The 144179-nt window shown below is 40.0% G+C and overlaps 5 protein-coding genes and 2 long non-coding RNA genes across 9 annotated transcripts; 3 read left to right on the forward strand and 4 right to left on the reverse strand.

Moving 5' to 3' along the window:
- Positions 1 to 2216: 2216 nt before the first annotated feature.
- LOC143892060 (uncharacterized) lies at positions 2217 to 3334 on the forward strand. Its single transcript, XM_077396533.1, has 2 exons — positions 2217 to 2921; positions 3257 to 3334. Exons 1-2 carry the CDS (start codon positions 2217 to 2219, stop codon positions 3332 to 3334), a joined length of 783 nt encoding a protein of 260 aa, XP_077252648.1.
- Positions 3335 to 3616: 282 nt separating this feature from the next.
- LOC143873873 (two-component response regulator-like PRR37) lies at positions 3617 to 15310 on the reverse strand. 2 transcript variants are annotated; one of them, XM_077376843.1, is made up of 9 exons: positions 15124 to 15310; positions 13154 to 13787; positions 9512 to 9673; positions 9253 to 9386; positions 8823 to 8984; positions 6314 to 6497; positions 5740 to 6193; positions 4608 to 5388; positions 3617 to 3985 (listed from the first exon to the last, which is right to left on the reverse strand). In XM_077376843.1, the coding sequence occupies exons 2-9, from the start codon at positions 13506 to 13508 to the stop codon at positions 3878 to 3880; spliced, it is 2340 nt and encodes a 779-aa protein (XP_077232958.1). In that variant the 5' UTR covers positions 13509 to 13787; positions 15124 to 15310; the 3' UTR covers positions 3617 to 3877. The 2 variants fall into 2 exon arrangements, with proteins under 2 accessions (XP_077232958.1, XP_077232959.1); XM_077376844.1 differs by lacking the exon at positions 15124 to 15310 and adding an exon at positions 14860 to 14969.
- A 5096-nt stretch (positions 15311 to 20406) lies between these two features.
- On the reverse strand, positions 20407 to 55011 carry LOC143873899 (protein TONNEAU 1a-like). 2 transcript variants are annotated; one of them, XM_077376847.1, is made up of 8 exons: positions 54811 to 55011; positions 37335 to 37467; positions 33545 to 33633; positions 33294 to 33416; positions 22377 to 22510; positions 22241 to 22266; positions 22001 to 22157; positions 20407 to 20756 (listed from the first exon to the last, which is right to left on the reverse strand). In XM_077376847.1, the coding sequence occupies exons 1-8, from the start codon at positions 54895 to 54897 to the stop codon at positions 20729 to 20731; spliced, it is 777 nt and encodes a 258-aa protein (XP_077232962.1). In that variant the 5' UTR covers positions 54898 to 55011; the 3' UTR covers positions 20407 to 20728. The 2 variants fall into 2 exon arrangements, with proteins under 2 accessions (XP_077232962.1, XP_077232961.1); XM_077376846.1 differs by having other exon boundaries at positions 20407 to 20748; positions 54811 to 55010.
- A 2155-nt stretch (positions 55012 to 57166) lies between these two features.
- Positions 57167 to 58051, forward strand: EMB3136 (Ribosomal protein L10 family protein). Its single transcript, XM_077389243.1, has one exon. It carries the CDS (start codon positions 57237 to 57239, stop codon positions 57921 to 57923), a length of 687 nt encoding a protein of 228 aa, XP_077245358.1. The 5' UTR covers positions 57167 to 57236; the 3' UTR covers positions 57924 to 58051.
- A 19170-nt stretch (positions 58052 to 77221) lies between these two features.
- On the reverse strand, positions 77222 to 79338 carry LOC143885197 (uncharacterized). Its single transcript, XR_013253165.1, has 3 exons — positions 79183 to 79338; positions 78559 to 78767; positions 77222 to 77409 (listed from the first exon to the last, which is right to left on the reverse strand). It is a non-coding gene; the product is annotated as an uncharacterized LOC143885197 (long non-coding RNA).
- Positions 79339 to 86210: 6872 nt separating this feature from the next.
- Positions 86211 to 96762, forward strand: LOC143892085 (uncharacterized). The gene is made up of 4 exons (XM_077396556.1): positions 86211 to 86297; positions 86402 to 86960; positions 87068 to 88174; positions 94259 to 96762. Exons 1-4 carry the CDS (start codon positions 86211 to 86213, stop codon positions 96760 to 96762), a joined length of 4257 nt encoding a protein of 1418 aa, XP_077252671.1.
- Positions 96763 to 107075: 10313 nt separating this feature from the next.
- Positions 107076 to 108608, reverse strand: LOC143885202 (uncharacterized). The gene is made up of 2 exons (XR_013253168.1): positions 108427 to 108608; positions 107076 to 107308 (listed from the first exon to the last, which is right to left on the reverse strand). It is a non-coding gene; the product is annotated as an uncharacterized LOC143885202 (long non-coding RNA).
- Between the last annotated feature and the right edge of the window lie 35571 nt (positions 108609 to 144179).

The following is a 144179-nucleotide window of genomic DNA, read 5'->3' on the forward strand; positions in this document are numbered from 1 at the left end:
TGAAGAGAAATTATCTCCAATCATCCACTCTACCGAATCTTATAGAACAATCCATATATACATACCTTTAACAAACCTCAAAATATTTCCTCTACAGTTAATAAAAATAAAAACATAGTTTTAATAAAGATAGGAGCATCATTCTTCCATATAAAAAATAGTGCTTACATGATTTTGGTTGTGAATAAGAATGGTAGAAGCAGGAGTGTAATACCAAGAAAATACTCACTCAAACCAACACTAATCTTTATGTAATTTAGGAAATTTTAAGCCTTCTCTTGTTAATTCTCTCTCATATTCACGCAGAGTTTTATGCAGAGCTTTTCTCTGTGCCTTCATAACTCGTTCAAACCAAGACTCCCCTTTGGATTGATTTAACAACGAAAACTCCTCTTGGGAAACTTTGAGGCATTTTTCCTCCTCTGAGCCTGTCATGATTGATTTTTAGATAAGAAATAAGACGGGAGAAGAAGAGAATAGAAACAATAAAAAAGAAAGAAAGAGAACTTGTGTTTAGATGTGGAAGATGTAGAATGAAGTTTATAGTGGTGTAAGGTTTTTATAGAGAAGACTCCAATCTGCTGTTAAGTAGTATAGGAGTCCTATTACACTTTTGTTTTACTAATATATAGGAGTCCTATTCCTACAGTGAAAGAGCCATTCCAACAAAGACTCTTTTCCCATCATTATCTCTCAGAGACTAACTAAATTAGGACTCCTTTCTAAGTTTCCAACCCTCACTTCCTATTCCAAAAGAGGTTTACTTAACAACTTTTCACCTCTACCGTCGATGAGTATTCTGGAAGCTAGAAAATCTCCGAAGCCTATTTACAAGGCAGCCCATCCTCTAAATTCATGTGATAAGTTATAATAAGATCAGATCTTATATTTAGTAGTTAGGATCAAGCCACCCACAAAGATTCCATGAATGGATAATTTTTCGAAAAAAGCTAAAGTAAAGCACAAAAAACATCACAAAACAGCACATCTTTCTTTTAATGCAATGTAGCCAGTTTTGGCGCCCCAGATGTCATGTATTTGTGTGGCCAAATAGATAAGCTATAGATGGAGAGACTTGATTTGGGTGGGAGAGTAAGGGGATGATGAACAGCTCCTACAAAGCAGCAAAACAACCCAAAAATCGGTTCTCGATCTCTCCCTAGAATCTCTCCCCTCGCTCCATAAAATCTCTCTATATGTAATAAAACAAGCAAAACGTTTCCACCTTGCTTAAAACTTTTAAATAGGACTCCAAACAACCCATTAAGCACATTTCCGAAATATAATGACTCTTTAAAGCAAGGTATGGGAAGGCAAGCAGCATAAAAAATGAGAGAGTTATGGTTAGCTTCCTCTTCTTCTTCTTCTCATCCCTAATTTCTCCCTTGTTTTTTAGTAGTCAGTCTCTGGTTTTAGTTAATTTGCTCTGCCATTATTCCATCTCTCAAGGTCTGTTCAGTTCTAGCATTCAGCAATGGAGGTTTTGGAAACCTCAATATAAACTGGTCCCCAAGCTACCAGCCAGCCACCATTGGCTCTAAGCCAAGCATCACTGAATCTGATTGTGATGCTGAACCAACTTCCTTTGCTGAGCTGATTAAGATCAAAATTGATGCAACCCCATCTCTTAAAATCTGAATAAAATTCGTGATCTAATCTCCAATGGAGAACTTGATCATCTCAAAGTCTCGGTGAACGAGAAGATGAAGTATCTGAGACTCATCATTGACTGTGAAATCAGCACAATGTAACTCGGTTTGCAAAAAGAGGAAGAAGCACAGGAAAAAGTCCAAATCTCACTTAAAGCAGAAGATTGAAGATGAAGAGAACATCCTTGACCTCCTAAATGTAAGAGTCAATGAGCTGAACTCCTCCATGGATGAATATCTATCTCAAATTAAAGAGAAGGCAGGCTCCTCCACTTGTACGTCAAGTCAACTTCAGTTATTGAAGTGAAATCCAGCCCAGATTCTGTTTTTGGAAGCTCCCACTCAGTTCCTAATGTCTGTGGAAAGAATGACAGCTCTCCCTCTTCCTAACGCTTCAGAGAAATCTAGCATGGAACTCCACTTTGAAGATGAATTTATCCTAGGGCAAGGGAAAAATGGGCCAACTGCCTTGTCGGGTATTTCATTGGGAAAAGGCCGTATTTTGTCTCTGTTCGTGAAGCTCTCCGTCGCAAATGGAAACTGAAAGGTTCCTTACAAATGTATACCATGGATCATGGTTTCTTTTTATTCAAGTTTTCATGTGAGGAAGATTGTACTCGGGTCCTAGAAGATAATGGCCATAATTATGGGGGAAGACCCTTGATTCTTCAACGATGGGATCTGAACACCTTGATGGAGAAGAAGAAACTATCGGAAATTCCGATATGGATCAAACTTCATGGGCTACACCTAAAGTTCTATAATTCTCACTGCCTCAGTAGAATAGCTAGCTTGATTGGGAAGCCTCTCTACATGGACACTCAAACGGCTGAGGCCTCTAGACTAAATTATGCTAGATTGTGTGTATTAGTCAGTGCCGAGCAGCTCCTCCTAGACTCTATCAAACTCTGTACATCCTCGGGAGAGATTATTCAACAAATAGACTATGACTGGAAGCCTAGAGCTTGTTCTTTTTGTATGGATTTCAGCCATGGTTCAAATGATTGTCATCTCCAATCTAATCAACCCAAGTCTCAGTATAAGAAAGAATGGAGGCCAAAAATTAATCCCCCAATGGAGGCTGATGCTGGTCTCTTAGCTAACCCTGATCCTCCTCCCATTGTTCAGCAGTTGGATGGCCATAAAGGTAACCTCATTATCCACCCCTCCTCCTTCTCAGCTCCAGCTTCTCTAAGCCAAATCCATCCCAACAGACTTGCAGCCCTCGAACACCATGATGATAACTCTCCTGTCAATGAGAAGGGCAAACAGGTGCAAAGCTGTCTTGAAGATCAATCCCCTTTGGTGGACCAAGGTGTTTGGCATAAAGTTCAGAGAGAGAGAAAAACAAACCACCCTTCAACTTCCTATCTACTCCTTCTGGGCTCCCCTCCTTCTCCAAGCTATCTCTCGGGCCAAGTATATGAGGCTCTTTGCTCTCTCATTGCTGTGAGGCATTGTCATTTTGACCCTGTTTTTTGTTCCTTGTTGTGTTTCATTTGTCCCTGTGTTCTTCTCCTTACCATTTTGGTAGGAGGTTTTCTTCTTTGTTATTTTGCTCTATGCTTGTTGTTCTTTGTTCCCCCGTGCGTTGATCTTGTTTCAAGCTTCTTGTGCATCGTTCTTCTTCAATTAATGAATCTGGTAGGGGTCTCACCAAACCCCAGCTTAAAAAGTCTAAATAGCCAGTTTCTTTTATCCCATTACAACATCTGTTTTATTAAATTTTAGTAAGAAATCTATTCACCCCTTTTTCTATTAAAAATCTGAAAAAGGATGTCGTCTTCACTTCGATCTAGTGCTAACACACACCCAGAAAAGAACATCTGAATGTTCCCTTTTGGATGTTTATAAGCAACAACCTTCCACAATGTGACCCAAACCCAACAAGAAGAAACTCACCTATTGTTGGTTAGCTTCCTTCATATTAGTTTTCAACAGCACTCACATCAGTTTAGAATGACAGATTTTCAACAACAACAGTAGCAATTACAGCTTTATTATGACAGAGGAAGGCTACCCTTCTAAAGGGCGACCGCCTTCCGTGTAGAAGTCTGCAAGTCCAAACAGAAACACAGTTACAGAGTTACAAAGAGTCCTTGAGTTCCCCCCAAAATGGATTGACCTCACTTTCTATTCTACCAAGCAATTCTCTTTCATCCATAAATTCTAAATACCCACAGCTAACCTCATTTACATAAGCAACACAAATCCACACCCCATAAACGTTAGCTGTCTGTATCGCGACTCAAGTTCTCATACACATTCTGTCGCACAAATTGACCTCGCACACGTAGCCGCTGCTCCGCAAGCCTCTTCCTGCTTTGGTATCGCACCTGTAAACCAGAGTCACAGAAAAGCCTAATTCCATTCTGTTCTTCTATAAAATGAGAAATGGAAACTACTACAATAATCATAATGGGACCAATCAAAATCAAAACTACCTAATCACTGTAGGAGGAATGCTAATATTTTTCGCCTACGGGTGTAGAAATACAAGGAGGGGTTGTCATTCTTTGCTTTTGAAATTTGGGAGTTATGGTAGTGATTTTTTTTATTTTTTTTCCCTGAATGGTAGGAGTTATGGTAGTTGTTCCGAAGTTATTAAGAACCATGGTTTCTGTTTTTTTTTTCTAAGAAACAGAATTGAGTCAGGTTCAAAATCAAAACTACCTAATTACTTAACACAGATAATTTTCGCTCACGGGTGTCAAAATACAAGGAGGGGTTGCCATTCTTTACTTTTGAAATTTGGGAGCTATGGTAGTTGTTCCTAAGTTTTAAACACCCTGGTATCTGTTTTTTTCTTCTAAGAAACAGAATTGACACAGGTGTCTAATCTGGCCAATTTTATCTTGAAACCCTTTGGTATGCAATTCATGCAAGTCTTTCAGACTTTTCTAAACTATGGAATGCTCACATGGAAAAAAGAGAAATGTGCAACTGAAAGCTGGATACCTTCTTTTCAAAACATCTCTCCTTCCTCTTCTGCCGGAATTTGGTCAGGGCAGCTTCTCTCTGTGCAAATCTGTTTTGATCCACCCCACTCCCGCTCCCACTTCCGCCACCCGTCCCACTTTTTCCAGCTGCGCCATTATCGCTCTCCATGTTCATCCCTCCATTGTTCACAGCTGTGTCGCTTCCATTTTGTCCATTGCTCCCATGATTACTTCCAGTGACACTCCCATTCTGGCTGTAATTTCCACCATTACCTTCCACAGGTCCACCAAACACAGTGGATGATCCGCATTGTGGGGCGACTGCTGCCATGCTCTTCAGTGACAAGTCATCTTGGTCGGGTGGTGGGATCTGTTGTGTGCTATGGACATGGTAGCGGTGGTGGTGGTGGTAGTGGTGGTAATGGTGGTGCTGTACTTGGACCTGGGCCCCTCTTGGCCGTTCTACTTGAGTGTCCATGGCCCCATCATCCACCTTTTCGGTTACTACTTTCTGAGGAGGACAACCATGACCATGATGAACTGGTTGAAAAGCAGAGGAATGGTGGAAACAATTGTCCCTGAGAGTTGTTGGCTTGGTGAAGGCATTATTAGTTGTGGACCCCATGTCATTGTTGTTGCTATTGCTGTTGGAAGACTGGTTGAGTGGAGGAGCATTTGAATTAGATGCCAAATTATAAATAGACTCCATTTTCATTGCTTCTGAGCTATTATCAAGTTGAACAGAACAGCTTCCTCCAAATCCTGTGGGACCCTCCGCTATAGCAGCGGCGGTATTGTACCTGCAAGGTAATAGGATTATTCCGATGTTTTAAATTTCGTTTTCGGAGGAAATTTTGGCTGAAATCATGTAAAATTATGTTAAAAATTTTGGTATTTTAAAAATATCAGTGGAAATGTCTAAAATTTCTGTGGAAATTTCTGCAATTTTGTTGGAGATTTTTAATTTTAGATGGAAATTTTGTAAATAAGGGTAAAAACCGGAAAAATTCCAATTCATGGTGTATTTCCAAAATTTTGGATTTCGGCTGAAATTTAAAACTATGGATTATACAAATGCCAAATGAGTTTTTGCACTTTTTCTACAACATAATGAAAAATACAGTAACAAAAGTATAGTTTCTTCTTCAGACCTTGAGAAGGCTGATGGGTCTGAACGTCTCAGAACATTCCGATCCTCATGTATAGCACTTCCACCATCACCAACTGATCTGAGCCTCTTTAAGCACAGATCAAGGGATGGTAATTCTTTAGAATCTTCAATAGCCCAATCTTTGATTTCTGGAATCTTGGAGAGGTCTTGAGCGTCAACGACTAGGGTTTCTATCTGAGCAATGGCACCCGTAATGGCAATTGCACCAATAAGATCAGCAGCTAAGATCTCCACTTTATCAAATGTGTCGTCACTGTTGAGTTCCAGAACCTCATTTGATTCCTCGTTCTCTCTCTTGGGGCCTTGTTCAGGTGATTTATCCGGCTTTTGCCAGGTTAGGTTGGTAGATACCTTCTCTCTTGAATAGGGTTCAAGATTCAAATCTGGACTTATAGGTACTCCAATTTGCAAGTCTCTACCCATTTCAACATTCTCTGCAAAACAGAATTACTATATCAGAGAGAGACTCAAATGGTGAGATTTTTTTTGTTTGTTTGCAAAACAGCAATTACAGCTCTTGGAGCCTAACGCGTGGACAAAAATTTTATGCATACCGAGAAGTTCCTTCTGTTCTTGGCACTCCCATGTGGTGGTATTAGGAACCCATTTGTTGCGGAGTGTTTCGGGCTTTGGATGAATAATTAAGGCACAAGTACTATCATAAGGATCGTATGCCTGGTCTGAAGGCGAAATTGGTAGGGGGCTGTCAATTTCTATTGCCCGCTTTGTCCAGGAACTCTTCAAAATGAAAATAGAAAGGCTCTCAGTATCCACAAGTATTCAGAAATGATTCTGTTCATTGCTTTTACTAGTCAGCCCAACACGAGCAATGCATGTTGATAGGATTTAGATTTGGATATGATATAGATTTAAGAATTACACTAACAGTAAACTACTAGCACGTGCTGTTCAAGGTTAAATCTTGTGCTCTACCATATGCAGAATGGCGTTGATATAGCATATGGATTTTATTAAAAAGTAAAATACCTAAGGTATGCCAAAATCAAATCATAAAAAACTTCGAAAACCAATTATTTTTTTCTAATAAAACCAAGTAGTTTTTTTGTAATGATACAAAGTAGTTATTTTAAATCAAATTGAAACAGTAAATATACAATAACGGCATGTAATATGAAGGTATATCAGTGGGAGGGCTGGACTACAGCAAAAAGTTAGATTCATGTTATTGACCATGCACATGTAATTTCACGCATGGTTATCCAGTCACATGCTTGTAGATGCATGCTTTCACGTGGAAAAATGCACATATACAAAGAACGCATAAGTGTTTAAGCATAAGTATTGGTGCATGGGTGATGAGCATTTGTAGGTGAAGTACACACTCACTTGTGTCTACGAGTGCACAGGCAAAAGTCAATGAGTAGATGTGTATATGTATAGCCTGGTGGTATGTGTAAATGACATGCATGTATGCTAGTTAAAACAAAAGAGATGCAAAAATAGGAAAAAGAAGAGTTCTGTGAAAAAAGAATATGAGAGTTATCTGAATCTCATCCCCTTGATCTCTTGTTAAAAACTTCTTAATCATACTTATACAAATAACCCCATATAAAAATTTCACGCATGGTTATTAATCATACTTCTTAATCTCATCCCCCACGTACCACATACTATGAGTATACTAATTGATGGGGATCGTAGACGTTCGTTGCGGACTTATTCTAGGTGGGGCCGCACTCAGGAGCCCCATCTGCATATTTTTGGTATTTTTATTGTTCGTAGGGATATTAAGGGGATTCTTTTGGGATTATTAGGGTTATTTTGGTCTTTTAGGGATTTTAGGGGTATTTTAGTAATTTATGATTGTTGGTTGCCTATATATAGGCCAATTTATGACTTTTTGTTAACTTTGATGATTAATTAATTGATTACTAAGTTTGAGTTCCCCTTCCCCTTCTTCTTCTTCTTCTTCTTCTTCTTCTCTCTCCCTAGCCTACATCAGATTGGTATCAAAGCTATCAACACCACACCCCACACCCACACACCCACTACATATTATGAGAAGGGCTACACAGACAGTCACTTGTACGATCAACGGTAAAAAGGCAATTTCTAGGTCCTACAAGGGTGCATACAGGGTATGACTAGGATCAAGACTGTTGATCTTGGATGTTAGTACACGACCTTTTATCCTTACAAACAATGAAGACCTGAAGTAGTATGGATTAGCTTGGGATCCTCTGCACAGATGATGATTAGTCGATGATTTGAGTCACATCCCTCCCTAACCCTCCTTGTATACACCTGCAATGACTGCTCACGATGTACACTGAATATTGGAGATTTGGAAGAAGAAACATCAATATCAGAAGAGGAGACCATGGTACGAAGTGGGAATTCAAGGACTAGCTGCAAGTTTTACCTTTTGGGTTTTTGATTTTACCCTATGTTGGTCATGTTTGATCAATCTATTGTCATTTTATCTATCTTTGGTATTGTTTACAGAGGTCTATGAGATATGATTGTTCAATTCTTTAGTGAGTTTTCTACTTCTGGTGGATTCCTAGTAGTTTACTTCCATCAATATGATACATAAACAAATAAGAGCAAGATACTCTAGTATACAACAAAATTTCATTTTTAGAATGGCTATCCATTGTTTTAGCTTAATCATAACTAAGGGCGTGTTTGGCAACCATCATAACATGGGTTTTCACCGATTTTGTAGGTGCGGAGACGAGAAAAGAGAGAAAATATCATTCGGGGGCCATGGCCCACAAAGCCCATTTCCAATATTTCTCTGTTTTGTGCAGCTAGATTATGGGATTCTGCAGAGCGACTCCGAGTCGATCCGCAGATTCTCATCAATCCGTTTTTACCCAAATCTTCGGGTGAGAATGAAAACCCTTGCTAAACATGCCCTAAATCTCATAAACACTAACAAATTAAGAAATACTTCATTATGAACAAGTTAATGGATTAAAGAACTCTTAAGGAATTTGGATCAAACTCATCCCTCGGTCCTATGGAAGAAGAACTTTCCATAGGTATACAAAATATGGTCAAACAACAAGAAGTAAATGGGAATATTGAATGACGTACCTGAGTGCCACTTCCATTATCACTGCCATCTCCAACGTTCAGACCAATACTCTCATTATCATCCTCATCATTGCTTCCACTATTGATGTCAGACGCATCAACACTCTTTGACTTTATAGACTTCTGACTTTGTATGCCACTTTCACTCGCGCTCCCACTAGACTGAAGGAGGGCAAGAAATTATGCCAAGTAGAAGGTAGAAATAATAAAATGTATGAGAGAAGGCATGTAAAAGAGGTTAAAGCAATTACGCATCGTTGATGAAATGAACTCTGATACCATGGGCATAATATAGCGATTATAAATGAGAACCAATGTTAAGTATGTTTAGAAGAAGGGTTAGTTTAGAGATGCATGCCATTCATATCTATGTGTATGCAGCAATAGTGATTCAAATCTAGCTAGTGGAAAACGTGTATAAAAAACTTACACTGTGGCACCTCCTCCAAACATGCTGCCAAAGGTTTTTAAGCTCATTCTTTCGAATAGGCTTCACTAAAAAGTCAACTGCACCCTTTGACAAACATTTAAAGACTATACCCATAGAATCATGAGATGACATCACTGCACAATAAAGCTCAGCAGTTGTAGCAATTAAAAATAACAACTAATTGAATAGCATCATGAGAAAGAACCTTTCCATTTACATAATTACCAGAAAAATAGATGGATATATGAACAATACTCACTAATCACGGGAATATTATTGCAAGTTTTGTGGCTCATAATCTTGTATAGAAGGCCAATGCCAGATAAATAAGGCATGACTACCTCAGTCAAAATGAGATCTATACGATTGGACAGATCTTCTAAGATTTTCCATGCTTCTACCCCATTTGCAACAGCAGTAACTGCCAAATGCACAGTTAAACATTAGAAGTGCAGATATAATTACATCTATTGTGCATTTATATTTTCCTAACCAAGTATGGTCCATAGACAAAGAACGCATGAGCATAGCAACATAGATAAGGAATGAGAACAAAGATATGGTTCGTATTTTTTCTCCTGCAAAAATTGTATACATATGGGTAAAATGGTATGGAACAAATGTCATTTGCAATTCAGAAAAGCTCAATCCTGAAGTAGGGGAATTATCACATAATTACACCATGTAGGATAAGTCCTCATAGACTAAGGTCATCTATCTAAATATCAAACACCCCACCTTTAGCACATAAGCATGCTAAATGTCTCATCTTAATCTCTGAAACAATCAAGGTCCCTTATCACCTCCATCTGATTAGCCTCATCCTACTTGTTCGGCATGGTGTGAGTAGCAGACCATTCTATCGGAATTCGTTAATGAATCATAAAACAAACTAACAAATTATCCTAGTACACTGCAATATGCACCATCACAAGCATGCAATAGTACGAACATAGGATCATCATAGAGACAAAGCATATGCACAAATATTAATCTGCATAAATCAATGATAATGCAAAAAAAAACCTTATAAAACAACTTACAGGCCACAAAAATGTCAAACAATATGCATGATGAGAACAAAGGAATGGATGTACAAGATCACGAGAAAAAAGGGAATGAGGGGAAGAAGAGAAGGGTGAATGGGAGAGAAACAAGAGGGTAAATAGGGGGGGAGGGGGGGGAGAGAGAGAGAGATAGGAATGAAAAGAGAAGGTATGAAGGAGAGAAGAGAGAATGAGAGATAAAATAGAGCAAGAGAGTTCTGAGGAGGATATGGGAAATTTGGGCAAAAAGAGAGGGTGTGAAGGAGGAAAAAAGGGGATGAGAGTAAAAAGAGACAAAACGCAAGGGACAGTCAAGAAATGGAAGGAAAAGGAGATAGATCATAGTATAACAAAAAATACTGTGAAGGTAAAACGAGATAGGACACCGTAGAGAAATGCAATTGGAGTGAAAAGGGATAGTATGAAGGAGAGAGAGGGAATGAGTGAAAATAGATAGCATGGAGGAGGGAAATAGGAAACATAAGTGAAATGAGGTAGTATGAAAGAGGAAAACAAGAAACTGGAGTGACAAGAGAGTGCGCAAGAACTTGAGAAGAAAAAACAGGGAATGGGAGTTAAACAAGATGGTGTTGAGTAGTGGTAGAAGTTAGAACCAGTTTCAGCAAAATATATCAGTTCAAAATAGAGACATGGACTAGACATGGCATTGTATCATACAGAGACACAAAGGCTTTCGTTGCATATTTAGAGAGGAGACAATATCTGAGATTTTTTTTTGGTAGGTCGAAGTGACATTGTATATCTCGCAATGATGGTAAAACCAACGATAGATCATCAGGAAAAACAACAACAAATTCCTCTAGAAATGGATGCATCATAGTAGGAAATATCTAGTCCTGCCGATTCCTCTTTCCTGAACAGCACATACTTGACTCCACTTTTTTTTTATTTCTTAGAATTGGTTCAGATAAAGAAGATTAATCCCATCCCTTAGTTGAGGTTTGAGGCTAATATCGTTTGACGGAACAAAAATAATTTTCGGATCATCCTTCTAGAAAGTGTAAGTATGTTTCTTTCCATCGTGTATCACATGCCTAAGATATTACCACAGACGATCCAATAAAATAAGGCATGCATCCATCCATCTTCATCACATCACACCATACTTTATCAGAATATCGTTTACCAACTGAAAAAGTAATCAAGCAACGTCTGGTTACGCTTAATTCAACACCATGTTTCAACCATGACGATTTGTATGGGTGAGGATGCTCCTTTGTGGGTAACTATAACTTTGGGAGGGTCCCCTAGGACACCATGTTTTCACAACTCCCACTGTCAATAATCACCTTTCATATTTTCACAACTCCCACTGTCAATACTAGATGGGTGATTCCAAAGAGAAATAGGAACCTTTCTTGAGCCCTTCCCATGATCAAGCAACTTCTGGGAACCTTTCTCTTTGATTCATTGGTTCTCTCTCTGGCACTCAATCATGGGAAGGGCTCAAGAAAGGTTCCCCTTTCTCTTTGGAATCACCCATCTAGTATTGACTCTTCAAATGGGCTATCCGGTTGGACAGGATCTCCACCTACGTGAGCTTCGGAATGCAGAAAATTATGCTCATTAAGATACCTCACACCTATTAATAATCTTTTTTAATGGGCTCTGCACACAAACATTAATAATCATAAAATAATAGGGGCAAAAAAGAAATGAAAACTTGTGCACCTCATCATTCATAAATTGTTACAAAAGAAGTTACTTCATTCTCACCCTATGAGATGTTGAACATACTCATCTTTTTTCTTTAAATGAGAAAATACTCATCTTTAAGGTAAAAAGAAGGAAAAGAAAAGGAACTATGATCTAACCAACTACTTAGCGAGTTAATCGATTCAAAGTGGAATCGATGACATTCAAACTAATGTTCACATATTAAGTTGTGGTAAATGAGGCTGGTTTACGTGTGATATTACAAAGATTACGGTGTGGCAAAATGGCAAATAAAACTGGTATCCATGGACATTGTGATATTATGATAAGAGACATTACCAAGATTTCCCAAAGGCTTCCTATTCTCTTGCACACTGCTCTGATTTATTTGCGGTTTTTTTTTTTCAAACTTGATTAGTTACCATCTCAAACTATTCAATTCAAATGATAAGAAACTATTCCATTCAAATGATAAGAAACTATTCCATTCAAATGATAAGACTTTATAAAATTTAGCAGATTTAAAACGGGACATCCTTCCAAGCATATGTATTATACACTATCCATGCTTCCTTTGTTTTGTTTAAGCATGGATTGAATTAGTCAAAGAAGAACAAAAATTGATAATATAATAAGTAAATGTAATAATCTGCAGAAATTTTCATAGTCAGCATATTTAAATCCTGCAAAGGACGAATAGATAAATGGATCAAATGAAGTGTTTGTCATCTATTATGCAAAAAAAAGCATGCATTTGAAAATTTCTAATCATGTAGAAAAATCCCTTGAGTAAGCACATAAATACAGAAAAATTGCAAGATGTATAAAAAGAAATTCATATCACTTGCCTTGTGTGATAAAAATTGTTCAAGATAAGTAGCAAAAGATTGGAGCCATTCAGATGGAGCAAAACGATTGCACGTATAACTCCATCCCAACAGATACTAGCATTTAGAACAAGACAGAGCATAGATCATTTAAAAAAAGAAATTCATTTTCGTGCCAGGAGATCAGAAGAGTTTATGTTGTAAAACGATGGCAAAGGTATATACTGAAATGCAGGAAGCCAAAGCATCCACTAGACGCCCATGTTGTGGCAAAATTGCACATAAAATGCATATAACCCATAGTCATTTAGAACAAACATTGTTTTTTGTTGTGAAGCACCAATTACTAACCTTCATAACTGCAATTACGAAGCAGGGCGCTGACAACATGGCGAGTCGAATCATCATTTTCCACTAGCAAAACTTTCAGAGATCTGAGGGGAAGAAACCTCTCCCATCGAACAAAGGGCCCTTGAGGCTGCTGATGTTTCTGCAAGGCAGATTGGGAGGCTAGGAGAAGTCCTTCACGTCTGCCATTTACATCTCCACCTGCCACACTAACCCTCGGCTCATATTCCTCTGAAAGCCTTCGACCCTCCCCAACAACGCTGCCTCTAACTTCCATGGGCTCATTCCGAATGTGGGCATTCAGTTCTACCGATCCTCTCTTCCGAGTACCTTCAATGCTCAATTGAACACTCCCCATCAACCAGATTCAAAAAGACTGACGATGAGGAAGGCACTGGATAGAACTGGTAAGAACTTCCCTCGACAAGAGAACTCGCACATTCCGTTGCTTAACAAAATCCCTCAACCAAGTCCCTCCGATTTTCAAAAACCAAAAGTCATATAATTTCACGATATACAAACAGAGGTCATACCAAAACCAGATCCACAGCCAAAAACAAGAACCACAGCCGCAAAATAATAGCAATGGTCTTGGTTCAGACACGGCGATCTAAGCCCATAAACAAAGAACTCAAACCTGCCATCACAGCAAGATAAGAAACCTTCCAAACCCCACATATATCTACCCTAACATCAACAACACCACCTTTGCAAATTCATCAATGAACAACAAAGGAAGATCAATCTAAAACATCGGATAAACTACAACCTCTATAAAGTATTATTAAAAAATAATAATTTCATAACAACAACAACAACAAAGGAAGATCGATATAAAACATCGGATAAACTACAACCCCTATAAAGAATTATTAAAAAATAATTTCAGGATTTTCCATAATGAAACCCCGAAGTTTAGACATGGAATGATCCAGGCATGAAAATTAATCATCAATACTCTTCCTTAAAAACTAACAAAAATCAGATCAAGGTAGATAAATCCTAAGAATGAAATCCAAAAAGAAAGAGATTTTCAATAATCAAACCCCGGAGTTTAGACACGGAACGATCCAGGAATGAAAATTACTCATCAATATTCTTTCTTAAAAACTAACAAAAATCAGATCACGATAGGTAAATCCTCAAAATGAAATCCACAAAAGAAAGAGATGAGAGTTGGAGAAAATACCTGAAACTAAAAAACGGAAAGAAAAGCAACAATTTCTCCGATCGAGAAACGGAAAGAAAACGCCGGACCGGATAAAAACGGCCGGAAAAAACGAGAGCTCTGGATTTTTCAGATCGAGAAAAAGGAAAAAGATCGTTAGGTTTTGTCTTTTTCTGGTTCTTAAAGTTTACGCTTTTTAAAAACTAAAAAAAATCAGATCATGATAGATAAATCCTAAAATAAAATCCACAAAGAAAGAGATGAAATTTGGAGAAAGCAGTCTGAAACCTCCAAAACGGCGAGAAAAATTAATAATTTCTCCGATCGAGAAACGGCAAGAAAACGCCAGATCAGGAAAATAACCGCAAGAAAAACGAGAGGTTTGGATTTTTCAGATCGGGAAAAAATTGAAAAGCGTTAGGTTTTCTCTTTTTTTCTGGTTCTTAAAGTTTAATCTTTCTTAAAAATAAAAAAAATCAGATCATACATAAATCCTAGAAAATAAATCCACAAAAGAAAAGATGAGAGTTGGATAAAGTACCCTGAAACCTCCAAAACGGCAAGAAAAATCAATAATCTCTCCGATTGAGAAACGGCAAGAGAACTCCGGATCAGGAAAAAAACCGCAAGAAAAACGAGAGCTTTGGATTTCTCAGATCGGGAAAAAGTGAAAAGCGTTAGGTTTTCTCTTTTTTTCTGGTTCTTAAAGTTTACTCTTTCTTAAACACTAACAAAAAAATCAGATCATACATAAATCCTTAAAAATGAAATCCACAAAAGAAAAGATGAGAGTTGGATAAAGTACCCTGAAACCTCCAAAACGGCGAGAAAAAGCAGTAATTTCTCCGATCGAGAAACGCCGAGAAATCACCGGATCAGAAGAAAAACCGGCCGGAAAAAGGAGAGCTCTGGATTTTTCAGATCGAGAAAAGGCGAATTAGGGTTAGGGTTTCTCTTCCTTCTTTTTTCAGGTTAATGATGAGAAGAGCTTGAATAAGATATCCACGATCTGAGATTTTTTTTAGATTAGTCCAACTATGCTGACGTGGAGAAAATAGAGGTGCAGAGAACGAGGGAACGCCACGTGGGGCATTAAGATGGTCCGACGTGGATAAAAACGGAGACATGGAGATCTGACGTGGACAAAATCTAAAGCGGGGAGCTAAGAGAGCTGAGTGATACACTAAATCGGATTCTGCCACGTGGCATCTGTCAAAGACCTCAACACTAGCGTTGGTGGAGAGAGACGTAAGATGCCATTCTCAGTGGGCCCCACTACCCTTTAAATAAAATGAAAGGTTGAAACGGGAAAAGAGTAGTGTTTGAAATGACGGAAATGCCCTTTGGCCCCAAGAAATATCTTCTTTCGGAAAAACAGGAAGACGCGAAAACTGTAACAACAAATTATTCTTAGCCACGTGTCTCAGTTCTCTAGCTTTAATAAAAGCGATTAGGATATGTGGCAGGAAAGCATTGGCCGAAAGATACCACTCCATCGGATGATCCAAACCGTTAATTTGATGGGCCACAACTTAAATAGGTTGGGACAATGGTTTTAAATTTGGGTTTTTGCCGAAATCTGGTAATTAAAAAGATATTATTTAATTATTAACAAAGTTTTGGCTGAAATTTTGGAAGATTCCTTATTTTTTAAAAAAAAATTCAAATTCTTGAAATTTCGGCCGAAGTTTGGTAAAACCCAGAATTTCGGATTTCTCCAAATTTCAGTTTCGGTGTCAACCGAAATCTGAAATGTCCGTCGAAATTTAAAACCATGGTTGCGGCTGAAAAATTATTTCAATCAGATGATCCCAATCCTCCAATTTATAGAGGTTTCCATAATATGCAGTTCCTCTACAGAGTGGAGGGCTATGTTCAGCCTATGGAAATGATATTTTCGGCACAGCCTATTTATTTTGTGGCCCACCAAATGGACGGTTTGGATCATCCTATGGTGTGGGCCATACAGTACTTTTTGAAAAATACTGGACTACACAGGCTTACACCATAAATACTCTTCGAAGGATTGGCATTCCACTTAGCCACATTGGTCAAATAGATAGGAGTGATTGGACCCATGGAATGAGCAGTAATTCTCGGGAGAATCAAGGGTGTTGCACTTTAGACAGCAAAACCGGCGGTTCTTTACAGAAATGGGCCATAAGGATTTGTCAAAGACAGTTTTCTTCCCTGAAACATAAAAAAGGAGAACCACTACTTTGAAGGGGACCCACCAAAGAAGAAGATAAGGGTGAGTACTAGTCTATGCGTCATGGACTTATCCAGAGATTAGTGGGCCCCATTCTAATTAGAGGGTCCTCGGTGACAGCATTAATAAACTAGACCAAAAACTTCCCCATTCGCCCTCTTTATTTTTACCGGTTGCAAAGGCTCCAGTGTTTTAAAATGCAAATATAGACCAACATGCGGTCAAAGTAAATGCTAGTCTGTCGTTTCTGGAGAGAAATCTCCATGGGTTCTACGGTTACACATAAAATATATCAGAAATAGAAGCTTCTGGAATATCTCTATGCCTGGAAACCCTTCTTGGGCAGTTAGAGACATTTTCAGGGTCAGAGACATAGCAAGAAAGCATACTTGCTATATTGTTGGGCCAAATTCCAACCTTCTCTTTTGGAAAGACCCTTGGCATCCTAACGGCCCATTGGAATATCAATCCTCTATGAGTTCCATTTCCATTCCTGAATTAGCCACCATCTCAGATACGATATCTAATGGTTGGTGGAGCTTGATCCATCAACATCCTTATTTATCGGATCTGAAAGCCATCATTGTCACTAGCCTCTTCTCTTCTTCCACTCCATCATTTCCAGTCTAGATGCCTGAAGCTGATGGAACCTTCTCCACCAAAAGTGCATGGAACTCAATTCGGTCCTCTCACCATCCTCCAGATTGGGTTTCATCTTTGTGGTTCCCTGGTCATATTCCGAAGTTCAGTTTCACTTCCTGGCAAGCAATTCAAGATCGTCTTCCAACCAAAGATAAACTCACCTTCCTTCCTATCAATGCTCATAAGAGATGCCTGCTTTGTAATAGTGTAACAGAATCAGTTAATCACTTATTTTTTTCTTGTTCCTATTCTGCCTGGATCTGGCGAACAATTCTCAGGAAAATATCCCTCCAGAAAAATCAGAGAAAATCGTTTGGCGAAGAGGAGAGTTGGATCCGGAAAAAAATCAAATTCAAAGGCCAGAGTGGTTGTCTTGCAAGAATCATGTTCACTGCTTTTGTTTACTACATCTGGTTAGAAAGAAATTGCAGACTTCATGATAAGATCAAAACTCACAAGAGCATTGTCTTAGATAGAATATATCGTGTTGCAAGGAGCCGTGTTCTCTTCCTTAAACTAAATGAAGATTTGAATGAAGTAAACAGCCGTATAGCCCAGATTTGGAATCTCCCCATCTTTCATTCTCAATCAGAATCTAGATTTTGCCAGTGGGTGCTACCTTTTCAAACTGAGTTAAAGATAAACACAGATGCTTCGATCAGTTCTGGTATGGTTTCTTTGGGAGGTATACAGCAAAGGCCAGATCATTTCTCTCTTCTCTGTTACCTATGGCTAGGGCTACACATTTAACCGTCTAAACTGATAAACCGTACCGAACCGGGCATTTCGGTTCGGTTCGGTTCGGTTTTTAGTGTCATTGGTTCGGTCGCGGTTTCCGTTATTCATAAACCGATTGGATCGGTTCGGTCACAGTTTAGAAAAAATTTGAACCGGAAAAACCAAACCCATTTTTGTTTTATTTATTTAATCATATATATCAGCCCCTTTTCTTTACTTGGCACACCCAAATCTAGTATATCTATGACTGGAAAGAGGACCAAATGGGTGTCCAAGTAAGTAAAGGGGCAAAAAATATAACTCACATATATCAGCCCCTTTTCCCCTCTCTCTGTAATAAGTTCTACGAAAATCCCTCACCCTAAAAATATCTTGTCCGAAATTCTCTCTTTCTATCTCATTTTCTTTTTCTATTTCGTCTCCATCTTCAGCCAACAACCCGCCCATTTTGCATTTTGCAACCATGGAGGTGAAGAAAAAGGGGTTTGGTTTTATGATGAAGAAGAGGTTTTTGCAGCCAAGTCTCTCTCTCTCTCTACACTAAAGCCCTCTGGTTTTCATTGGATTTTTCATTTCTTTCAGTTTGATCCCCTCTCTTGAATCCTTTCCACTTGACATCTTTTTGCAAATATTTCTAGGTTTTCATACCTTTTTTTTAACTTTTTCTAATTTCCTTTGATTTTCCACTTTTTATTGCTGGATTTTTTTCACCCTTTACATTTTTTATTTTGTAATGTCGATTGATAGGAAGATTATTTGAAAAGGAAAAGTAGGAAGTAGATAGATTCTCCCAACCATCAATTAAGTTTTTTCTCAATAGTGATGCATACTTCTATAAATTTTGATGAAATTTCCAGATGATTCTTTTGTTCAGAAATCGTTTGGTTTCCAAGAAGATTTTGATTTGGATTTGTCACATTTGCAGCCCTTTTTGCCTTGTGTTTTGGACTCGGATAAACCGTGAACCGAACCGAACCGATCCGATCAAAACCGGTTTGGTTCGGTTCGGTTCTACCCCCAAACGGTTCGGTTACGGTTTGGAATTCTTCCAAACCGATGGCATCGGTTCGGTTCCAGAAATCCCCCTAAACCGAACCGGACCGAACCGTGTGCAGCCCTACCTATGGCTCAGTCCCCATTCAAGAGGCCGAATTAGAAGCAATCATCAGGGGTGTTCAGCTAGCCAGAAACAGCCAGGTAGAAAATTTATGGATAGAGTCAGATTCCCTCAATGCAATTCAGATTATCAAAAAGCAATGGCCTTGCCTATGGAGAAAATTCCATGCCCTTGAAAAGCTCCATTGAGATCTAATCTCCCTAAATTCTTAGAGAATCAGCCACATTTGGAGAGAAGGTAACAACCCCACTTTTACCATGAATTGAGGCAGACTAAACGCTTTTTGACATCAAATCACGTGTAAAAGGTGGGCGCATAAAGGAAGGGGGGGGATTGATCATCCTCTTATTTATATCGAAATCATTAGATCTTCCGCTTATATTAAAATAGTTGTCTTTACGACTAGTTCTTGTACATGAACTCCCATTGTCACTAACACAGCCGATTACCTAGTTGGCACTGCTGAATACTAGGCTGACATGGTCATGACTCGGGAAAGTCGAATAGGGTAAAATACGACCTAGTTGGCACTACTGAATACTAGGCTGACATGGTCATGACTCGGGAAAGTCGAATAGGGTAAAATACGAACGTGAACCAACCCATAGCCAAGGTAAAAGTGAGTCAACTCAGGCGAGTCAACAGGGAAATTAAAACCATGTAAGCCACAACCAATAAACTCACTCTCACTCACTCTCTCTCTCTCCCTCTCCAAAACAAAATGAGGGGTGCTACTATCAACATATGGTAGTGCAAATATCAGTTCCCTTCTTTTTCATCTTCTACCTTCTCTGTCCCATTTTCACTTTGCTCTTTGAAATCTTCCCTCCCATCTTCCTTTTTCTCTCTTTCACAATTTTAAGAAATTTTGTTGCTTCTAAGGTGACTTTAAAGTTTAAACACATAAAACGGTTGATTGCAGAAAATACATTTAGGGCCCGTTTGGATACCTCATGCAATTGTATTTTGATTTCGATTTGAGTTTTGGATACAAAACACATCAATCATCTTCTTGATCATGTTTTAAGAGAGAGAGAGAGAGAGAGAGAGAGAGAGAGAGAGAGAGGGGGCTCGCTGCTGCTGGAGCAACGACGGTGAAGGAAGTTGCCACAAATATTGATTTCCAAATAATGTCTCACAGAACAGATTTGAAAATCGGAATTTTTTACACTGTTGTAGCTGATTTGGAAATCTAAGGATCTGATCCAGCTCAAAATATCAACTAAATCCAAATCTAAATCTTGTTGGTATCCAAACGTGGCCTTCAAGGATATTGGCACTCACTGTTTTAAAATGACAACCCTATCTTTATTTACACATCTTTCGTCAGTCATTAAATGCTGTTACAATCCTCAAAAAACACTCAGCATCTAGGACTGCCATTATCAAAACAAGGGAGTGCAAATATCATTTTCCATCTACAGTAACTTTGGATGATGGGACCCACAAATGAACAACACATCAGGGTCACAAATAAGAGATTAACAGTGTTCCCTGTCCAACACAGTGTTGTCCTAGATCACCCAAACACTTGTATAGCAGAAAGAAAAGGTCCATAACACAATCTTAAATACCAGTTTTTACACATCTTGATTCTCATAAGCAGTTAAAATGGAAGAAAAAAGAGGAGGAAAAACAGAAGGAAAATACAAGTACAGGTGTGCAAATACCACTAGCGATGATCCACCTTGCCGTCTTCCTCTGTTATTCCGTCTCCAACATGCCTGCAGCACTTTCATAAAATAAAGAGAGCCATACAATGCATTTACTTGTTTGAAAAAAAGAAAAAAGAAAAGGAAATCTTCGTTAGAAATGCGTTACAGAAGCAAAAAGCTAGAAAATGCCCAGGGTCAGTTTGGTTGCGCGGCATAGACTCGGAGAATACTAGAATAAGTAGTCATCAGGGAGGAGACAAGCATTGGATTTGCCTGGAACTTACCTCGGAGAATAGTGGTAAGTAGTGTTTGGTTGTCAACCACGTAGAGTAGTGGTGGGGGGTATCATTTACCAATATAGAGAAAGGGGTGGGGGAGATAAAGAGGAAAAAAACATCATTCCCAAGAAATCCAAGCAAAATTCCATCTTTTCTGTGGTTTTGGGCTAGGACATTACAGGTAAGGGACAAGGGTGACACATAAGCAGACATGCAATGATGAACCACGAGACATCCCTGGGAGTCTCCATGGATTTCAATGCAATATTGGCAACTAAACAAGGAGTTTTGCTAATGTGACACCCAAATGCCAAGCAAAATCCCTAAGACATCCCAGCTTTTGTGCAACCAAACACAAGGTAAGTGTCCGTTTGGATGCACATAATATAGAAGGAAAGGAATATTTTCTTTACTTTCTTTTTCTATTGATTTGAGAGGAAAGTCAAACAGTACAAAAAGGGCTTGCATTTTGAAAATTTACAGTCGACAAGGACTGCCATGTGAATGGCAAATTGCAACCAAACCCAGTTAGGAAAAGGAAAATGTGTACTTATACTTTGATTATCCCACTTTTGGGTGCATCCAAACAGACTGGTTTGGCATCCGTGAGACAGACTGGTTTGGCATCCGTGAGAGTTTTTTCCATGGAATATTGGTTTATCAAATAAAGGCAGAGGGGCACGGAAGGTTAGAGATGAAAAGAATTGAGAGGAGGGCATGAGGGAGGAAAGAGTGAGATGCGTGGCTGAAAAAATACGGAAAAGAAATTTTATTTTTCTGCCACTTCGCAGCATCTCCTCAGTCATGCCCTCTCAGTTCTTTCTGTCTCCAACCTCTCCCTACGCCTCTCTCAACACTTGGTAAGTTAATATTCCATGAATAAAAAATTCAGGTTGCCAAACATGGCCTAAGATTCTGGGTTCAAATCCACAGGGTTAGCAGAATATGATATTTTTTTCTTTTATTAGGTGCTAAAGCATGATATGTTTCCTCTCCAGAAATGCCCTACTCATTGATTGAAAAAGTTAACAACCAAAAAATACCTCCAAGATGTGGTTAGATTTTGTGCTTTTCTGTCCAACTGGATGTTTTCGAGGGCATTTGAAGCTCGAAGTAAATCCCCCGAAAGTTCATCACTATCATATCTCCAACTATACTCATCCTTCCTATAACCAGGTATGGACGAGGCCATTCTCCTATCTGAAATGGTGGAAGCTTTTTAGAGAAGAAAAATAACTTGGAAGCAGATAACTAAATGCACTAATATTCAATTCGTCACTTACCAGATGCCTGAGAAACAGGAACAGACCTAGATATCCACAGACGAAAATTTATGAACAAAGGAGGGTGAAAAGAGGAAAAATAATAACATCAAGTCCATGAATGATATTTACAATGCTATGAATGCTCCTCAGCTACCTTCCTAATGGAGGTATGCCTCCAGCAACAGATGATGATGAAGGTCTATGGATGTTTCTAGACTCCGCATTGGATAAAGACTCGGCATAGGGAGTGACTATTCTCCTTCCAGTCCCCCTTGTTTGAGACAAGTTCTGTAAAAGAGGTTTTGCAATTAAGCACAAACGTATAAATCATGTGAAATACTAGTCTCCAATAATTCAAACTAAATTCTGCAATTTGAGTCATTAACAGTGGCGCTATACATGTAAATACATGAAACTCATGTTTATTACGTGTTTCCAAAGGTATGGGAGGCATACACCGTGAGGCAGGTGCATCCAAACAGCGCAACATATGGAGAAAAATCAACAACTCTGTAAAGGCGGAAGCACTTGGGCCTAAGGAATCTGAATGCGCAAGGCATATGTCTTTCACTCAAGTGTATGCCTTTAAGGCTTTAATGAAAGACATACGCCTTATAGGTATTAAACCAATAAGGCATTAAACCAATGTTTTGAAAATCAGACATTGAATCTTAAATCATAATGGGAGTGTTATGCCTGCAGCCTCAACCATTTTGCTGGAAATGTACTTGAAGAATGTCTGGGTTTAAGGAGTACGGACGGAGAAAGGAGGATCAGGCGGGGGGCCGAAACGAGAACAAATTGCCCCACCCTGTTCTTCCGGGTGATTGGATATGTAACGGATGTGCGTATCACAACTTCCGAAAACGTAATGAATGTAGACGGTGTGCCGGAGGGAAGACTTATTCGTCGAAGCACACGAATATTACGGCAAAAAAAGGGGCTAACGAGCGTCGCAGTAGGCACCTCAAAGAGTCTCTCCGGGAAGAAATCATTCCGGATGATGTCGTTGTGGTGGAGGAGAACGAGAAATCTTCTGTCACGATAGATGTATCCGGAGATCGGGTTGAAGCACGAATCGATTTGCTTAGACTATGTCTTATCGGCAAAGTTAAGAAAACGGAGTGGGAGATTAGGGAAATCTGGAGATGGGCAATGTGGTTCTGGGACCTGCCTGGCCTTGCAGAACCTTTTATACTTAGCAAAAATGAAATTATGTTTGCTTTCGCTTCGGTAGAGCAAGCGGAGCGCATCTTTCAAAGGGGTGCAAATGGCCATGGGGAATATCTTCTTTCCTTGAGCCCTTGGCATCCGGGGTTCAAGACGGGTGCTAAATCAATATGGATTCGCTTCTTTGGCATCCCGCTGCATGCCTGGAGTGTGTCCACGGTGGAAGCCCTTGGAAGCATTTTCGGCACGGTAATATAGGTAGACTTGGAAGGAGATTGCCCCCAAAGCTTGGAGTATGCAAAGGCTATGGTCTTCACATCGGAATGGGGCTTTCTACGCTGTAGTCAGGTTGAAGGTGAACGATCGTTTTTATTCAATCGGCGTTGCCGGGGAGTATGGAGAGGAGACTAAACTAACCACAAGTCCGGCTAATCCAAATCGGTGTACCTATCCTTTTGAGGTCCCACGAGAAGATGGGCCGACGGTTGGTAGGAAAGCCAGCACCGGAAATCGTCGGTTTTCGGAAGTGCCCAGGTCGAAGACAATGGAGCCTGAGAACTTTAATTTCCTAAGATCAAACGGTCAAAATTCTTTGGATTGTAATCGGACAATGGATAAATCAACACTAAATGAGAAAGGAAAAGGTCCCATGGGGGTGGCTGAGATGAAACAATCTGGATCGTCATTTTCAAAATTAACGATTCCGCGGGAATCGATGGGCACTGTCACACGAAAACACATGTCCTTTTCTAATGCAACCGCTAAAAGCGTGGCCTTGCAGAATAATAAAGAGACTGACGATCCGCCGTTTGATATTTGCACTGGGGTGAACTTTCAAAGTAAGGTGTACGTGCCAGCTTTAAAATCGACGAACCTTTGCATGAAAGAGCTGGAGGCCACATCAAATATCATATCATCTCATGAGATTGACCGAGATATTGGGGGAGGAAACTATAAAAAAGGCAAAAGGGTATGGGAGACTGGAAATTCATCCAAATCACACGATATCCACGGGAACCATTTATCAATTATCGTTGTTGATAAGCCATCGGGCGACACATCAGCACATGGGATGCCAGATGGTTCATCAACCGATGCATGTGTGGGCTACGTGGGCTCTTTACGTACGGCCTCAAAGGCGGTCAATGGGAATATGACTTGTGGTCAAGATGAGCCTTATCATCGAAGGAATGGTTTTCCTCTCAACAGAAAAAATAAAATTCGAAGAGTATTCCTCCCTAAGAACAAACCTCGTCATTTGCCTGCTGAAAAAATGACACGATCTGGTGTTTCCAATGGTGGCCTCAACCCTGAGATCCTTGCGGCTTATGAAGGAATGTTGAAATTGCTTTGGTCCAAAGCTGTGGACTTGACTTGCTCTATAAGGAATGAACATCTGGGTCCGATTGACAACTCTCTGAAGGTGGTGGAGGGCCTCACGAACAATCATCCGAATAGGGATAATATTGTTGAGGATTCTAGGGATCCAAATTTGGGGTTGATCAACCTGAATGGCGATCTCACGCTCGGATTGAAGAAACAGAACGATGTGGGGGCGGTTCCGACCCATTTCTCCATACCCAGTGAAGAAGACTCGACTTCCTTTAATGGGGAGTGTGTTAAGGTGCCTGGTGTGACAATTGGAGATGAGGAACAAATGGGACCGGAGGTTGGGATACAGGCCGGAGCTTCGGGGGGCGGGCGTAGATCAGCTGTTACCAAAAGAATCCGAAGACACTCTGGAAATGGAATTGAACAGCAAATTAGAGTCCTGTTTAAATCGCAGCCAAAATGAAGTTGATTCACTGGAGACAAATGAAAGTGAGGAAGACTTTGCCGCAATGACTTCAATGGGTGATGATATGGGCATTTTGTATAAGGAGGATGTGGAAGGCACAAGGAGAATGTTTATGGAGATGGAAGGTAGGGATCGTAAGGGGCGAAAAAATCCGAACAAATCTGGTAAAGGTAAAAAGGAAATCAGGGCTCTGCAACAGGTTAGAGCCAAAGGATTCTTTGGGCGTAATTATCGTTGTTCCAGATGAAAATTCTCTTCTGGAATATCAGGGGGTTGGGGACGGATAGAAAGAAACTGGCTGCGAAGGAGATTTGTAGAAGACGACAACCAAACATCTTTGTAATTATAGAATCAAAATTAAGTGGGGTGGGGAAGAACATAATAAATGGGATTTGGGGAAATGTCAACCGTCAGTGGTGCGTAAAAGATGCAACTGGATCGGCAGAGGGGATTATTGTCATATGGAAAGAATCTCAATTCAGAATGGTGCGGCAATCAATCAAGGAGTTTTCAACATCACTGATTTTTTCCTCTCTTTCTAATGATAATGAATGGATGTTCACGGCGGTGTATGGACCTGTAAGGGCTAGGAATCGGCATGCTTTCTAGCCGGAATTAAGGTCCATCCGGGACGAATGGCGGAGGGACTGGATTTTGAGAGGGGATTTCAACACGATTAGGTACACACACGAAAAGAACAGAATGGGGCGTATTACTCAGAGTATGCGGTGTTTTTCAGATTTGATCAATTACTGTGAGCTGATTGATCTACCCTTGGAGGGAGCCAAATTCACGTGGACGAATAATCAAGAAAGATTAGTCCAATCTCGGATTGATCGAATCCTCATATCCAAGGAATGGGACGAATCCTATTGGAACATTTATCAAAGAGCATTACCACGGCCGATATCCGATCATAACCCCTTAATGTTCGAGCTCGGTGAAATTGCGGGTGGTCCTTACCCGTTCAGGATGGATATGTCTCTCTGTGAAAATCCAGAGTTTGACGGAAAGGTGAATGATTGGTGGTTATCGGCTCAGATTGAAGGCTGGGCGGGTTTTGTTCTCTGTCAAAAACTAAAGGAAGTCAAAGGCAAGATCAAAACTTGGGGGCAGCTGCGGAACACTGATTGAAGCATTCTTGCAAGGAAGAAGTGTTATCTGGTTTGGAGGATCTAGAAAGAAAAGAATCGAATCCACTGGGGGAGGCCGATCGCCAGTTGAGGGTCAACTTAATGTTGGAATACGAAGAATTGATTCGTAGGGAGGAAATTAAATGGCGGCTGAAATCCCGCGCCTTATGGCTTGATGCAGGGGACAAGAATACACAATTTTTTCATAAATTGGCAAATTCAAGGAGGCGAACTAATACGATCAATTGTTTACTAATAAATGGTGGGTTAGTGGAAGACAAGGATCGTATAAAAAACTGTATCCTTGATTACTATAAGAGATTATATACCTCGGCATATGTGTGGAGGCCTCGTTTGGGGGGTCTGTCTTTCAACAGAATCGATGAAGAAAGGCAGTGCTGGCTGGAAAGGATATTCTCGGTTGAAGAAATTGAGGCTGCATTGCACGCTTTAAAAAAGGATACGGCACCTGGACCGGATGGCTTTCCAATGGCATTTTATATTCGCTACTGGGATTTGATAAAAGAGGAGGTATGTCGCTTCTGCAATGAATTTTACGAAAATGGAATCCTTAACAAAGGAATAAATACCACTTTCATTACGCTTATTCCTAAGCGGGAGGGTGCAATTGAACTTAAAGACTTTCGGCCGATTAGTTTAGTTCACAGTCTCTATAAACTCTTGGCGAAGACTTTGGCTATGAGATTTTGCAAGGTTATGGATATAGTGATATCCAAGTTTCAGAGGGCCTTTGTGAACAAGAGGCAAATACTTGATGGGGTGCTTATTGCTAACGAAGTTCTTGACTCTATGAAGAGGAATGGGGAGAGTGGTATCATTGCAAGCGTGGATCTTGAGAAAGCTTATGATCATGTTGACTGGGGAATGTTGGATTTCGTATTGGAGAAGATGGGTTTTGGGGAGAAATGGAGAAAATGGATGCGGTCTTGTGTTTCTACTGCCTCTTTTTCAATACTTATAAACGGATCCCCTCATGGGTTCTTCAATAGTACTCGAGGTCTCCGACAAGGTGACCCCTTATCACCCTATCTATTCATTGTTGTCGTGGAAGCTCTCAGCAAACTGTTATCTTTGGCGGAAAGCAAGGGTCTTCTCAGGGGCTTGACGGCTAGCAAGAATTATTCACCCATAAATCACCTACAGTTTGCGGATGACACCTTAGTCTTAATCAAGGATGGGGTATTTTATGCGGCAAATTTAAAGAGGTTGTTTCGCTGGTTCGAAATGGCATCTGGACTTAAAATTAGTTTCTTAAAAAGTACAATAGCGGGCATCAATTTGGAGGAGGAGTCCATTGGGACTCATGCTCGCATCCTTGGTTGCGGGGTGAGTTAATTTCCTATCACTTATCTTGGGTTACCGCTGGGTTTTGGCATTCCTAAAATCGGACTGTGGAATGTAGTCATTGAAAGAATTGAAAGAAAATTAGCCACCTGGAAAAAGAAGTTCTTATCTCTCGGGGGTCGAATTACTCTAATTAAAGCCGCCCTTGCCAACATGCCGGTGTATTATATGTCTTTATTTAAAATACCGGCCAAAGTGGCTAACCGCATTGAAAAGATTCAAAGAGATTTTTTATGGGAAGGGAGAGAGGGCGAATCGAAAAAGCTCAAACACTTATTATCTTAGCGAACGGTTTGCAAACCAAAGAATTGTGGTGGGCTTGGTATTGGAAGAATCCGCTTGCGCAACAAAGCTCTATTGGGGAAATGGCTATGGAGGTTTGGGGTTGAGAAGGATGTTCTATGGCATAATACTGTCGCAAGGAAATATGGGCGGGGTTGGGGGGATTGGGAATGTGGAACACCGTCAAACATGAATGGTTCCGGTGTGTGGCGTTCTATTCACTCTACACGGGAGCTTTTTAAACCATTTGTAAGATTTAGACCGGGCAAGGGCAACGAAACTCGATTTTGGATTGATCTATGGATAGGAGACTCTCCTCTATCTGTAGCTTTTCCAGATATATTCAGAGTGGTCCTAAAAAGGGAAGCAACAATTTCAAATTATGTTATCCGTGGTGAAGACGGAGGGGTTTCTTTTTGGGATATCAGGTTTCGGCAGAATTTAAAGGATGAGGAGAACGAGTCTTTCACATTTCTCCTCAATCTTTTAACTAACACCTATCTATCCCCTACTTTATCGGACAAGTGGATATGGACACCTGATTCTGAAGGGGGCTTTACTGTAAAAAGTTTTTTCCTGAAATTAACAATGGGAGATAGATGGGACAGCAAATGGAAACGCTTATGGCTACCCTATATACCCCCGAGGATAGCGGCTTTTGCTTTGTTGGTTGCGTACAGATGTATTAATACTTGTGAAAGGCTTCAAAGGAGGAGTGTTCGGTTGGCAAGCAGATGTGCTCTATGTTGTAATAGCACTAAATCAATTGACCATCTGCTGTTGTTATGCCCTTACTCCTACGAGGTATGGATGGGGATTCTCAGATTCTTCGGAATGTGTTGGGTGCTCCCAAATAACATTTCAGAGTTGCTCATGAACTGGACGGGAGCTTTTCATGGCTGCTTGGGGCAGAAGATGTGGAACGCTATTCCGTTAGCAATAATATGGTTTTTATGGATAGAACGTAACAACAGAATTTTCAATGAACGGATCAAGGCTCCTAGATTTTTATGCCTCTTCATTATTATCGCAATTCTCACATGGGCAAGCTATAAAGGGGGCGTACCATATTCAATATCACATATATTGCGGAATGGATTCACAGTCATGACAGAAAAGCGGGGTGTAAAGGCCATCAAGCCGATTTGGTTACCACCGCCTGAGGGCACTCTTAAACTCAATTTTGATGGAAGCTCAATGGGAAATCTAGGACCTGCGGGGTTTGGGGGAGCAATTCGTGACTTTAATGGAACCACCATTATGACATTTTCTGGACAGGCTGGTGCATGTGATGCGAACGAGGCGGAAGCTAGAGCATTATTATTCGGGCTTCATTGGTTTAGGAATCATAATTTGGGGCCCTTAATCGTGGAAGGTGATTCAACCAACGTCATTGCATGGGCGAGGAATCAAGGTCCTGGCCCTTGGCGGCTTGCAAACGAGATTGATGAGATACGAGATCTCATGGGTATCATACGTCCGTTGATAACGCATCGAAGGCGTACAGCTAACACTCTGGCCGATCGTTTAGCGAAGGAGGGAGTGGGATTATCGGTTCCGAATGTTGTATTTAATGCTCCGGGAGCGAATCTCTTGTAATCTGTATTACACAGGGACATCTTGTCCCTTCTTCGTGTAATTTCCTTCCGGGAATAAAATAAAATGTTATCTTTAAAAAATAAAAAATAAAAAATAAAAAATAGGAGTGTTCACGTGTAAAGGTGTGAAGTGTCAACAGATCCACTTCGGATTGAATCCATCTACATCTTGGTCACGATCCATTCAAATCCCTTAATTGGTCGGATCGAATCCAGAGTGCTATTCGGATCCCACTTCCATGTCTCGGTCACGACCATTTCAAATCAGATTGTCCATCAGAGTGTCCTAGTAGGTCCTACTTACATTATAACCAGTTAAAATTCTCAAAAGAGGGGGAGGCTGAGTGCCAATGGCAAGGCAGCACAATAGGTTCAATGGTTAGAGAAGGAAGAGAATAGGGTGAGTCGAGACTCGAGAGCGATGAATAGCAAAATACCGAAAAATAGGAATTGTTTAAAAAACATATGGCTTATTATTACTAAAATTCCTCTGAAATAATACGTAATTATAAAAAATGGAGCGTATATTCATAAAATCGTATAATAAAAACAGATTCAGGACTGTCCCACGGGTTATAGTTAGTTGCTTCTTTTTTTTTTAAATTGACAATTTTATTGATACTATGGAAATTACATTGGGGACCAGCGGTCCCAACTTGCAATACATAGAATCAATTAAGGATGGCCAAGAGGATGCTCCTAGACCAGTTAAAAACAAAGGAGAAAATCTACTAATTCATCCGCTACAGTGAGGACCACCCATCCATGCACTGTCCTCCTATCGAGTCTTCATCATTCCCCCAAAACTCCATAGCACTGCCCCAAGGCGTCCATCCGACTGAATCCAACAAAAAGTGCCAAACTTGGAGGCTTCTCATGCAAGGCTTTCCTCAAAACAGACTTGTCATCACCATTTATATAGTCATTTAGTTTGGTGATCTATACAAGCCATCAAAGCCCGAAGAGACTCAGTCATGCTAAGCTGAATCTGGGTCTCTAGCAGATATACAACCCCAAAAAACGGGATTAGGACTTCCAAAGGGTCGTTGATCGCCAAAACATCCTCCACCATACGTCTACCCATCGCCTTAATGTGGAAACGTTTTTGGCTCCCTTCAATACAAAATCCGATTCCCAAGATCCCAGTGAAGTCCCAGAACAAAATAGAGAGGGAGAGCTGACTACTTAGTTATAGTTAGTTGTTTGGATCCGATCGGAAATGATTTTGGATCCTATGATAGGAATCCAAAATGTGTCCATGGATCCAGGTAATGTGTCTAGATCCCGTGCGTTTATGTTCGGATTCGAATGGTCCATTGGACTGTCTGGGTCCATTGACACCCCCTATTCATGCGACAATGACAAAGGCTCCAACTCAACAAGGAAGAAGATGACAATATGGATACTCATTCTCATTATGGAGATGATAGTTTGACAAACACCTTTGACAACATGAGCATGGGTGGAAGCATTCGAGTGGAGTTTGTGTTGGGTGTTCCACTAGTTATGGCCCGTAGTTTATGGACTTGCATCTTCTGAGAGTAGGTGGGGGTTTTCTGCTTCATATGGGAACGGTTATGGCTATGGGTACCCATACAACATGAACACATAAACCTACAGTCATGGTTATAGAATGCCATATAGATCATATGCACATGCTCATGGGGAAGGTTCATCTTCATAAGAGGCAGCACAACCAGCGCCCGGCGCACAAGGCATGCACATGTTTAGAATTGCTTATGCAGGTTGACCAATATTTCTTCGATTATTATGTCCAAGAGTACTAGAGGTTATTGTGGGTAGAATGTCGTGGCAGAAGTACTAGTTGTTCGAGAACCAAATTTGTTAGGAGAAGGCCCATCATGACAGAGATAGAGATGATGGATTTGAGCCGACCTATAACTCTATGCGATATGGACATAGGATTAAGGTCCTAGGGGGATGGGTGGTCATTGTAAACACATTATATTATACTTGCTTATGGAATTAATATATGGAGTGGTTTCTTATATTTATGTGATTGTATACATTTTGAGTTTAGAATGAATCTTATTGTTCCAAACATGCACGACAATGCATGCCACTAGGTATTCGATGTTGTTATACTATTATGGATGGTTGTGTGATAGTTTCAAAGTGTGTATTTGTGCTTATTCTAGCATATCCCGACGTTTCATTTAAATTTCAATCATTTCCACATGTTTCCATATATTTCAATGATTTTGCAATATTTCTACTGAAATATGTGACTGAAACCGAGATGTTTTCGCTTCCATGGCAACCAACAAGCATGCTGGAACAGAAGTTTAAAAACTTGTTAGTAATGCATCTCTGTCCATTGATTACTATGAACATTTCTGGAAGAGGAGATTGAAGGTATGTTGAACCACAACATAGATCCTTCCAAAACCAAGTATCGTTTAGAAATTGATCCTTATGTTAGCCTCTGATATTTCCTTATAGTCCTTCCAAGTGCCTTGCAATATAGCCAGTGACTTGATAAGAAGACTTTTCAAGGACCATTCAACATCTTTCCTTGTGCTTGGTGCTTTTGCATTCATTTAAGTAAATCATTCAAACATCCTTCACAGTTCATCCTTCAAATGAGAAACATGTAATCACAAATGTTATCCCCAGATGAAAAAAAACCCTAAACATGCTCATATATGTCATTCTTGAATGGTAATTATGACAACAACAAATGGTAAAGACATTACTCATCTAAGGATAATTATAATCTTAATAAAGCATTCCCCATTTTTCAAATCTTGGAGGACTTGCTTTTTCTTTGATGCACCCTTTACTTAATGTTCTCACAAAAAATATATCACTATTTTACATGTCTTGCATTTTTCTTTGATGTTCCCTTTACTTGATATTCTCACAAAAAAAAGGAACATTTTACAACCTTCAGAAGGCATCCCTCACCTAAAAGGTTACAAGCCCGGACTTTTATAACCCCACCCTCACCATGCTAATTGAGCAAAAATCCTCATTGCCCACTACACTTTTGAACTTCGATGTCGACATTTTCCAACCAGATAATCAAACAGATTTCCTTCGGCAAGGAAAAGAATGGGACCAAAATGGAATCAGTGTCGAACACTCTGCTGACAAAGGGGTTGCCTCCTTATGGTTCTTTTACGTAATCCATAGCAAATAGTGGAAAAGAATGCATGAACGTACACATGCAGCAGTCTTGAATTTTTTTTTTCTTTTGACAGGTAAGCAAACATTGAACTCCGATCTCAAACATCATACACTAGCATGTGGTCAATAGTCATCACCCCTAGGGAAAAGACTAAACATCAATAAGATACAATATCACTACAGAAAATCTCAACAAGGTAAAGTGCCACGTTATTGTATTAAAAAAAGGGTAGCATATAATTTATATAAGCAGTGAGCTTACTTATTTTCAATCAAAATTATATAATATATTATTTATTTTCAATCAAAATCATATGCCAAGATTATTACACCAGTAACAGAAGACTCAGAATCAACCAATGCTAGAGAATCTGCCCCAATTTGATATGCATTCAGAAATCACCTAAAATAGTTGGCAGAAAGAAACTGAAATATGGCTTCCAAAAGTTCCCAGATTTCACAAAAGCATTCTAGTCAAGATAAACTACTCAAACAATCTCTACAAAGTTCTTCATCATGGTGTTGAAACCCAATAATGACAGACATATCTAATGAGAAGGGAGTTAGTACCAAACCTCATATTTTAAATATCCTTCAAGAACATTCAAAAGCAAAGGACCACTTTCCCCATTCTTATTCAAATCGTACCCATTTTTGCTACTAAAATCTCTCAGTTCAGCTTTCCAGAAGTCTTTTTGCTGTCATGGAAACCAAAGTCTCAAATAAAGAAAAAGGACTGCATAATCTTAGAATAGTTTAAATCCCAAAAAGTTCTACTGAATTAAGCAACAATATGTGAAATTAGTAGAAAGCATTACATGATTACCAAATTACACTCTGGCAGATAAACTTTTTGGGTGTGGCTTAGCTGGGCCCAGTCCAAGTATTCACATATCAATGCTGTCAGTAACCTTCCTGCATGCAATACATGGGAATGTAACTAAAGAATTATATGTTAGGAAAAGCAATCAAATATTAGCTAGGTCACATAATTTGCATTTATTTTCAACTACAAAGACTTTTTTTTTTTTAGTGTCAGATTCAACAACAAAGACATACATATATTGAAAAGAAGTTTCTAAATATTGAAAATCTATTTAATAAACATATGTAGAAAACATTCACCTATATAGACATTGTTAGAAGTGCTCAAAGCTTATGTTTAGAGTATCATCTCCCTACCTCCCTCTCGCCCTCACGCACACACGATTGAGACTTGAGATTCACATATGAAATCCTTTTTCTAATGCTCCCATACAAAATCCATTTGCTCTCCTTTCTCTATGTTTTACATATTCATCATATTCTAGCTAGATTATCGATGTGATCCATCAGTCGTAGACTTGATTTTAGTTAGTTTTTTTCAATGAGAAACTTGTTTAGTTCTTTTATTTGGGATATATTTCTATGTTTAGTTTAAAAAAATTATCCTAGATGTCGGGATGTCTACATCAACATATGGCCCGCCTTTCTCACCTTTTTCCCAAGCCCAAACATCACTAATACAAACTTACTATTTTTAGTAAATGCAGACTTGCTATTTATAGCAAGTGTAGATTTACTATTTTAGAAAGTGCAGACTTACAATTTTTAGTAAGAACGAACCTAAAGGAGGAAGTCCTAGAGGGAGGATTTTGACGTTTTGAAGAAAGCTAAAAGAGCTCCCAACCGCAAGGTATTCTCCCCTTCTCCCTCTTCTCTCTCTTTTCACTCATCTCAGTTGGATTTATAAACCATTTCCCATTTCCCCCTTCTGTCTCCTCATTGATCTTATTTCTCCCTTTTTTTATCGTAATCTTTCTTGGATCTTGATCCCCTTTTCTTTTTTTCCTGATCTTGATCTTGAACTCCCTTCCTGATCTAGATCTTGACTTGATCTCTTTCCTTCTTGACATCTTTCTTGTTCTTGCTTCACTATTCTTCTCTCTTTATCTTGGATGAGATCAGCCTTTCTCTTCCTCACTTTATCTCTCTTTCCTCTCTCGGACACATCCCGCAGCAGATGATCAAGGCTAGACATCCAGCACATCATTCTCATGTACAGAACACCTTCAATTTTATTATTAAAAGCCTACATATATTTATTTACCCCTTCGGACCGTTCCAACAGTTCTTATATCCTTCTGTTACCCAAATCGACCCTAGCCTTGTTGCCCACAACCCCTACCTTACTTATATCGTCATACCCCCCTACACCCCCCCGGCGTGGGGTGGGTGGGGGGGGGGATGGGGATATCTCGTAAGCCATAATAGTTGGATTTCAGAGATCTGATTATTGGCACATATTTACAGTTGATGTTTGATTTTCTTTTTCTTTTTTTATTTCATTTGTTGAGACTTGTGGTATGGAACATGGTATGGATTAATTAATTTTTATGAATGATTGAAATTTCCACCCTAGAATTTCTTTAAAAATCTTTTGCTGATTTTCATTATGCCAATTTGAGAATGTATGTTGCTGATTTTTTTTAATTAGAACTCATTTTATGCTCCTAAATTCTCTGAAAGTCACCTGCGAACCCTATGTTTGCAATAATTGGTCTCAGAGCCTAAGGTATGCATTAATTGGTAGCACAGCTCAGATCCTATATAGAGTGTCTTCATTTTTAGCCCCCCAAGAATTCGATAAAAATTCTGATAAGAGTCCCCTTTAGTTATAGGTCCTAGGTAGCTCGTCTAGCGCGCACAAATTATTCAGTTAAATTTTCATTCTAGTCTAGATTAGTCAATCTTGACCAAGGGCATCTTGAGGTCGTAGGATTTGTCCTAGGTCATTTAGGTGGCTTCTCTTCCATTTCAAATTATCCACTTTCAACCATGTCTTACAAAGTCAATGCTCTGCATCACGGGCAAGAATGAGTCAAGGCTCGAGGGGCATGGCAACAAAGCACTGAGGCTATAACAGATCATCATTTAGGCATGCTAGCTGAGATTAAAGTTACCCTTAATCGCATCAACAAACATCTTGGGCTTAAGGCTCCCGGGGATGTCATGACTCCTAGGAATACATGCCCAGCCTAACCACATTTACAAGACAATGCAAGACGAAAGGACATAGACAAAGTCCCTTTTATCTCAACCAGCACAGGTCATAGGTCATGTGTCCGATTGTTTGAACCCCACTCTTCCTCCTAAGAGCTATGCCACGAGACCACCTCTAGGTGAGATGAACACTAGTTTAGTCGTTTGAACCCCACACTTCCTCCTAAGAGCTATGCCATGAGACCACCTCTAGGTGAGATGAACACGCGCCATGTACTTCTAAGACCCAAACCACACACTGAAAATGATACCTTCAAATGTTTCAAGTGTGATGAATCAAGTCACCGATTGCTCTTCCTCTCTGGTGTACTATCTGGGATCGTCTTGATCCTCCTCTTTTCAATAATATTATCATTACCATTCAAAAAAAAAAGTCACTAATTGCCCATGTAGGACATTCGATCATCAAACTAACCAATCAAAATCAGTAGATGATGAGGATAGAATTGACCATGAAGTTCTCCACATGAAAGAAAGAAATGAGCAACCGGTGAGGACAAGTACGATAAAACCAAAATTGATAAGGATCATGTGAGGACAGTTTGTGAGACCCAAAAAGGGATGAGTCAGCCCATTCACAATCAAACTCCCAACATTGTCATGTATTTCCCTATAGTCAGGACTGCAATGAGATTTGAGTCCATCGTTGTTATTGTTGATGGGTTCTCCGATGTGACTCATTTTATGTCAATGTGTATGGCTATGTTCTCCGATGTATGTCATTTCTGGAGATTTTTTTTAATGGCAGTTCATATCATTAAAATAGACAGAGATGGTCAAATACAAAGAAAGAAAAGAGGAGAAACCACAGCAAGAAACAAAATAGTGATTATATTTCAATTTGACAGCATAGACTACACCCGATCAGATAAATAGACGGAAATTATCAGTCGCAGGCTCACAGCTTACAGCATTTATGGAAATGCTTTGCTAGTGAGGAATATCATCGATTGAAATTCCTTTTATCCATGATAGAGTTTACATACTATAGTTCCATGACCCATCCCTTTGATACCATTTGTGGCCTCCCAATTCGACAACTCCGAGACTATACCTTAATGTTCTGCCCTGGGGAAGGCATTGTCGAGGCCGACGCCATCGTCCGTTGTATCGAAGAGATACATCGACAGGTACTAAAGAGCTTGTGACTGAGTATTGAGGGGAACAACATGCCATTAATCAGCTTCAGAGAGAGTGCTTCTATAGCCTGGGGAACCCTATCGGTGACATTCCCTCGATACTGCTGATTCGTGATTTGAGCCTTTCATTATCAAAACCTAGAGATTTGCTAGAGTTTACTATCATCAATTCGTCACCTTTTCGAATTTACGCTATGGACAGTCGACGGAGATCCGTCATAGATTTCACTAAAGATACCTCATTCATTGGCGAGGGTATTGTTTGCTCAAGTGTTCGTGGTAGGATACAATACTGTTACGGCGACTTCACGAGGACATGATACATAATGTTGTAGACTTCTACTCAGAGGAGTCAAGTTCTTCCCGCGTGAGGCATCAGCAAAGATTACCAATAAAGTAATGTCTTAAGAGAAAGAAAAAATCATTAGGAGAAACCTGATGGAGAGGCATGCAGTTGCCTAGCACGATCGTTGCAGCTACCAAGTAAAGCAGGAGGCACACCATCCTCATTCTCAATTGCTCGATCCTCATCTTCAATAGCCTCAAACACACTTGCTCTAAGCTCAGCCTAAAAAAGAAAGTACATAACAGCATAAGAAGTGGGTGCAAACATAATTCATCAATGAAGAAGCATGCATATAAATAAAAAAGGAAACTTAAGTGACCACGATACCAATTCAAGAACCTGAATTAGAAAAGTGCCATCAATATGAAAAAGCCACTTAACTTCTTCCAAAAGGAAAGAGGTAAAACGAGTACAAAACTTGGGTAAGATGAACACCTGAGGGCAAATAATAGAGATGCTTACAGCACAAGATTTTTATCAGTATAATCTACAATAATCAATAATTACGAGGCAAGCTGATATAAAATGATACTTTGCAATCAGCATCAGTGACCTGAGTCTCTCTTAATGACATACCTCACTACAGAGAGCCAAGTTCAAAGGCTCCTGCATACACCAGCATAGGGAGAACAATAGGACGGACAAAAGCAAACATCAACTCCAGTGACCAAAGTTTTTAATTTCAGTTTGGGTTTCGGGGAAACGGAAACATTTCAGTTTCGGTGGAAATTTCGGCGGAAATCTTGTAAAATCACATAAACGTACCGAAACATGTGCAAATGATGATATTTTAAGATTAAAATTTGGGAAATGCTAGAATATGTACAAATACATATTTAGAAACCATCACATAAGCAAGGAAGCCATCCATAATGGCTTAATTGCATCAAACATCATAATGGCTTAATCACATTAAACACCTAATGACATGCGTTGTGGCACATGTCTGGAACCGTAAAGTTAATAAAGAAGTATTATGTAATGAAGTATAAGAAGATACAATGACCAGTAATCCCTCTATGGACCCCAATGAATATTAAAGTCAACAATGTTTGCAAGCGCGGGATTTTTTTTTTTTGTTTTGAGAAAAATAGCTTTATACGATGTAAATCATAACATTTTTCCATTTTTTGTGGGTCCGACCATTTCGGTCTAATTTTGGGAATCTCGGTTGAATTTCGGCCGGAAATAATGAAGTGGAAGGAATTCATTGAGATTTCATTTCGGTGGGATGGAAGCAGAATCATTTCGATCGTTTTGGAAAAAATTTGGAGAAATTTTAAACCATGCCAGTGAGTACTGGAATACAATATGCAGATATTACTGTTGAGGATTGGTGGTTGATCTCCTCCAGAATCACATATACAACCAATAATAGCAAATGCTTACAGGATGAACAAAATGAAACGCAATACACTCAAGACTTTTGCAAAATGTCAACAGTAAAAAAATGAAATTCACATTTCAAAATAAAATTCATCAGAGTGGTGAGCCATGTCTCCATGTCATCCATGTGCTTGGAGCAGAGGATAAAAATGTTGAATAGATAACTAGAAGAACACCGACCACAATAACTGTACGTTCTATTTTCTCCACACTAGACAAAAAAGAATAACAATGACAATAAGTTTTATTGCCTTTATTTAAGCTTAAAAGTTAACGGCTGAAACTACATCAAACCACATAATACCTAGAGAACAAGATTCCTAGTGATCTTTTTAATTACTTCTAATTGAAATCCAAATTTATTTAATTTAAAGAAATACATAGATACAAGACGGTATAAAACTCCAAAAAGTACATATGCAAGGCCAAGTTCACAAAGAGCTAGAATAGACTCCATAAGCAGTCCTTTTTATTAATTTCAGCTGCCTCTTCAAAAAGACTCCATAAGTAGCTATTATTGAGTAGCACAGATACTTATTCCCATTGAGTTACCTTTAACCTACTACATCCCGGGCTGCAGTCATATTCGGCTCTTCATCAGCCTCTTCCTAAAATTAGGGGTGCAACTCGGGTCGGGTTCAACCCGAATTTGGGTTGGGTCGGGTTGAAGAAAACTCGGGTTGGGTCGGGTTGCGGGTCGGGAATGTGTAACCAACTGGAATTCGGGTTGGGGTCTCGGACAACCCGACCCGACCCAACCCAAAACCCGAATTGTCTTTGTTGAATACCCAAATATTTTTGAATATGCATTGAAAATAATGGAACATTATCTCTTTTCCTCAAAAGTAGACAATTGTTATCACTTATGGCACTTTTCTGACAGCCATTACTTCTCTTCCCATTTTTAACTTCTCCCAATGCCAAAAAATAAAGTAGCTTTTCCTCTCTTGCTACACGTGTCGAACAATGTAAGAAAGTTACTTTTTTTAATTACTTTTATCTTTATAACCTCTTTTCCAAAAAGACATTTACTCCTCATTTATATCCTCTTTACCATCGTGTCTTCTTTCCTAAGTAACCCTAAGAGCTCTCACATTTCAGTAGCGTGAACGCCTCCTCTGTCCAGAACACGGCAAAATCCCATCGCAAGCCTTCTGCAGATTCTTTCGACCGACGATCAAATGAAGAGGAAGATGAAGAAAAAGAAGAAAAAATAAGAATAAATCAGAGATAAACCTTTCCTTGAAGTTATTTCTTTCCCCCCTCTTGTGTTTTCCATTCTTGCTTCTCTCTCCTTGTGTGTAGAGGATGAGGTTTTTTCTTTGAGTTTTATTGCTTAAAATACGATGAAACTGGAACCCGATGTGCAACCAGCTGCAGTTTTCCACCCAAAAGGAGAAGGTGAGTTTCTTCTCCCCTCTGAAATCGGGTTGGGTCGGGTTGAACTCAGCCGAGTTGGAAATCGGGTTGGGTTGGAAAATGGGTTCCCCGGGTTGGGTCGGGTTAGCCTCAACCTGACCCAACCCGACCCGAGTTGCACCCCTACCTATAATAGTCCAACTCCAAGAAGCACATATATTCATCTTCATGAGGCACATAATATAAATGTTCAAGTAACTTGGGAAATCCAAAGTAAAATCCCTCAAGTGGAACAACAAGTACTCTAAAAAAATTATGAAGAAAAAGTGTCTGGAATGATGCAGAGTTAGCATAAAGCTTAAAAAGGTTTCCCAATTTCAAAAAAGACAAAAAAACAAGAAAAAACACTTTCTGCTGCAACCTTTCAAAGGTAGCATGAGTAGCAAATTTTTCTATCATCCCCCCAACCAAACAAAAGAAAAAAAATGAACTGACGCAACTTGTTTAAAACATTGGAAATGATGCATACATATCTGTTAGACCAAAAATCGGTAACAGGTACAGCAGTGGCGTAAGAACTGAGAGCGAGTGACGAGGGAGGTTGAGTATGAGTCCTGTGGTGAGTGCTTAGTTCTGCACAAGGCAAACGAGGTCAGAAGACCAGACCGGATTTTACTCCGGACAGGTCCTTCGACACTCAAGTCAGTATGAGCAAGAGTGAAGGGAAATGTCAGAGTTTTTAGGGAGAAGAGGGTTTTTAGCATTACCCCTTAGTCTGAGCTTTAGTCCCCTATTTATAGGGAAGATCTGTTGAGGTGTCCTGGACAGGTGTCCAGGACAGGTGGTGGTCTGTGAGAGGCTGGATCTCACCTACTCTGGGACAGGTGGCAGCCCGTGAGAGGCTGGATCTCACCTACTCTGGGACAGGTGGCAGCCTGTGAGAGGCTGGATCTCACCTACTCTGGGACAGGTGGCAGCCTGTGAGAGGCTGGATCTCACCTACTCTGGGACAGGTGGCAGCCTGTGAGAGGCTGGATCTCACCTACTCTGGGACAGGTGGCAGCCTGTGAGAGGCTGGATCTCACCTACTCTGGGACAGGTGGCAGCCTGTGAGAGGCTGGATCTCACCTACTCTGGGACAGGTGGCAGCCTGTAAGAGGCTGGTGTTTTCACACCCCATCAGTTGCCCCCCAGTTTTCCAAGTCATGGAGGGACTTGGGAAAGTGTAGTCGGTTGTTTTTCTGGATGGGCGGACGCTGTTCGGAGGTGAAATGGAGAGCCTGGAGTTCGCAGTCCGGAGCTCGCAGCTCGGAGATCGCAGTCCGCAGTTCGGAGTACGGCTTCAACCGGACTGGCTCTTGACGCTTTTCAGAATGCGCCGTATCCAGTCCGGAGGTCGCAGTACGGAGATCGCAGTCCGCAGTTCGGAGTACGGCTTCAACCGGACTGGCTCTTGACGCTTTTCAGAATGCGCCGTATCCAGTCCGCAGTCCGCAGTACGGAGATCGCAGTCCGCAGTTCGGAGTACGGCTTCAACCGGACTGGCTCTTGACGCTTTTCAGAATGCGCCGTATCCAGTCCGGAGGTCGCAGTATGGAGATCGCAGTCCGCAGTTCGGAGTACGGCTTCAACCGGACTGGCTCTTGACGCTTTTCAGAATGCGCCGTATCCTGTTCGGTTTTTACCGGACTGTTTTTTGTCGTCTTGCGGCCAGTTCGGTGCGGACCGGACTGATTTTTGTCGTTTTGTGAGAACGCGTTATATCCAGTACGGTTTTTTCCGGACTGAGTTTTGTCGTCTTGCGGCCAGTTCGGTGCGGACCGGACTGATTTTTGTCGTTTTGTGAGAACGCGTTATATCCAGTACGTTTTTTTCCGGACTGAGTTTTGTCGTCTTGCGGCCAGTTCGGTGCGGACCGGACTGATTTTTGTCGTTTTGTGAGAACGCGTTATATCCAGTACGGTTTTTTCCGGACTGAATGCGGAGTGCGGAGTGCGGAGTGCGGAGATCCATTCTTAGGACGTGAATGTTTACGCGCGTGCTTGATCGTATTGATGGTGGGAGAATGTGTCCGTCATAAATAGGGGACACGTGGCGCAATCCGGATGACCTCGAGATGCGTGCATCGCATTTATTGCCCCACCGCCTCTTAAAAACTATATAAGGAGGTTTACCCCCCTTCACTTTTTACTTTTTACTTTTCATCTTTTTCCTCTTCTTGCTCTGGGAGTTTCCACTTCTCAGTTCGCAGCTCGCAGTCCACAGATCGCAGATCGCAGTTTGAAGCCCGTAGCTCGCAGTCGCGTTCCAAGATCTTTACGAGCTCCACTCACCGGTATTCCTCTCAGCCCTTCCTTTTACTATGTCTGGTAGTACTTCCAATTCCGAGTCCGGTACGGGGTCCTCCACTAGCAGTAGTTCGGAGTTTAGGATGCCTCAGGAGCCTGTAGTGGCTAGGGCGTCTGATAGGATAGACCTTGTAGATAGTGACGACGGAGGGGATAGGGATGAAGTGTTCTTAGATCTGAATGCCACTCCACCCTTGACTGGCAGTCTCCCGCGAGCAGAAGGGAGTGTTGAGAGCGACGTTGCTGAAGCGTCCACAACATTCCTTCCTGGCCGGGCGGTGGAGGTGATCGCTAGAGCGCGGATGGATGCCGATCCAAAATACAACTTGCGAGCTCTAGTCGAGGAGAACTACCTCACCAGGTCTATGCTGGGAGATATTAGGGATAAATACTGTGTGCCCCCGAGATTTGAACTGAGGGCAGCTATAGAGGGAGACAGAGCCTGCAACGAGAGCCAGGACCTCTGTATTTATGAGGAGTCACTGAGGGCAGGACTCCGATTTCCGTTGCACCCCTTTTTCTCAGCGGTGCTACGATACTACGGACTAGCCCCGGCCCAGGTAGCTCCGAACTCATGGAGATTATTAGTTGGATTTTTATACCTCGTCCACGGTCGGTTAGAGAGGAGCGTGACTTTGTCACTGTTCCGTGCTTGTGCACACCTGAAGAAGCATAAAGAAGGGGGCTGGATCTACATTAGCCAGCGCCCTGAACGGAAGATAATCACTGGCATTCCTTCGTCGATTCACTCGTGGAAGAATAGATTCTTCTATGTTGTGGATCAGGAGGCCAGTGAGCCCTGGCCCGTCCCTCTAGTGTGGGACACTCCAGATACCTCAAAACTGAGTCGAAAGCCGCTCCTCGAAGGTGAGGACATGATAACATTCGCCTTGATGCGGAAGGAGATCGAGCAATCGGGCCTCATCCGTTGTAAGGAGTTTTCTGAAGAGGCGATTCTGGTCGGGCTGGGCGTGAGTGCCGCGACTCCAGAACGTATGTAGCTAGACTTGTCTATGCAATCTGTTTATTTTTTATATACTTGCTTCTGACCGTTGGCTGCTCATTTGTCTTGCAGAGATGAAGAAACAATCAACCGTCGAGAAAATCAGGCAGGGAGCTCACCCGCGGGCACAAGAAGGTGCTCAACAGGCGCAGCAGGAGCGCCATAAGAGAAAGGCGACTGTACTGGGGAGTCCGGCCCCGTCACAGGGCACTCCTCCCCCATCCCAGAGGCCCAAGACTACGGTGAAGCTAATAGGCCCCTTTGCTCAGGGCGGTGGCTCTTCTAAGTCCGGTGGTGCTTCTACCGGAGCCGGTTCTGGGGCTCGTCCTCCTGCGGGGATTAGTGAGCACGTCTTTCGACCCAATTGGGCCGTTCTGAAGGATGACACTGCCCTAGGCGAGAGCCGAGTAGCAGCAGAGCTCATGAGCAAGTGTTTGCTGCGGAAGGACAAGCAACAGATCCTTTACGAGCCGCCAGCTACAGGAGAGGAGGCTGTGCTATCCTCAGCTTACCAGGTAAGGAAGTGGTGATCCATTTGCTAACTTTCTGCCCATTTCTTCCTTTCACCATACTGATGCCTGTTTCTTTCTTCAGATCTTGCTCTACTATAATGACCTCAAGGAGAAGAGTAAGAAGTTCTCCCAAGCCATTACTGCATCTGAAGAGGTGAACGGAAAGTTGGCCGCTGAGGTGCAGGAACTTCAAACGAGCATCGGGCGAATAGAGGAGGAGAGGAGGTTGTTGAAAGAGGATCTGGCCGCAGAGAAGAGGAAACTGGCCAAGGCTGCTGAAGCCATGGAGGCTCAAAGAGGAAGAGCTACTGAGAGGCAGGAGAAGGCAGTGAAAGAGGCCACAGAGGCAAAGGAGGCTGAACTTTTCAGCCTGTCGAGCGAGGCTTATAGTCTTGGATACTACGACTGCCTCCAGGAGCTCCAGGCCTGCAATCCAAACTTATTGATGCAGAACATGACTCTCCCTGCCAGGCCGAAGATTACTGATGAGGAGCCAGATACTCCTGCTGATGCTCCTGCTGACATCACCTCTCTTCCAGATGCTTAGAATTTTTTATTTTTTATTTTTTTTTTGTTTTGACCTCTTTTTGTAATGGTCCTTGAGACCCTACAGCTCTTACCAGCATTTTTAAAGTGAATTTTGTAATGGCCCTCGAGGCCCCACATATTCTGATCAATGAAATCACATTTGTCTGTCTCTGATACTTCTCAACTGAGTGATTTGCTTGACTTTGTCTTTTTAATTTTGATGTCTTTTTAATTTTGATAACCTGGGAATGAGGCTGTTGGTAGTCGAATTGTGACCAAGTACCCAAGTTTTGTGAACAGGGTTTCCAGTAAGTACCCAAGTTTTGTGAACTGGGTTTCCAGTGAGTACCCAAGTTTTGTGAACTGGGTTTCCAGTGAGTACCCAAGTTTTGTGAACAGGGTTTCCAGTAAGTACCCAAGTTTTGTGAACTGGGTTTCCAGTGAGTACCCAAGTTTTGTGAACTGGGTTTCCAGTGAGTACCCAAGTTTAAGAACTGGGTTTCCAGTGAGTACCCAAGTTTTGTGAACTGGGTTTCCAGTGAGTACCCAAGTTTAAGAACTGGGTTTCCAGTGCGTACCCAAGTTTTGTGAACTGGGTTTCCAGTGCGTACCCGAGTTTAAGAACTGGGTTTCCAGTGCGTACCCAAGTTTTGTGAACTGGGTTTCCAGTGCGTACCCGAGTTTAAGAACTGGGTTTCCAGTGCGTACCCAGTTTAAGAACTGGGTTTTCAGATATAAAAGTGACACTGAATTTGCAAGAAGATTATTTATTCATAACAACAAATATACAAATTTACAAGATCACCTTTTCACGCCGGATAATTCGACTACTGATAATATTTCCTGAGGTTTTTGGAGTTCCATGCGTGGGGTAATAGGTGCTCCTCCAGTGTCTCTAGCTTGTAGCTTCCTGGCCGGATAACTTCCTTCACTCGATAGGGTCCCTCCCAAGTTGGGGAAAGTTTCCCTACTTTCGTCGGCTGGGAGACGGCTGCCTTTCTCAGGACCAGATCCCCTGTCCTGAATTCTCTGGGGCGAATTTTGGAGTCGTGATAATTCGACACCTTCTGCTTATAAGCGGCGACCCGGATTCGAGATTCCTCCCGGATTTCTTCTAGTAAGTCGAGATTGGCGCGGAGTCCGTCGCTGTTCAGTTGCTCATGGAAACTGATGACTCTGGGAGATGGGGTGCCTATATCAACAGGTATCACGGCTTCGGTTCCAAAAGAGAGGTTGAATGGTGATTCACCAGTCGTCGTGCGAGGAGTGGTGCGGTAAGCCCACAGAACATGGTAGAGCTCATCTGCCCATCGGCCAGCTTTTTCATCCAGCCTCTTCTTTATCCCTTGAAGCAAGATCCTATTAGTTACTTCCGTTTGCCCATTGGTCTGGGGGTGAGCAACCGAAGTGAATCTCTGTTCAATCTTTAGGTCAGAGCAGAACTTCTGAAAGTTCCGGCAGTCGAACTGTTTGCCGTTATCTGTGATTAAGGCACGGGGAATCCCAAATCTGCAGACCACTGCCTTCCAGAAGAAATTCTGTATATTCTGCTCAGTGATCTGGGCTAGAGGTTCTGCCTCCACCCACTTGGTGAAGTAGTCGATCGCCACTGCCACGAATATGCGCTTTCCAGAAGCCGGCGGAAAAGGGCCCAAGATGTCCATCCCCCATACTGCAAAAGGAAGTGGACTGATAATTGGGGTCATCGCCACAGCAGGCTGGTGGATGGTGGGGGAAAATTTCTGGCACCTCTCGCACTTTTTAACCAGATTCAGCGCGTCTTGTCGTATGGTGGGCCAATACAATCCTCTGAGGAGTACCTTTATTGCCAGGGCTTTGCCCCCCAGATGTTCTCCACAGATTCCTTCATGAGTCTCTTGCAATGCGTACGCGGCGTCGCTTGGTCCCAGACACTTTAGGTACGGGAGAGTGTAGGACCTTTTATACAAAATGTCACTGCTGAGGGAGAATCGGGCAGCTCTCTGTATCACCTTACGGGCTTCCTTCTTATCTTCGGGAAGCTTTTCGTCCCGTAAGTAGTGAATGATCTCGTCCATCCAGCACGGCTCGTTCTCCACCTGCATTATTTCTGCGGCTTCTCTTTCGATGCTAGATCTTTGTAGGAATTCCATACGTATTCTTCCAAGAGTGGTGTACCCAGAGGCAGCCAGCTTCGACAGTACATCTGCTTTGGTATTTTCTGTTCGTGGTATTCTGATGACCTCGAAACTGGCAAACCGGCCGGAGAGTTGATGAACCTTGGCAAGATACTTAACCATACGCTCATCTCGAGCTTCATAGACCCCTTGGATTTGGTTTGCTACCAGCTGCGAGTCGCAGTATGCTTTTAATGTCCGTGCGCCGGTCTGAATTGCTAGGTTCATTCCGGCAAGGAGGGCTTCATATTCTGCCTCATTGTTGGACGCACGGAATCCGAATCTCAGGGCGTAGTCCGCAGTGAACTCATCGGGCCCGGTAAGGACGAGGCCGGCTCCACAGCCACTTTTATTTGAAGATCCATCGACGTATACCTCCCAGACTGGTGCATTGGTCATAGTGTCCGGTTTGGTTGGCTGTCGCATGATCTCCTGAGGTTCTCCTGCTATACATTCTTCAGGGGCTGCCTTTTCTGTAACTGGGAGCTGTGCCGCTTCGGGGTCGACGACCTGTTGGGGGATGGTACACTCGGCTACGAAATCTGCTAGCACTTGGGCTTTGATAGCTGGTCTGGGCGCGTACTGAATATCGAACTCACTTAGCTCTACGGCCCATTTTACAAGTCGCCCGGAGATATCTGGTCGATGGAGGACCTGTCGAAGTGGCTGGTCAGTCAAGACCTTTACAGTGTGAGCTTGGAAGTATGGCCTTAGTTTTCTGGCAGCCATTACCAGCGCGTAAGCCAATTTCTCGACCCGCTGGTACCTTATTTCTGCGTCGTGAAGAACCTTGCTGACATAGTAGATTGGTTTTTGCTGGCGGTGCTCTTCGCGGACGAGGACAGCTGCCAGTGCCGTGGAGCTAACGGAGAGATACAGAAATAACTCCTCACCTGGCTCCGGCTTTGTCAATAATGGCGGGGAGGACAGATACCTTTTCAGCTCGTCGAAGGCAATCTGGCATTCTTCCGTCCAGGGCGCAGTCTTGAGCCCCTTAACCGCGCTGAAAAAGGGCAGGCATCTCTCCGCCGATTTGGAGATGAAGCGGCCCAATGCCGCTATCATTCCCGTGAGCCGCTGAACTTCTCTGATGGTTCTTGGGGCGGTAAGCTCTATCACAGCTCTGATCTTCTCGGGATTTGCTTCTATCCCTCGCTGACTCACCATGAATCCCAAGAACTTCCCCGAGCTGACACCAAAAGTGCACTTGGTGGGGTTGAGTTTCATGTTGTGCTTCTTGAGGACCTGAAATGTTTCTCTGAGATCAGACACGTGGTCCTGTGCGCTTCGACTTTTGACCAGCATATCATCCACATACACTTCCATATTTCGGCCGATCTGGTTCTGAAAAAGTCTGTTCACCAGCCTTTGGTAAGTAGCTCCGGCGTTTTTGAGGCCGAAGGGCATGACTCGGTAGCAATAAGTCCCTTGATCTGTGACGAATGAGGTCTTTGGTATATCCGATTCGTACATCCTGATCTGGTTATATCCGAAGAAGGCGTCCATGAAGCTCAACAGTTCATGACCCGCTGTGGCGTCGATGAGCTGATCGATCTTCGGGAGCGGATAACTGTCCTTGGGACAAGCCTTATTCAGATCAGTAAAATCGACGCAGGTTCTCCACTTTCCATTAGTCTTCTTGACTAGGACTACGTTTGCTAGCCAGTCCGGATATCGAATCTCGCGAATGAAGTCAGCCTTCAGAAGCCTCTCCACTTCTTCTTTTATTGCCTGTCGCCTTTCAAAAGCAAAGTGTCTCCTTTTCTGCTTCACCGGTCTGCAGGTTGAATCGACACCAAGCCTATGAGTGCTGATCTCTGGATCGATGCCGGGCATATCGGCAGGAACCCATGCAAAGACATCTGCATTGCCCTGGAGAAACTCGGTGAGTTGATGTTGAATGCTACTACTAAGGGAGGAACCGATCAGAGCGACTTTCTCACCGTCCTCCGGGCACAGTGGGATGGAGAGTAGGTCCTCAGCGGGTTGAGTACCCCTGAGTTCGTCCCTTACATCAAGCAGTTCGATTGGCAGTGATTCCACTGCGTTTTTTCCTTTCAGTGCCATTGCATAGCACTCCCTTGATTGAGGCTGATCTCCGCGAACTTCCCCCACGCCATTAGGGGTTATGAATTTCATTTTTTGGTGGTAGGCTGAGGCGACTGCTCGGATCAGATTCTGGCCAGGCCGTCCCAAGATAGCATTATAGACCGAGGTGGCCTTCACTACCAGGAAGTTAACCATGGCGAACGCTTGACATGGTGAATCTCCGACAAGAACAGGGAGCTCGATCTGTCCTACCACTTTTACGACCTCTCCGGAGAAGCCGAACAAATCTGAGTTCGCCGGCCTTAGACGGTCGTCGCCTATCATCATTTTCTCGAAGGCATGGTAGTATAGAATATCCGCTGAGCTCCCGTTGTCCACAAGAATTTTCTTTACCTCCCAGTTAGCAACGAGCATGGTTAACACCAATGCATCGTCGTGGGGCAAAATAAGGCTGTCCAGATCTGCGTCCGAGAAGGAGATCTCATTCTCCGTTCTTGACTTTTTGCTGGTTGTGTGAACGGCGTTAACTTGCCGTGCATACGCTTTTCGAGCAGCAGAGGAGGTGCCCCCAGCGGCTGGTCCGCCCATGATTGTATTGATAACCCCCCTTGGTTGAGATCGGGGTGCCTCAGGCTGCGCGTCGGTGACCTGAGAAGTCTTATCCTGAGGAGGGGGCTGCTGTGATCTTCGAGGGCTACGGCCCTGGGGACTCTTTCCTTTGCGCTCTTGGGTGCGGCCGTCATTCTGGATGTATTTTTTCAAATAACCCCGGCTGATCAGCTGCTCAATTTCTCCCTTGAGCTGCCAGCAATCCTCTGTGTCATGGCCGTGGTCCTTGTGAAACCGACAGTACTTTGAAGGATCTCTTCTGTTTCCCTTGGAGATCATTCTGGGCGGCCACTTCACAAACTCCTCCTCACTGATTGCCGCCAGTATGTGCTTTCTAGAGGTATTGAGAGGTGTGAAGTTCTCTTCTCTTCTCTGAGGGGGTGGAGACTTCTCTTTCCTAGGAGGTTTATCCTCCCTACGCTGTTTAGGCAGATTCTTCTCTTCAGAGGTTATCCTCCGGTTTGAATTAAGAGCTGCCAGTGTTTCTTCCACTGTTATGTACTCTTCTGCCCCGGCCATGAGATCCGCCAGTGAGTGCGGATTTTGCCGAGCCACCGCTCGACGAAAATCATCAGATCTTGCACCGGTGAGGAGTGCGTTCATAGCCGCTGAGGGATCTAAATTGGGCACCTGTAGTGCCTCCCTGTTGAAGCGGCGGACGAACACCTTCAGGGGTTCATTATCATCCTGTCGTAAGGCCATCAGGGATGCAGTCGTTTTCTTCGGCCTACGGCTACTCATGAAATGGCGGACCAGATCCTCTCCAAAATCATCGAAATTGTTGATGGAGTTTGGTTTGATCCTGGAGTACCAGTCTCTTGCCGCGCCAGTGAGCGTCGTTGGGAAGGCTCTGCAGATGAAGCCGTCGGAGGCGCCGTGGAGGAGCATCATTGTTCTAAATGTCTCCAAATGATCCACGGGATCGGTAGTGCCGTCGTACTGAGGGACGGCAGGCATTTTAAATCCTCTGGGTGCTGGAGCACTCAGGACATCACTAGTGAACGGCGTTCTGCTTGAGAACGCTCTGGAGGCGGGCCGGCTCTGATCCTTCGCCAATTCCTCTATTCGGTGGTTCATCTCCTCCATTCTCTGTAGCAGCGGATCCGTTCTGCGGTCTGGGGACCTGATTCTTCCCACAAATGGGCTTGCCGCAGAACCGGACTGACTTTCCGGACTCCTACGACGAGGCCGAGATTTTGCCGGTGGCAAACAATCTTCGTGAGGCCGGCGCCTCTGCGTGGAGCGAGACCGCGATCTTTCGCGGTGATGAGGTTCTGTCTGGGCGTGCCTCACTATGGGGCGATGAACTTGTCTAGCGGAGTGATGAGTTCTGCCCTCCCCATGACGTGATGACTCTCCCCTGTGGACTCCTTGGGCAGATCGCGGGGCCTCTGGAGGAGGTGGAGGGGGTGCTTGAAGTAGTTGTTGGTACTGACCAACAAGGGCCGTCATCTGCTGGAAGAGGGCTTGGACTTGCTCCGAGGTGGGCACGGGATTGTGATGCTCCGAGCGAGGAAGGCTTTGGTCGGCAGATGCTGCCACTACCATCGAGGCGATTCGACCGCTCCGGGTCCTACGAGGTAGCGCGGCTTGGTCGGTCTGCGCAGAAGCTAACCGCGCACTCTTGCGCCCTGCCATTTTTGTAAGTGAGATATGTAAGAACAGCTTTTAGTTCTTAGTCCCACGGATGGCGCCAATCTGTTAGACCAAAAATCGGTAACAGGTACAGCAGTGGCGTAAGAACTGAGAGCGAGTGACGAGGGAGGTTGAGTATGAGTCCTGTGGTGAGTGCTTAGTCCTGCACAAGGCAAACGAGGTCAGAAGACCAGACCGGATTTTACTCCGGACAGGTCCTTCGACACTCAAGTCAGTATGAGCAAGAGTGAAGGGAAATGTCAGAGTTTTTAGGGAGAAGAGGGTTTTTAGCATTACCCCTTAGTCTGAGCTTTAGTCCCCTATTTATAGGGAAGATCTGTTGAGGTGTCCTGGACAGGTGTCCAGGATAGGTGGTGGTCTGTGAGAGGCTGGATCTCACCTACTCTGGGACAGGTGGCAGCCCGTGAGAGGCTGGATCTCACCTACTCTGGGACAGGTGGCAGCCTGTGAGAGGCTGGATCTCACCTACTCTGGGACAGGTGGCAGCCTGTGAGAGGCTGGATCTCACCTACTCTGGGACAGGTGGCAGCCTGTGAGAGGCTGGATCTCACCTACTCTGGGACAGGTGGCAGCCTGTGAGAGGCTGGATCTCACCTACTCTGGGACAGGTGGCAGCCTGTGAGAGGCTGGATCTCACCTACTCTGGGACAGGTGGCAGCCTGTAAGAGGCTGGTGTTTTCACACCCCATCAATATCCTTAGACCACATCCGTCAGAAGGCAGATGATTGAATAAGATAGTGGATGGTTTAGCTAGAGATGGGTTTTTAAGCCATCATTTGTGTGCCACACACTCCTCTCCATTAGTGTTTTATTTTAACTTTTTCCCCTTTTCATGTTTAAGGCACTCTCTAATCTCCACCCTTATGTAGTTATGTTTTTATTCCCTGATCTGTCTTTGGTGTCTTCTCAAAAGGTGACATGGGTGGCGGATTGTTTTGAGCGGGTTAACTCGATAGTGGTTTGGAAGCCGAAGTTCAAAAGAGACTTTTTTTATAGAGGGTTGAATTCAGTTTTAGAGTTGATGTCTTTGATTGAAGGGTGTTATATTAAGAGGAGGGGGGTTGATTCCCGTGTGTGGTTTTGGTGTTCATCTGGATTTTTCTCTGTTAAATCTTTGTATCAACATTTGGTGTGTAGCGAAGTTGAGCCTCTATCTGCTTCGATCTGGAAGTTTTCTTGCCCGCCGAGGGTTTCCTTTTTTGCATGGGCAGTATGTTGTGGTCGTATCCAGACAATTGAATTTTTGAAGAAGAGAGGAATGATTTTGGTGAACCATTGCCCATTATGTTTAGCGGATGGCGAATCCATTGATCATCTATTCATTCACTGTAAGTTTGCTAGAGATGTATGGGGCTTTATCCTATCTCGCTTTGGGGTATCATGGGCTCTCCCTAACACCATATCAGATTTTATTAAAAGTTGGGATTGGTGCCCCTGGAAAAGAAAGGGTAAGGCGCTGTGGAAGATGTGTATGATGGCTTTATGGTGGTTCATTTGGAAGGAAAGAAATTCCCGAGTATTTGAAGGAGTGGCAAAATCGTCTTACTGGATATTTACCAAGATCATTGCAGCAGTCATTTCTTGGGCTAGAAGCCTTCCTCTGTTTCATTTCGTCTCAGCGTATGATCTATGGGAAGGTTGGCAGATTATTTGCATGGAGGGGGTTAGCAAAGTCAAAATTACTCAATCCTGGCTCCCTCCTCCTGATGGGATGTTAAAGCTGAATTTCGATGGATCATCTCTTGGCAATCCTGGTGATGCAGGGATTGGGGGTTTATGCAGAAATTCCAAGGGGGATGTTCTCTGGGCCTTCTCGGGCCCCATTGGTGTGGCGGACTCTAATGAAGCGGAAGTGAGAGCAGTTCACTGTGGGATCAAGTTTTTGGATAATTCTGTGTTAGATAAGGTGATAGTGGAAGGGGACTCCTCTAATGTTGTTCTCTGGCTTTTGGGTGCAGTTTCTCCTCCGTGGCGATTTTTATCTTTCTTCGAGGAAATTGATGATATAGTTCTTGACTCGTCTATATTGTTTACGCATGTGAGGAGATCTGCTAATTCAGATGCTGACTCCCTAGCAAGGGGTTGTGTTTTTCGGTCTAGTCTGGAGCGTTTTGATTATCTCCCACCATGATTTTGTATTTTCGTTTCTTTCTCCTTCTGTAATTTGTTTTGAACCTTCTCGGTTCGCCTTTTAATATATTCTCATTTTACCGTCTCAAAAAAAAATTTGTTTTTACTGTCTTTTCTTTTCCAAATAAAGATATTCTTGATAGCTGAGAAATTGCAATCCGTAATTTTGTAGTAAATTATTGATAGATATTAAAACTTTGACAGAAAGGGATAGGAATCCATGCCCAGAATCCTTCTCCAAACTCCCCCAGAGGCTTTCTAATCGGATAGAGAAGAATTTAAATTTATAATATACTCTTCAGGTAGTGAAAGGTTGGGCAATGGCACCATGGAAAAATAAAGGTAAAATACTATGGAATATCTCTTTTTTGGCCACGATATGGAAAGAACGAAATGCAAGAATTTTAAAGGGATTTGCTAAAGGAGCCCAACTCCTTTTCAATAAGGCTATTGCTTTAACAATATCATGGGTAAAAACTCTAGAAAGCTTCACATTTGTATTGCTTACGACGTATGGCATGGGTGGAAGGAGATATGTGGCGCTTCTAGTGTCGAACCTGAATTAAGCTTGGACACCACCGGCCCATGGAATATTAAAACGAAATTTCGATGGTTCTAGCCTTGGAAATCCAGGACCCTCTGGAGTTGGAGGTTTATTGCGGGATGAAGTAGTTTTCTGGGCACTCAGTGAGCCGATTGGCGTAGCAAATGCAAATGAGGCGGAAGTCCGCGCTATTCACCAAGGAATTAGAATGCTCCTCAATGTAGATTTGAACAAGATTGTAATTGAAGGGGATTCTCTCAGCGTTATCAAGTGGTTAAGAGGATCACATGTGGCTCTCTAGAGATTTGCTGCCTTATTTGATGAGATGCATGATAGATTGGGCTCGGCTTCTGTCTCTTTCCACCATGTAAGGTGGTCTGCCAATGGGAAGGCAGACAGATTGGAAAGACAAGGAGTTTTAAGGGAGAGCTTAGAGCTTTTTTATTCTCATTGTACTATGTTTCTCTGTTTATGTAAGTTTTTCTCTTTGTATTTTTGGGACCTTCTTGATCTTGTTATCAGTAATGAAATCCTCTCAACATAAAAAAAAAATACTCTTCAGGTATCCTTTAATAATTGTTTCATGAAAAGCGAATTCGAGCAGTTATTTTCAGAATTTGTATCAACATATGACTTTCTACTCACTTTCATTATGTAAAAAAATTTATTGATGTCAAGAAATGCGTCTTCCAAGTTCCCAATCCCAAAAAAGTTGTCTCACTGAATTAAGTGAAAGAAAAAAATTAACAAACTCATCACAGTTGCACACTCTTGGTGCCTTCCTTTCCATATTTTTTTTCATTCTTGAAAAGGGTGAGTTGGGACTCAGCCTGTGGCTTCAACATCCCCATAAAGGCACGAGACTCGACCAAACGCACCGTAATCACTTCCCAACAGAAACCATTACCCATTTTACTTCCCTTGCTTTTTCCATAGAAATTCACCAGTTTTCTTTCGATTAATGAAAACCCACAAAAATCTCAGCTCCCCAGAAACCCATTCCAAAAAAAAAAAAAATCAAAATCAAAATCAAAATCCCCATAGACCACCCAACCCTTATTCTCCTTATTTTCAAAAAATCAAAATCCATTCACAGAGAAATAAACAAACAAACAAATAAACAATTAAACAGAACCTTATTTTCAACAAATCAGCCCTTATTCTCCTTAAAGATCTTTGAAAGAAGTAAAGACCAAATGGGTTTCTTGATAAAACAGAAATGGGGTTCAAACAAAACAAAAATCCAAAGGAAAGAGAGTAAGAAAAGGGAAAAATTTGGCATACCCTGATTTTGGCGAGGACACCCTTCTTCTCAAGGGTTCGAGTGACGAGAGTCTTGAGGTCCATCATCTCCCTCGTGTACTCATCCATATCTTAACTGATCTTCTCTTCCCTCCCTTGCTTCTACATCCTCTTACACAAACCCTTGCTCCAAGTGAACGAGGGTTTGTTCCTATGTTTTTTTTTTCTTTCTTTTGCCCTTTTGTTTTTTTTTTCTTTTGACATTTTGATCAAGGCGAAATCCTTGGATTTCCAAATCAGCGACTGACAGTAAAAAAAACAGATTTCCAAATAAGCTGTGGAAATAAGAAATTGGAAATCCACAGATTTGGCAGTTTCCTTCGTCCACTTGGCTCCTCAACCTCTCCCCGGCAGAAGGAATCCCCCCTTCCCTCTTTGTCTCCCTCAACATGAGCTGGCAGATCTATTCATTTTGTACTGAAAATTCAATTCCAAATCCAAATACAAAATCTAAGGTATCCAAACGGGCCCTAGGATGCCGAGAAGATTTTGATTTGGAATTCTCACATTTGCTGCCCTTTTTGTGTTAACATTTGGATCTATATCAGATTCTTGAATTTTCAATTCAGCCACTGACAGTGAAAAAAATCAGATTTCCAAATAAGCTGTGGAAATAAGTAATTGGAAATCCACATATGTGGCTGTTTCCTTCACCCTCTTGGCTGCTCAACCTCTCCCCTGCAGTAGGAAGTACCCCACTTCCCTCTTTGTTTCGCTCAACATGAGCTAGCAGATCTATTCTTTTTGTACTCAAAACTCAATTCCAAATCCAAATACAAAATATGAGGTATCCAAACGGGCCCTAAATTTCGATCAAAATAATGTAAGGTCTCAGGCATTATCAATTTCGAAAATCCGAAATTTTGGTCCTATATTTTGGATTTCAGTCAAAATTTAAAACCATGCTGGTTACCAATACACAAAGTGAAGAGAGTGAAAGAGAAAAGAAAGCATTATTCTCAAGAAATTGAAGGAAGAGATCGAGCCTATAGCACAATGGTAAAAGGCTTTGTTCTTTAACCTAAGGTTTGACATTTTTTGTGGAGACATTCCTACTTTCCTAGTATTCTCTTGGGATGTCAATGCTATATTGGCAACCAAATAAGAGGTTCTGCTGACATGGCACTCAAATGCCAAGCAAAACCTCGAAGCCATCCAGGCTTTGTGCAACCAAACACACTAATCTTAATTATGGACAGTGTAAATAGGACCTAAGACAGTTTGATGAACGAACGGATTTGAAATAGGTAATGATCCGAACTCAAAATGTAAGATCCGAATAGTGTCCTATAAAAGGTTCCAACCAGTAAAGAATCTGAATGGATACTAACCAAAGCATAGGTGGATCCAATCCAAAGTGAATCCATTGACACCCCTCAAAATGGGAGTGAAAATATCATTCCAGGGCACATTTGGCTCCCATGAATTGTTTTCATGATAAGGATGAATGATCTGATTCGAAATAGATCTTGATTCGAACTCAAACGGAAAGATCTGAAAGAGTAATCCAAGAAGGGCCCGACCAGTGAGGAATCCAAATGGATAGTAACCAAGACAATAAAGAGGTGGTTGGGTTGAGGCCAACCCGACCCGAGGAACCCTTTTTTCCAACCCGAACATGCCCTGACCCAAGTTCAACCTGATCCAACCTTAGCTTTTAAGCTTAAAAAATAAAAAAAATTCATAAAAATGTTGGGTTTCACTCGGGTCGGGTTCCCAAACCCTCAACCTGACCTCGACCCAAACTTAACCTGGGTTGGGATAACTCGCCGAACTCAACCCGACCCGACTTTTTTTCGGGTTGAACCCGACCCGAGTTGCACCCCTAGGATCTGACCCAAATGGATCCATTCACACTGTAGAGTTACAAAAATACCCTTGAAACCTCATTGTAAACCCAGTTGGATGAATGACCTTATTCGAAATGGATCTTGTTCCAAACTCAAAAGGAAAGATCCGAAAGAATAATCCAAAAAGGGTCCAACCAGTAAGGAATCCAAATGGATAGTAACCAAGACAATAATAAAGGGGTGCAACTTGAGGCCAACCCAATCGGAGGAACCTTTTTTCCAACCCGAACCTGCGCTGACTTGCGTTCAACCCGAGCTTTTAAGCTTAAAAAATAAAAAATTTCATAAAAAATGTTTGAAACCCGGGTCGGGTTCACCAAACCCTCTTACCCTCAACCCAAACCCAACCCGAACTCAAACCGGGTTGGGATAACTCAACCCGATCCTGACCCCTTACCGAACTCAGCCCAACCCGACCCGAATTGCACCCCTAGGTGGATCCGACCCAAATGGGATCCATCCACCCCATAGAGTGACGGAAAATACCCTTGGAACCTCATCGTAAGAGATAAGCCTGACCCAGCAGAGCTCAACTCCAACACTCCCCAAACCCCCCAAATGGAGACCTCTCTCTGCACATTCTCCTCCTCCAAACCCTTTCCTCCCCAAACCCTAACCCTAACCCTAACCCGCTTTTCCCACCCTTCATTCCTCCCCAAACCCAGCTTCTCCAAACCCCTCAAAACCCCTACAATCCGTGCCGCAATAAGCCGAACCAAAAAAGAAGAAACCATAGAAACCGTAAAAACCCAGCTCGAGAACTGCTACCTAATCGCCGGAATAAAATACAAAGGCCTCACCGTCAAACAATTCCAAGAACTCCGGCGATCGTTGCCGGAATCTGTCAACCTCGTCGTGGCCAAGAACACGCTTGTTGGAAAGGCGATTGAAGGCACGCAATGGGAAGCTTTAAAACCCTGTATGAAAGGTATGAATGCTTGGCTTTTTGTTCATACAGAAGAAATCCCAGGGGCTTTAAAACCCTATAGGAGTTTTCAGAAGGAGAAAAAGCTTGAGGATAATGATTTTACGGGGGCGGTTTTTGAGGGGAAATTTTATGGGCCGGAGGAGTTTAAAACCCTAGAGAGTATGCCTACTAGGGCAGAGATTTACGCGAAGTTATTGGGTTCGTTACAGAGTCCTGCTGTTTCGTTGATTGGGACTATTCAGGCGCCTGCTAGGGATCTTGTGATGGTTTTGAAGGCGTATGTGAAGAAATTGGAAGAGGAGAGTGGTGAAAATTAGAAGTGATTCTTGTACTGTAAGTTCTTTTGTTTTTTGTTTTGTACTTCTTTTAATTTTGTTTATCTGATGATAATTTTGTGAATTTTTTCTTTTGAAAATGAATGTTGAGGTCTGAAGTGTATTTGATACATGGGTTTTTGTTTTTCTGCATTTTTACTTAATTGAATTTAATAGGAAGGTAGATTTTTTATTGTAGGTGAGCTAGTTCTCTTTTAGTAGCTAAACAAGTATGAGATAGAACTAGTTATTTGTTCCAGTCTTTTAGCAAGGAGTAGTTCTAGTAGCGGAACTAGTACTTCTAGTAGTTGAGCTAGTATGAGTTACTTATGCTAGTTTTTTTTTGAAAGGAGTTACTTATGCTAGTAGTGGAACAAGTCTGAGTTGAGTTATTTTATTTTCCCCTTGTTTATCTGATGGTAATTTTTTGCATTTTTCTTCTTCTTTTTCAATGTAATGTTGAGTTTTCAACTGTATTTGATACACGGGCTTTTGTTTATCTGAATTTGGAGCATGGGGTATTTTAGATTTGTGGTGAATTGTGTTTTTTTTTTTTTTCAGTTTGCCTTTTTCAGTGTGTTTTGTTTTAGAACTGAATTGGAGGATCATAGACTTGGAGGGTAAGAGTAGTGGAATAAGTAGTCAACAGGGAGGAGACAAGCATTGGATTTGCCTGTAATCACCTTAGAGAACAGTGGTAAGTCGTGTTTGGTTGCAATGAATAGACTCGGAGAGTAGGGGAATAAGTCGGGGGTGTCATTACCAATGTAGAGAGAACAGAGAGGGGCCGGGGGAGAGGAGGAGCACCTTTGCCGAGAAATTCTAAGCAAAATTCCAGTTTTTTTGTGGATTTTGGGTTGGGGACAAGAATGCCACATTAGCAAACTTGCAATAATTACCCAGGAGACATCCCAAGGAGTCCCAAGGGAATTCGATGTTCTATTGGCAACCAAATGGGGAATTTTGCTGATGTGGCACCAAAATGCCAATCAAAATCCCTTACCCTCCCTGGCTCTTGTGCAACCAAACACACTCAGTATTGATTTTCTCCATAGTTGGTTTATGGTAGGTTACTTTTAGTTTCTATGTATCAGAAAAAGCAACCACCGGAACAAACTATTGTAGTTTGTGAAGTATATTATGCCTATATCATCAGGGTTGTTCTTCATGGGGATAGCAAACTGGGGTTTATTTAATTCTTGTACAGACTTTCTATCCTTGGCTCATGTCGAGAACAGACCCATTGGGTAGGGTCTACTATACAAGCAGGTTAGTCAATAATAGGGGTTTATTCAATATAAAATTATCCAAGCTGGGTAGCAAACCTAAGAACAGCTTATCCAAGGATTTCTATGCCTAACAAGAACAGCCTCAATTGTTATGACCTTTGTCCAGGTTGTTGGTCTTTTTAATGTTGAAAAACTCCAACTTTGACAAGAACTCGGGCCAAGGTAAAAAGGAGTCTTCTCAGACGAGTCAACAACTGATGCAGTCAACTTTTTGTTAACTCGGGTGAGTCAAAGGAGTACTTGATTGATATGGCAGACCAAACTTGGACTTCGATGAAATCTCGGCCAAGGTAAAAGGGTCTTGACTCTAGGGGTGCAATTTGGGCGGGCTCAACCCAAATCCGACGGGTTCAACCAGGGAAAATGTCGGGTTGGGTTGAGTTCGGGTTGAGGGCTTGGGCAACCTGACCCGAGTGAACCCGACTTTTTTAATAATTTTTAAAATTTTTTAAGCTAAAAATCTCGGGTTGTGTCGGGTTCGGGTTGGCAAAAAGGGTTCCTCGGGTCGGGTTTGGGTTGACCAAATGGTTGCTCAGGTAGGGGTCGGGTTGGCCTCAACCCAACCCGACCTGAGTTGCACCCCTACTTGACTCAGGCGAATTGATGATTGACTAGGGGAGTTTTCAAACAGTGGTTCTTTCAAGTGTTGGAGAGTTGCTTTTCCTTTGCTGATTTTATGTAACCTCCATACTTAATGGTGGTTGTTTGTGTCGTAAATAGGAAATAAATTTTCAGGCAATAACATTGTATTTCTTTTGATATTAACATATAAAATAAGGCTATGTTGGTATCAGATATTGTAGCGTCTTAATATTGATTACAGGAAACAGAGTGATATTGTGTTCCCTTATTTTAACCATTCCTTCCCCTCTCTTTTTTTTTCCTACTTTCATGTCTCTTTAAATCGTTTTTTTTCTTTCAAATCAATAGAATACCCTTTCTGGTTCTCGTAAGTTTTTTCTCATGAGATGAAAGAAGTAAAATGGGGTAAGGGGGAAAAGAATGAAGATAAGTATGAAAAGAAGAGGAGGAGTTGGAGGAGGAGGAGGAGGAGTTAATGTGTGTGTGTGTGTGTGTGTGTGTGTGAGAGAGAGAGAGAGAGAGAGAGAGAGAGAGAGAGAGAGAGAGAGAGAGAGAGAGAGAGAGAGAGAGAGAGAGAGAGAGAGAGAGAGTGATTTCTCCTAAAGATTTTGAGGGTCTTATTCACATTTCACATTGTAGATGGTGTTGATGGGGGTGGATCAAGCAACAACAACAATCAATAGAACCAATTCCCTCCTCCACAAGTGCTCTTAAATCTGCTGCAAAATCACAAATTGCATTGTGCCTTCAAACTCTAGCTTTTATACTCAAAGATGGTGGAGAAATATGAAGATTTGCAATACAAACCAAATTCAATCTAGCTTTAGTGTCTTTGATGTTGTTGACTCAAGCTTCCGGAGGTATTTCTAGAATTAATAAGGTCCATTTTCATGGGCATCTAGATTGTATCCTGCACAAAATCTCTTTGTCCGAACTGAAACTTGAAGCTTTGAATGTCTTGGTGCAACGTGAGAAATGATTGGTACATAAGAAGGTGATTGCATCAAGACACTAAGAAAGTGGATGGGCTTTATGGGGCCCAAGAAATGAGTGTGACGAACCTATGCGGCTATGCAGGCAAAGAGTTAGCTTCTTCTCTTAAAACAATGCTTTAGCCCATGCTTCCATTCTTTTGATTAGGTGAGTGAAGTTTTGATCCATGACCTCAATTGGCATCAACATCACCGTAGAAAATACTCCAATTCACTTTGGTTTAATCTTTGAGTGTTGTTTCAAACAAAAGGCAGCTTGTTAGCATTCAGAGATTGATCATTGTAAGAAATGCATAATGATGAAGCTCCTAGCTGATTTATGGTTTAGAGTAATCCTATGTCTAGATGTCAATATTGACTCCTCGAATTGTCTTTATATTTCATATTTTTTTTAAATTAAAAGGTAATGCCCTCAAATTTCTTGTGTTAGCATGATTAAGTTGTTGGAAATATCGAAGCAAGCGTAAGCTCTTAGATCAATTGACACTTAAAACATGTTTTGATCTTCAATAATTTGTATATCAGATCCTTTTGTTTTTGTTTTCCCTAGTAAAAAAAAGGGGTGCATATATCACTTCCCTTCTTCTTCTTTTTCTCTGTCTCTTGTCTTGACCATCTCAGTGGCTTGCCCCCTCCACTTTTTTTTTATTAATAAATTTGCCATCATTAAAAAAAATTAGGGTAGAAGTCTGTAAATACCAATGTAAGCCCACTTTTGGGACACTTTTATGATGAACTAGAAGGGTAACCTTTTAGGATTTTATTGCACCTTTGTTATTTTCTCTGTCTCTAGGAGGGAAAAACTTTTATGATAAAAGACTAAAAACTTTTCAGCGCCACCTGGGAGGAAATGAAAAGTTTAATGGGAGAGGATTTCTTATTATTTAACTAAAAACAAACATTGTATTAGCAGCTCCATAAGCTCATCCAGGGATAGAAGACAGTGGCTCAATACAAGGAACAATTCTATAAGCTAGTGATGAATCAGTTGGAAGACACTCTAGAGCTGCTCATTGCAAGGTACATGAGCGGGTTGAGACCATCTATTCACGATGGATTACGCATCTATACCTTTGCAACAATGTTGAAGAAATCAAGAGAGTGGAAGCTAGATAGTTTCTATTTTCGGGCAGCAGTGCAGTGGACCATTTCCTTACATTTGGAACAATGTTGAAGAGATCAAGAGGAGAGTGGAAGTTAGATAGTTTCTATTTTCGGGCAGCAGTAGACCAGGCTTTTTCGCTGAATTAGGATATGTGCCTACAGGGTACTGATAAGGATCTAAGACCCTTGTTTCAGATTAGAGCTTGAAATGAGTAATGGTGAAGAAGAAGAAGAAGAAGAAGAAGCAGAAAAATTTGGGAACAGGGGGAGAGAGAGAGAAAGAGAATGGTGAGGGAATATTTTCTGGTTACCCTTTTCTGATAGAGTGGTCTCTTTATAAGAGAACGTCATCATCAGTTCGTTACATCTATCTGATTAGTTACACACTTCATTAAGGAAGTAATTAACTCTATCCTAACTCTCATTATTGACAATCTAATTCTCCACATAATCCTTCATTCAATGCGGCTTGCTTTTGGCTCGTGCTGCTCTGTTATACCCCTGCTCTGAATCAGTTGAATTACGTGGCTGCTCTGTAAGCGTATCATTGCCTACCCCTTGAAAATCAACCTTGTCCTCAAGGTGTAAATGGGGAAAATCAGTTTGGAGTGACTTAATATCTTCCCACGAAGTATCCTCGGGTAGTAACCCTGTCCACTGAACTAGGACCTGTTGAACAGCCTTATTATCTCGTAAGATAGTTCGTGTGCTGAGAATTCCCAAAGGTGAAATGCGGGGCTGATTGGCGACACTTTGGGATGGTAAGTCACAAACAACATTTGGAGTAGGACCATAATACTGCTTGAGCAGGGAAATGTGAAAAACAGGGTGAATGCGACTACCACCTGGAAGTTTCAATTTGTATGCAACATTACTCTCCTTGGACTCAATTTCGTATGGTCCGTAAAACCGTTTACTCAATTTCTGGGAAGATCTTGTAGCAACAGAAAGTTGTCTATATGGTTGAAGCTTTAAGAGTACCCAACTACCAACCTCCAATTATTTATCAGTGCGTTTCTGATCAGCCAAAGACTTCATTCGTGATTGAGCGCGAATAAGATTAGTTTTGAGCCGAGTTAGAATAGTATCTCTTTGTGTCAGTTCTTCATCGGTGGCTTCTACTCGAGAGGATCCTTGCATATATGAAGGAATTGTCGGAGGCTGTTGGCCATAAACTGCTTCATATGGTGTCATTTTAATGGCACTGTGAAATGAAGTGTTATATGAATATTCGGCCCATAGCAAGGACGCCTGCCAATGTTTAGGATTGTCTTGAGAGAATGCACGCAGATACTGCTCAAGGCAGCGATTTAACACCTCAGATTGACCATCCGTTTGTGGGTGATATGCGGATGACATGGAGAGTAGTAAACTCATTGAATTGGCCAATAATTCCGATCTCTCCTTTCAAAGTTTTAATTGGGAATGGAGAGTCTCTCCTCTGCACAAAGAAGTGTCTGAATGTTAAGCTTCGCTTACAGTCATATGATTTTACATTCGATCTTTTTATTTTACCAATCCAAGGCGCTGATATTGTGCTGGAAATCCAATGGTTGGCGGAGTTAGGGCTAATTGTTACAAATTATCGGATTGCTACAATGGAATTTCAATGGCAGGGCAACCCCGTAAAACTTGTGGGAGAGACAGAACTTAACCCACAATCCATGAAGGCTTCCCATTTCAAATGTTTCACCAAAAGCGAGTCCATAGCTTCCTGTTTCCAATTGATTTGTCTGACCGATAACCAAATTCAACCTTCTACCCAGAAATTTCACCTCACTGACTTACCACCGAACTTACCCCCTGAAATTGCTGCACTATTACATCAATTTTCTGAAGTTTTCCAATTACCTACTGCATTACCCCCTCATCGTCAAATTGACCATCAAATTCATCTTATACCGGGTTCTTCTCCTGTCAATGTTAAACCCTATCGTTACCCACACTTCCAAAAAAATGAGATTGAGCGTTTGGTGCAGGAAATGCTGACAAATGGTATCATCGTTCCCAGTGACAGTCCTTTTTCTTCCCCTGTTTTATTAGTCAAGAAGAAAGATAGTACATGGCGATTTTGTGTCGATTATCGGGCCTTAAACTCCATTACTATAAGAGATCGTTTTCCAATCCCAACCATTGATGAATTGATGGACGAATTACACGGTGCTATGATTTTCTCAAAGCTGGATTTACGTTCCGGATATCATCAAATCCGCATGAGCGAAAATGATTGCGCCAAAACAGCTTTCAGAACTCACGAAGGACATTACGAATTTTTAGTCATGCCCTTCGGTCTCACCAATGCCCCATCTACATTTCAAAGAACCATGAACTCCATATTTCGACCTTATTTACGCCAATTTGTCATTGTCTTCTTCGATGACATTCTTGTATATAGCAAATCATTGGAGGCTCATGTACACCACCTGCATGCTGTTATGGACTGTCTGGCCACAAATAAGTTTTTTGCTAAATTGACTAATTGTCAGTTCTGTCAAGCCCAAATAGACTATTTGGGCCATTTGGTATCAGGCAATGGAGTCCAACCCGATCCAAATAAAGTTTAAGTTATGCTCGAGTGGCCACCACCCGTAACTCTGAAACAATTGCGTGGGTTCTTGGGGCTCACAGGGTATTATCGCAGGTTTGTGAAGCATTATGCTACAGTGGCTTCTCCCTTAACTAATCTACTTAAAAAGGATGCTTTTTCCCGGAACCCAGAGGCCCAATCTGCTTTTGATTCTCTGAAATCGTTGTTGACCCAGGTCCCTGTATTGGCCTTACCAGATTTTTCCAAGGAATTTGTTTTAGAAACAGACGCTTCAAGTATCGCCATCGGAGCCGTGTTGATGCAGGACAAACATCCTATTGCTTACTTCAGCAAAAAGATGTCACATACCATGTCCCTTGCCTCTGCCTATGTCAAAGAATCATTTGCCATCACTGAAGCAGTTAAAAAATGGCGTCAATATCTGTTGGGCCGAAAATTCACCATTTATACCGACCATCGCAGTTTAAAAAATCTGATGGCTCAGGTAATTCAGACTCCTGCACAACAACAATACCTTTGTAAGTTATTGGGTTACAATTATGCAATTGTGTACAAATCGGGAAAGGACAATATCGCGGCAGATGCTCTCTCCAGAATCGAGGAAAGTTTACCAGATTCAAAACCACATTCAAGTTTATCGCAATTAATGGCATTGTCCAGCCCAATTTTTGACATCACCAGCCAACTTCAGTTGGAAAACAATATTGATTCTGAACTGCGAGCAAAATGAGCTGAAATTGAACAAGGAAAAGCTTCTTTCGGCATTTTCACTTCGAAACGCTCTCATCTTTTATAATCATAGATTGTTCATCGGCTCAAACTCACCACTACAGTTCCAGCTTCTGAAGGAATTTCATAATTCACCTCAGGGTGGTCACACTGGTGTTTTAAGAACCATCCTTCGAATCTCGGCAAGTTTTTTTTGGCCCACCATGAGAAATGATGTCAAACAATTCGTCAGGCGATGCCTTATTTGTCAACAGACTAAGTACTCCACCTCTCCGCCGATGGGATTGCTACAACCACTGCCAGTTCCACAACAAATTTGGGAAGACATTGCGATGGACTTCATCAATGGCTTACCCCCTTCAAATGGATTCACTGTCATCTTGGTGGTCATTGACGGGCTTTCAAAATATGCCCATTTTGGAGCACTTCCTTCCTCTTATACTGCTGTTAAAGTAGCAAGGCTCTTCACTGACATCGCTGTCAAGCTCCATGGCATACCAAAAACAATTGTATCAGGCAGGGACCCAATCTTCACTAGCAAGTTTTTGTCAGAGATATGGAAATTAAGCGGCATCACTCTTACCATGTCATCCGCATTACTAGCAGAGTGATCGTCTCTCGTAGGGCGAAGCGAGGCAGAAGACGGTGGTCGGACTTGTAATTGCTTGATCATGTTGACGAGTTCGTCATGCTGTTGAGTCTGAGTTAATCGTAACTCATTGAGCTGTTGTTGATGGAGCTTGAGCTGCTCATCGATCATTGCTTGTGCTCGAGTATTCTCCGCCATGATCGTGGAGTGAATCAATGAAAGCACCAATGATAAGGATCTAAGACCCTTGTTTCAGATTAGAGCTTGAAATGAGTAATGGTGAAGAAGAAGAAGAAGAAGCGGAAAATTTGGGAACAGGGGAAGAGAGAGAGAGAGAGAGAGAATGATGAGGGAATATTTTCTGGTTACCCTTTTCTGATAGAGTGGTCTCTTTATAAGAGAACGTCATCATCAGTTCGTTACATCTATCTGATTAGTTACACACTTCATTAAGGAAGTAATTAACTCTATCCTAACTCTCATTATTGACAATCTAATTCTCCACATAATCCTTCATCCAATGCGGCTTGCTTTTGGCTCGTGCTGCTCTGTTATACCCCTGCTCTGAATCAGTTGAATTATGTGGCTGCTCTGTAAGCGTATCAGGTACAATGTAATGCTTAGATGGATCTGCAATGTAAAATGATCTTTGGGTTTGATGGTAAATCTAGTCTGGTCATTTTCTACCCAGTTCATGGAGTTCTTGCTCTGTATGTTACAATCTTCAAAAATTCATTGCATGGTAGGGATCAACTCTTCTGTCTATGGATTCCTCAGTTTACCAACCTCAATAAGCTGTCATGGAAGAACTGGAATCCTGTATTTACTACATTAACAACACTGAAGATTCTACCCAAACTGCACATTTCTTTCTGAAAATGTGCTATGGAATAAATAAACAGAAAAGGGGGAGATTGTTTAGATACACTTAAAATTAGCCGTGACACCCATGCAATATCTCCTATACATAAAAAAAAGCTGAAGCAAATCAATTAAGACAAACTGATAGTGAAAAATGATAAAATTTACAGGTGCCAATGCACATTCATTCAGAAAAGAACTGTTAATATTAACAGATGATTCAGTTTTTTTGGCGCCATAGGGACCGCGGACTCCAGTGAGGCAGAGACCAAAGTGGTCTTAAGTGGCTGAGGATTATTGACATCGGGTCCTTTTTATAGGGGAGTGATATCACCCCCTCTGACGGATAAAATCCCCCCTTTGACGTAATTTGATAAGTTTCAAAGAAAAAAAAAAAACGTTAAGGGGGGTGAATTTATCCTCAAGCAGTAAACCATTCTCACAGAAACCGTTAAAGTGCCGCGGCGGGGGGAGGATCAGTGGCTGCCTATCACCCTTGGAGACTCACCCACTGGATTGATAAGACCCATCACCCTATTAATAGAGGAGAAATTATATGATGGGTGGCCGTAAAAACCCTTATTTGTCAAAAAGTATGGTACGGCCCGCTCTATAGGATGATCCAAACCGTCCATTTGTTGGGTCAACATGTGTTCACAGGATTATCCTAACCCTCTGATCTATTGGAGTTCCCATAATGTGCAGTCTCTCTAGGCCTCTATAGATCGGAGAGTTAGGATTATCCCATGGAAATGATTTTTTGGTCACAACATATTTACGTTGAATGGACGGTTTGGATCATCCTATGGAGTGGACCTTACCGTACTTTTTGGAAAATACGGGTTAGTAAGGCCACCCATCATATACTTTATCCTAAAAGAGATGCTAATTCTGAGGCAGACAAGCTAGCCGAGGCAGGTTTCCAGGGATAGGATATCCAGGGGCGGAGCCACATGTATCATAAAGGGAAGGGTGGGGGGGCAGCCCCTTGAGTTGGTCTTTTCTAATACAAAATCACTCCTTAATGCCTTAGGGCTTTGGATGGGATTGCCACTCTGTTTTTTTGCCAAAAAAAGAAGAAGCAAAAGTTAAATTTCAAACTTTTAGGAGCACAGGGGAAGGGTTTGTGCGGTAGAGTTAGGAGGATAAAGACAAATTTCCTTTAACTCTCTTGCAATTGATAAACTGCCTTTATTTTGTAACAATAACTACAAAATTGTCCTCCAAAGTCCACTTTTTAATTTTTATGACCAACTGTAGAAGGAAAAAGAATTCTGAGGTTTAAAGAGGAAAAATATGTATATGAAATCAAAACCATTGATTTTTTAAATATATCCTCCAATGGCCCACATGGTCTTGGGTACCACGCTAAATGGATACTCAACAAATTTTGAAATTTGATTTGACTCTTAACAGATTGTTGGCCTCAGTTTTGGAATTTTTCCTATTGTAGAATATTTTTCCACCTTATGCATAGCTTGGATGGGGCCCATCATTTCATACCATGTTCGGATTCTTATTCTGATTCTCATAATGGAATGAGCTAAAAATTAAAATAAAAATTTTAATTCACAAATTCTAATAAAAAATCCATTCTGACTGGGGTAGAATCAGAATACTGCCTCTTGGAATTGAAACATATTCTCGCATATTTTCTCACTGTCAATTCCGCCCTCTTAATTCTGTTATTTTTTATAAGCCATCAAGGAAATTTCACCTCCATCCTCCTCCCAACATATGATTTCTTATCTTGTAATATAAAGCTATAAAGTGTTAAAGTATAAAAGATATATAACGCCGATAGCTCAAAGTTGGTAAGTTAACATGGTATCAGAGCTAAAGGTCTCGAGTTCAAATCTCCCGGATAGCAAAAATCCACATGTGATGGTCAGCCCAAAGTGGGGCCACATATACCACGTGTTTCCCAAGTGGGCCACACGTGCGGGAGAGTGTTAAAGTATAAAAGATATAGAACGCCTTTCTCGAATAGCTTGGAGAAGTTGGTAAGTTAACATAAAGCTCAAAAGTAAAGGGTAAAACCAATCATTTTCTGAGCTTGGAGACATGTGAAAAAAAAATGATATTCTATGAATCTAACGATGGTTGATTAAAGCTTTAAAAATGGATTGAAGAATTATGAGCAAATAAAGAACGATACTGTAAATAAATAAAAAAAATTGTTTACTACTTTCCCAGCACATGATTCGTCGGTAATGTGGAAGAGAAATGGATTGGCCGCGGGAGCCCTGTGTGAAGATTGTGTTGACGGATGTAATGTGTTGCCCTGGTGCGATTGTAGAAAATTAATGATTAGTAGGGACATTTTGCACTTCTTGAAAAATGGGCGAGATGGGAGAAGAAGAAAATATTCTTACAAAAGTGTTTATGGGAGTGACAGAGTTTTTTCAAATAGTATTAGCCCGGAGTCTTCTTGCAAAGTGTTTGTGTGAGAGATGGTAGGCCTTTTGGACAGATGACCTTTTGTCCTTTTGTAGAGATGAAAAGCAAGATAAAAAATGAGGAGAGGTTGGGCGAGGGTTTTTTGGTTGACGTTTCTTTAAAAGGAAAAGTTGAAATCAAGGGAAAAGATCCCACTTTTGTGTGACTTTTTATGGAAGAGGAGAGAGAGATTCAATTTTTTACTTTGGGAAAAATACATATAACCCCCTCTAGTTTCTGACACATTCAACTTTAAAAAACAAGTACACCCCCTGAAGTTTTTTTAACGTGACGGAGTAGACGGCGAGACAGAAATGACCAAAATGCCCTCGTCTTCCCCAACTGAATGAAAATTAGGGTTTGATTCAAACCTTTGTTGATCTATCGTCATAAACCCTTGATTTAAGAGTTTTATTTGTCTTCATTCACACCACTATCATCATTTGCCCATAAACCCTAATATTTTAGGGCTTTTTTGTCTTTGTTTTTATCAATGTTTTTTCCTTGAAATATGAGTTTGATGTAGCCATGGGGTGGGGTTTCATTGTCTATGGTGGAGGTGATGGCGGCGGCCGGAGATGGAGACTGCGGCGGTGGCCGAACGTGGCGACGACGGTGGTGGGAAATGACGTAACCCTAATCCCTCTGTAAATGAGGGTATTTTTGTCCTCAAAATATTAACCATGGTTAGTTTCAGTCTTTCCTTCAGGTCAAACTGACGGACCGTTGACGGAGGGAGTGTACTTGTCACGTTTTGAAAGTCAGCGTTAGAGTTGAATGTGTCAGAAACTAGTGAGGGTATAAATGTAATTTTCCTTTTTTGCTTTAAAATTTATTGCTAAAAGAAAGGATTTTTTTGGGGGAAATGATATCCCCCCCCCCCCCCCCCCTAAACGGATAAAATCCCATCCCCGCGCCCCACCACACACACCCACGCAACGGCTTCAGCGAGAATGGTTCACTGCTTGAAGATAAATTCACCCCCTTTAACGTTTTTCTTTGCCTTTAAAACTTAACAAATAACTCTAAAGGGGGGATTTTATCCGTTAGAGAGAGGAGGTAAGGGGGGATATCATTCCCCTTTTTTTGCTATAAAAGATTTACACAATATTTTAGGGGATTTGCTAGGGACCATTGCAGAAGGCATTTCCCGGATGGTCTGCTGCATGAGAGAGCAATACCTCATAAATAATATTTTATTTATAATATTATTTACAAATAAAGACAATTTTGGTGGCACTCAAAGAGGTCATAAAGGTTTGGTATATAGGGAGAAGTAATGTTGTGATTTTGATGGTGAGTACAAGAAACCATAACTCTCTCTCTATCTCTTTCAGCAATTGCCCAAGTGGGTGCTCTCTCTCTCTCTCTCTAATATAGCATTGGGACTGCCCCCTCAAATCTATTTGTAACTATTCTTTTATCACTGGAGAGGCTGTCCCAAGTAAACAAAAGGGGCTAGAAAATATTTTTGGGAAGCAACATATTCGCCCCTTTTTTAACTTGCCAAAGCCCCTTCCAGTGTATTTGTGCCTACTCTTTTACACTGAAGCAGATTGTCCCAGGTAATAAAATGGGGTGAATATATCATTTCCCATATTTTCCCCCCTTGATAGCACACTTCCATCGACCCTTATTTTTTCCCTAGACATCAATTAGACTCGTTTTTTTAATCCATGACCCAGTGAACCCACCTTACTAGAGGGCCATAGCAATAATAACCAGGTGTTACTAACTCTTATATACCCACTTTAGGTGTATTGCCTATAAAATAGATCACTCTTATATACCCACTTTAGTCTTTTATCTTACGAGATGTCTGTTCTCAGTGGAGGGATCTAGACCATCCATTTGTCACCTTAGGATGGTCTACGAAATCAACGGTCTAGATGGTCTAGATTACACATTAGCATTGATTCTAAGGGACATTCTAGAGTTCTAGAGAAAGAATATAGTGTAAAAGAGAGTGCATAAATGGAAGCCGTTAACAAATAAATGCACTACACGGTAGCTGTATCCACACTAAACTCAGTACAGAAACATTATGATTCACTGTCTTACAAGTTTTTGCATATTGTTATTAATAATTACAAGAGCACAGAAAAATAAAATTAAAAGTACGACAACAGTAAGCAAAAACTATGCACCTGAACCACCATGGTAAATGTTGATTTTTCCTTCAATCTCTGGGTTCACTTTCCCTGAAAATAAAGATTGGAATGAAGGCTAATAAGTAAAGCAATTTAACAGACCACAGGGCATTGAATAACATAAAGGAAGGAACAAAAGGGAAAAACAGACAAATTAATTTTTTGCTTCCCCTTTATTTTACCAATTAAACACCCAAATTTCATTTAATCTCAAACACATGCGAAAACCCAACAGAGCTCTCCAATTTCAACGTAAAAAGCCCAAAACAAACTTCATTTGTTCAATCGATCTACTCCATGAAATACCCAATTTGTTTTGATCTTTAAAGATACCAATTACCAGCAGAATTCAGAAACCCATCAACATCCTGAAAACTCATTCCCAAAAAAGCCCAACAAACACCCTTCTGGTTTTATACATGAAAACCCAAGGTACAAGGTTCAGTGTGTAGTACATGAAACCCAAACTGTTTTAATGTTGCAGACACCATTCATCCATTAAAAAGAGAGAATTTTTTAGACTTAAAAATAAAATAAAATTACGCAACAATTCAGCACCAAATTGAAAACAATCTAATACCTCTGCCTTTTATCTGTTTATTCTTGTTCTCTGTATCAGAATCTAAAAATCAAGAGCAGAGTCATTTTAAGCACTTCACAAACTAAATCCCAACTGAAATTTGGGTCCGGTTGCGGCCTTCTTAGATTGCAGTTTCTGCAATCTAGAAAGGCCTATATTTCAATTTTGGTGTACAAATTCTTTAACCCAAACCAAGGAGAAAACTTTATTTACTACGAATGCCCACAAAATCACATCAAAGAGAACATCTGGCCCTAGAACTTTAAGGCTCTGTTCACTAACTTGTCTTCTAGCTGAAGGAAAAGAAAAGAGAGGAAAAGAATCTGACGTGGAAAACTGGAAAAGAAAGGAAAAGAATCTGTGAGAAAATTCCGTTGTTTCACTTGGCCGAGAAAGGAAAAGAAAGTATGCAGGCAAAGTGGTTTTCTCAGGAAAGTTTTGGTGAGAAAATTTAGAGGGAAAGTGCAAGAAAGTTAGTTTTCCACGTCATTATTTATATTTTCCACCTGTGTAATTATGCTTTCCCGAGAAAACAAGTGAACAGTAGAAAATGTCAAATCATGTCCAATCACGGGAAAATTTGGCTTACTTTCTTCTCCTTTCCTTTCTCAAGAAGGCAAGTGAACAGAGCCTAAGAGAAATATACCCGAATCCGCGTTGGGAGTGTAGATGCTTTAAGCTGATGTGCCGGGTTCAGGGCCTACCCTGCTACCCTTTCCTCTTATCTTTGAAACTGTTTTTATGATTAATTTGAACATTTTTCTAAATATCTTGGCTTTGATCTGGCCTCGCCTTGGACCATTGGCTACTTGATATGCCATCACTACAAATTTTCTCAAGAAGAGAATGCAGTTACTGGTAAGTAAGAAGAAAATTTATACTCATCAAAAAAAGAAGAAGAGAATTTGCAAGTCTCTCAACAAGGAGGAAATCAGTGGAAAAGCAAAGTGGGTGTACATTTATATTACAGAATTACAAAACTATGAGTTTGGTTTCTTAGGTTACAAGATTTAAAATTACAAAACTATTGCAGTTACATTCAGTGAAAACAGTATTTACAACTTGGGTGGAAGAGTTTTAATCCAAGTATGACTTTTGAAACTTTCTTGCCCTATTTTAATATGAGTCATAGTATAAGAATGAGAAATAGAAAATGCTAATCATCTCTAATCTATATTCAGTGGAACTCATGGGTCTATAAGGTAGAAGAAAAAAAGGGAAAGAAAAGGACCATGTCTTCTCTTAGAAAAAGAGCCTTTTGAAATAGACCTTTTAGTATAACAGAGGAAGCATCCACTGATTCAGTGGGACACCATAATACCGTCCTTCAAGATATCTAGTAGCTTGAGGAATAATATTGATCAGATATAGAATCCCACACTTTTTTCAGGTCCAAAAGAAGCTGTTTAATCTAACATTGTTTTTTCATGATACCAAGATTATCTAACATAAACAGAGGAAAAAAATCATGTAGCACACACAGGCACACATGCAAAGCATTACAGACCTCTAGTTATGATCTATCAAATCTCCAAGAAATTTCAAGCAATTCTAACCTCACAGAATAACATCACTTCCGATCTAACAAGTACCCAAAAAAAAAACAATCATGCCTTGAAGACAAAGAAGATCAAGATAAACATAAAACCACCTCCATTTCCTAGCTAATGTCTTGAAGACACAGTTTTAGCCTCCGAAAAAAGTGGTTTCAAGAAGGTCTAAATGTACAAGCTTCATTTTCTAGCTAATGTCTTGAAAATAAAGAAGATCAATTAAATCTCGAATAGTACATGGTTTTAGCCTCGAAGAAAAGGGATTTCAACCTGAAGTTCTAATAAATGTACAGCCTCCACTTCCTAGTTAATGTTTTGAACATAAAGAAAATCAACAAAATCTCGAATTATAGTAAAACAAAAACGAAGTGGTTTTATGAAGTTGTAATTTAACAGAGGAAAAATCTCACCTGAGACAAGATCGAGCACGGAGCGCAAATAACTGACCAAACCAACTCTTCTTTGCTAAGAATCTGCCTGTTAGGCCTAAAATCGGTAACAGATATGACAGTGACGTAAGAGCCGAGCTGGAGGACCCGAGGAGCCGAAGTGAGGGAGCTGAGCCCTGCGTAAAGAGCAAACGAGGTCAGAATGACCAACCCGGAGTGTTACTCCGGACAGGCCCTTCGACACTCAAGTCAGTATGAGCAGGAGTGCAGAGCGAGTTTAAGAGTGGTGGGTGAGAAGTTATTACCCTGTTTATGAGCTTTGGGAGCCCTTTTATAGAGGGAAAACTGGGGTAGTTGGGGAGTTATTAATCCAGGACAGGTGTTGGACAGCTATAGGTTCGAGCTCACCTACTCTGCTGTAATTACCAAACTACCCCTGCTAATTACCAAACTACCCCCGATGACGTGAGATCTGCGGTGGGCCACCCTTGGGCCACGTGTCGACAGCTAATATGCTGCTGTTTTTATACCCATCACTGCCATTTCTTTACAGTGTTGCTATGGACGAAACCAAATCCTTGCATGCCACGTCTTTTGGCAAAAAAACAAGGGCGCTGATATTTCCCACCCCCTTCTAGGCTATCCCCCCCCCCCCCCCCACGGCTGGGTAACCTATTCCCACCATTTGACCGGTCTCTCTCTCTCTCTCTCTCTCTCTCTCTCTCTCTCTCTCTCTCCACACACACACACAACAGGAACAGTTGGTGGGCCCAACAGAAACCGTTGGTGGAATGGTGGGCCCATCTTTGAACAACGTAGGCCCCGCCCATACCACACCATAGAATAATCCAAACCGTCCATTTGATGGGCCATAAACGTAAATAGGTTGCGCCCCAAAATATTATTTCCATAGGCTGATCCTAGCCCTCCGATCTAAATAGAAACTACATCTTATGCAACCTCTATAGATTGTAGGGTTGTGATTATCCTACGGAAATGATTTTTGGGGCACAACCTATTTACATTGTGGCCCATCAAATGGACGGCTCGGATCATCCTATGGTCTGGACGGTACACTTCATTTTCAAAAATATTGGCGGGGCCTAAATTGGTACGAACCACACCATACGATGATCCAAACCATGGACGGCTTGGATCATCCTATGTTGTGGACGTTATGCTTCAATTTGAAAAAATATTGGTGGGGCTACGATTGGGCCTTAATGTTACTGTACGACCAACTCCATAGGATTATCCAAACCATGGACGGATTGGATCGTCCTATGTTGTGAACGGGCCTTAATGTTACTTTACGACCAACTCCATAGAATGATCCAAACCATTCATTTGATGGGCCACAATGTAAAAAGGTTGTGCCCCAAAAATCATTTCCATAGGATGATCACAACCCTACAATCTATAGAGGTTGCATAAGATGTAGTTTCTATTTAGATCGGAGGGCTAGGATCAGCCTATGGAAATGATATTTTGAGACGCAACCTATTTACGTTTATGGCCCATCAAATGGACGGATTGGATTATCCAGGTATGGGGGGGGCCTACGTTGTTCAAAGATGAGCCCACCATTCCACCAACGGTTTATGTTGGGCCCACCAACTGTTCCTGTTATGTGTGGAGAGAGAGAGAGAGAGAGAGAGAGAGAGAGAGAGAGGTCAAATGGTGAGAAAGTGACATATACCTTAAATCCTAACGTTTAACGTTAGCCAGCCTTCAAGGGGGGGAAATATGAGCGCCCAAAAACAATGCTAAGTTGTGAAAGGTGGGTCTTCTTAAGTGAGTTAAGCATGACGGTTTGGATCATCCTACAGTGTGGGAATAAAAACAGGAAAAAAAAAAGAAAAAAGAAAAAAAACTGGTCCACCTGACCACCACCAATTATCTCATTGTTGTTTCTCCTTGCAGGTGAAAGGAAACTACAAACATGACAACATCTTTCAAACCAGTTGTAGCATGGTTACAATATAATGAGGTAAGTTAAAAGTAATAAACACTTGTGATATTCTCTATTTAGATGAAAATGGTGTAAATATCTAATTTTAATCACCCTTCTTTTGATTTGCCCCCTTTTTGCAGGGTGTATGGTCTTTTACTAATGAAGCATACAAATTAAAGGTATGAATTAAAAGGGAAATTATACGGTGGTTACAAAGGTATTACTGTGGAATAGACACACAGAAAAGGTACGGTGGGTCCACCTATTTGGATGATCTAAACCATTCATTTGTTACTCTATATTTTTTTTTGAAAAGGGCAACAATATATATATATATATATATGTGTAAAAACAGAACCGAGGTGGTCCTGAAGGAACAAAGATAATTTTGTTACTCTATATTGTAGATAGGATGTGCCCTAAAAACTCTTATCCATAGAAGGTGGGGCCATGGATTAAAAAATTAGTCTAATTGTCGTCTAGGAAAAAAATGAGGGCCCACTATATTGTGCTATTAGGTGAAAGAATATGGGAAATGATATATTCACCCCATTTTTTCTACTTGGGACGACCACCTTAGTGTTAAAAAAAAAAGGTTGGGGCTGGGGTAAGTTAAAAAACGGGGCGAATATAATACTTCCCAAAAATATTTGCTATCCACATATTTTAATTGTTTACTTCGGACAGCCTCTCTCTAGTGGTAAAAAAGTAGTCACAGATACATTAGGGGATTTGCTAATAACAACCACAAGAGTTTTAGACTTAATTGTAATGGCTTTCAAAAACACATTCATATCACATTTGCAAATAAAATAAAATTAAAATAATATTATTTACAAATAAAAACAAATTTTGGTGGCACTCAAAGAGGTCACAGAGGTTTGATATTGAGAGAAGTGAGAGATTATATGGTGATTTTGATTGGCCAGTACAAGACACACACACACAAACACACAATCCATGACCCCACTTACTAGATGGGCCATAGCAATAATAACCAGATGTTACTAACTCTTATATAGCCACTTTTGGTGTATTGCCTATAAAGAAGATCACTCTTATACACCCACTTTACTCGTTTCTCTTACTTATGAGATGTCCGTTAGCGGTGGTGGGATCATGTTAACTTACCAATTTCTCCAAAAGCTTAAGCTCTTGGAGAAAGGCAGTATTTATCTTTTATACTTTCACACTCTCCCGCACGTGTGGCCCACTTGGCAAACACGTGGCACATGTGGTCCCACTTTGCGCCGACCATCGCATGTGGAATTTTTGCTATCCGGGAGGTTTGACTCGAGACCTTTGGCTCTGATACCATGTTAACTTACTAACTTCTCCAGGAGAAAGGCAGTATTTATCTTTTATACTTTAACAGATCAAGACCATACATTTGCCACCTTAGGATGGTCTACAAAATCAACGGTCTAGATAGTCTAGATTACATGTGCACGTCCTCTTGTGGGACCCAGAGAAGGAATATTATCTAGTGTAAAAGGGAATGCATAAATGGAAACCTAACAAATAAATCCTCAACACGGTAGCTGTATCCACACTAAACTCATTCTAGAGACATTCTGGTTCACTGTCTTATAAGTGTTTACATATTGTTATTAATTATTACAAGAGCACAGAATAATAAAGTAAAAAGTACGACAACAGAGAGCAAAAACTATGCACCTGAATCACCATGGTAAATGTTGATTTTTCCTGCAATCTCTGGATTCACTTCCCTGAAAATAAGGATTGGAATGAAAGCTAATAAGGAAAGCAATTTATCATAACACGGGCCATTGGATAACATAAAGGAAAAACAGACAAATTTATTTTTTGCTTCTCCTTTATTTAACCAATTAAACACCCAATTTTATTTAATCCCAAACACAAGCAAAAACCCAAACAAAGCTCTCCAATTTCAACATAAAAGGCCCAAAACAAACTTCATTTGTTCAATCTATCTAATCCATGAAATACCCAATATTTTTTTGATCTTTCAAGATACCAATTACCACCAGAAACCCATAAACATCCTGAAAATTCAGTCTCAAAAAGGCCCAACAAACACCTTTCTATTTTGATACATGAAAACCCAAGATACGAGGTTCTGTGTGCAGTACATGAAACCCAGTCTGTTTTAATGTTGCAGACACCAGGCATCCATAAAAAAGAGAGAATGTTTTAGACTTCCAAAAAAAAAAGAAGAAGTATACTACAATTCAGCACAAAATGACTCTGAACTTGTAACAATGCCAGCACTATTCTCAAATTGCAGAAATAACAGTGACGGGCAATTTGCATTAAAAAGAAAAAAAAAACAGTAATAGGCAATTTCAACAAAGCAGCTTCCCCCAAATGAGAAAGAAAGAGGAAAAAATCATCTAGAAACGAACCAGAGGCTTACCCTAATCATCGAAATTAACAAAAATAGAGTATGAAAGTTACATCTTGAAGTGCAATCCAAAAGCTAAACTATAATTCAACTCCTAATCCCGAGTAAAAAAGAAATATGCTTCTGTCAAAGAGATTTAAAAACCCATCTCTATTGGCTAATAAGAGAGCACAATCTAAGAATCGTGCCCTTTATCTGTTTATTCCTATTCTCTGTATCAGAATCTAAAGATCAGCAGCAGAGTCATTTTAAGCACTTCACAAACTAAATCCCAATTGAAATTTGGGTCCTGTTGGAGCCTTCCTAGATTGCAGTTTCTGCAATCTAGAACTGCAATCTAGAAAGGCCTAGATTGCAATTTGGGTGTTCATCCAAAAATTTCTCGGAGAATTTTTTTTCACCCAAACCAAGGAAGAAAACTTTATTTACTATGAATGCCCACAAAATCACATCAAAGAGAACATCTGGCCCTTGAATTTTAAGAGAAATATACCAGAAGGCGCTTTGGGAGTGTAGATGCTTTAAGCTGATGTGCCGGGTTCAGGGCCTACTCTCCCACCTTTTCCTCTTATCTTTGAAACTGTTTTCATGATTAATTTGAACATTTTTCCAAATATCATAGATTTGATCTTGCCTCTCCATGGAGCATTTGCTACTTGATATGCCATCGCTACAAATTTTCTCAAGAAGAGAATGCAGTCACTGGAAAGTAAGAAGCAAATTTGTAAGTCTCTCAAGAAGGAAGGAGGGTCTACATTTTTATTACAAAATTACAAACCTTTGAGTTAGATTCATCAGTGAAATCAGTACTGACAATTTGGCAGGAAGAGTTTTAATCCTAGTATGATTTATAGAACTTTGTTGCCCTTTTTTAATCAATGAGTCATAATATAAGAATGAGAATTAGAAAATGCTAATCATAATACCGTCCTTCAAGATCTCTAACAAATGAAAATAGCTTGAGAAATAATATTGTTCAGATATATAGAATCCTACACTGTTTTCAGCTCCAAGAGATGCCATTTAATCTATCATTTTTTTTAATGATACCAAGATTATCTAATATAAACATATAATCTGAACATAGAAAACAAAATTTCTTGAAGAAGAAGGTCACCTGAGAGAAGAAGGAGCCAGGAGCGCAAGAAAGAAGAAGAAGCAAAACTTGGCTTCAACACCCTTTAAACCCCTCTAATAGCAAGGGGTGTGGAAATATCAAAATTCCGTGCATGAAGAAATGAAAGTTCCTCCAACCCAAGTTTTGTTAGATGATCAAAGCGTCCTCATAATAAAACTGCTTCGGGACTTGCCAAGCAATCTCGTGGCTGACTTTTGCATTTGAGAGCAGCCAGACACGAGGTGGCTGTTATCAAATGCAAAAGCCCCCAAATGGCTTACTGCGAAATTGCCGGGACTTGCTAAGCAATCTCATTTCTAAAGTCGTTGAGAAATTGAATTCTTTTGCACTTAATTACGTGGATCTATTCATGGGCCCTTCTTCCGCCCTTGCTTGCATAAAGAGGGCATTTGCACCTATCATTTCTCTTCTTTTTTTTTATCTTGTTTTATAAATATTTAGTTTTTTGAAACATTTCTTGCCCTTCTCGGAATCGGCATCCTATTCCAATGCCGATTGATTCAGGCATTTGGTTATATATAAAAAAAAAAAGAAACAGAAACAGGGTATGCAAATGACACCAAGGGGGAGGGGATTAAAGGGAGGAAAATATATGCCGGAATCTGTTTCCGGTCCAAAGAGGTGATATTCTGATTATGCCCGGATTGGAATACAATTTTTATTCGAATTTTCTGAATTAAAAATTGGGAGATGATTTTTTCACCCCCTGTAGGATCATGCACCCCTCTTTTAATGTGATTTGACATAAAAAAGCGTTCAAGTCTGCCCACAATTCCGTTAAAAGGAGGGCACATTATTCTACAAGGGGTGAAAAAATCGTCTCCCTAGAATTTTTATTTTATTTTTCCATTTTTAAGAGAATTACAATAGAAATCAGAATATAATTTAGATTACAATATGAATTATTGTGCATAGGTAGTCTTGTGATTTGTGAAAAGGCAATCACCAACAAACCAATAAAGGGTAGTGCCGCTATCAAACAAGGGACCTTGGTTACCCAACGATTCTCATTGCAACTTGCAAGTTGGACTCATTTGACGTATTTCTAAACATGACGGAGGATGTTGCTCTGCAATTTAACATGGCCAGTCAGAGTCTGCCACGTGGGCGGATTTTTTCAACTAAAATAGACTACTTTTGCTAAACACAATCGTACCCTTCCTTTCCCTCCTATCTCTTCTTTTTTTAGAGTAAAAAGCATGTTCCAATCATCCCAAATCCGCCATGTGGCAGACTCTAACTGGGCCACGTAGGAAATGGAGAGAAACCTCCTCCATCACGTTTCGGAGCCAAGTTTTGTTCCTTTGACTCGTGGGTGAAAACTGATGGGCCCCATCACATTACTACAGAAGGTGTAAAATGGTGGGCCCCATTCTATGCATAGGGCTTGGGTGGAGATTAGGGGTGGCAATGGTTCGGTTTCGGTTCGGTTTGACCCTCAAACCGAACCTAACCGAAATTTGAATCGGTTTGGTAACCGAACCAAAATCGAATTTTCAGTTCGGTTCTGCCAATTTTACAACCCCTTACTCATAATTATTGGAGATATTCGGTTTCGGTTCGGTTTGATCCCCAAACCAAACCAAACCAAAACTGAATTTTCGGTTCTGTGTCGGCTCGGTTCCGGTTCGGTTCGGCCAATTTTGCCACCCCTAGTGGAGATCGGGAAGACGGACCCCAGTCCATGCATGGATTTAGTAGGAGATGGTAGGCCCAGGTGTAAAATGGTGGGTCTCATATGCATGGGTTTGGGTAGAGATGGTAGGCATCCTTTTTTAAACATCTTTAGTGTTAGTATCACACTACGTAGATGATATTCAGGGTCATGACGTGTTTAAAATATGGAGATGAATAGTTTCCAGTTTTAAGCATGGAAAGGCATGCAAAAAGTGGTGTCCCAATCAGTAAACATTGCAAACTTCCTCATCGCCATTACCACCTGAAAAACAGGTCGTGTGATAGATGTTGAGAGTAGTTTTGAGCAAGAGAGTCCAAGTAGACAAAAAACAAGTCGCAGAACTATCATATGATTCAAATACCTAAAGAAAATGGGTGAATGGAGAAAACAATGGGTCACAATTCAACCTAAAGAAACAAATTATATATGTCTGGTGGGACCCAAAGAAAATGGGCGTAAAGCAAATTATACACTCATTTTTTCACTAAAAGAAACAGTCTAGAGGGTCTCTTTGGATGCCTATAGAATTATTTGCATATGATCTTGTATGCTAATGGTTTTGAACTTAAAGATAACAATCATAAGAGTTTTAGAATTCATCGGTAATGGGTTTCAAAATAAAATTAAATGATAGAAGAATGCTAAGGTCAAGTGATTTCTTTACAAGCGGACTAAATATTATGCTCTGGTTGGATTTGATGACATGGTGGCAATGGTGAAAACTTAAATATCAATCTTTGATGGCATTAAATTGTCTCGCACATCTAGGGGTGAGCATTATTCGGTTATAACCGAAGAACCGAACCGAACCGAACCGATTTGGTCGGTTCGGTTCGGTTTTTCTCCATTTCGGTTCGGTTTCGGTTAGTTTTTTGGGAAATTCTGTTATTCGGTTTCGGTTTCGGTTATCTAAAAAAAAAATTCGGTTAACCGAAATAACCGAAATAAGGGATGAAACCATTTTTTTTTCAAAAAAAGTTGCTTTATGTGCACTCCGTGGGATGATCAAAACCGTCCATTCGATTGATCACAACTTAATTATGTTGTGCTCAAAAATTCATTTTGATCGGATGATCCTAGCCCTCCGATCCAAGCCTAAATTTTACTTTTTTCCCTCTTTTCCTCTCACAATTCGGTTATTCGGTTATAACCGAATAACCGAATTTGTAATCGGTTCGGTTTCTCGTAATTCGGTTTCGGTTTCGGTTCGAATTTTGCGAAACCGAAATAATTTCGGTTTTAACATTTCGGTTTTTTCGGTTCGGTTTTAACCGAATAACCACCCCTAGGCACATCACCTAATTTAATGATGTGACTACTCTATGCATGGATCAATGTCTATGCATTTTGAATGCATGGATGATGTTAAATGTTATCACCACTACTGTATTTTGATAAGGGCACTCCTCACTTTATTAAAGTAAAGTATGGCCCGAACCATAGGATGATCCAAACGGTCCATTAGATGGGCCGTAGCCTAAATAGGTTGTGCCCCAAAAATCATTTCCATAGGTTGATCCTAAGCCTCCTATCTATTGAAGGTTATGATCAACCCTCGATTGGAGGGCTATGGAAATTTTTTTTGGGGCACAACCTATTTAGGCTGCGGCCCATCTGATGGATGGTTTCGATCATCCTATGGTGCGGGTGCGGGCTATACCGTACTTTTAATAAAGTGAGGAGTGCCCTCATCAAAATACAGTAGTGCTGATAACATTTCCCTTTATTTATCTACTGCTTTTCGTGAACGTGAATGGATGTCGGACCTTAAATATTCACACTCCCTAATTTTGATTATGCCACCTTTTTTTCTACTTTTCTATTGATACCCAAGCCTAGCATGGGTGTGCTTGGTTAGATCGTTGATCGGGAAAATAACACAAAAAATCTCACTACTTAGAAAAGATCAACCGTTGAATGAACGGCATGCCTTAAGAGTGTAATATGGGCCCATCCAAGAAAATACTAAGAAATAACCATGTTTTGGCACAAGACATAAAAGCATATAACATGCAAAGGAGATTAGCTTGGTTAGATCAGACTAAGTTTCCCTACCTTGTTATTTAGTTTTAGTTTCAAGTTTCCAATTCAATGTATTCGTGTTCCAAGTTAATTAAAGAATAAAGTTATTGTTATTTCTTTTCCATATTCAAGTTATTTAATGGCATGTTATTACTTCATTTTTATTTCTTTTGAATTAATCATGAGTAACTAAATTCCATCTTAGGGTTTAGATGAAGCCCTAAGGGTAGAGTAAATTTGTTAGCTTGTGTGATCTAACGGTCTAGATTCAATTTTGTTAATATAATTTTAATATACGAGGGGTTGTAAATTCGAATTATAGATCATATATGCCATCGATTATCTCTTGTATATGTGATCCGTTGATCTCATCTCTTATTGACTGGATTGATCATCTATACATTCAATCTAACTCAAGATTGTGATCGAAGCGAATCCATATATACAAGCTAATAATTTTTATCTAACTTATGGTGGATTCTAACCCTAACACTTTTTATTTGAATTTTAGGCAACATTCTAATAGTTTTACAACTTTGCACCTAGATAGTTTGTTAAGTTTTTCGTTAAATTAAATAATTATTGTGTTAGATTAGTGACTAAATTAGTGGTTAAAATTCTCAATCAAATCAGTCCTTTAATTTATTTTATTTAAAAAAATTTAGGAGTTAAATTGCTTAAATAGGTTTCCCTTAGATTAGTAAAGTTGTTTCTGTTAATTGAAAAAATGTTAGACTAGTAAATTGGCTTTAATTGAATCATCTAGATTAGATAATCAGTAGATAATTTTGGAGTAATAATTGGACAATTGTTCACTTTGCCTAAGTTAAGAGGTTTAATAGCTCTTCCCTGAGTTCGACCCGTAACTACGATTCACCCGTACGTTTGCTGTAAAATTTTGTGCAAACACATCCCAGGCTCCACATTCCGGGTCCAACTTTCGAGAGATTTGGTGCAACCAAACACATCAAGTAGTTTGGAATTCAGAGAACATTTTTAAAACGCAGAATTTATCTAGGAACCCAGGGCGGCACCTGTAATTTTATTTATAAACAAGGGAAATACAAGAGGGGGACATACCATCTTTATCTATAAATGCAAACGGAAGAACAAAACTTAATTTGTTACTAATGCCCAAAACCTCACATCCAAGAGAACATCTGGCCATAGACATTAAGCTGATGTGCCGAATCCAGGGCTTATCCTCCACCTTTTCCCGTCACCTTTGAAACTATTGTTTTGATTGATCTGAACATTTTTCCAAATATCTTGGCTTTGATCTGGCCCCTCTTTGGAGATGGGTTTCCTTTTCCTTTCCTTGGAGCACTGGCTACTTGAAATGTCATTGCTACAAATTTTCTCAATCTGGGAAGTAAGAAGAGAAGTTACAAGTCTCTCAACAAGATTTAAAATTACAAAACTATTGTAGTTAGATTCAGTGAAAACAGTATTTACAATTTGGCTGGAAGAGTTATGTGCTGTGATTGACCAAAACTCCCTTGATAGAACTTTCGGCGAACTTGCCTAGCAAATCCCTTTTGGTTTTTGGAGACATTTTGTGTAGGAAAAGAAAGGTAGTGTTGAATTTTTCTTGCCCTTTCTTATTCAATGGGAATGAGGAATAGAAATTGCTATAATCATCTCTAAACTATTTTCAACAGAGCTTATGGGTCAAGAAGATATCTTTTTCTCCATGCACTAGAATAATACCAAAGATATTGTGGGGTGAAAGAAAGAAAATAACTTTTCTTAAAAAATGATGAAAGCTACAATCTAAAATCTTATCTTGTGAATTTGTGATGAATATCTTGTAATTCTGAGACATGGGGCTTTCTTTGTAGACAAGGAAATCATTGAAAAATAATGTTTTCACTTATTCTTAGACCAACATTGAATTATGGGTCATTCAAATATCAAGGGTATCTGCTTGTACGCAGAACATCTTGACAGCAACAATGGAGCCACCCGACCCAGGCAAATCTTCACCCTCTTTCCCTTGGAGGCTCGATGACGAAGGACGGCCGGCTGTAAATACCCCATCGGAAAATAAATACGTCGGGGATCTCCGAGAAAACTCATCCTCTACTATCTGTAAAGAAGACAAGTTGTATCAAAAGATCCCCCAAACCCATAGATTCCCTTGGCATTCTTCTGATCTCCGATCCCCTCTGCCCTGCGGATCCCCTTTACTCCAAAGCTTACATCTTGAAAGCCATCTTTTGGAACCCACCTCTGAATCCCCCTATCGAAAAGGAACTCGCACACATAAATTCTTCCTGAAACCTGCTAAACCGGTTAGTGCGGATCCACCCTCCAAGAAATCAAATGCTGTCAAAATTTCAACCTATACTCCGTTTGACAAATCCACTGCGGACGAATTTTATCCCCCTCCACCCCCTTTGATCAATCAATTCATAAATCTACCCATTAAACCTTTCCTCCGTGAGGCAGCGGTAGCTTCCCCTATCTCAAACTCCTTACCCTCCTCGCCTAACTCACCCCCTGGGTTTGAAAGCTCGGCCAGAGTCACACCCGGCCCAGGCGACCCAGTTATCTCAGCCCCTCAAGCCTCATCCCATCCCCTGAAACCAAACCCCTCTATTGACCTAACCCCTTCTACATCGACTAAGTCGAGGTTAGATCGCGCGGGATCTTATTCCAGTAACCCTCGCCCAGTCTTTATCTCCCCCGAGACTTTTCCCGCTTTGAATAGTTCAATTCAAATTTCAAATACCCCCCCGCCATCTCTCGCTTCTCTCCCTGCAAATCTCCCTGACCCTGAAGTTCCAGAGAATGGATACTGGCATAAACAGGAAAATGGCCCCTGGAATAATCTTTTTTCCAAAAAGATTGAAAAACCTGTAAGCACGAAAATTGAGTTTCATTCTCCCATTCTCTCAGATATTGGTACTACTGACGCCGAGTTCGCTGTGGAAGATTTTGAGGAAGAAAGATGGAGTAATTGTCTCTTTGGGTACTTCATCGGACGAAAACCATATCTCTCTGCCCTTAAAGAGCATCTCCTCCGAAAATGGAAGCTTAAAGGTGAATTTCAAATGTCAGTGCTCCCCAACAATTTCTTCCTCTTTAAATTCTTTGTAGAGGAAGATTGGACAAAAATCCTTGAAGGGCCAATAACCACCTACGGAGGAAGGGAATATTACAGAGATGGTATCCGGGATGTCCTCTCCATAGATCCAAGCTCACTAAACTCCCAATTTGGATCAAGTTTCCAGCTCTGCATTTAAAATACTGGTCTGCAAAAGGATTGGGCAAACTTGCAAGCACTATAGGGATGCCTCTATACATGGATACTCAAACTGCGGAAGCTACCAGGCTCGGATTCGCTCGTGTTTGCATCGAAGTTTTTCCAGATAGCCCCCTTCCCGATCATGTTAGAATCCATACTCCCACGGGTATTGAAATTCAATCAGTCGAGTATGATTGGAAACCCTCCGCATGTAAATCCTGTCAAGATTTCGGTCCTGTCATACCCAGTCCAGATGTCCCTTGACCCAAGAATCTCAAAAGCCAATCCAAAAACAAGAATGGATCCCGAAATCTCAGGTTCTCCCCTCTAATCCTGATATAGGAAAAGCCCAGGTAGCCATCCCCAAAACCTCCCATTACCTGGACTTCTCCACCCCTTCCGCTTCTAACAAATTCAGTACTCTGGCTGAACTGGAGGAAGAACCATTAACGTTATGTCTACCGGAAAAAGTTAGCTCCTCTCCTGTTGAGCTCTGCAAAGTTGCCGTTCAAATGGCCCAATCCTCTGATCCCTATTCTCCAGATACAATCCTTGTCAGGGCCGAAACCTCTCCCTCAGACCCTATCAAATCAAGTCTCTGTCCGAATTCATCCCCAAATCAATCAGATCTCAAAAATTGGCCTCTCTCACCCCATGGAAACCAGAATTCTGTCCTAAATTGCCCCATTGACAATTCTAGTACCCTGTTACCGGATGATCCTCAACAACTTGGGAACCAATCAAAGACCCCATTCTCAACCTCATCCCCTGGATATTCACCTTGCTCTTCTAGTACCCATCCATCAGGTACCCCACCTCCGTCCTCCTCTCTCTCTATCCCACCACCTATCACTGTCGCCTCTAAAGGAGCCCCCCATTCTCAAATATCCCCCAATATTTCCCAATGATTTTAGGAACCTGGAACATTAGAGGGATCTGTTCTAACTCAAAGAGAAAGGAGATCACTAATTTTATTCGCTCAAAAAATCTCCCAATCTGCTGCCTGCTTGAAACTAAAGCCAAAGCCCATAAGCTTGCAGAAGTTACTGATAAAATTTGCCAAGGATGGAAATCTCATGGAAATTATTCAGCCGTCGTCAAAGGGAGGATCTGGATCCTTTGGGATCCCTCCATTGTAGAAATTTCAATAAAAGAAGAATCCAGCCAGCTTATTCACTGTGAGGTCCTTTTCCTTCAATTAAAGTTCATGTTCGATCTAACTGTAGTATATGCACACAATTACTATATCTCCCGCAGGTCTCTCTGGTCTGATTTGGAGGACATAACCTCGAGAATTACTCGCCCTTGGCTGGTTGCTGGAGATTTTAATGTGGTTCGTTTCCAAAATGAAAGATTGGGAGGAAGCTTGGGATCCATCTCCGAAATGGAAGAGCTCAACAGTTGCATTGCAAATTGTTTTTTAGATGACTTATTCTCTGTTGGTCATATTTATACCTGGTCGAATAATCAAGTGCAGAGAAAGTTTGCTAAGCTCGATCGGGTATTAGTAAACGACCTTTGGATCTCTCAAAACCCTCAATCCTTTGCCGATTTTCTTACGGAAGGTATCTCTGACCATTCCAAATTCACGGTTACCCTTTCTCCTTATGTCAGCCTTGGTCCTAAACCTTTCAAATTCATGAACATGTGGCTCCAAGATTTGTCTCTCTACCCGATTGTTGAAAATGCCTGGCACATCAAAATTATTGGAAATCCAATGTATGTTCTTACAAAAAAATTGAAGGAAGTTAGATTGAAAATCAAGGAGTGGAATCATCAGGTGTTTGGGCGTGTAGACAACATTGTTCCTTTCATTCGAAGGGACTTGGATCATACTCAATCTTTGATTGCTTCAAACCCGGGAAATGCAGATCTCTATCAGGCTAAAGAAAACCTTTGTATCGATCTCAAATTTGCCATGGAAAAAGAAGAAAGCCTTCTCAGACAAAAATCTCGCATCCAATGGCTGAATCTTGGAGATTCAAATTCCAAATTTTTTTACTCCGCCATCAAGAGCCGTTGTAGACACCCCATTTTGACTAAGCCCTAAACCCTCCCGGCTCATGCCAAATCTATCCGAATCTCAGCATTAGGGTCTCAAACTTCGCCCTAGGCTGGATTAGGGTCTCTTCTAACCCCTTGCAGAATTTCATCGAGATCGGGACTCGTTTGCCCAGCAATCAGGCTGAAAGGGTGTGTGTAGTGTAAATAGGGGGTGGCCCACTAAGTTTTTCATTTACCCTGAAATCCGTGTATTTGAAGGAAAATTCCAATCATCCAAAGACCTTAAGTGCCCATAAATACATTTTTAGAAGCCTTAGGACCTCAGAAATGTCCTGGCAAAATTCCAAAAAAATCCGACAAAAAAATTCACAAAAGACAAGCTGAGTTTGTGTAGTTATCAAAACAAGGGGGTGATTTAGCTAGTCAGGATCGCGCATGTGTGCGCCCATCAAGCAGTAGTGCCATTATCAACCATTTTTTTTATATATACGAAAAAAGCCGAAAAAAAAGAAAAAAAAGAGAAAACATTTTCGCAGAAAGAGAGAAAAAAGAAGAAGAAGGGTTTCATTTCGTTTTTTTTCCCCAGATCCCTTTTTTCTTCTCCTCCGATCGATTCTCCGGCGGAATTTTCTAGAATCCGGTCTTCATTTCATCACATCATCGGCCAGCTGCAGGTTCTCTCTTCTCCCAGCAGAATTTCTGATCGAACTCTCTCCTTCTCCGGCAGATCTTCATTTTCTCCGACGGAATTTCGGTCGGAATCTGGCTAAACTCGGTCGATTTTTCTTTTGCTATCTTCTTCTTTGTTTTTCTGTAGAGACTTTAGGTTTTTCACTGTGTGTTTGTGTTAAACCTTAAGCTTGAGTTCAAGACCTTAGATCTATTCCTCAAAATCTCAGAATTAAACCTCTAAATCTTAGATCTGATCTTATAAATTCTAGATTCAAGCTTTCACTTGCAATCAGCCTCAGATCTCATTGATTTTCACATTTTCTGATCGGTTTCTCCTCATAATAAAACCTTTAAACCCTAGCTCCGATCGATTTCTCCGGTGAAACTGACAGAGCTCCGACCGGTGCATTTCTTCGATCTTCTCCTTCCTCTGCAATTCTTCCGCATTTAAGCATAAGATTCAGCTGTGATTCCCACTGGTAGAAGCGATTCTGCTGGAATCTGTTGCTTTTAAGCTTGCACAAAGAAAAAGGAGATCGAGCAAGGAAGAAATATTGGATTTGCTATTTCCAGGTATTATTTTCATGAATCGTGTGATCTGTTTTGTTACCTGTATTGATCATACTCATCTTAGTAGTTTTGTCTATGTTTTTGAATCATTTTCAGTTTAGAGATTTGATAAATCATATGTGTCTCTTATATTTTAGTTAATTATATGGGGTGTGTTAAAATTTTTTTTTTTCTTGCGAGCATATACTTTATCTAGCTATTTCTTTTGTTAAATGTATATAGGCATAATCTGATTTTTTTTTAGAGAAAAGGATTGGAAATTTAACTACTCTCAAGGGATAATAGACTGTACATGTTATTCCCATGCTTTGATAAGAAGCTAATGATTGAAATTCTAGTTTTGAAATATACCTGCATCAAGTGAAAGTTAGATATTGCCTGCTATTTAACATTCATTCTCTGTGTATATGCATGTGTGTCTGTACATGTGTGTGTGTACAAATGTGCGTAAGTAGGTATATGTCTATATATGTATGGGTTGGTGTGTGATTGTGTGTGTATATGTATGTGTGTGTGTGTGTGTGTCCATGAACATGTATGTCTATAAGAGTGTTAAAATAGGGCAGTGACTACACTAGTTTTTCAATTTGCCAATACTTGACACTGTCATGCTTATTAACTGCATGAGCTGAATTCTGATATTTTCCTATGCATTTTTGACATTGAAAATGTCATTCGCTATTGGCTTCCATATTGTTTAGTTTATGTTTGAGTTATTGGACATCGCCCTTGAAGCATTTTCTCTTCATGTCTAATATTGGATTCCAACTTCCCTGATGATATGTTTCATCCAAATTTGGTTTTTATTGATTCAATGCCTCACTAATAAGATTAATAAAGTCTACTCTTATCATACATATGCTATGTTCTGTGATATTATTATTTTTAGAAGTATACATAAAAATGGTCTTTACACTAACTCTATAAAAGAAGAAAATCATAAGTCACTAATACATACTTCATGATAGATGAGCATGCATTTCTTTTTCCTGAACAACCCTATAGGTGCTCTATATCTTGCGTTACATATACTATTTTAGTGAAAAATCAGTTTATGCATCAGTTCTTGCATCGGTTCATGCACCAGTTCCTGAGTTATGTGTATCTGTCCTTGTATCTCGAACCAATTGATAAAACTTTTGTTTTTCCTGTTTCAACACATTGCACGTACATAAATCTGTCTCTGTTTGGCATAGATTCTGCCCATGAAATTTGTCCCAATCTTTGCCAAGTTCAGCCCCTGTTTGAGTCCGTCTTCATTTCAGCCCAACATGCTTCAGATGAATAAAAAATAATTTGTGTTATAGAAAACACCTAACAGTGGTTGTGCTGATTCCACTTCCTCATTGGCACTTCTTGGTTTGATAATAGCATTTTTTTTTTTTATATATAACTTTACGAAAGAATTTTCAAGCATATTAATGGGGTTATCCTTAAACTGCAAGGTTCTGTATCATCTGCTTGTTATTTAAATATTCTGAAATGGAGGTCATTTGTATAAAATATTAAGAGTTTATTACTTTTCTTTTTATCTTAAGTTTTGAGTTAGATTCTGAAGATAAATGGATTATTCAGGTGAGATTATCTTAAAGCTTATTGTACTCATTCCTATTTAAATAAATTGTTAATAGGAAGAAGGAGATCAGATGACTACTCTGTTCGATATTATCGATATGAGTACTGTCTGATCTCAAGGCGGGATTAGAAATATTATCATGTGTATTTGATATCAGATGATTACTTTGGCATCATCTGATTTCATTGGAGTCCCCGTATTGGGGTTTGTGGTTGGTTTTGAAGTGTTTTGATATTGTTTTTACTTTATTAGGCTATCCAGCGGCTGGTCTGGACTAATTAATGTTATTTATCATTTTATGATTGCTATTTGATTGTATATTCTTCTTTGCTTAGCACTTGATTTATTCTTAGAATAAAATTTGCGATTATCTGGTAGCCTTTTCTTCTCTTTTTGATAGACTAACACAGTCTTATAGATTTCTGTTAAGATTCTTTAGATATTAGAATCCATCTCGTTGCAAGGGCGATGAAGGCGCTAGCCTAAGCCCATCCTTAGGGGACTCGCTTAGTCCAAATAGCACTCATCTCATTTATTTAAAGACTTATCCAAGTCTTTATGATGTGTATCCCCTAGAAATTAGAAATCCTTTCATTGCAAGGGCAATGAAAGAGTTCTCTAGAGTCCTCTCAGGGAGACAGGCTATGTCTCAGACAGAGAAAGTTGTATCCTTTAGAGACAAGCTTTGTCTCGTTAGTGAGTCCATCCTTAGGAGACATGCCGTGTCTCGTCAGCACCTCTCTTGGAGCTTATCTTTTTGTTTAGGAGTCTCTCACAATCTCATTTTTCTTTCTAAACCTCATCTTTGTGCGTCTTTTGGTTTTTGGAAGAACACCTTGCTCGGCTTGGCATCATACCCCTTACCTTATGGGTATTGGGTTGCACATTTGTTGCACCCTAGGGCTAGGTAGCTGTCCGGCCCGGCTGGGTGTTTTACCTTTGCCAAATATGCACAAGGTCTCTTTTTCCTTGTTAGTATTTTCTCTATCCTACCTCTGTGTCTAAGAGACTTACCTAGTCTCATTTTCTTGCTAAACCTCCTCTTTGTGCATCATTTGGTTTTGGGAGAACATCCTACTCGGCTTGGCAACATACCCCTTACCCTTATGGGTATTGGGTTGCACATTTGTTGCACCCTAGGGCTAGGTAGCTGTCCGGCCCGGCTGGATGTTTTTACCTTTGCTAAATATGCGCAAGGTCTCTTTTTCCTTGTTACTTGTGAGTTTTATCTTAGCTTGATAGTCTCACTAGCACCCTTCTTTATCTCTTTTTCTTTTAAGAGACAGGCTTTGTCTCATTAGCACCTCCTTCTTAGAATCCTATTTTCGGAGTCAGTCCTATCATCATAGGGGTTAGGATTCTATTCTACCTCTTATCAAATCATGTGTTTTTCTATCCACTCTCGCAAGGTATAGGATGCTGTCCAACCCTTGCAGAGTTGTGTTTCTGTTCTTTTCCCCCGCAAAGTATAGGATGCTGTCCAACCTTTGCGGGATATCCGGAGTCTGTCCTCCCCTTATGATGATAGGATTTGTCCCCCTCGAGTCAAAAATACTTAAAAACAACAAAAACATCTGAAAAACCAAAAATCTAAAAAATCTTGAGTCATTAGGAGTAGTTAGGAAATCTGTTTCGAACTACGTTGGCTTGATCCTCTTCCACGAGGTACGTAGTGCAGCTTGAGATTCTTATCTCAGGTTCAGCCAAACCTTTGTAAATAAATCATTTACCCATTTTAAGAAAAAAATACCAAAAATCTTCAAAACCTTGTTTTCAACAAGATCTTCCTCTAGAGTTAGTAGTTTGTCCTAGATAAAGAGTTTTAGAGTTTTGAGTTTGTCTTTGATGTGTTGTGTGGTTTGTTTGTGTTTGTGTTAGAGTTAGGAGTTTGTCCTAGAGTTATAGGAGCGCCTCCGTCCAGTCAGTTGGCGATTCATATCGCCGACTGATGATTAAGTCTTGGATATGCTAGTGATCCCATTGTTTCCCTTAGGGCGTACAGCCTAGCTACACATAGATTATAGGAACCACCTGCATTGGCTTAGGGCTAACCTGCATTTAGTTAGGGCATATAGGGTGTCCTAAAATCTACAATCCATTGGAATTTAAATAATCACACAAGAAGCTTTAAGAACTAGTCCGGTCTTTTAGATCGAGTCTAGGATAGAGGTCTAGATGTCTTAGGCATCATAGCTTAGAATAGGTGCGAAGAACTACGTTGCCTTGATTCTCGTGGAGGCGGGGATACGTAGGCTTCTATGGATGAACATCAGATCATCTAAAGACTCGGGCCTAGGTATAGATTAGAGTTTTAGGGTTGTATGGTATCGAGTCATTTTCTATGTTTTGCAGTGTTTTCTTACTTTATTGCGCAGACCTTATACTTTTTTGGTGTGTCATGCATGTGTTTGTTCATCAGAACTTAGACACCCATTAGGCATGTCACTTATAACCTAGCTATGCTTAGGTGACACATGTTTCTTTTATTTTATCTTGTGTGCCTTTGATTTCATCTCCGAGACATGCATGATTAGATAGACGTCTTCTCGGAGATATTCATTCCCATTTCATATGATTTTCCCCCAAAGCTCTTCAAAATTATTAAGTAAATGGCATAAGAGACCAGGTGTTTGCACTTGGGCGGATGAGGTGCTCTTTAGACCTTCCGAATTCGTAACCAGGCACGAACCTTATTTTATATCTCTGGTTATCCGTTGCAACAGAGCATAGTATGGGATCCAAGGCCCATTTGCCTTTTTCCTTGGATGGCGACTCTTCTTTGTTTAAGGTACGCCTCGAATCTGGGCTAGTCCCCGAATCGAGAGGTATCTCACCTTTTGTATCGCCACTCATGCTGTGAGGGGCACTTCTTTCGAGAGTTCCTTGGTAGAGCTCTCCATTCACGTGAATGATCCATAGAGACTGTTAGCGCGTGGGGGCACGTCCCTCACCGCGCCTCTCTCTCGGATCGGGGTCCACAGCCGTCAGAACAGAAACAATATCCGAGCTACCCAGAGAGCGGATGGTTCCTCAGCCACTGATCCTAAGGAAATAGCTCAAATTTTCGTTGAATTTTTCAACAAAGCTCTGAACAATGGAAAATCTCAGCAGAAAAGAAACCCTTCTCCCTGCAGATTTCTCTCCCCTGAAGATGCAGATAGCCTTACCACTCCCGTCACCGATGAAGAAATCACTTCTGCAGTTTTCAAAGCAAATGGAGATAAAGCCCCTGGCCCGGATGGTTTCAATGCCTCTTTCTTCAAAAAATTTTGGTATGTTGTAGGTAATGACTTCATTAAAGCAATCAAGAACTTCTTCAAGCACGGCAAGCTTCTCTCGGAGGTAAATGACACATTCATCTCTCTCATCCCCAAAGGCCCTAATGCATCCTCGCCTGCAAAATTTCGTCCGATTTCCCTCTGTAACTTCTCATACAAAATAATAACCAAAATCCTTGCTGATAGACTTAGATCCAAAATCCATTGTCTCATAAATCCTGCCCAATCAGCTTTCATCAAAGGTAGAAGTATTCATGAAAACATTCTCTTAACCCATGATATCCTTCATAGATTTCATCTTGATTCCTCCAAATCTTCTATGTGTCTCAAAGTTGATCTATCCAAAGCTTTTGATAACATTTGCAGGGAATCTCTTCTCTCCTTCGTGTCTGACCAAGGATTTAACAGTATTTGGATCCAATGGATCCGAGCTTGTATCGAGAAACCCTCCTTTTCGGTCTTGATTAATGGCACTCCTCAAGGGCATTTCACTTCCTCTAATGGTTTACGGCAAGGGGATCCTTTATCCCCCCTCCTTTTTACCATTGCTATGGAAATGCTCTCCATCTTGGTTGAAAAAGCTCTTTCCAAAGAAAAAATTTCTACTCCTTTCCATTTCAAAGATATTTCCATCACCCATTTACTCTTTGCAGACGATCTCATGTTCTTTCTTAATGGGGACCTAGCTACTGCTAAGGGTATTCAAAATTGTCTAAAATCCTTCTCTAAGATTTCAGGTTTGGAAGTTAATCTTGACAAAAGTGAAGTGTTCTTTTCTGGAACAAGCACTAGAGTGAAAAGAAGAATTTCGGTCACCCTCAAAATGCAAGAAGGGAACTTTCCAATAAGATATTTGGGGATCCCTCTGTTCACCTCAAATCTGAGAATCCAAGACTGCTCATTGCTGATATCTAAAATTAGAAGACGGATTTCAGGGTGGAGCACAAAATTTCTCAATCAAGCCGGAAGAGTGGAACTCATAAAATCTGTAATTAATTCTTTCCAAATTTTCTGGTCTTCAGCATTTAACTTACCGAAAGGAGTCATGGAAGAGATTGAAAAAATCTGCAGAGCTTTTATATGGAGTCACGATACTGGCCAAATAAAATACCATTCTACAGGTTGGGAGGATTTTTGCAGACCAAAGGCTGAAGGAGGGATGGGTATCCGCAAACTCTATGATGTTAACAAAGCTCTCCAAATGAAGTTGTTCTGGAATACTATAAAAAATGAAGATTCAATCTGGGCCAAATGGTTTAACAGCAAATATCTCAAGACCAAAAACATCTGGACAATGAAAATGCCAGCCAAGCCTTCGTGGGGTGTTAGAGGTATGATAAAGGCTCGGGATCTTTCAAGACCCTTCATTTGCTATAATGTCGGTAAAGAGGACGAGATTGACCTTTGGAATCAACCTTGGCACCCAAAAGGTACCATCTCTTCCCTGTTTCTGCGATCTCGTACTGCATCGTCTCTAGCCTCCGCAAATTCCCTCTCCCAAATCCTCAGAAGAGATGGATGGATCCCCTCTATGCATAAAGATTCCCTTAAAGAAGAATTCAAGTTACTCCAGCTTGCAATCACAAATGAGGATAATAAAAACTATCCAATTTGGACCCCCTCTACTGATGGATCTTTTAGCACTAAAAGTGCCTGGAACTCTATTCGAGTCCACAACCCAAAACATCATTGGACTGATATTGTGTGGTTCAAAGGACATGTACCTAAATATGCTGTCACATCGTGGAAGGCCCTTCTAAACAAGATGAGCACCAAAGATCGAATTTTCAGCAGAGACCCCCAATCTGATTCCTCTTGCGTTCTTTGCAATTCAGCCCCCGAATCAGTAAACCATTTGTTCTTTAATTGCGGGTATTCAGCCTGGATATGGAGACAAGTATTATGGAGAGCTGGGCACCACAGAAACCCGAAAAATTCCCTGATTGAAGAAGCAATATGGTTAAAAAAGAGCTCTTGTGGGATCAACCAGTCCTCATTTGTGCTTAAATTCTGTTTTTCCAATGCCATTTCCAAAATCTGGCGAGAAAGAAACTCTCGAATCTTTGAAGGTATAAGCAAGCACAAAACTCTCATCCTGAAAGAAATTCTCGTTGAAGCCAAACTCAAAATAAACTCTCTCAATATTACAGACACCGATTCTACTGCAAACCAAAGAATAGCCTCCTTATTCGGGTATAGATTAAATACTCCCTCTCTTGATGATCTAAGTAAAAAATGGTGTTCCTGGATCCCTCCCTCTCTTGATGAACTGAAAATCAATGTGGATGCATCTCTGGATGATGATGGCGGCGGAATCGGTGGGTTGATTCGTAATAACTCAGGTAAATGCATTTCCCTTTTCTCTCAAAATGTGGAAAAAGAAGAAATTTTCGAGCTTGAACTTTATGCAATTGAAAAAGGAATTCTTCTGGCTTCTACCCTTAATGCAAGAAATATTTGGGTGGAATCTGATTCCAAGTTTGTGGTTGATATCCTAAACGATTCCTAGACGATCCCTTGGAGACAGCTTATGAGAATCAGAAGAATTAAAACAGCACTGTCTGATTTTCTTCATCACAAGATTTTCCACATCTGGAGGGAGGGAAACTCAGCGGCTGATTACCTCTCCAAGAGAAATTGTCCTTTAAAAGGTTGGAATTTGCCTGGCTCGGGATCCACTCTTGAGCTCACAAACCTTATTGATGAAGATGGAAAAGGAACTCAGTACCTTCGTTTGTGACTTTCCCCTCTGGTTAGCTCTCTGTTTTATTTTGTTGTTACTTCTTATGTGCTTGTGCTGTCCTTGTGGGCCCCCTGTAACTCTTCTCTCTATTTTTAATATATCTGGTGGGGGTCATGCCTAACCTCAGCTTGCCAATCAAAAAAAAAAAACATTGAATTATGGGTTGTAGAAAAGTTGGGCCATACTCAACATATCTTCAGCTTCCATTTGGCATGGGGATTCTAGCATCATTTCCTTTCGATTTGGTAATTTAATGATTGCAGTGCAAAAGGGAAATGATATTAGCACAACCTTTTAATATTTGCACTAAAGCTTCTTGACTTTTATTATTTAAAGAACTGTAAAAAACAGCTCTCAAAAAGCTCTCACAAGCCCGTTAAGAAAGAAAAGACAAGCTAAGTTTGTGCAATTATTAAAAGGCGCAGATATTCCCCCCCCCCCTCTTGACGGCTGGTTAACGTTTCCCATCATTTGACCGCTCTCTCTCTCTCCACACACACACAACACAAACAGTTGGTGGGCCCAACAAACCGTTGGTGGAATGGTGGGCCTATCTTTGAACAACGTAGGCCCCACCCATACCACATCATAGGATAATCCAAACCGTCCATTTGATGGGCCTAAATAGGTTGCGTCCCAAAATATTATTTCCATAGGCTGATCCTAGCCCTCCGATCTAAATAGGAACTAGATCTTATGCAACCTCTATAGATTGTAGGATTGTGATCATCATACGGAAATGATTTTTTGGGGCACAACCTATTTACAAATTTTGTATCTAGTTTCTGGATGTCGGGAATTTTATCATCTCCACATGTCACAAACACAACCTTTTCCTGCATATTATTGTGAAATATAACGCATGATTTAACTGCATTCATGTTTTAGAAATTAGAAAAGAAATCTGTCCTTTCTAATTAAAATTAGAGGTGGGTTATGAAAATAACAAAATCAGTAAACATTGCAAACTTCCTCATCGCCATTAGCTCTTTTTTTTTACCACCTGAAAAACAGGTCATGTGATAGATGCTGAGAGTAGTTTTCAGCAAGAGAGTCCAAGTAGACAAAAAACAAGTAGCAGAACTATCATATGATTCAAATACCTAAAGAAAATGGGTCAGTGGAGAAAACAATGGGTCACAATTCAACCTAAAGAAACAAATTATATATGTCTGGTGGGACCCAAAGAAATGGGCGTAAAGCAAATTATACACTCATTTTTTCACCAAAAGAAACAGTGTAGAGGGTCTCTTTGGATGCCTATAAAATTATTTGCATATGATCTTGTATGCTAATGGTTTTGAACTTAAAGATAACAATCATAAGAGTTTTAGAATTCATCGGTAATTGGTTTCAAAATAAAATAAAATGATAGAAGAATGCTAAGGTCAAGTGATTTCTTTACAAGCGGACTACTCTATGCTCTGGTTGGATTTGATGACATGGTGGCAATGGTGGAAACTTAAGTATCAATCTTTGATGGCATTAAATGCTCTCGCACATCACCTCATTTAATGATGTGACTACTCTATGCATGGATCAATGTCTATGTATTTTGAATGCATGGATGATGTTTATTTATTTATCTACTGCTCTTCGTGAACGTGAATGGATGTCGGACCTTAAATATTCACACTCCCTGATTTTCATTCCCCGATGCGAGGAGGGGAAGGGGAAGGGGATGGAGTTGTCCCCTCCCTGCCCCACCCCGCCTCGCCACGCCCCGCCTCGCCCTGTTAATTAATGCCATTTTTTTGTATATTTTTAAGTGTTTTTTTTTTAGGAAAACTATTAGGAACTCTGTGGATCGGCTACAAGATTCCCCCAAACATAGACTTAGCTTGTCTTTTCCTTTTAATTAGATTCTGAGAGCATTTTGGGAACTATAATAACCTTTTGACAGATGTTGAAATAATAAAGACAAGCTGAGTGAGTGAGTGTATGCAATTATCAAAAAATCGTAGTGCCAACATCGGTAGCCAAAATAAATTGCATTTTATTATTAAAAGTATGGTATGGCCCGCACCATACGATGATCCAAACCATCCATTAGATGGGGCACACCCTAAATAGGTTGTGCCCCAAAAATCATTTCCATAGGTTGATCCTAACCCTCCGATCTATAGAGGAATAGGATCATTCAGTACCTTTACAGATAGGAGGGTTAGGATCAACCTAAGGAAATGATTTTTTGGGCGCAACCTATTTAGGGTGTGCACCATTTAATGGACGGTTTGGATCATCCTATGGTGCGGGCCATACCTTACTTTTAATAAAGTCAGGAGTGCGATCATCAGAATACAATAGTGCTCAAAATATTTCCCAAAATTAATGATCCAAAATGGGGTTTGGATGTTGGGTACTCTAAGTGGCAGGCTATGATACCACTTGATCTAAAATTGAAGTTGGATCGAATCCAATTAGCAATGTGTGGAAATCCCATCATCCAACAACAGCTACTGTCGGTCCAATGGGTCCATCCATCCATCGTCCACACACAAATACCGAATATGGATCTGCCCTCTCTTATTAAATCTTCAAGTAAAAAAACATTGCAAACAAGTGAAATCTGGACGTTCGTTGCTGCCCAGCATTTCAATCAATATATAAAGAAGAGAAGACAAACTCCTTATACCAATCTCTTGCTAATTTAATTAACAGCTAGCCTATCGATTGTTAGTTTATAATATTTTTATATATTGAAATTACATCAAGTTGATTAGGGACACCCAGCATTAGTGTATCAATGACTAAAGAGGGGGTGATGTTGGGGCGGGGCGGGGATTTTGTCCCCGAAGGATGCGGGGAGGGGAAGGGGTTTAGATATTCCCCGCGGGGAGGGGAGGGGGATTCCTCACCATCCCCGCAGAGGGGAGGGGAAGGGGAGGGGGGAAATTCCCCGCAGAGGGGAAGGGGAAGGGGTAGGGGACCCCAACATCCGGCCCCGACCCGCCCCGTTGCCAGCCCTATTTTCGTGAACGTGAATGGATGTCGGACCTTAAATATTCACACTACCTAATTTTGATTATGCCACCTTTTTTTTGTACTTTTCTATTGATACCCAAGCCTAGCATGGGTGTGCTTGGTTAGATCGTTGATCGGGAAAATAACACAAAAAATCTCACTACCTAGAAAAGATCAACCGTTGAATGAACGGCATGCCTTAAAAGGGTAATATGGGCCCATCCAAGAAAATAACACAAGACATAAAAGCATATAACATGCAAAGGAGATTAGCTTGGTTAGATCAGTGTGTGCCTATCTAAGAAAGAACTAGCAAAATAAATATGTTTTCCACATGAGTAGTGGTAAAACGTGCGGTACGGCCCGCTCCATATGATGGTGCCCTTTCAAAACGTGCGGTACAGCCCACTCCATACGATAGTCCAAATAATCCATTCGTTTGGCCACACTAAATAGGCTGTGCTCCAAAAATCATTTCCATAAGATGATCTTAACCCTTCGATCTATAGAGGGACTGCACATTGTTTGAACTTCAATAGATCGGATGTTTAGGATCATGCTATGAAAATAATTTTTGGGGCACAACCTATTATGTTGTGGCCGAAATGGACGGTTTGGATCATCCAATGGAGCGGGCCATACCATACCTACTGAAAAATGCGAGTTTGTAGCCCACCCATCATTTAATATTTAATTTCGGATTTCGGTCATTTCGGTGTCGGTGTTGGCCGAAATCCGAACTTTTGAAAACATACAGAAATTTCGGTCGAAATTTCAAACAAAATATTAATTTTTTATTCCTTTACAAAATATTAATTTTTTATTCCTTTACAAAATTTCAGCCGAAATTACAGAAATTCAGCCCAAAAAACTGACATTTTGCTCGTCTTTACCGAATTTAGTCCGAAATTTCAGGATTCCTGTTGAAATTTCGGTTTCAGCTAGGTCTATGCCGAAACCGAAATTTCAAACCATGGTTACATCCATGGATTGTAGAAAAGAAGGGCCACACATAACATATCTTGAGCTTCCGTCTGGCTCTGGGATTCTAGCGTCATCCCCTTTTGATTAGGTTAGTTGAAGGAATGGAGAGAAAATTAGAAACTTAAGGAAAAAAAAGATACCCATCTTATAGAGGAAGAATCATGTTAATCATAAGTATCTTTGGCCAATCTTTGAGCCTTCTTTACGTCGCTTTTTCAAGATTTCATCTATGGTGGAATGGAGAAACTTCCTCATCACCATTAGTATTACCACCTGAAAAACAGGTCCTGTGAAAGATGTTGAGAGTAGTTTTCAGCAAGAGAGTCCAAGTAGACAAAAAAAAAAAGTGGCAGAACTATCATGATGTATATATGATTCAAATACCTAAAGAAAATGGGTGAATGGAGAAAACGAATGGGTCACAATTCAACCTAAAGAAACAAATTATATGTCTGGTGGGACCCAAAGAAAATGGGCGTAAAGCAAATTATACACTCATTTTTTCACTAAAAGAAACAGTCTAGAGGGTCTCTTTGGATGCCTATAAAAGTATTTGCGTATAATCTTGTATGCTAATGGTTTTGAACTTAAAGATAACAATCATAAGAGTTTTCGAATTCATCGGTAATGGGTTTTCAAAATAAAATTAAATGATAGAAGAATGCTGAGGTCAAGTGATTTCTTTACAAGCGGACTACTCTATGCTCTGGTTGGATTTGATGACATGGTGGCAATGGTGAAAACTTAAATATCAATCTTTGATGGCATTAAATTGTCTCGCACGTCACCTAATTTAATGATGTGACTACTCTATGCATGGATCAATGTCTATGCATTTTGAATGCAGGGATGAAGTTAAATGTTATCAGCACTACTGTATTTTGATAAGGGCACTCCTCACTTTATTAAAGTAAAGTATGGCCCGAACCATAGGATGATCCAAACGGTCCATTAGATGGGCCGTAGCCTAAATAGGTTGTGCCCCAAAAATCATTTCCATAGGTTGATCCTAAGCCTCCTATCTATTGAAGGTTATGATCAACCCTCTAACATTCAGATTGGAGGGTTAGGATCAACCTACGAATTACCGGCATCCAATCAGAGCTCCGGATGCCTACCTAGAAAAGATCAACCGTTGAATGAACGGCATGCCTTAAAAGTGTAATATGGGCCCATCCAAGAAAATACTAAGAAATAACCATGTTTTGACACAAGACATAAAAGCATATAACATGCAAAGGAGATTAGCTAGGTTAGATCAGACTAAGTTTCCCTACCTTGTTATTTAGTTTTAGTTTCAAGTTTCCAATTCAATGTATTCGTGTTCCAAGTTAATTAAAGAATAAAGTTATTGTTATTTCTTTTCCATATTCAAGTTATTTAATGGCATGCATGTTATTACTTCATTTTTATTTCTTTTGAATTAATCATGAGTAACTAAATTCCATCTTAGGGTTTAGATGAAGCCCTAAGGGTAGAGTAAATTTGTTAGCTTGTGTGATCTAACGGTCTAGATTCAATTTTGTTAATATAATTTTAATATACGAGGGGTTGTAAATTCGAATTATAGATCATATATGCCATCGATTATCTCTTGTATATGTGATCCGTTGATGTCATCTCTTATTGACTGGATTGATCATCTATACATTCAATCTAACTCAAGATTGTGATCGAAGCGAATCCATATATACAAGCTAATAATTTTTATCTAACCTATGGTGGATTCTAACCCTAACACTTTTTATTTGAATTTTAGGCAACATTCTAATAGTTTTACAACTTTGTACCTAGATAGTTTGTTAAGTTTTTCGTTAAATTAAATAATTATTGTGTTAGATTAGTGACTAAATTAGTGGTTAAAATTCTCAATCAAATCAGTCCTTTAATTTATTTTATTTAAAAAAATTTAGGAGTTAAATTGCTTAAATAGGTTTCCCTTAGATTAGTAAAGTTGTTTCTGTTAATTGAAAAATTGTTAGACTAGTAAATTGGCTTTAATTGAATCATCTAGATTAGATAATCAGTAGATAATTTTGGAGTAATAATTGGACAATTGTTCACTTTGCCTAAGTTAAGAGGTTTAATAGCTCTTCCCTGAGTTCGACCCGTAACTACGATTGACCCGTACGTTTGCTGTAAAATTTTGTGCAAACACATCCCAGGCTCCACATTCCGGGTCCAACTTTCGAGAGATTTGGTGCAACCAAACACATCAAGTAGTTTGGAATTCAGAGAACATTTTTAAAACGCAGAATTTATCTAGGAACCCAGGGCGGCACCTGTAATTTTATTTATAAACAAGGGAAATACAAGAGGGGGACATACCATTTTTATCTCTAAACGCAAACGGAAGAACAAAACTTAATTTGTTACTAATGCCCAAAACCTCACATCCAAGAGAACACCTGGCCATAGACATTAAGCTGATGTGCCGAATCCAGGGCTTATCCTCCACCTTTTCCCGTCACCTTGGAAACTATTGTTTTGATTGATCTGAACATTTTTCCAAATATCTTGGCTTTGATCTGGCCCCTCTTTAGAGATGGGTTTCCTTTTCCTTTCCTTGGAGCACTGGCTACTTGAAATGTCATTGCTACAAATTTTCTCAATCTGGGAAGTAAGAAGAGAAGTTACAAGTCTCTCAACAAGATTTAAAATTACAAAACTATTGTAGTTAGATTCAGTGAAAACAGTATTTACAATTTGGCTGGAAGAGTTATGTGCTGTGAATGACCAAAACTCCCTTGATAGAACTTTCGGCGAACTTGCCTAGCAAATCCCTTTTGGTTTTTGGAGACATTTTGTGTAGGAAAAGAATGGTAGTGTTGAATTTTTCTTGCCCTTTCTTATTCAATGGGAATGAGGAATAGAAATTGCTATAATCATCTCTAAACTATTTTCAACAGAGCTTATGGGTCAAGAAGATATCTTTTTCTCCATGCACTAGAATAATACCAAAGATATTGTGGGGTGAAAGAAAGAAAATAACCTTTCTTAAAAAATGATGAAAGCTACAATCTAAAAATCTTATCTTGTGAATTTGTGATGAATATCTTGTAATTCTGAGACATGGGGCTTTCTTTGTAGACAAGGAAATCATTGAAAAATAATGTTTTCTCTTATTCTTAGACCGGTCTCTCTCTCTCTCTCTCTCTCTCTCTCTCTCTCTCTCTCTCTCTCTCTCCACACACACACACAACACGAAGAGTTGGTGGGCCCAACAAACCGTTGGTGGAATGGTGGGCCCATCTTTGAATAACGTAGGCCCCACCCATACCACATCATAGGATAATCCAAACCGTCCATTTGATGGGCTATAAACGTAAATAGGTTGCGTCCCAAAATATTATTTCCATAGGCTGATCCTAGCCCTCCGATCTAAATAGGAACTACATCTTATGCAACCTCTATAGATTGTAGGGTTGTGATCATCATACGGAAATGATTTTTGGGGCACAACCAATTTTGTATCTAGTTTCTGGATGTCTGGAATTTTATCATCTCCACATGTCACAAACACAACCTTTTCCTGCATATTATTGTGAAATATAATGCATGATTTAACTGCATTCATGTTTTAGAAATTAGAAAATAAATCTGTCCTTTCTAATTAAAATTAGAGGTGGGTTATGAAAATAACAAAATCAGTAAACATTACAAACTTCCTCATCGCCATTAGCTTCTTTTTTTTACCACCTGAAAAACAGGTCATGTGATAGATGTTGAGAGTAGTTTTCAGCAGGAGAGTCCAAGTACACAAAAAAAAAGTCGCAGAACTATAATGATGTATATATGATTCAAATACCTAAAGAAAATGGGTCAATGGAGAAAACAATGGCTCACAATTCAACCTAAAGAAACAAATTATATATCTGGTGGGACCCAAAGAAAATGGGCCTAAAGCAAATTATACACTCGTTTTTTCACTACTCTGTTTGGTTGGCTATTTTTAAGGAGATTTGGTTGCCTTTTAAGGTCTTTGACCACTAGCACTGTCGGGCGACGGTCGGGTGATGTGGCGCGCTCGAGATCTTCTCTCCAAATTTATTCAAATCAAAGAAATTTGTAGAGAAGATCTTGGGGAGATCTTTTTGCCCTTATCCCAAACCCCCCCAATATTTGCAAGACAAACCAAACAATGTTTCTTTCTTCCACCCTTAATCTCCCCGTTGACTGATCTGTTTTACATCTCCCCTTTAATCTCCCCTTTGACCACTGGGATATAGATCTCCCAACGAATTACCGGCATCCAATTAGAGCTCCGGATGCCTACCTAGAAAAGATCAACCGTTGAATGAACGGCATGCCTTAAAAGTGTAATATGGGCCCATCCAAGAAAATACTAAGAAATAACCATGTTTTGACACAAGACATAAAAGCATATAACATGCAAAGGAGATTAGCTTGGTTAGATCAGTGTGTGCCCATCTAAGAAGGAACTAGCAAAATAAAAAAGTTTTCCACATGAGTAGAGGTAAAACGTGCGGTACGGCCCACTCCATATGATGGTGCCCTTTCAAAACGTCCGGTACAGCCCACTCCATATGATAGTCCAAATAATCCATTCGTTGGGCCACAGTAAATAGGTTGTGCTCCAAAAATCATTTTCATAAGATGATCTTAACCCTCCGATCTATAGAGGGACTGCACATTGTTTGAACTTCAATAGATCGGAGGTTTAGGATCATGCTATGAAAATGATTTTTGGGGCACAACCTACTATGTTGTGGCCGAAATGGACGGTTTGGATCATCCAATGGAGTGGGCCATACCATACCTACTGAAAAATACGAGTTTGTAATTTCGGATTTCGGTCATTTCGGTGTCGGTGTTGGCTGAAATCCAAAAATTTGAAAACATACAAAAATTTTGGTCGAAATTTCAAACAAAATATTAATTTTTTATTCCTTTACAAAATTTCAGCCGAAATTACATAAATTTCAGCCCAAAAAACTGACATTTCATCCGTCTTTACCGAATTTCGTCCGAAATTTCATGATTCCTGTTGAAATTTCGGTTTCAGCTAGGTCTGAAATTTATGCCGGAACCGAAATTTCAAACCATGGTTACATCCATGGATTGTAGAAAAGAAGGGCCACACATAACATATCTTGAGCTTATGTTTGGCTCCGGGATTCTAGCGTCATCCCCTTTTGATTAGGTTAGTTGAAAGAATGGAGAGAAAATTAGAAACTTGAGGAAAAAAAAGATACCCCTCTTATAGAGGAAGAATCATGTTAATCATAAGTATCTTTGGCCAATCTTTGAGCCTTCTTTACGCCGCTTTTCAAGATTCCATCTATGGTGGAATGGAGAAGCTCCAAAGATAGCTTTTCAAGATTCCATCTATGGTGGAATGGAGAAGCTCCAAAGATATGTCAATCCCCATCGATGGGTTCGAGACGGTACTTGATCACACGGTCAAAGAGGTTTTAAAGTAGAACCAAAATCATAAGCCCAAAGTTATTTGGAAACCTATAAAATTATTTGCATATATGTAATCTTGTATGCACATGGTTTTGAAGTAAAAGATAATTATATACAAATAACAACCATAAGAGTTTTAGACTTAATTGTAATGGCTTTCAAAAAGACTTTCATATTCCATTTGCAAATAAAGTAAAATAAAATAATATTATTTACAAATAAAAACAAATTCAAAATGGTTTTAGTCTTAATTGTAATGACACACACACACAATCCATGACCCCACTTACTAGATGGGCCATAGCAATAATGGTTTAAAATTTCGGTTTCGGAGCCCACCGAAATCGAAATTTCAACTGAAATCAGGCGAAAGCAGAAAAATATTATTTTATTCGATATAAAATTTCAGCCGAAATTACCAAAATTTCGGTAAATTATTAAAACAATTAAAAAAATAACAGGTTTTTCGGTGAAATTCCGAAATTCCAAAATTTCGGACGAAATAAAATAACATTTCGAGTATGAGTGACTTCGGTCGAAATTTAAAACCATGATAGCAATAATAACCAGCTACGAAATCAAGACCATACATTTGTCACCATAGGCTGGTCTACGAAATCAACGGTCTAGATAGTCTAGATTACATGTGCACGTCCCCTTGTGAGACCGAGAGAAGGAATAGTATCTACTGTAAAAGGGAATGCATAAATGGAAGCTGTTAACAAATAAATGCACTACACGGTAACTGTATCCACACTAAATTCAGTCTAGAGACATTCTGATTCACTGTTTTACAGGTGTTTGCATACTGTTATTAATTATTACAAGAGCACAGAAAACAAAATAAAAAGTATGACAACAGAAAGCACAAACTATGTACCTGAAACACCATGGTTAATGTTGATTTTCCCAGCAATCTTTGGGTTCACCTTCACTGAAAATAAGGATTGGAATTAAAGCTAATACGTGAAGCAATTTAACATAAGACAGGCCATTGAATAACATAATGGAAGAAACAGAAAGAAAAACAGACAAATTTATTTATTATTTGCCTCCCCTTAATTTAACCAATTAAACACCCAATTTCATTTAATCCCAAACACGAGCAAAAACCTGACAAAGCTCTCCAATTTCAACAAAAAATGCCCAAAACAAAATCCATTTGTTCAATCTATCTAATCCATGAAGTACCCAATTTGTTTTGATCTTTCAAGATACCAATTACCATCAGAAACCCATCAACATCCTGAAAACTCATTCTAAAAAAAGCCCAACAAACATCCTTCTATTTTGATACATGAAAGCCCAAGATACAAGCTTCTATGTTTAGTACATGAAACCCAATCTTTTTTAATGTAGCAGACACCAGTCATCCATAAAAAAGAGAGAACTTTTTAGTCAAAAAAAGAAGAAGTATGCAACCATTCAGCAGATTATGACTCTTGACCTTCAAACAATACCAGCACTATTCTCAAATTGCAGAAATAACAGTGTGGCAATTTCAACAAAAGCAGTTTCCCCAAAATGAGAAAAGAAGGAGGAAAATAATCATCTAGAAACCAACCAGAGGGTTTCCTATATTTCCCTAATCTTCGAAATTAACAAAACTAGAGTATGAAAGTTACATCTTGAAGTTTAATCCAAAAACGAAACTATAATTCAACTCCTAATCCCGAGTAAAAAAGAAATATGCTTCTGTCAAAGAAATTTAAAAACCCATCTCTATTGGCTAATAAGAGAACACAATCTAAGAATCGTGCCCTTTATCTGTTTATTCCTATTCTCTGTATCAGAATCTAAAGATCAGCAGCAGAGTCATTTTAAGCACTTCACAAACTAAATCCCGATTGAAATTTGGGTCCTGTTGGAGCCTTCTTAGATTGCAGTTTCTGCAATCTAGAAAGGACTAGATTGCAATTTGGGTGTACATCCAAAAATTTCTCAGAGAATATTTTTTCACCCAAACCAAGGAAGAAAACTTTATTTACTATGAATGCCCACAAAATCACAACAAAGAGAACATCTGGCCCTTGAATTTTAAGAGAAATATACCAGAAGGCGCTTTGGGAGTGTAGATGCTTTAAGCTGATGTGCCGGGTTCAGGGCCTACTCTCCCACCTTTTCCTCTTATCTTTGAAACTGCTTTTATGATTAATTTGAACATTTTTCCAAATATCATAGCTTTGATCTGGCCTCTCCATGGAGCATTTGCTACTTGATATGCCATCGCTACAAATTTTCTCAAGAAGATAACGCGGTCACTGGAAAGTAAGAAGCAAATTTATAAGTGTCACAACAAGGAAGGCGGCTCTACATTTATGTTACAAAATTACAAAACTGTGAGATACATTCATCAATGAAAACAGTATTTACAATTTGGCAGCAAGAGTTTTAATCCTAGTATGACTTATGAAACTTTCTTGCCCTTTTTTAATCAGTGAGTCATAATATAAGAAAGAGAATTAGAAAATGCCAATCATAAAACAGTCCTTCGAGATCTCCAAAAGAAGCACTTTAGTCTAACAAATTATAAACATGGGATTTGCTAAGCTCCATCGCAAAAGGCTTTTCGCGGCTGGTCATTCCACTTCAGACCAGCCACCTCATGAATTGATTTGCTAAGCTCCATCGCAAGGTTCTGTCTGCAGACTGTTCCTTCTTTGGTCTAAAAATTCTACCATGTGGCAGACTTTAACTGGGCCACGTAGAATTGCGGAGGAATCTTCTCCATCACGTTTCGGAGCCAACTTTTGTTCCTTTGACTGGTGGGTGTAAAGTAACAGAACTGAGTATACCTTATTGGCCAATCACATTATTCCCCCGTGGCTTCGAGCGCCGACTTTGCGAGCGATCATCATTTTGTATTTATGAGCATGGTTTTAAATTGAGAAAAGTAAGGAATGAGGGCTCAAGTTTCGAGAAATTTTGGATTTCTTGTTGCTTTTAAAATAAGAATTAAACACGGACGATTCTTCTAAAAGGGGTGGGGAAAAGACCCCAATACCCTTCTGATGTCAACAGAAACGTCCTTTAGCTTCTTTTTTTTATATTACTGCCAATTAAATTGGCGCGCTTCACAAGGCTTCATTTGGTTCGTCTGAATGTTTATTTGAACCGACAAAACCTTGGGTTCATAATTAGAGACAGATTGATGCTTGACACATGTTGAAAACTTTTTGGAACGCTAGCAACTTTATATACAGCCCTTAGGTTTGGTTTGGATTTGAAATCTTTCTTTGAACCCATAGTCCCTTAGGTTTGTTTAAATCTTGGAACACATGTTTGAACCAAGAAAATATGGCAGCATAATCGATATTCCGGCAGCGTACTCTAGAATCCATCGGCGTACCTATTACTTCCGCTTATACCCTATTTCGCCGACGTACTCCTTGATATTCCGGCGATGTATTCTATAATCCGACGGCGTATTATAGAATGCTGCGGCGTATCCGATATTTCGGCAGCGTACTCGATACGTTTGAAACACATGTTTGAACCTAGAAAATTCGGCAGCGTACTCGATATTCCTGCGGCGTACTCTAGAATCCGCCGGCGTACCCTATTTCCACCGGCGTACCCCTTTATATTCTAGCGGCGTACTCTAGAATCCGGCGGCGTATTCAATATTTCGGCGGCTTACTCGATACGTTTGGAACACATGTTTGAACCCAGAAAATATGGCATCGTACTTGATATTCCGGAGGAGTACTCTAGAATCCGGCGGCGTACTCGATATGTTTGGAACACATGTTTGAACCTTGAAAATTCGGCAGCGTACTCGATATTCCGGTGGAGTACTCTAGAATCTGGCGGCGCAGTGATGGGGCCAAGGGGGGGCGAGGGGGAGGGCAATTGCCCCCCTAAAAGTTAGGAGTTTTTTTATTAGGCTTAAGTCGATAGATTTATTTTGATTTTTTTCATAAAGTTGGCCCTCCTTATTTAAGGATTTCTCCTTAAATAGGTCTCTCTTTTATTTTTTTTCCATTATTTTGCCCCTTTATTTTCGAGATTTTTTTGCTTAAATAAGTTCCTAAACTCTCTCTCTGTGTAGTTTTATTTTTTCCGGAAAGTTGCTGCCTTTATTTTCAGATTTTTTTTCTTAAACCAGTTCCTAATCGTCCTATCTACAATGGGATTGTTCGTTATAGAAAACTATATAGATATGAGGGTTGGGATCATCCAATGGAGATGATTTATGCAGTGCATCTTATATATGTTGTGGCCCAACAAATGAACGGTTTGGATGATATTTTCACTCCCCCACTTTCTCATCTTTTAAGATCGTCCTGTCGTGGTACATTTTTGGATGATATTTTCACTCCCCCACGTTCTCATCCTTTAAGATAATGATTGGACGTTCTCAAATCTCATCTATCAGGAAGGGCAACATATGAAGACTCTGATCATGTCAGAAGGGTATTGGGGTCTTTTCCCCACCCGTTTTGAAGAATCACCCGTGTTTCATGCTAGTTTTAAAAGGTACCCGAAATCCGTAACTGCTCGAAACTTGTGCCCACATTCCATACTATTCTCTTTTAAATTTCGGTTTCGGTCCCAAATTCGGCCTTGGGGGAAACATAATTTTTGGCCAAAATCCCGTAATTACTAAAATTTCTGCAAAAAATTGATAAACCCCAAATTTGGAAAACTTGAAATTTTGGACCTCGGCTGAAATTTAAAACCGTTTATGAGGTTTTAGTTAGGGAAGTGATAAATCGACCCCATATATCTTAAATCGACACACAATCGATTTAAGATATATGGGGTTGATTTATCACTGCTCTTAGTTATAGGGTGCTATAGAAGTAGACTTGGCAAACGGGTGGGATGGGCCGGGTTTCACCCGATCTGTACGGGTCCGGGTCATACAGGCCGGGTAAAAAATGACTCGGAATTTTACAGGTCACTAATTGGTGGACCCGGACCCCACCCGTATGGGCCGGGTGGACATGCGGGTAACCCTTTTTTTTTGTTGCTGTTTTATTCCCACACTAAAATAGGAGGATCCAAACAGTTCATGTGATGGGGCATAATGTAAATAGGTTGTGCCAAAAAATCATTTCCAGAGGATGATCCTAGCCCTCTGATCTATGGAGGAATTGCATATTATTATTTATGGAAACCTCTGTAGATGGGTGGGCTAGGATCATCCTATGGAAATGATTTTTGGGGCACAACCTATTTAAGTTGTGTTCCATCACATGGATGGTTTAGATCATCCTACGATGTGGTCCGTACAGTATTTTTGAAAATACGGGACTATAGGGGCTTACACCATATAAAATTTAAATCATTTGGGTTTTTACGGGCACCCTCGGGTCCACCCGGCCCGGCCCAGTTTTGACGTGACCCGTACGGGCCAGATCAAATTTCAAACGGGTCAGTAACTAGTGCCCCGGACCCCATAAATTACGGGAGGGCCAGGTGGACCCGCAGGTCCCAGTCACTTTTTGCTAGGTCTATATAGAAGGACCTCAGAAGCTGGCCCTAGCTTTTGACATCATGTGGGCCCATAGACCAGCTAGATGAGAAACACCGAATTTATATAAGAATGATATGGTATATGCAATCTTTTGACCACACATTTGGTGTATAGCCTGACCGAACATTCAGTATATATTATGTACTTGTTTGTGTGGTGTGGCCTGCCAGTCACCATCGCCTCATCTTGATCGAACAGTTGCGGTGTGTATTGTATACACTGAACATGCGGTGTCTATGCTATACACTGGATCATTAAGACATGGTTGTTAAAGGGGAATTATACCAGTGGCATTTACAAAGTAGCCTTGCTCCCTTAATTTCATGACTAGCCAAGAACCAATGTAACTAGAAGCCCCTGTAACACAACCACTCTCTCTCTCTCTCTCATAATTTTAGAACTTTACACCCCATACTCTAAATACCAACATAAATCCAACAACGACAAACTTGAACAAAGAAGATTTCTGGTTCTCCCATGTTGAATCCATGAAAGAGCTAATCTCATATCCAACTCATGGTTGCAAACGTGCCGTGCCGGGCCGGCACCGCCAACCAAATGAGGCCCGGATAGGCCCGCAGGCAGGGCACGGTACGGCAGGGTTCATGGGCTGTGCCGTGCCGGGCCGGGCCGAAATCCTCGAGGCGAGGCACGGCACGGCCCGCGGCGTGCTGCCAGCCGTGCGGTGCGGTGCCGGCCCGTGTTTTTTTTTTTGTTTTTTTTGAAAATATATGTTTTGGATGAAAATACCCCGCAAACTAGCCGTTTGAAACAACTTTTGGAGGGTATTTTGGGTTTTTTTTTTAAAAATAAACATTTTATAAAGGGGGTGCAGGGCTCGCGGGCCGTGCCTTGGCAAACGGGCCATGCTGTGCCGGCCCGCCGGGCCTCCCAACCAAGCCCGGCACGGCACGCGTCACTGTAGCTATCCGTGACGTGCCGGCACTGCCCGTGGCGTGCCGGCCCGTTTGCCACCTTGATATCCAACAACAAAGAAAGAAAAACAAACAATTTATTTTGGAAAATGTTATCAGCACAACCATATTCCGGCCCGTTTGCCACCTTGATATCCAACAACAAAGAAAGAAAAACAAACAATTTATTTTGGAAAATGTTATCAGCACAACCATATTTTGATATGTGCACATACCCAACTGTCTACTTCTTTAATTGGCTCGTGAGAGCCTCTCGGGAAATGTAATAACTTTTGACAGCTCTTTAAATACTAAAAGAGATATGGTTTGTGAAAATATCTAAAGATGTTTGTGCTGTATTCATTTCCTTTGTTTTATAGCTTCTTCTATATATAACTAATTAAACACCCAAATCCATTTAATCCCAAACACCAGCTAAAACCCAGCACAGCTCTCAAATCTCAACATAAAAGGCCCAAAACAAACTTCATTTGTTAAATCTATCTAATGTTAGTGATTTTGCATTTTCAAAATCATGTATATTACATGTTTTAGTGTTTTGGAAAATGTTTTATCAAAAGCGTTTGGGAAAAAGAAAATATTTTCTTGGAAATATTTGCTTTTACAAAAGGATGTAGAAGTGTAGTTGAAAAGATAGTCCCACATCGGATGAGAGAAAAGAAAGAGAAGGGCTTATAAAGCACTACCTTTTCTAACTCTTGTTGATTGCACATTGGGTTGAACCCATGGTTGGACCCGCGGGACGGTGCAACGCACCGTTCGCACACGCGCACGCGCGCGCGGCGTGGGCAATGGGCTATAGGGCGCATAGTGGCGCTTTTTTAGGCGCCCTTTAATTTTTCCAGATTTGATCTGCACCGTTGGATCAAGATGAAGGTGGACCGGTCAAATGGTTCGCAGGCCCATCAAGCCGAATGGTTCAGTTGGGTTGGGCTTCGGTTCGGGCCTAACGGTCGGCCCAACGGGCCCATGACTCCAACGGTCAAAGGGTGTGATCAAATGGGTTGTGTCCCTTCCCCCAACGGTCATGTGCCAAGGGGGTGCGATCCACACCATAGATGGTTGATCTAACGATGACTGGGTTGGAGAGAGGATTTACTCAAACCAACAGTCACCTCTACAATCGATCAGGACCATTCAATATCAATGGGTGCGATCTAACGGTCAGATTTCAAACATTCTGGAAAGGTGCCCTGTAAAGGTGTTTTTCACACTGAAAAGACACCAGATGGTCTATAAAAAATGTGCAAACTTCTTATTTCAGATAGAAATCGAATTGGCAATTCTGACTGATTTTACACTCTCTTCTACACTCCTACAAAAATCCCCAAGTATTTCTACATACTGTTTTTCTTTTGTTTACTGTTCTAGATACTGTTTTTCTGCAGAAACAGAATCTAGAGATTTCTCTAAGGCTTGAAATTTCGGAAGGGCATTTCGGGTTTGATTCCGCTAGTGCTACGCGTCATCAAACATTAGTAGGGCTTCCCTACTAGGCTTCATTGTATCTTGGAGGCAATTCGCGGATCCCCTTTGCACACTACTAGTGGGGGCGAATCTTGTCTTAAGGAAAGTGATATCACGCCTTGAAGCAACAAGTTTCTGTTTTCTATCATCAACAGTACCCTCAACAAATTTTCCAACAATTCCATGAAATACCCAATTTGTTTTGATCTTTCAATCAACATCCCGAAAACCCAATCTCAAAAAGCCCCCAACAAACACCCATCTGGTTTGATACATGAAAACCCAATATATAAGCTCATATGATTAGTACATGGCAACCAGTCTGTTTAAATGTAGCAGACACCAATCACCCACAAAAAAAGAGGATTTTCAGACTTCAAAACAAAAACAAGCAGCAATTCAGCACCAAACTACTCTTTGAACTTGACTGTTGAAACAATGGCAACGATACTCTCAAATTGAAGTAAAACTTATAAATATGCAACCTAATTTATAGTTGAATTGAACACATCCCAAGCTCCACATTCCGGGTTCAAATTTCAAGGGATTTGGTGCAACCAAACACATTAAGTAGTATAGAATTCAGAGAACATTTTTTTAACCCGGAATTTATCTAGGAACCCAGGGCGGCACCTGAAATTTTATTAATCAACACATGAAGTATAAGAGGGGGACATACCACCTTACCTCTAAACACAAACGAAAGAACAAAACTTTATTTACTACTAATGCCCAAAACCTTACATCCAAGAGATCATCTTGCCCTACACTTTTCAAAGAGGGGGTGCAGACGCTTTAAGATGTGCTGGATCCAGGGTTTACCCGGCCACCTTTTCCCCTTACCTTTGAAACTATTGTTTTGATTGATCTGAACATTTTTCCAAGTATCTTGGCTTTGATCTGGCCCCTCTTTGGAGATGGGTTTCCTTTTCCTTTCCTTGGAGCATTGGCTACTTGATATGTCATTGCTACAAATTTTCTCAATCGATCTGGGAAGTAAGAAGAGAATTTACAAGTCTCTCAAGAAGGAGTTTTGTATTTTTGGGTTACATGATTTAAAATTACAAGACTATTGCAGTTACATTCGGTGAAAACAGTATTTACAATTTGGCTGGAAGAGTTTTTATCCAAGTATGACTTTTGAAACTTTCTTGCATAATATAAGAAAGAGAATTAGAAAATGCTAATCATAATACCGTCCTTCAAGATCTCTAGCAAATGAAAATAGCTTGAGAAATAATACTGTTCAGATATATAGAATCCTACACTGTATTCAGTTCCAAAAGAAGGAGTTTAATCTAACATTCCTTTTTTTTTTTGAATGATACCAACTAACATAAACAGATAATCTAACATAAAGAGAGGGGAAAAATTCTCACCTGACGGAAGGAGAAGCACCAGGAGCTCAAGAAAACGAGAGAAACTCCTGTTTCAACTAACCCTTCCTTCGGTGATGCCTAAGGTGATCAGCCATGGTGTGCATATGTGCTGTGAGTGACCAAAACGTCCTCGATAGGACTTTCGGCGAAATTGCCTAGCAAATCCCCTTTGGTTTTTTGAGACATTTTTTTTTATCGGAAAATGTTCTTGACCTTTTTTAGTCAATGAGAATGACTGAATGAGGAATCTCTAGACTATATTCAATGGAGCTAATGGGTCAAGAAGTTGTCTTTCTCTCCATGCACTAGAATAATGGCATGCGGGTCCACCAAAGATTTTGTGGGGTGAAAGAAACAAAAGAACCTTTTTTTAAAAAATGATGAAAGCTACAATCTTAAAATCTTATCTTGTGAATTTGTGCTAAATATCTTGTTATTCTGATAGATGGGGATTTCTTTGTAGACAAGGAAATCATTGAAAAAATAATGTTTTCTCTTATTCTTAGACCAACTTTAAGCTCTTTGGCTTAAAGTCTTGGGTATGCTCCCCAGAGACGAGAGTTCGAATCCCCCTGGGCTTACCCGATGCGCGTGGTTTACGGGTGATTGCGCGCATCCTGAGGGAATTAGTCCCACTCTACAAAGTGGGGCATAAATAAATAAAAAAAAACTTTGAAAATATTCATCTAATGTTTTTTTAATGGAATTTTGTCTATGACTACTAATGATCAGAGCTAGAGCAAAACTTTCAAGCTTTGACTGCTAAGTTCCACTGCGCTGCAATAATATTAGCACAACCATGTTTTGATATTTGCACTAAAGCTTCTTGACTTTTATTATTTAAAGAGCTGTCTTTGACGGCTCCCAAAAAGCTCTCACAAGCCAGTTAAAAACAGAAAAGAAAAGCTACGTTTGTGCAATTATTAAAACATAGTTGTGCTGATATCATTTTTCTTAATTAATAACTAGAAAAAAGTAACCTTTCTTTTGGAGCAAGAGTCACACTAATCAAAGCAAAATGGAATCTCTAGTTACAATTATGGACTGTACAAAAGAAGGGCCACACATAACATGTGTCACGAGGCCATTTCGTCCAACGCTGTTCGCATTGCCTATGCCCCGTGACTTGTTAGTAGTAGTGTCAATGTATATATTGTAGTAGGGACGTAGTTGGCATTTTGGCCCATCAATGTCATGTAAATTCTCAAGGGCACGTAGCTAATAGCACTTTTGGTGGGCACTCGCCGTTAAGGGAGTTGGGTGCTAAAGCTCTTTGCCCTGAGATCTTGGTTCGCCATCGAGTGGTGTATTGCTAGTGCATATCCTAGCAGGGATTTCATTCTAGTCAACAGGTGATCGGGGACCCTTAGGAGTTTTAGTCCCTTTTGGCTTAAGTCCTATTGTAACTTGTTTAAGAATCATCAATAAAGATTACCATTTGCCTACTCATGTGCCCCATTACTTTGTGTTTGTTTGCAAACTCAACATTTTTTCTTCTACTTGTTTTGTAGGTTTGATCCTCACAACACTGCTAGGCTCACTTGCTTGTCGTGAGAAAACACAAGTGCCGCACGAACCTCGCTTCCAAATCAAAAGTCTGTGACACATGTCTTGAGCTTCAATTTGCCTTGGGATTCTAGCATCATTCCCTTTTGAGCAGGTAGTTGAAACTTGAAAGAATGGAGAGAAAATTATAAACTTCCGGGGGAAAAAGAAAGATCTCCTCTTTTAGAGGAAGAATCATGTTAAACAATGTAGCTTTGGTTTCAAGATTCCGTCAAAGGTGGCAGATAGAATGGAGAAAGAAGCTCCAAAGATATGTCAAATTGTCAATCCCCATTGATGGGTTTCAAGACCACATATGTGTCAACAAAGAATGGTCTAAAAAATCAATCGGTCTTGATTACACGTGCACCGACTCACAAATTAATCGTTGCACGATTTTACGTGGATTCACTGAATGACCAAAAACCTTTTTCGATGCACACCTATTTTTGATATTAGCACTCCTCTTGACCAAAGCATTTATCTTTTCTGCCACACCAAAGCCTGCGCCTGCCTCTGGTTAGGAAAGATGCTATTGGAACTTGCTATACTCGCTTGTAACTTCTTTTATTCTTATCTGTTGATGCTGCCAGGGGCTTGTTCCATCGTCTGTATCTCTCTTGCCCTTCCTGTTTCCAAGTTTTGGGACCTGCTCATGGCCTTCTTCTCATCAGCTGCGCCAATGGAGATTTCTGATTCTATCTGTTGGAGCTGTTCTAGTGGGATTGTGTGGATGTTTTCCATGGTGTTTTTTCTTGCTTCTGCCTATAACAGGCTTTGTAGGACTCTTAGTCCCAAGTTGCTTGCTTTTGAGCCCCCTTGATCTGTAATCTTTTTATTATTAATGATATCTGGTAGGGGTCAACCTAACCCCAGCTTGCCCATAAAAAGAAAAAGAAAAAAAAGAAGCCTGCCCCTGCCAATAATAACCGGCTTGCTGTTTCAACCCACCACTTGACCAAAGCATTCCTCAAAATAACAGTATTTACAAATAAAAACAAGGGTTTTTTGCAAAAAGAGTAATCATATTTACAAAAAGAGTAACATAGTTTGCTAATTTGCAAATAGGAGAAATTACATGATGAATGTGCGTATAAACACGTAAAGGTGGTACGATAAATGTACCACGCTTGATATTTGACAAGCTAGTAGAGCGTGATATCAAAACATTGGAGTGCTGATATCATTTTCCTTTGCAAATTGGGTATCTATTGACGGAAAGCATCAAGAAGATTTTGGATGATCCAAACCGTCCATTTGACAGGCCACAAAGTAAATTGCTTCTGACCGAAAAATCATCTCCATAGGATGATCCTAGCTCTACGATCTACCATTTTGCGCTGTTGAATGACCAAAACGCCCTCACAATAGAACTTTTTCAAATATTTTGGGTTTTTTGAAACATTTCTCCGGGTATAAGACTGGTAGTTTTGAAACTTTCTTGCCCTGTTTTTTAATCACTGAGGCATGGTATAAGAATGAGCATTACAAGTTGTGTGAATCATCTCTAATCTACATTCAACGGAGCTAATGGGTCAAAACTCAAGAACCTGTCTTTTTCTCCATGCACTGGCATAATGACGTGGATTCCACTGTAAGATTTTGTAGGGTGAAAGAACCATGTCTTCTTTAAGAAAAGGGTGAACTCAAAACCTTATCTTGTAGTTTGTGAATGCCTTGTAACTCTCATAGATGGGGCTTTCTTTGTAGACAAGCAAACTTTGAAAAATTAATGTTTTCTCATATTCTCAGACCAATGTTGAAAATCCTCATGTACTGGTCTTTGAATGGAAATTTGTCCAAGCTTTACATTACCATTAATATTGGGATTACTCTAGCATTATTTCCTTTCGATTCGGTAATTGAATGAATGGAGTGAGAAGGGAAATGATATCAATACAACCATGTTTTGATATTTGCACTAAACCTTCTTGTCTTTTATTACTTAAAGAGCTGTCAAAGGTTATTACAGTTCCCAAAAAGCTCTAACAAACCAGTTTAAAAATAAATAAAAGAGAAGCTAAGTTTCTGCAATTATTAAAACATGATTGTGCTGATATCATTTCCCTTAATTAGTAATTTGAGAAAAAAAGGTACCTCTCTTTTGGAGGAAGAATCCCATTAATCAAAGCAAAATGGAATATCTAGCTACACTTATGGATAGTAGAAACAGAAGGGAAAGTGATAAATTTGCCCACCCTTTTTGCTTGGGACAGCCCCCAATCAGCCATAAAAAAGAGAGATTTTTTTTAGACTTTAAAAAAAGTATACAATTCAGCACCAATTATAAATTACAGAAATAACAATGATAGGGAATTTGCCATTCGAAAGAAGAAAAAAACAGTAGCAATTTTAGCAAAGCAGTTCCTCCCAGATGAGAAAAGAAAGAGGAAAATAATCATTGACTAGAGTCTTACCCATATTTCTCTAATGTTCAAATTTAACAAAAATAGAGTGATAGTTACATCTTGAAGTATTATAATCCAACTCCTAATCCAAAGTAAAAAAACGAAATTTTCTTCTGCCAAAGAAATTTACAAAACCCATTTCAGAGAATTTTTTCAACCCGAAATTTATCAAGGAACCCAGGGCTGGCACCTGAAATTTTATTAATCAACACGGGAAATACAAGAGGGGGACATACTTCCTTCCATCTAAACGCAAACGAAAGAAGAAAACTTAATTTATTTACTACTAATGCCCAAAAACTCACATCCAAGAGGACATCTGGGCCTAGAATTTTCAGAGAGATGTACCCGAATGCGCTTTAGGAGTGTAGAATGTGCCGGATACAGGGCTTACCCTTCCACCTTTCCCCCTTACCTTTGAAACTATTGTTTTGATTGATTTGAACACTATTCCAAATATCTTGGCTTTGATCTGGCCCCTCTTTGGAGATGGGTTTCCTTTTCCTTTCCATGGAGCATTGGCTACTTGATATGTCATTGCTACAAATTTTCTCAAGAAGAGAATTGAATGCAGTTATTGGGAAGTAAGAAGGGAATTTCTAAGTTCCTCAAGAAGGGAGGGAGTTAGAAAAGTATACTAGGATAGTGGTACTAGGGTTTACTTACTTTATAATGGTTGGAGATATGAGTTTGGTATGGAATAATAAGGGCCACTTGGTCTGACCTCATATGGTGGTCCATGTGATGTCAGTAAGATCCAGATCAAGTGGGCCCACAGAGATCTTCTAGATGAGAATGAAAGTGATATCCATGCATGTATATAACAAGAAAAATGATACGAAGACTGGCAGTTAGGCTCTTTTTCTATGGAATCTTCTACAGATCGGAGGGTTATGATTAGACCTGGCAAAAAGTGACCCGGACCCGCGGGTCCACCCGGCCCGCCCGTAAATTTACGGGTCCGGGTCACCTATTGGTGACCCGTTAGAAATTGACCCGCGGGTCCACCCGGCCCGTCAAAAGTGGGCCGGGTCGGGTGGACCCGCGGGTGCCCGTGAAAAAGTGCAAAAGACGGTTTTTTTCTTATAATTGTCATATTGTTTTACTTTTTTCCTTAGTTTTCTCGGTAATTGTCATATTTTATATGTAATTTTTTTACTTTTGACCTTTTTGCGGTAATTTTTCATTTCAAACTTACATCTTTAAAAAATCCAAATCTGTAACTTCTCTTTATTCTCTTTATTGCTAGCCACCTTTGCCCGACCGTACTTCACCCAATCTTTGCAGCAAAGGAGGGGCTACAAGCCGAAAAATAGCCGAGGAGAAGGTGGCTAGCAAATCCCTAAATAAAAAAAAAACTCTTAAAAAATACGTCAAAAATCCGGGTGACCCGCGGGTCGACCCGGCCCGTACGGGCCGGGTGCGGGTCGTCCAATGTCAATGACCCGTAGAATTTTCCGGGTCACTTTGACCCGGACCCGTACGGGCCGGGTCAAATCCGGCCCGGCCCGCCCGTTTGCCAGGTCTAGTTAGGATCAACATATTTATGTTGTACCCAGAGAGATGAACGGTTTGGATCATCAAAAAAAGTGGGCCGTACCTACTTTTTTTAGACTTCATATAAATTTTCCTCTTGACGTATGGGGCTTTCTTCGTACATAAGTAAACCTTTGCAAGATTAATGTGTTCTCATTCTATCTGTCTCTCTTTCATAATAATCACTTAAATGGAATGAAAGTTTAAAGTGTAATGATCAATAAAGAAGACAATGAAAATGGTATTTCCACCACCCCTTTTATTTTTGCCAGAAAACGACTTTATTTTCAGGATAAAGAGAGACAGAGGAAATGGTAATAAAAAAGCCACCATTTTTAGAATGAAAAAACAAGATGGCAAGGAATTTGAAAAAAGTTGGGGAAGAGGTGGAAATATCATTTCCAAAACAAGTACTCAAAATAATTCGACGTCATCTTCCCTGACGTTATAGTCAATACGTCATGTATATATGTATAGTCTGTATGTATGCATGTATTTACGTATGTATGTATGAAGGGTGAACGCTCCGGTGTGAAAGGTGACGATCATGATACGTATGAAACAAGGGATGTGGGAACCAATTTCGGGAAGGGTAGTTTCTGGAATTACTAAAATGTCCCTGCTAATAATCAGGAATATCAAGATCCATACGTGATTGGGACCCACAAATGGCCCTGATTGACATTTGACAACTCTGACCTACTATCGTTCAGTCGTTATCTCTCTCTCTCTCTCTTCCATGAAAATCACCCACGTATGACAATAACTTTTAGGGAAAATGACCAAATGAAAGGACTTTCTACTGACTATAACATATGAAGAGGGGAGACTTGGAAATAACCAATCTATAGTGATGGTGACTGGTTTGCAAGGGTTTAGACAAAAATACCCTCATTTTTAAAATACCGTCACCTCTCTCTCTCTCTCTCTCATGGGATGATCCCAACCATCAATTAGAGGGTCACAATTCCTCTCTCTTTCTCTCTCATGGGATGATCCCAACAGTCCATTAGAGGGCTCTCTCTCTCTCTCTCTCGTGGGATGATCCCAACCGTCCATTAGAGGGCCCCAATGCCCCCCTCTCTCTCATGGGATGATCCCAACCGTCCATTAAAGGGCCACAATGCCCCCCCTCTCATGGAATGATCCCAACCGTCTATTAGAGGGCCACAATTCCTCTCTCTTTCTCTCTCATGGGATGATCCCAACAGTCCATTAGAGGGCCACAATGCCCCCCCTCTCTCTCTCTCGTGGGATGATCCCAACCGTCCATTAGAGGGCCCCAATGCCCCCTTCTCTCTCATGGGATGATCCCAACCGTCCATTAAAAGGCCACAATGCCCCCCTCTCTCTCATGGGATGATCCCCACTGTCTATTAGAGGGTCACAATGCCCCTCTCTCTCTCATGGGATGATCCCAACCGTCCATTAGAGGGCCACAATGCCCTCTTTCTCTCATGGGATGATCCCAACCGTCCATTAGAGGGTCACAATGCCCCTCAGGTTCGTGCACCTCTCTCTGGTATCCTCTTATTCTGAGTGAACCTCCTCTCACAGGTTGGTAGTCTCTCCCTTTCAGTTGTTTAAACCCCTAGTTTTTTTAGAAATCTATGGTTTAAAGCCTTAAAGTTTGGTTTAAACCCCTAATTTTCCCCAAATTTTTCACAGATTATTGGTTTAAACCTCCAAGTTTGGTTTAGAAATTTAGTTTAGAAAACCCTATATTTTCCCAAATTAGTTGAGAAAACCGTATATTTTGGAAAATCAGTCTAGAAAACTCTATAATTTTCCTAAATCAGTTTAGACTCAAACCAATAAGTTAGGGTTGGTACTCTCTCTCTTTCAGTTTGGAAAATCAGCAACTAAAACCCTAATTTTTTTAGAAATCTATGGTTTAAAGCCCTAAAGTTTGGTTATGTTTTTTAGAAATATATGGTTTAAAGTCGTAAAGTTTTGTTTGAACCCCTAATTTCTTAGAATTGTATGGTTTAGAGCCCTAAAGTTTGGTTTAAACTCCTAATTGCTTCCAATTTTTTCACAAATTTTTTTCGACCCACAATTACGGGCAACTTCTTCCCGCCGATGTATTCAAATGATATCGCATTCTTTACAAAGCCGTCGATGTGTAAGATAAAAGAAGCTCTTCGTTCTACCGTTCTTCTGTTTACACAAAATTAAACCATTGTCAAAATAACCAATTGAAAAAAAATCATTCCAATTAACAAGTAAAGCAATTATTTTAGAATTATGCACAACTTCAACCACTACTAAATCTCCATAAAACAACATAAACCACTACTAAGACAATTCGGGCCACTTTTAAACACTCTAGACCACTACTAAGTCATGACAAGGAAATATGAACCACTGCTTACCCTATATAAACCACTTATAAATTTTATAAACCACTGTTAAGCCAATATAAACCACTTATAAACACTCTAAACCATTGGTAATCCTAAATAAACAACTTATAAGCACTCTAAAACCACTGGTAAGTCTATATAAACCACTTATAAACACTCTAAACCACTGATAGGGTTATATAAACCACTTATAAACACTATAAACCACTGATAAGCCACTCTAAAACCACTGGTAAGTCTATATAAACCACTTCTTACCCTGTATAAACCATGTATAAACACTCTAAACCACTGATAAGCCTACATAAACCACTTATAAACAGTCTAAACCACTGATAGGCTTATATAAACCACTGTTTACCCTATATAAATCAGTTGTAAAAACTCTAAACCACTGATAAACCTATATAAACCACTTACAAACACTATAAACTACTTCTTACCCTGTATAAACCATGTATAAACACTCTAAACCACTGATAAGCTTAGATAAACCACTTATAAACAGTCTAAACCACTGATAGCCTTATATAAGCCACTGTTTACCCTATATAAACCAGTTGTAAACACTCTAAACCACTGATAAGCTTATATAAACCACTTATAAACAATATAAACTACTTCTTACCCTGTATAAACCAATGATAAACACTCTAAACCACTGATAAGCCTACATAAACCACTTATAAACACTCTAAATCACTGATAGGCTTATATAAACCACTATTTACCCTATATAAACCAGTTGTAAACACTCTAAACCACTTATAAGCCTATATAAACCACTTATAAACACTATAAACTACTGCTCACCCTGTATAAATCATTTATAAATCCTTATAAACCAATTATAAACACTCTAAACCACTGGTAAGCCTTAATAAACCACTAATTACGATTATAAACCACCACGGAGGATTCTTAACCAAAGAAGCTATATAAACCACTTATAAACACCCACTTCAGTACCGGTTTATGGTAGTGAAATACTGGTCAAACTTAAGAAATTAGTGGTTTACAGAAAAATAACAATAATTATAAAGTGTTTAAAGTAATTTAAATAAGATTAAATAGTGATTGAAGGCTTTATGCAATGGAAGACAGTAGTTTAACATGGAAAACTTTCATTCAAGTTTATAAACATGCCTTATAATGGAAAGAGAGGGGAGAGGGGTAAAAATACACACCTTTCCATTAAATGGAAGCTTTCTGCAATGGAATGGTGGTTTCTAGTGAATATTTTTAAGATTTTCAAATCCAATAACATTTTTTTCCAATATTTGTTGAAAATGGAGGCGTTGTGCAATGCAATGAAGGGTTAGGAAGGCTTTCACATCTAAAAATGAGGTTTTCAGCAATAGAATGGAGCTTTTGGCATCTAACAATGGAGGTTTTTGGGTTTCAAAAATGGAGGTTTTTGGGTTTTTCATACGTATGTTTTTTTGGTAGGTGGGAGGAAGAAGAAGAAGAGGAAAAAAGGTGGGTTTTGGGATTTGTTTTTCTCTAAATGTAATCATTTCAAAAAGGTGATTTGAGAGAGAGAGAGAGAGAGAGAGAGAGAGAGAGAGAGTCAAGGGCATTTTAGTCATATGCACTCTTGATTGGTGATTTAGAAAACACCCCTCTTGAAATGTCATAGTCAGTAGAAACCCCTTCTATTTGGTCATTTTCCCAATAACAGTTTAAAATGTAAATGACAAAGACAAACCATAAATTTTCAGCTGCCCTTTTCGTCTGTTAATTTCCAGGAGGAGACAAACACTGCAAGAGGATGGAGATACTGAAAAATACAAGGGAAATCCTGAAAATATCACTACCCAAAGGGTTTATGTGTTTATGTGTATTAAGCTTTTGTTTTTCTTTAAGAAGATAAGTATTTTTTTTTAATGGTGAGAAAAAAAATTATTTTCATAAATTTCTTTTCACTAGATTGAAAACTCACAGAAGGATTTTTTTTAGCCACAAACCTTGCTCTGGGTTTATTGTTAATTTGACGGCGACCACAATATTCCTGCCTCATTCTTCAGTCGCCCCACCTTGATCATATTATCCTAGCCACTTGGTCCATCAAACCTTGTTTAGGGTTCCACCAAGAAAGCCTAAGGTGTTGATGCTGAACGCGGCGTGGATCAAGTCTTTTATTTTTTATTTTTTATTTTTTTTATTTTATTTGTTCCATACTTTTGAGGCATCAAATCTTGTCTTTTCAGCTTGATTTTGATATCTTTAGAAATGTTTTTTCAATTACCTATCTAACGAGCTCAAGATCACGTGATTTGGATGTGATTTAACAACTTATGAGCATTTTACCCCTCTTTTAGAGGAAGAATTATGTTAATCAAAGTAGACGTGGACAACAATTCCCCTAAATGACAAGAATCATGCCCAACTAAACTGAATGTAACGTATCTGAAGGCTGGTAAGGGAAATACATGATTTTAATAGGCTCCCAAAGCCGGACTCCAGAAGTTAGCGTACAAACATCCTGTGTTTGGTTGCCTTAAAAATGGGACTTTTGTAGCATTTGCACGGGATTTGAAAATCCGAACGGCGTTTGGTTGATTTTTTTGGCCCAAAACTCCTTTTGACTATTGGGATTGTCGGAAGCTTGTCTTGTGACGTGGAATACAAATGAGAGCCCATTTGCATACTCCTCTTTGACTGACATCCAACCCATCTCCCGTTTGACTTCTAATTCCAAACAAATCCCACTCACAAAAAAGAACCAAACACAGCAAGGAAAACGAAAAGTGATAAATTTGCCCGCCGTTTTTGCTTGGGACAGCCCCACTAGTGTAAAAGAGTAGTAATAAATGCAGTAGATGGGGCTGCCCCAAGTAAAAAAAAAGGGCGAATATATCATTTCCCAAAGGAATGTATGGCTATTACTAATTACTAAGAACATTAATCTTTATGACAGTGTGGGGGTTTCAGTTGGCCTGCAATTCAATGTTGCAGACACCAATCACCCATGAAAAAGAGAGATATTTTTTAGACTTTAAAAAAAGTATACATTATTATAAATTACAGAAATAACAATGATAGGCAATTTGCCATTCAAAAGAAGAAAACAGTAGCAGTTTTAGCAAAGCAGTTCCCCCCAGATGAGAAGAGAAAGAGGAAAATAATCATCGAGTGACCAACTAGAGTCTTACCCATATTTCTCTAAGAGGAAGTCTAAACTGAAGGGAGCCCTTGCAAAAAAGAGGTGAAAGGGCTTCCCCATTGGCTGCACATCCCCATCATTTTTGACTTTTCAGCCGATGTTAATGTATGATGGTGATGTGCAGCCAATAGGAGAGCCCCTTCACCTCTCTTTTGCAAGGGCTCCCTTCAGTCTAGAATTCCTCTTTCTCTAATGTTCAAATTTAACAAAAATAGAGTATGGTAGTTACATATCTTGAAGTCGAATCCAAAGACTAAACTATAATCCAACTCCTAATCCAAAGGAAAAAAAAAAGAAATTTTTTAACCCGGAATTTTGCTAGGAACCCGGGGAGGCACCTGAAATTTTACTAATCAACACGGGAAATTCAAGAGGGGAACATACTGCTTTACATCTAAGCACAAACGAAAGAAGAAAACTTTATTTACTACTAATGCCCAAAAACTCACATCCAAGAGGACATCTGGGCCTAGACTTTTCAGAGAGAGGTACCCGAATGCGCTTTAGGAGCGTAGAATGTGCCGGATCCAGGGCTTACCCTTCCACCTTTTCCCCTTACCTTTGAGACTATTGTTTTGATTGATTTGAACACTTTTCCAAATATCTTGGTTTTGATCTGGCCTCTCTTTGGAGATGGTTTTCCTTTTCCTTTCCTTGGAGCATTGGCTACTTGATATGTCATTGCTACAAATTTTCTCAAGAAGAGAATGCAGTGATTGCGAAGGAAGAAGGGAATTTCTAAGTTCCTCAAGAAGGAGGGAGGCAGTTGGAAAAGGACACTAGGATAGTGGTACTAAGGGCCGGTGTACATTTATAATGGTTGGAGATATGAGTTTGGTTTGGAATAATAAGGTCTCATGGCCCACCATATGATGTCAGCAAGATGCAGATCACGTAGTCACTTTCTGGGCCCACATGTGCAATGTGGATGTGATCGGTCCATCGATCTGGCCGGTGGCTACAAGTCTAGCACACTGCCATTGATCCTGGCTTGATCGGATTATCCTAGGCCCTTGATCTAGAAATTTCCATTAAGGATTCTAAGAAGGAATGCTGGACTATGACTTTTGAAGCTTTCCAAAAGTGGTCGGTCCATCTAGATGGATCCATGCCATAAAAATCTTATCCACCTGATGATCCTATTCATATTATAGGCTGTAAATGAATTCTGCAAAAATTATCATATGGATGGTCGGCCTATGGCACACCCAGTGTAATGGCCCCGGAGAATATGGATTACCAATTTAATTTTTGTAGCTTATCCAAAAAAGATCAGGTGTCGATATCAAAATAAGGTAGTGCTAATATCAACAATCTGCTTTTTTTCCTCACAGAAGAGATGAACATTAAACAATTGTCTATATTATACTAATACAAATTGGAGGGTTCAGATCATCAAATGGAGATGACTTGCCTCACCCATTTAAGTTAGGACCCAATTGGATCAACCAATAATTAGTGCGGACAGGAAATAAAATTAAAAACTACACAAATATAATTTTCAAGAAAAGAAAGAGAAGAGGGCCCGAATTATCATTTTTATAACAATGAAATATATTCCTTTTGTTTTCATATAAAACCTAGCATTATATAATTCTAAAAACATACTTATTTAGCCTTTTCCTCTTCCTTCTCCACATGCCGCTCGTGCATTCCCCTCAACCCATCTAAACACACTGAAAAGAATAAAGGGACCTGAAAAATAATCAAGCCGCACCAATTAGAGACGAAGAAAAATGAGAAATTTGGAATGAAATTTGTAGAAAAAAACAAACAAACAAAGCAACGATCAAAATTAGGAAGAAGAGTTCTATGAAAAATGGGAACTGCAAGTGAAATGAAGAGCCCGAATACGTATTTTATATTAATTTGAATTGGAACGCATGTCTTTTGGAATTCCATGCGTTTTGAGAGAGTGAAGAGAGATTTTTGGAGGATTTATCTACTAAATTAAAGGGTCTAATTAAAGGAAAAGTGGAGATACTAAGATACAGAGAAGTTTTTGGAGGATTTATGTGCTAAATTAAAGGGGTATTATTGGCTATTTAATGGAAACGTGGAGGTTAAACCAATATAAGAAAGAAACGTATCTTTTTATTAAAAGTCTTTTGGAATTCTGACTTTTAAAATTGCGGTCTTTATTATATATAGATATGATATAGATTATATGATATCTCTCTTTCCAATAATTCTATCTAAATCTCTCTCTCTCTCTCTCTCTCTCTCTCAAAACCAAAAAATAGGAATCCACTAGATTTATTTTTATTTCCTATTTTCTTGCGTATGTCTTCTATTCCATATCTCACTGCCACTGATTTATTGTTATTAATTAATCGGAGTAAAAAGGAGAAGGCATCCGTTTCACTCGACGTATTAAGTAGGTGAGAAGTAGGCGATAATGAGATGCGTTGCCCAAGACGCTCCTAATTGCTCGTTAATTGCGATTTTACAAAGCTTTGTAATATACGGAATGGAGAGGGACTGACACGTGGAACCAAGACGCCCCTAATTGGGCATTAATTGTGATTTTTGAAAGCTTTGTAATATACAGTATGGAGAGGTGCTGACACGTGGCACCACCATGGCATAGAGGATTCGGCTTTATATATATATATACACACACACACACTACAATATAACGGGAGGAAAAAGAAAAGAAAATTCTTTTTATCTGAGATTTACACATCAGCATTACTCTTTTACCATTAACCCCTTTGCTGCTATCTAACATCTATATCTATGAGAAATTATTTGAGGGTAAAATCGTCAATATATTCCTGATATTTTACGTCTCTATTAGATGTCTTTGGTTTTCTCACAATTTCTTTGTCTTATTCATATGAAAAGTACCAACACAGGGTACCTGTCTATGACAATTACGGAAAAAATTATCAAGAAGAGGTATATACATATGACAATGACGACAAAACTACTTGATATGTTGCATTTCCCAACAACTTGTAAAATATTGACAGATTTCGGGCACCTGAAGTGGAACAACAATTATGGAAACCTCTATCGATTGGAGGGTTAGGATCAGCCTATGGAAATGATTTTACGGGCACAACCGATTGATGTTGTGTTCCATCACATGGACGCTTTGGATCAACCTATAACCCTCTATAGATCGGAGGGTTAGGATCAACCTATGAAAATTCTTTTTGGGGCACAACCTATTTAGGTAGTGGCCCATCTAATGGACGGTTTGGATCATCCTATGGTACCGGCCATACCGTACATTTTAATAAAGTGAGGAGTGCGATCATAAAAATAGGGTGAGTAGTGCCATTATAAAATATGGTAGTGAGGACATTAGCACTATATATAATTTGAAACCATCGCTGTTACTTGGATGTTCCCACGCTATTCAAGAAATACAAAATGATTTATGCCTTTGTTTGGATTGCCACAGTCAGGCAATGGAACTAGTATGTGATTCTGTGCCATTATCAAAATATGGTAGTGAGCATGGTTTAAAATTTTGGTTTCGGTGGTAGTGAGCATGGTTTAAAATTTCAGTTTCGGTACCAGTTTCGGACCACTTAAAATTTCAAATTTTTCGAAATCCGGTACCACATAAAAAATTATTTTATTCGATATAAAATTTCAGCCGAAACTTTTTTTGACTTTTTTAACAAAGGCACCCATTCAACCCACATATTTTCAATCCTACCCCCTCCTTTATGCTTTTTAACAAAGGCACTCATTAAAGCCACATAATTTCAATCCTACCCCCTCCTTTATGTTTTTTTCATTATGGAAACCTCTATAGATTGGAGGGCTAGGATCAGCCTATGGAAATGATTTTACAGGCACAACCTATTGATGTTTGTAGACACCCCATTTTGACCTGACCCCCAATTTCCAAAAAAATTGAATAAATCCCGAAATCGATCCCTGAAATCAAATTCAAGGTTCCCCAAACTCAACTTTCAAGTTCCTGAAACCGATTCCCGAAGTGTTTGAAGCCGATTCTCGAAGTGCCCAGAAAACCAAGTTCGAAATTCCTGAAAAAAATCGAGGTCCAATTGTAAAAAGAACCTGAAAAATTCAGAAATTATCCATTCGCAGAACATTTTGAAGTCTCCGCAGAACCCAAGTGATCCCCAGTTTTAGGAGTCTTTTGCTAAGCAGGATCATCCCTTTGGCGATGGAAAATGAGACGAATTACACTAGGAAAAGGGCTGTCCAAGGGAAGAAATGGGAGCTATATTTAGTCTTTTAATTAGGGCCCTTTTCCATCTCGAGTCAACCCCGTAGAAAAAAAAAATAGCAGTCATGAATGCACACTATTAAGGGCTGTCCTGGGAGCAAGGAGGGGGCATGAATATATCACTTCCCTGTAAGCTAACCGGATGGAGGAGATTAAGGGTGGAGATGAGGCAAGGTAAATAGGTTTTGTAATGAGGGGTTTAGATGATACTTGGGAGAATATCTTGGTTATAAAAAGAAAGAGAGAGGAGAGCTCGAGGGAAAAAAAGGGAGGAGGAATTAGGGTTTTCCGATTTTTCAAGAGGAGGAGATGCTCGTTTTCACAGCCACAAGGGATTACGGAGAAGAGAAAGCCGCCGGTCGTCTCCTCCACCTCCATTACCAGCCAAACCTAGCCACCACCTCCAATCAGAGATCCGACCACCATCCACCCATCTAAGCCACCATCACCACCCTCCTTCCACCTCCATCTAGACCTTCAAACCCACCTCCATTAAATCCGACCCACCTCAAACCCATCTCAGCCGACACCATCGACCACCACCCTCAGCCACCTCCTTGAACCTCTTCCCTTGAACCCAAAACCCACTTCCATTTCTAATTTCTGCAACCCTAAACCCTCAACCACCCATCTCCAACCGACCCCATCTCTGCAATCTAACCCATCTCCATTATCCCCTCCATCACCAAGATCCAACCCATTCTCCACCGAACCTGAGCTTCCATTGCCTCAACCTCCACCTTTGCCATCACCACCGTGGAATTCGGTCAAAGCCACCATCACTCACGCCTTCCACCTTCCACCTCCCACCTCAAACCCATTTCTTCCATCAAACCCATTTCGAAACCCATTTTATTAGAAACAAAGAGAGAAACAGAGAGAGAGAGAGAGAGAGAGAGAGAGAGAGAGAGAGAGAGAGAGAGAGAGAGAGAGAGAGAGTTTGGGTTTCTTCTTCTTCTTCTTAATCTTCTCCTACCACCACCATCTTCTACTTCAATCCCATCTTCTCCTTCCACCTTCACCTTCTCCTCCATCTCCGTCAGCCAACACCACCGCCATCTCCATCGATTCCGGCAAGCTTGCCGGAATCCAACCTCTTCTAACCAAATCAGCACCACCCCTGTTTTCCCCATAGCCACCACCCCTAACCTCTGTAAACCCACTTTCCTAATCTTATACCCTGTTCCAAACCCACCTCAATCGTACCTCATCTTTTCTTTTCTTTTTTTTTGTCTTTACCCCATTTGCAGCCTTCCATCGTTTCTCACCTTGAAATATATCCCTCTCTTTAATTCCTGTGATTTGCAAGGCTATAAAGAAGAAAGAAGAAGGTTTGATCTCCATGTCTCTCTTTCTGATTTTCATGTGAAATGAAACCCCTTCATTTTGTTTGGGAATTGAGAGTATAAAAGCAGAGAGAAATTAGAGTAGTAGAAGAATAGTTGGTCGATCTCTTGAGGGTTTGGTTATTGGGGATTTTGTAGAGGAGAATGATTTGGTCATATACTGGAATCATTGTCATCACCTCCATCTGAGCGGAACCACCTCTTCACGGCCATCATATTCGAGCTCCATCTGACCTTCTCCGGTCACTGCAGCAGATCCGTCATAGTGATATTCTCAAAATTGTTATTCCCTCCTAAGGATTCAGGTAACATTCCTAACATTCCTTGGCATCTTTGGGATATATATGTGGTTGTTTTTCTGTCTCTTTGATATAGTAGCATTAGTTCATGAGTTGGTGCTAATTTGGCTCTTGAATTTGAAGTGATAATCTGATTTTTTTTTGGATGGATGGTGGAGGGATGTGGGCTTAATTAATGTAGGAAATCAGATTATTACTCTACTCCACGTCATGAGTAGGAGTATCATCTGATTTCACAGGAGACCCCATCTTGAGGGTTTGGTTGTATGAACTATGCGATCTCATTCCCTTTGTATATTTTCAAAGTACCTGTAGTTTTCTCAAAATTGATGTTGCTATGTATTTGTTGGTTATCTTCTTTGAAGGTGTGGACCCCGATCCGAGATAGGCGGCGAGGGAACGGGTCCCAAGCACCATCCTCTGGATCATCCACGTGTGTGGAGAGCTCTACCAAGGAACTCTCAAAACGGATGCCACCCTCATAGCATAGCACGAGTGGCGATATAAAAAGAAAGAGATATGTCTCGATCCGGAGCCAAGGCTCGAAACCAAGACATACCTGAAATAAACTCAGAGTCGCCATCCATGGACACGCCATGGAACCAAAAACAAATGCTCTGTTTGCAATGGATAACCAGAGATACAAAAGGTCCGTGCCTGATGACGAATGGAGAAGGTCCGAAGAGCGCCCCCAATTCGCTCGAGTGCGAACACTTGGTCTCTCATGCCATTTATTTATTAACTTCGAAGAATTTTGGGTAAAAATCATGTGAAATGGGAACAAAATATCCCCGAGTGAACGTCTACCTAATCATGCATGACTCGGGGATGAAATAATAAACACACATAAAGTAAGATAAAAGATGTGTCACCTAATGACAACTAGGTTATGAGTGACATGCCTAACAGGTGTCTAAGTTCTGGTGGACAAACACATGCATGCTACAGCTACAGGTATAGGGTCTGCACAAGAAAGTAAGAAAACACAACAAAATATACAATATAACAACACAACAAATCCTAAGACTCTAAACGATTTAGCCCGAGTCCTCGGATGGTCTGGTATTCATCCAAAGAAGCCTACGTATCCCCGCCTCCACGAGAATCAAGGCAACGTAGTTCTTCGCGCCTATTCTAAGCTAGGATGCCTAAGACACCTAGACCTCTATCTTAGACTCGATCTAAAAGACCGGACTAGTTATTAAAGCTTCTTGAACGATTATTTAAATTCCAGTGAATTGTAGATTTTAGGACACCCTATATGCCCTAACTAAATGCAAGTTAGCCCTAAGCTAATGCAGGTGGTTCCTACAACCTATGTGTAACTAGGCTGTATTTCCTAAGGAAAACAATGGGATCACTAGCGCATTCTAGACCTAGTCATCAGTCGGCGATGTGAATCGCCAACTGACCGGACGGAGGCGCTCCTATAACTCTAGGACAAACCCCTAACTCTAAAACAAGCACATAACAAATCAAAGACAAACTCCTAACTCTAAAATTCTCTATCTAGGACAAACTCCTAACTCTAGAGGAAGATCTTGTTGAAAACAAGGTTTTCAAAGGAATAGCTTTTCGAAATCAAATGCTGTTTATTCAAAAAGGTTTAAAACGCTATTTACAAAAGTTTGGCTGGACTTGGGATATAAATCCCAAGCTGCACTACGTACCTCGGAAGAGGATCAAGCCAACGTAGTTTGAAACGAACTCTCTACCTAACAAATACTTACAGCAAATCAACTATTTTTTATGTTTTAAATTTCTAATGTTTTTGAGATTTTTAATGATTTCAATGTTTATGGATTTTAAAAATTCTGATGTTTTCACCCTTTTGGTCAAAGACCAGAGGGAATATACAAAACAACATCCTAGGGATGAACCCTAGAGTGAATAAGGGAAACTATGCTCTAATAATACCATTATAAGAGCAAATGAGTCAAAGACTCTCTAATGACAACACAAAGGAAGCAACCGAGTCGAAGACTCTCTAATAAGAGCAGCTGAAGGATAAATGAATCAAAGACTCTCTAATAAAAGCAACTAGAGGATAAATGAGTCAAAGACTCTCTAATAACACTGCAAATGAGATAACGGAGTCAAAGACTCTCTAATGATACTGCAAAAGGAAAGGCGAGTCAAAGACTCTCTAATAAATCCAACTGAAAGAACAAATGAGTCAAAGACTCTCTAAGAAAACTGCGAAAGAGATAAATGAGTCAAAGACTCTCTAATAACATCACCAAAGGAATAAATGAGCCAAAGATTCTCTGAAAGAAATGGAAACACGATTCAAAGACTTTCTAAGAGAGATGAAAACACGAGTCAAAGACTCCACTGACAACAACTAAAGGATATACGAGTCAAAGGCTCTCTAAGAGATGAAAACACGAGTCAAAGACTCCACTGACAACAACTAAAGGATAAACGAGTCAAAGACTCTCTAAGAGATGGAAACACGAGTCAAAGACTCCAAAAAACACCGACTAAAGGATATACGAGTCAAAGACTCTCTAAGAGATGGAAACACGAGTCAAAGACTCCAAAAACACCGACTAAAGGATAAATGAGTCAAAGACTCTCTAAAAGATGGAAACACGAGTCAAAGAGTCTACTGACAACAACTAAAGGATATACGAGTCAAAGACTCTCTAAGAGATGGAAACACGAGTCAAAGACTCCAAAAATACCGACTAAAGGATATACGAGTCAAAGACTTTCTAAGAGATGGAAACACGAGTCAAAGACTCCAAAAACACCGACTAAAGGATAAATGAGTCAAAGACTCTCTAAAAGATGGAAACACGAGTCAAAGACTCTACTGACAACAACTAAAGGATATACGAGTCAAAGACTCTCTAAGAGATGGAAACACGAGTCAAAGACTCTAAAAACACCGACTAAAGGATATACGAGTCAAAGACTCTCTAAGAGATGGAAACACGAGTCAAAGACTCCACTGACAACAACTAAAGGATACACGAGTCAAAGACTCTCTAAGAGATGGAAACACGAGTCAAAGACTCCACTAATGCTAATTAAAGGATAAATGAGTCAAAGACTCTCTAATAACACTACATTAAAGACAAATGAGTCAAAGACTCTCATATAACACCACCTAAAAGGCAAATGAGTCAAAGACTCTCTAATAACACCATCTAAAGGATGAATGAGTCAAAGACTCTCTAATCAAGGGCCAACTCCTATGCGAATGAACTATCGAATAAGGAGAAGCTCACAAGTAAAAAGGAATAAGAATTTGTGCACATTTGGCAGAGGTAAAACACCCAGCCGGGCCGGACAGCTACTTAGCCCTAGGGTGCAACAAATGTGCGCCCAATACCCCATAAGGGTAGGAGTATGAAGCCAAGCCGAGTAGGGTGTTCTCCCAAAAACCAAACGATGCACAAAGAGGAGGTTTAGTAAGAGAATGAGACCGGGCGGGTCTCCCAAACACACACAAAGATGGGCTCCAAGTAACCTTATCATTGCCCCCAAGGGGTAAGCAAGGCTAAGACAACTAATTGACCAAATTGGTCTCTAATTAACAGAGGAACAAACTGAGGTGCAATATCAGAGAGGATTCTACAAATGAGGCTTGCCTCCAAAGGAGGATTGCCTAACGAGACAGAGTATGTCTCCTAGTACAAGTTCTATTATCTAAAGAAGTCTAGAAGACTACGCTAGTCTATCCAAAGAGAGAAGAAAAAGGTTACCAAGTAAACTCAAATTTCCATTCAATTATTATAAAAACAAATCAAATATCCGCAAAGTAAGATCTACAACTAAAGAGTGCACAACATGTAGCAATCATAAAATGATAAACAACATTAATTAGTCCAGACCAGCCGCTGGATAGCCTAATAAAGTAAAAACAATATCAAACACTTCAAAGCCAACCACAAACCCCAATACGGGGACTCCAATGAAATCAGATGATGCCAAAGTAATCATCTGATTTCCTACACATATAATATTTCTACAAACCGCCTTGAAATCAGACGATATTCGTGTCAAGGACATCGAATAGTGCAAATCATCTGATTTCCTTCTTCAATTAAACAATTTATTTAAAATAAAAATGAATGAGTATGATAAGCTTTGAGATAATCTCACCCGAACACCATTTATTACCGTCTTCAAACCCTAACTCAAAGCTTAGTACCAGAGAAGAATATTAAAAATTTTAACAGATTATACAAATGCATCAAATGATATTTCTGATTTTTATAAATTTTGATGCATAACAGGGGGCATATCTGAAAGGTTGGGTAGGCCTACTAAACAAAAGAGGGGAGCGCTACTTAGATTGAACGAGTCCCCTAAAGATGGGCTTGGGCTATCGCCTTCATCGCCCTGGCGATTAATAACTTTTAGAAGCTAAATGATCTAATCAAATTGACAAAAAAAATCAACAGATGCAATAGCTAAATGGACCTGATCATTAGCAAAGCAAACCACCCAACATAATTCCTCACACTATAAAATTCTAAGACCGAATCAGTATAGCCTAAGCTCCATTTTCATCTAAATTGACTGCCAAGCTCATTTTCAACAGGTGCAATAGCTGAATTAGTTTGAAATTAAAGGATGGCGCTTGAAACAAGATATGAAAGCGTATAAATTGAAGCATGCTTTAATCACACATCTAATATCAGCATCATTTCTTTTTGTAACTAACCAGAAACTCAAGGACAATTATTCCCACAAGAAAATAGACATGCAGATATACAAAACCAAATGAACTATTCATAGAGAATCAAAGAACTCACAATATGATTAGTCGTATCACCCTCTTGAAAGAAACATTAATACTATCAAAGGGCCAACATTCAGGGCTAGTTTAAGTGAAAACTCCTTGCGATAAGAACTTCTTATCATTAAGAATTTGTATCAGAGCCTAAAAGAAATAAGGGAGATAATATCAACAGTTCCATGCTCAAATACTTGCATTGACACCCACAAAGGCAAATGACAACTGATATGGACACCCTTGTCTCGACAAAGGTATAAAGCCAATTTATCCCTTACAACAGACCATCACAAAATCTTAAGAGCATGTCAAGGGAGAGAAAAATACAATCACGATCAGGCAAAATTCCCATGTCCTTTCCTTACACTAAAAACACTAGCTTAGAAAAAATAAAAAAATAAAAGAACCTGATTGGAGATTATGCCGGAATGAACACCCTTCGATGCCTCACAACTAGAATTACGTGAATAGGAGGCGGATCCAAGACAGCAGAAAGCTAATCCGATTTGGGGAGGCACGAAGCGATGACCGAATTCGCAAAGAAATGATCGGCATCTCGTCCTGAGATGAACTCTCTCTTCTTCTTCTTCTTACTTCTCCTTGAAATGATCTAAAATCTCAGATCGGAATCCATGGGGCTTGCCGGAATTTTTACAGATCTAACCGGAGGAGGTGATATGGTTTACACAGAAGGACCCATGACCGCAGATCTAAGTGACAAGCTTGCCGGATTTCCAGTAGAAATGTTCTAAGAAGATGATTGGGACATGGCCGGAGCGATGGTGGAGGAGGTGGAAGAAGGCCGGAGAAGGATCGGAGATCCGATGGATCTGATCGGAGAAGGATCGGACGGAGGAAGAAAACCCAAATTTTTTTTCTTTCTCTCTCTCTCTCTCTGCGAATTTTCCGGTCGTGAACAGTTGTGGACCCCGATCCGAGAGAGGCGGCGGGAGGACGTGCGCCCCCACGCGAGTCAGTCTCAGGATCATCCACGTGAATGGAGAGCTCTACCAAGGAACTCTCGAAAGAAGAATGCCCCTCACAGCATGAGTGGCGATATAAAAGGTGAGATACCTCTCGATTCGGGGACTAGCCCAGATTCGAGGCGTACCTTAAACAAAGAAGAGTCGCCATCCAAGGAAAAAGGCAAATGGGCCCTGGATCCCATACTATGCTCTGTTGCAACGGATAACCAGAGATATAAAATAAGGTTCGTGCCTGGTTACGAATTCGGAAGATCTAAAGAGCACCTCATCCGCCCAAGTGCAAACACCTGGTCTCTTATGCCATTTACTTAATAATTTTGAAGAGCTTTGGACGAAAATCATATGGAATGGGAATGAATATCTCCGAGAAGACGTCTATCTAATCATGCATGTCTCGGAGATGAAATCAAAGGCACACAAGATAAAATAAAAGAAACATGTGTCACCTAAGCATAGCTAGGTTATAAGTGACATGCCTAATGGGTGTCTAAGTTCTGATGAACAAACACATGCACGACACACCAAAAAAGTATAAGGTCTGCGCAATAAAGTAAGAAAACACTGCAAAACATAGAAAAATGACTTGATACTATACAATCCTAAGACTCTAAACTATACCTAGGCCCGAGTCTTTAGATGATCTGATGTTCATCCAAAGAAGCCTACGTATCCCCGCCTCCACGAGAATCAAGGCAACGTAGTTCTTCGCACCTATTCTAAGCTATGATGCCTAAGACATCTAAACCTCTATCCTAGACTCGATCTAAAAGACCGGACTAGTTCTTAAAGCTTCTTGTGTGATTATTTAAATTCCAATGGATTGTAGATTTTAGGACACCCTATATGCCTTAACTAAATGCAGATTAGCCCTAAGCTAATGCAGGTGGTTCCTATAATCTATGTGTAGCTAGGCTGTACGCCCTAAGAGAAACAATGGGATCATTAGCGTATCCAAGACTTAATCATCAGTCGGCGATATGAATCGCCAACTGACTGGACGGAGGCGCTCCTATAACTCTAGGACAAACTCCTAACTCTAACACAAACACAAACAAACCACACAACACATCAAAGACAAACTCAAAACTCTAAAAACTCTTTATCTAGGACAAAATCCTAACTCTAGAGGAAGATCTTGTTGAAAACAAGGTTTTGAAGATTTTTGGTATTTTTTCTTAAAATGGGTAAATGATTTATTTACAAAGGTTTGGCTGGACTTGGGATATGGATCCCAAGCTGCACTACGTACCTCGTGGAAGAGGATCAAGCCAACGTAGTTCGAAACGAACTCTTTATCTATCAAACACTTACAGCAAATCAACCATTTTTATGTTTTAAGTTTCTAATGTTTTTTTTTTGAGATTTTTAATGATTTCAATGTTTATGAATTTTAAAATTTCTGATGCTTTCACCCTTTTGGCCAAAGACCGGAGGGAATATACAAAATAACACCTTAGGGACAAACCCTAGGGCGAATAAAGGAAACTATGCTCTTATAACACCGTTATAAGAGCAAATGAGTCAAAGACTCTCTAATAAGAGCACAAAGGGAGCAACCAATTCAAAGACTCTCTAATAAAAGCAACTAGAGGATAAATGAGTCAAAGACTCTCTAAAAGAAATGGAAACACGATTCGAAGACTCTCTAAGAGAGAAGAACACACGAGTCAAAGACTCCACTGACAACAACTAAAGGGTAGATGAGTCAAAGACTCTCTAAAAGAGAAGAGGAAACACGAATTTGCACATTTGGCAGAGGTAAAACACCCCACCGGGCCGGACAGCTACCTAGCCATAGGTTGCAACAAATGTGCAACCCAATACCCATAAGGATAGGGGTATGTTGCCAAGCCGAGTAAGGTGTTCTCCCAAAACCAGACGATGCACAGAGAGGAGGACTAACGAGAGAATGAGACCGGGCGGGTCTCCCAAACACATACAAAGATGGGCTCCAAGTAATCTTATCATTGACCTTGCAAAGGGGGAAGCAAGGCTAAGACAATTAATTGAGAGGATTCTACAAATAAGACCAAGCAGGCCTTCTAGAGGCTAATTACTTAAAATGCCCAGAGAGGTGACTCCCTAATAACATTAATAAAGATCAAATGAGTCAAAGACTCCCCTGATAACATCATCACTCAAACGAATGATTCAAAGGCTTTCTAAATGAGGCAAGGCATGCCTCCTATGAGGTACACCTTTCATCAAAATCAAAGCAAACTCCTTTGAGCTAAAAAAAAGAGGCATGCCTCCAAAAGAGGATCGCCTAAAGAGACAAAGTATGTCTTCTAGTATAGGTTCTAGTATCTAAAGAAATCTAATCAAAAATTCAAAAGATTGTGCTAGTCTAATCAAAGAGAGAGGAAAAAGATAATCGCAAACCCATTCTATTCTTATAAAAATGAAACAAGTGTTAAGCAAAGAAGAATTTTCAATTAAAAAAAATACACAACCTATAGCAATCATAAAATGATAAACAGCATAAATTAGTCCAGACCAGCCGCTGGATAGCCTAATAAAGCAAAAAAACAATATCAAATACTTCTATGCCCGACCACAAACACCACCCCAATATGGGGACTCAACGAAATCAGATGATGCCAAAGTAATCATCTGATTTCAATACACATATAATATTCCTACAAACCGCCTTGAAATCAGACAGTACTCATGTCGATAATATCGAATAGAGTAGTCATCTGATTTCCTCCTTCAATTAAACAATTTATTGAAATAAAAAAATAAATAAATATGATAATCTATAACTTGAACATCTATAGGATTGAACTTCCTGTTTAAGCTAAGCTAAAATAGAAAATGGATTTATAAAAGATGAGAAATTGAAATGAGATGGAACATTACTAAAGACATGATAAGCTGAATAATTATAGGATTTGTTAATAATATGGGTCAAACCAATCGATACACCTAAACAATAGATTCAATTAAATATAATGAACACATTCTAACATTTTACAAACGAATCATTCTGTACACCTAGTATAAAACTGAAAATTAATCAACCCAAATGCATCTGTGATACAGAGATTTAAGCAGATTATAACACTTTTCAATGAGACCACCAAAGAAACACTTGCTTAAATTTCCTATACACATGTATATGATATCAGTAGAGTTATTTACTATCTAAAATTTTTCATCAAAATTCAACTATAAAACTACCCAACTATCCATTAAACTACAATATCTGTTATCCAAATTTAAAATACACAAGAGATAGATAAAAAAAAAATATATATAATTGAGTTAGCTAACTGTTCTATGATTAAATATAAACATAGCTCTAATTCGCGCCTAAGAAGATGAACAAAAAAAACATTTCAATGTAGACCAGAAGTGAACTATGCACAAATACTCAAACCTAAGTAAGATATGTGGCCCGCATGCAAATATAAGATGACAGATTATAAACCATGGAATGAGACTGTGCTAAAAACAGAGCTGAGCTATTACAGAAAATGAGTAGAATTGGTGCTAAACAAAACAGATTTGCTGACTAAAAACCACACAAAGAATGAGCAAATCTTGTGTAAAAACTGGGCAGATTTATATGCATAAATGGGTACGAAACCTGGACAGATTTGTATAAAAATTGGGTACAGAATGTGGACAGAATCACGCCTCGAACAGGGGCAGAAATGTGCTTAAAAATGGGGGCTAAATTGTGTGAAAACTGCGCTCGAATGTGGACAGATTCTGAGCGAAAATTGTGCCTCAAATATAGACAAATTCTGTGTTGAAGTTATGGTAAAACAGAGGCAGATTTGTGGGCAGAATCTGTGACAGATTCACAGGTGAAACATGGACAGGTTTGTACTCAAAACTGGGACAGATTTCATGCTCAAAACTGGGACAGGTTCATGCTTAAAAATGGGACAAATTCATGTTTAAAAATGGGACAGATTTATGTGCTGAACTGTGCTCTACAAGGGCTTGATTCGTGGGTGAGAACTGTGTTTAAACAAGGGCTAAAAGTGAGTAAAAACTATGCTTAAACAAGGCAGCAATGAGGTGAAAACTGTGTTAAAATAAAGGCTGCAATGAGGTGAAAATTGTACAGAAAATTGGCCAAACAAAGAAACACTTAAGATTTAATTACATTATTATTAACATTACAAATAAAGAAAGTTGAATGTGGTGGTCCTTTATTAGTGTAATATCATAGTACGCATACCATTACCACCCTATAGGCTTCATAGCTTTCATGTTATCAAGCAACTATGAAATTATGATTTTAGTGCTAATATATAATCTGATTCCCTAAAATAAATCATTTGGATATACAATTTCTTTATATTCAATATTACTCAAAGAAAATTCCTATACATGACCACAAGACAATCAAGCTTTATCAAAAGCCAAACTCAATTGATCACCACAAACTAAGTCATTGCAAGCATATCACAATTAATACTGCATGATAAAATTTATTACAGATAAACAAATTTCATGTTCCCATTAAATGATATAATTAACTTTAACTCAATAGAAAATGCAGACTCTATACTATAGCTTACAAAGAATAACATATCATGAAGTCCCATATACAATTGCTTGCCTCTAGAATTCAGTCAACTAAAAAAAAAAAGGTAGATAGTTTCCCCAAGTGAATGTTTTAATGATCATCAAATGATATTTTGATTCAATGTTTTCCATTTAAAGTTCACCTTGAAAACATTAAATTCCAAGGGCTGCAATAATCAAAAGTCAAAACTACACAAGGTTTGTATACTGTTGATCAAAAATAACTTGAGCTTGACTCAATGCTATTCAATTTTGCACAGGCAAAGAAGAAAAATTCTTAAAGCTGCTTCAAGGAGGAAATATGAATCATATATCTTATAAAAAACTCTAAAACAGAATTGAGCCCTACACCTACTCTTTCTCCTATAAAATTTAAACAACATGGTGTAATGACAAGAACCTGAAGTTTACAGCACGTACAGACAGTGTAATAATCAATTAGCTTTATTTTAAAAAAAAAATATTTGCCTAGAACACAAAAGAATATTTGCCAACACTCTGATTTAAATACCTTAAGGCTTTCAAAATTTGTATAAAATTAAGACCAAACTTTTAACCTTTACACAACTCAAATATATACAAATGTTTTGTTGAGACCTTTAAACATTATTTATAGCTTAAACGTGTATTTACTCATCATATACAGTAAAATAAAATCAGGAATTTAGTAGAATGAATTAAAAGAAATCAAACACAAGACTTAATAGATAACAATGGATCAATTCCTCATCCTTTAATGTCTATAAGTGTCATCACCATACAAATTCAACCTGTCTCTATTAAATTACTCAATGTTAACTATACAGGGGAAGGAAAACTTTAGAATACATTTTAGTTCAAAGATCATTATAAACATAATGATTTTAAAACAATGTCATAAAAAAAAAAAACATTCTAATGATAAATAGAGCATCGGATTATTATAACATTTTAATAATAATCTGATTATCACAATTTTCAGCAGCAACATCAATCAAGTTATTCAACTAAAAAAAAAAAACTTTTGTACATAAGAAACTAATGCAAATATTCAAGTAGATCACATCATAAAGCATTCCACTACAAGAAAATAATAGCTTCCTAAGCGCAAAGAAAATAAACAAACTACTCAGATCAGGTTCACAACAATAATCATTCTATTCACTAAAACAGAGTATAACCGAGACCTGAAATAAATAAATAAAATTTATTAATTTAGTCCTAAATGATCACAATCTAAAAATTAATCACATTCGAAGCGTTAAAATAAAATACCTCTGTAACTTGACTATTTTTCCTTCAGAGCCGAAAATCAGATTGATGAAAGATTGCTCCAGAAGATGCCTGAATGCCTCGAGCTTTCCTTAAGGACTGATATATTTCCCCTCTCTAATTTCCTTTTT

This window comes from Tasmannia lanceolata, unplaced genomic scaffold, assembly GCF_043159265.1.
Source record: "Tasmannia lanceolata isolate RefF3 unplaced genomic scaffold, GAP_Taslan_0.1 ptg000002l, whole genome shotgun sequence".
Taxonomy (NCBI): Eukaryota; Viridiplantae; Streptophyta; class Magnoliopsida; order Canellales; family Winteraceae; genus Tasmannia; species Tasmannia lanceolata.

Bases quoted from the DNA above. Each gene is read 5' to 3' on its own strand.
- LOC143892085 (XM_077396556.1), top strand. From the start codon at position 86,211: ATGGATACTCAAACTGCGGAAGCTACCAGGCTCGGATTCGCTCGTGTT. The intron at 86,298-86,401 runs GTTAGAATCCAT...TGTCATACCCAG, and splicing joins ATAGCCCCCTTCCCGATCAT to TCCAGATGTCCCTTGACCCA. The intron at 88,175-94,258 runs GTAGACACCCCA...GGTATGTTGTAG, and splicing joins CTCCGCCATCAAGAGCCGTT to GTAATGACTTCATTAAAGCA.
- LOC143873899 (XM_077376846.1), bottom strand. From the start codon at position 54,897: ATGGATGAGTACACGAGGGAGATGATGGACCTCAAGACTCTCGTCACT. The intron at 33,634-37,334 runs GTTTCTCCTAAT...TATTGCATGCAG, and splicing joins ACTGCATGCCTCTCCATCAG to GAAGGTTACTGACAGCATTG. The intron at 22,267-22,376 runs GTAGCTGAGGAG...GTGGATATCTAG, and splicing joins GGCATACCTCCATTAGGAAG to GTCTGTTCCTGTTTCTCAGG.
- LOC143892060 (XM_077396533.1), top strand. From the start codon at position 2,217: ATGGATCATGGTTTCTTTTTATTCAAGTTTTCATGTGAGGAAGATTGT. The intron at 2,922-3,256 runs GTGCAAAGCTGT...TCTTGTTTCAAG, and splicing joins TCAATGAGAAGGGCAAACAG to CTTCTTGTGCATCGTTCTTC.
- EMB3136 (XM_077389243.1), top strand. From the start codon at position 57,237: ATGGAGACCTCTCTCTGCACATTCTCCTCCTCCAAACCCTTTCCTCCC.
- LOC143873873 (XM_077376843.1), bottom strand. From the start codon at position 13,508: ATGGGGAGTGTTCAATTGAGCATTGAAGGTACTCGGAAGAGAGGATCG. The intron at 9,387-9,511 runs GTGAGTATTGTT...TTTATTGTGCAG, and splicing joins CAATAATATTCCCGTGATTA to TGATGTCATCTCATGATTCT. The intron at 5,389-5,739 runs GTCTGAAGAAGA...ATTACCTTGCAG, and splicing joins GACCCATCAGCCTTCTCAAG to GTACAATACCGCCGCTGCTA.